This window comes from Psittacula echo (genome assembly GCF_963264785.1).
Source record: "Psittacula echo genome assembly, chromosome: 6".
NCBI lineage: Eukaryota > Metazoa > Chordata > Aves > Psittaciformes > Psittacidae > Psittacula > Psittacula echo.
Genome location: NC_137743.1, coordinates 20,015,434 through 20,159,612, shown reverse-complemented (window position 1 = coordinate 20,159,612; position 144,179 = coordinate 20,015,434). Strand labels below are relative to the sequence as shown.

The 144,179-nt window shown below is 41.1% G+C and overlaps 4 protein-coding genes across 11 annotated transcripts; 1 reads left to right on the top strand and 3 right to left on the bottom strand.

The window, feature by feature from the left end:
- Positions 1-9,297: 9,297 nt before the first annotated feature.
- LOC308222884 (cardiac-enriched FHL2-interacting protein) lies at positions 9,298-13,917 on the top strand (the record flags this gene model as incomplete). The annotated part of the gene is made up of 1 exon (XM_080621346.1): positions 9,298-13,917. One exon carries the CDS (start codon positions 9,298-9,300, stop codon positions 13,915-13,917), a length of 4,620 nt encoding a protein of 1,539 aa, XP_080477472.1.
- Positions 13,918-35,023: 21,106 nt separating this feature from the next.
- Positions 35,024-51,700, bottom strand: DRGX (dorsal root ganglia homeobox; the record flags this gene model as incomplete). Its single annotated transcript, XM_080621083.1, has 6 exons — positions 35,024-35,289; positions 45,426-45,538; positions 45,875-46,047; positions 48,638-48,739; positions 48,918-49,015; positions 51,667-51,700. The coding sequence occupies 6 exons, from the start codon at positions 51,698-51,700 to the stop codon at positions 35,024-35,026; spliced, it is 786 nt and encodes a 261-aa protein (XP_080477209.1).
- Positions 51,701-68,455: 16,755 nt separating this feature from the next.
- On the bottom strand, positions 68,456-73,167 carry LOC308223123 (bone morphogenetic protein 7-like; the record flags this gene model as incomplete). The annotated part of the gene is made up of 5 exons (XM_080621777.1): positions 73,098-73,167; positions 72,751-72,890; positions 72,001-72,117; positions 70,615-70,816; positions 68,456-68,904 (listed from the first exon to the last, which is right to left on the bottom strand). The coding sequence occupies exons 2-5, from the start codon at positions 72,847-72,849 to the stop codon at positions 68,456-68,458; spliced, it is 867 nt and encodes a 288-aa protein (XP_080477903.1). The 5' UTR covers positions 72,850-72,890; positions 73,098-73,167.
- A 7,474-nt stretch (positions 73,168-80,641) lies between these two features.
- Positions 80,642-125,634, bottom strand: ERCC6 (ERCC excision repair 6, chromatin remodeling factor). Of its 8 annotated transcripts, none has more exons than XM_080620686.1 (24): positions 125,581-125,634; positions 125,123-125,175; positions 124,641-124,723; positions 123,905-124,338; positions 121,339-121,459; positions 118,942-119,050; positions 116,175-116,901; positions 115,698-115,781; positions 108,397-108,522; positions 104,550-104,708; positions 100,595-100,730; positions 94,195-94,365; positions 93,559-93,735; positions 92,099-92,215; positions 91,913-92,008; positions 90,059-90,277; positions 89,751-89,879; positions 88,778-88,897; positions 87,643-87,737; positions 85,624-85,769; positions 84,812-85,543; positions 83,976-84,177; positions 83,560-83,638; positions 80,642-83,119 (listed from the first exon to the last, which is right to left on the bottom strand). In XM_080620686.1, exons 4-24 carry the CDS (start codon positions 124,333-124,335, stop codon positions 82,691-82,693), a joined length of 4,605 nt encoding a protein of 1,534 aa, XP_080476812.1. In that variant the 5' UTR covers positions 124,336-124,338; positions 124,641-124,723; positions 125,123-125,175; positions 125,581-125,634; the 3' UTR covers positions 80,642-82,690. The 8 variants fall into 8 exon arrangements, with proteins under 8 accessions (XP_080476812.1, XP_080476813.1, XP_080476815.1 ...); XM_080620687.1 differs by having other exon boundaries at positions 125,123-125,198; positions 125,581-125,591; XM_080620689.1 differs by lacking the exon at positions 125,123-125,175 and having other exon boundaries at positions 125,581-125,620.
- Between the last annotated feature and the right edge of the window lie 18,545 nt (positions 125,635-144,179).

Below are 144,179 nucleotides of genomic sequence, written 5' to 3'. Positions count from 1 at the left end.
GTGGGGACACACCATTAAGTCATAACAATGAATCAATCTCTGAATAGGAAGAGGGAGTCTGCATTTTCCTAAAAGAAAAATAAAACCCAAAACTAACCACAACTCCTTTTGCACAGTAAAAAGGGAACTGGAAGGAACTTCCTTCTTGCTCAGGACAAGATCACTGTCTGACGTTTGCTCCTCAAAAGGAGAAAAATAGTACGGCCTCCAAAGGTAATACCTGCAGTAAGGGTAGGTGGGCTCTCCCCTGACCTCTAAAAGTCCTCACATAGGAGAGATATCTCTTCCATGGCTATCTTCCAGATAGCAAGCAGGAGTAAGGCAAGCCACAGCTTTTGTCCTTCAACTGGAATGGCTCTGTTATAATCACAAATGGTTAAGGAGCAGTTTGTCATCAGAGGAAAGATGTTACGTGAATGAATGGCTGTGTGCTTGAGTCATATGCTCTGGCGTATGTGTGTATTTCTCTCCCTGCCACACTGCTTGCTCTAGAACTGGGATCTTCTAATGGAACTTGAAAGCACTCTGGAAAGGTATAAGTAAGAAATAGCCCTATTCCTGCAGCCTGAGCCAGAAAACTGAAAAACAAAGCCTCCACCTTCTCTTCTCCCCTGTGGTACATATACCTATTTGTCTTTGGTAACGTAAGACAGGTATTTTAGGATATTGCATGTCCCTAAATCCCATGGAATTCAGTGGGTGAGAAAACCACTCAGAACTTGAAATTATTTTGAACCCAGCATATGGAAATGGCTTGAATTCTTTTCTTTATAGAAAAAGGATTCATCAAAATCCTTGTCCAAACCCTGGTACCCAGAGGATAAAAAGGAAAGGAACAGGTGAGACTACCAGTAAAAGAATAATACTTGCTTTCTGCAAGCCTGTTATTTCCTGAGTCTGTATCCTGTGTGAGTGGGTATAGATCAGACTGTCCTTATTAAGAAGCTTAAATGGTCTGAGTGTAAACTTGACCGTGCAGATGGTATCAGGGTGCTGGGGCTGATGAGAAGAGCAGTATAAGCAAGGGATGGTTTCAGATTCCCCAGCCTGGAAAGAGAAGTGAAGCATGGTTTGTTACTAGCTGCAGATTTCCTTGTGTAGGTACGCCTGCTTCCCTTTTGTGTCTAACATACTTGCTGGTATCATTACAATTTTCCTGTGATGGGCTGGGACTGTCCAGCATGCTCCTTTACAAGGCATGCAAGCCATTACATTTGTTCTCTTGTCCATGTGTCTTTCTTCCCTTCCCCCTTTGTCGCCTCCCATCTGTAGCCATTGCAATGCTGTGGTACTTTACAACTCTCCCTCTGCTGTGGGAAAACCTCATTTCTCCCACTCAGGAAGTGAAAACTCAGAAGCTTTCATTCTCTAGGCTTTGCTTAAGACTAAATGAAAGGAGATGAAAGCCAGCCTCGTGAGCCAAAATCCTGTTAGCGCTCAGTGAGGAGGCTGTAGCAATGCAAATGTCAGTCATCACCTTGAACTAGTGAGAAAAGCTTGAGTCTTCATCGTCTCAAAGAGATACAGATATCAAGCACTTGAGTCGGAGCTGAGATCTTTGCAGTAAGTCAGTCACCTGCAAATCTGGATAGATTACACTATACAATGTAATGCCAAGCTACAGCACCATATTCAGTTGAGGTGCTTTGGGTTGTTTTGCAGAGGCTCATGGTAAAGTACCACACCCTATGAAGGGCAGTGGGAAGGCACATTTTTGCTTTAACTGACAAAGATTAAGCTTTTAGTGTGTGATTCAAAAAACACAGATTTGGTTCCCAGCCCTGCCACAGATGGAGTATCTTGGACAAATCAGTCAGTTGAGGCTGGGCCTTAGCTGTTGATCTGTGAGACAGAAATCCTGTTTGCAGTGGGAAGTTTGTAAGGATAAATAGCCATGAGGTGCTCATGTACCGTGTTACTGGAGAGCTGTATAAATATCTCAGTGTATAATCACTAACCTAGTTGCTGACTGGCCTTTTACAGTCAGACATTTAATGCCAAGAAATGCACTGTTTGGGTTTCGTTGCTTAAATGTCACTTGTCTGTGCTGACTCCAGGTCATGGGAGGAGCACCACCCCTGGGCCCTGTGATTCTCATAGACTTCTGCTGTTTGTCAAGTGCTGCACCCACCTCTTGCCTGTGTTAGTCATGTGCTCTGTGCCTTTGACTTCTGCCATCATGTCTGCATGTTACTGACTCTTCAAAGGCAGTGGATAGGGCTCAGGTAATGGAAGGAGTGAACAGGAGTTTCAAGAAAGCCTCAGTCCAGATACAACTCTTTCTGAGAGATATCTCCTTCTTCCACACTTGATAGGCCTCTTGGCAGGATGGGGCATTTGGAGGACACAGGGAAAGGCAGCCGGGAGACCAGCTGGAAATAACTGCTGGGGTTTTGCCATTGAACCAGAAAGGGAAAGGTAGAGAGACTTGCCATGATTCTCCACAGGTGTCACAAGCAGTCTCTGTTCCTCCCATTTTTCTTCACATGAGGTCTTCATCTCCCATTGTTTGGAGCTTTGTGTTCTGAGCTTAAGAAATAAGTGTTCCAGCTGGGGCCTGGAAGATGTTCACATCCTTTGAGGGTAGGACACAGTGCAGAATATGTAACACATGGTCATTAGGTAGGTACACATTCTCCTTGTGTTCATGCTTCCACCAAGCTGCACTGACCTTCCTCAAGCTGTGAGTCTGATGAGTCCCTGGGTTCAGCTCCTATGGCAACAGATGCACTAGCTTCAGTAGAGCTCACGGGGAGAAAAAGACATCAGCTGTCTTTTCTTCAGAAAAAAAAAAAATCTTGTTTTATTAAACAAATAAAATCACAATCATCTTAATATTTCCCCTAGAAAGATAATTGAAACTGTTATATATATATATATATACATACATACATATTTTTATATAATACTTAGGAAAATTTCAAAACAAGATCACACTTTTGCAACACCACAAGATTGTTTTTTTACATAGAAAATAAAATTAAAAGTTTCAGTTAATATTAAACAGCATGCACCCTCTCTGGTTTAACGACAGTAACTATTTTCAGTAACATAATTTTAACTATTATGGTATATGTTACGTTATTTCTATTTATAATTTAATTTCTCTTCAGAATCTTTATTCCATATGAAATTTCAAAAACAGTCTAAATGAGAACATCCTTCCATCACACACACACAAACACATTTCTAAGATATATTGTCCACAGGACGGCAATTCAGATTGGCAGCCAGCTCTCCTGGCATTTTCTGGGACTGCACAATGTCTACCATACCAGGTCTAGGTATTCTAGTTAATATTGCAGAAAAGAGCAAAACTACTTTATCTCAAATGCACTGCTATTGTCAGTGGTGAGTGACAGAGGTTAGAAAATCAGAGTTGTCCAGACAACACAATTTGGTGGCATAGCAATGCGGTATCAGTTTCAAATCCCTTTCCTTCAGATGTTGGTCTGAATGCCATATGGGGGTGAGGTTTGGCTCTTCAGAGATGCTGGATTTCACTTTACTGTGGTTACAGTTACTTGTGTAGCCTAGTGGATAATGCACCAGTGTCAGCTTAGGAAGTAGATGTATTTAGAGTCACCAATTCTGTTCTCAGTTATTCTACTGACGTCAATAAAATTACTCTAGATTTATACCGGTGTAACTGAGAACAGAAGTTGGCCTAAAGTCAAGAACACTGTCTCCTCTTCTCTGGCCCAGAACAAGCTGTTCGAGACACAATTGCTGGGCCAAGTCCTCAAGGAGAATGGACCCAGTCTACACTGGTTTAGTTCAAACACATGGTTCCTTTATCTTGCTTTCCAGTACAATGATCAAAGATCTGATGCTGGAATAGCTGAGGTCACTTTGTTTTATGCTACTCATTCCTGTCAGTGTTTGGGATCTTCACCCTAAGATGAACAGATCCGATTATCCACCCTCCATCAGCTGGAGCAGTTATTTGTATTTGAGCAAAGTGATTCTCCTTTCCCCAAGCAGAATTCAGTTTGGCTGTCCTTTATGTCCACAAAGCATAGATGGAAGTGATCTTGTTGGATGAGGGAAATGGAGGTCTGTGCTAATCACTTTCATTTTATGACCTTCTTAATCCAGCAGTTGCCTTTCTTGACAGCTCAGAGAAATGTGGCTGGAGCACCACTGTCTCTTTTGTCAGGCAGCTCCCCTCCGTGGTGTGGGTGTTATGATCCTTCCCCCATCCATGTGCTCCAAGGGCTGTCCAGAGAGTCAGTGTGCCTAGAGCAGCCCAGGTAGCAGGGCAGATCAGAGAGAGCATTTGGCTCCAATGAAGCCCAATATGATCAGCTCATACACCCTTGGCAGTCGAAACATCCCAGCACAAGAGACGTTCAGGCATTCTACACCAGATTGCAAGGTTTTTCTTTTCTCCTGGACGTCATTCTGGCCCCTTGTTCCTAACAGGGACTCACAGGGTAACTTTTAACTTCCCAACACCTTTTTGTCTGTTTTCCTAAATGCACAATGAAGACAGTGGTACTGTGATCACTGACTGACAGCAGCATGCTCAATAGCCATTCAAGTACTGCCATGCAGGATTTTCCAGTGATACCCAGGAGACCTCCTCAGCCGTCTCTGCTCAGGCTGGCGAGGAGCTGCCATCAGCTGGGAGCATTGTCTTGTCCTGACAACATGTAACTGAACAGGCCTGTTTCATCCAGCCCTCTCATGCTATTATGAGCTTCAGTGTGTGCCATGGGCAAACGTGCACCTATGCAAACAAGTCATCAGTTCAGGGATTCTCCTATTTCCCATGGTAAGAAGCACTAACTGTTCATTGTCATGATGAGCCCATGAAAGCCCAAAGCAGCAACATGTGTGCAAGTCTGCCACTGACCTCAGCTAGCAGTCACCGCAGGGCTCTGAGTTTTGTAGCCATGGATGGATGGCTTACAGAAAGCACCACATGAAGTAGCCAGCTCACAAAGGTTAAAAAAAAACAGATAATAAACCTTCCTCCTCCCTTCTCTTCCCATTCTCAAGGGGAATGCAGTGCTTCAGATTGCTATACAACTCCCAAAGGCGCTGCCAAAATGCCACCACAATGTCTCATGGCACAACATTTCAGCCAAATACCAGCCCAAGGGGCGTGGGTAAACCAACCAGCCCTTTATATATTGCAACAGCAGTGATGTCACACGCTCCAGCCAAGTTTACTGGTTTGCCCTGCTCCTGACTAGTGAAAAAAGTTGACATTCAGTCTGTGCCAGGCCAGGAATAGTCCCTGTAATTCAATCTCCTCATCACAACTTGCTAGGCACTTAAGAGAGCCACTAAAAAAGCCTCCTATTTAAAAGAGGGGAGGTTGGTTTCTGATTAAGCTCCTTGAAATCTGTACATTCATGCAAGCTTTTCTGGTAGCTCGTATCAGATGATGCCTGCTGCAAACCCCTCACATATCTATCAGGATTTCCCAAGCAGTTCCAAATGCCCAGCATTGCTTTCCTCTGTCTTGAAAATAGACTAAATTCAGACATCCTTAAATGTTTGAACAACTGAATCCTGACCTAAGCTCAAACACTGCACCTTGCTTGCTCGCTGCCATGTTTGTCCAAAAAGGTAAAGAAATGGGACTTTACGAGGTTACTAAACCAGCCATGAACAGCTGCTTTGCCTGAAGTTTAGAATTTGCCATCATACCTATACAAGAGAAAGCTAGATCAGTACAGTGCTGCTATTTACATCCAGTCCCACTAGTGATCTGTACTTTGAACACTTGGTTTAGATACAGCTTTTCCAGCTTGAAACACTACACTTCCCAAGTACTAGTATTGGCCAGGCAATACAAGGATCTTCACAAGGGTTTCAGAGACAGTGACAGTCGATATTCTTTTTTTAATCAGTGACACCAAGTTGTTTTTGTAACAGTGACTCTGTCTAGGAAAATAATCGCTGAGATTACATCATGATCTCCATGTTTATTGTTGCGCTACTCACATTTTCAGCAAGTGTTCTCAGTTTACAAGGGACAAGATGTTTCTTCAGACCTCTGTCCATGAGATCTGAAAGCCAGCCTTCTTCCTAGTTCAGGCACCACCACCAAAAGTGATAAACATTGTGCTGCTGGAATTTAGTCAACAGCCCCTTTGAAGCATGAGCCAGAACATAATCACAATCTCCCACTGCTGTGTTGGCTTTGCACAGTTAAGAGTACCCCAGAAGCAGTAAAATTGTAATTTAGCCTCTGAGCAAAGTGATAACTGAGTACACATCTCTGCGATGAGGATGACCTTTTACATCCGGCTGCAACCAAATGTTGCAGGGTGGGTTTAATTTATATTTACTTTAATTTTTTTTTTTATTCAGACAAATGACAAAAAGCTCTGATTGGTACAGACTTGTCCCTAAACTAACACTTAAACTGTCCTTCCTCAAATAAAGCGTAAGAGACCATACCAGTGAGTCAGCCACTTTTGCCGGTGTGTTTTGAATACCATGGACTGACACAAAAGCCTTAGGGGAGACCCTTGCTTCAGAAAAAGGCTACTGTACCAAGCAAACCTATGTGCTATTTGCATTACCTAGGGCCAGGCAGTTCTCTTTGTAGAAAATGGATATATTCTTGCAAAGGTTAAGCAAACTAGTCTGAACCTTGGGGGTCTCCACAGAAAAAAAAAGAGAGCAACAATGCATGTTTGTCATAACTGAGCTTTCCTTTAGCATCTTCAGACTCTGCTTCATGCATGGAAGCCAATTAGATGTTTAGTTTACTGCCCCTCACCATCCCAAATGTCCACCTTTCCTCTCCTTTACAACAGGGACAGTGAAAATGATAAACTTTCAAACCTCAACTGTGTTAGTTCCCAGTCCATCAGACCGATGTCTGTCTGTATTTGTTGGCAGTAGGAAGTCATATGCAGGTGAAGTAGAGGCATGCATTTTTTTCTGCAGTCCCTGTGAAAGTGTGGCACAGCAGGGGTGTAGACAGCAGCAGGGAAGAATTCATTTGGCACAACCCCTCTTTTTAGCCTGGAGACGTCACCCAGCCTTTGCAATGGGCAGACTGCCAGGAAACCATTGCTCACTCAGCTGTTAGTCCCTGCTGGGGCTACCAGAGAATGCTGGAGGTTGCTATAGTTGTTTGCTTGGAAGCTGACTGCACTCCACAAGCTACCAAAGCCTGAAGGTATTTGATTACTGTAATTTTGGGGTGGATACCTGTGTCTTTTGGTGAGAAATTCTTCAAGTCACTCCTAAAATGGTTGTAAAATGTGAATGAACAAGTAAATGAATGAATACAGCACAAGACAATCTTCAGATCATGCAAATAAATGTCTTTGTTTTCAAATTGCAGAGTTCATTTAAGATCAAAAAATGCTGACGGTCGGAAACATCCCGGGACACTACTTCTGTCGACTATACATCACTGGACTATTTCTACCTCCTCACTAAAGACGGTTAGAAATGAAACCAAATGCAAGCATGAGAGGGTGTTCTAAATATGAGAAGCAAAGTTACATGGCAGGCAGGTATGTACCTATACTTCCCGCTCATATGACAGTTAAGTATCAAAACCAAGAGTGGGATGGCCTTTCATTTGTCTTCTCTTTTTCTTTTTCTTGCTGCATTATACACAAAACTATGTGTGCCCTGAGGAGAGTGAAACTCGCTTTTTGAAAAGTCTTTGTACAAACTGAAATGGAGAAGCTCTATTAAGGTCATTTTATTTCTGGTGTAAATCTATTGTAGTTCTGCATAAGTTACTGGAATTCTGTTGCTGGAAGGACAGAATCAAGATTCGCTACGATACTTTGAGTCTAAACATAGGTTAGCTGAGATTTTTTCAATAGAAAGGGAAAGTGAGGAGTATTTTCAGTTGAAGAACTGAGCCTGAGTAATTCAGCCGATTAAGCCCAGTGCCTCTGACTTGTCATACTTTGACCAGCACTGCATCCTCATAAAGAAAAATGTGCACTTTACAAGAGTATCACTGAGCTGAGCCTCTGGAATTATGGATTTGGACAGCTGGAGCAGTTGATATCTGGATCTGTATTTCATTGCTCGGTTCTACAGTGGATCCAAGATTTCAAGTAGACCTGAAGGGTCTGTTTTGCTTTTACTTGTTCCACCCAAAGATTCCACCATCCTGTCTTCAGACTGATGTGGAGTTGGACAAAAGCTACCATGCTGTAGGCCCTGACTGCATTGTGATCAGGGCTTAACAGAAGGCTGTGATATTTTGTAATTGTGTTGAATGGGTTACCTTTTTCTCTCAGGAGTTCTAGAACTGAAACCAAATATTCCTTGAGCTCCTTTAGTGGGTCTGCTAGAGTCCCCTAGGCACTCCTGCCTTCTGCTGGCTAAGCTGATATTAGCAGCCTCTTCAGTTCCAATGCACCAATCCAACTGTATTTGGATATGGGTGTCTAAAGGATTTTACTTCAGCAACATTTGCTTGGAACCTGCTAATGCACAGTAAGTCTTCTTTACCTGTGGTGCCATTCTGCTTTCTGAAACAATGGTTCTGCTCAGGGTAATTATCACAGCAAAGCTCCAGCCTGATACAGGCAGGCTCATCTCTGTAGACTACATTTTCCACAGTCATGAGCTAATAAATGAGTGAGGATATAATCTCCTATAATTTTATTTTTCACAAAATATTTTAAATTATAATTATGATGTCTTGCCAAGTAAGTTTTACCAACTTTTCTTTCATTTTGGACATAGTGTGCAATGATGTACCAAGTGGCTTTCTTTTTTTAAGAAAATTTTCCCCTTTTATCACTAATTTTTCCTGCCCAAAAAGCAGCTAACTTTCTAAGCTAAATACATGTACAGCACTCAGAAGTCCTTATGGTTGGAAGTATGGAAAGGGAAGTACTGAAGTTTGGTTCTTATATCCTTATTTAAGAACCCAAGTAAAGAACCTGAGGTGAAACCACTTTTTTTAATGGTGCTTTCAAGAAATTAAATGATGAGCTACCATAAGCTCCTTGAATTGTCAAACATAACAATTATTTTTTATGTTATTCATTGTATTGCTAGCACCCTGCCTAGAATACATGTAGGAGTAAATCAGTCAGTGACTGATATATCTGGAAAATGCTCAGTCTAATAGTGCTAATATAGAAAAATGATTATTTATATTTTTTGGCTTTGCAGAGAAGAAAATTTCCTTCAGCTATTCCATAAGATGAATCAATATGCAACAGCAGCACCAGGAGAAATCACTTTGTGATTGTGAATTGCTAACAACTGGAACAGCTGGAACCACCCCACACAGTTATCTGCCTGAAGTGAATCCTTTGGAGAACTCATTCATGATTCCTATGAACAATGCAGGGAAATAAGAAACATACAGAAGGACATAGTGACTCCTCAAGTATTGGGAGTCTGCTGGATGAAACAGACAGAGAAGTGAGCAGCCTCACAGACCGGGCTTTCAAAAGTTTGTGCGTGGCAGAACTCGAAGACTCTTACAGTGAGTCAGATCTTCCCATTTCACCCGACTTCGCCCTCCAGTTCTCTGCTAAACTTCACCCAGGGACATTAAACCATGCCGTCAAGAAGAGCAATGTCTGTAACAAGCTAACAGCAAGAAACAATGAACATACAATATGGGCTTCCACATTCCAGCAGTTACCAAAGTGTGCTCAGGAGGAGAAAAAGGTTGCTAAAAATAACAGCTTTACCACGGAAAGGAAAAAACTGAATTTACCAGTTCCTGGTCCAAGGAACAATAAACATGCTTCAAAAGTGTCCTCATTGATTAAGACATTTGATAAGACTGCAGACCAAGGGTCAGGGGGTTCCCTGATAGCCGTTAAGCAGCCCATTAAGAATAGCTTTCCAAAATGTAAGTTAAATCATGGAAATGATATGGCTTGTTGGGATGACACAGACATTTTAAGCAACCACAAGGAACTTTCTGAATATTCTGAGGCTAGTCAAGGTAGCCACTCCCTCAGTAGCAAACATGAGCCACAGAAAAGACCTAATAAAATAGACCTGAGTTATTGTGGTTCTGATGATTATTTTCCTGTGCTGATTGAGATGTCAAAAGTAGCCAAGTCAAATTTTTCCCGGTCTTCTAAAAAGGCTTTAAAAACCAGAAGTGTGAAAGTTAATGAGCCAGCAAAAAAAGGTAATTTTCTTCACAGTGAGAATAGTGCTTTTGAATCATGGAACGTTCATCATAAAAAACTGGCTGAAAAGGAGGAATTTGTTGATATAAAAATGAAAAAGGAAGGTCTTACGTACCTGGAAGAAGCACCATTTATTAAAGGATCCTATACACAGGAACATAAATTGCCACCTGTCAAGACCACTGTTGCTAAGAAACAAGAGAAAGACTTTCAGATGAAGCTAACACCAGAAGGTGCTTTCAGCATCCCTCTCCCAGCTGCATATGAAACTCAGGACCCCTTTCCTTCAGAAACTGAATTTCCTGTTGCTCTTCCTCCTACACCCCCCCCTAGAATCCATGTGCACCGGGGTCCCCCTCAGCCACCACCTGTCCCACACCTTCCACCTCAAAACCAGCAGGGCCATCCCCCAACACCCCCTAGCCCTGAAGCTCCTCCTGTGCCACCACCCCCAGTGCCAGCTCAACTTTCCCCCCCTGCCATATCCCCAGCCTCCATCTCACCCCAGTCCGTGTCCCACAGGATGGTTTCACCTATGTCCCAGGCACCCAGCCCACCTCCACCAAGACCCCTGGCCACCTTAACTGAAGGGGAGCACCTCAGTCCACAGTCGGGCAATGCCTGTCCGCCCTGGAGGAGGCAGAGGGCTGCAAAAGGGGCAGCAGAGAGGAGGCAGACTTCAAAGGAGAAGTTCACAGCCAGCGATGAGACATGCTCATTGTCTGAAAAGGTGACTGGTGCCCAACCTGGTCTGGAGGTGACTCCTCTGCCTAGACAGGTAAACTCGCCTGGATCCATCAGTCCCCCTTTCAACATCACCGAACTCTTAACACCCATCATACCACCAAAACAGGAGGTGGACACTGTTGAAAGTGAGCTGATCCCACTGACACCTCCTCCCCCTGAGAACACGGCACTGAGAGACCATGAGGGGAATGCATTCGACAATTACAGGTCTCGGGATAGTTACAAATCAAAAGCATCGAGTCTGTTATTCAACTTGAGGGATGTGCGTAAACGTGTTAAAAGCATTTATACCCCTTCTCCTCTATTAAGGGCCTTGGAGGAGAAAAACAAAATGAGGGAGAATATCCAGGAAAGTACAAAAATAAATGCCTCATTCTCCGCTTCACAAGAAAAAAGTAACAAGAATATTGCAGACAAAGATGAATCGAGTGATATAACCTCCATATTGGCTGGCAGTATTCACGAAAAGGACAATAAAACTGATTTAACTGGACACTTTACAGACAATTACCTGACTATGAGTTCACCCCAGACAACAGGGGACCTTTTATTTTATCAAACTGGAGATAACTTGCAGCAAGACAACTCAACACATGAATATCTGGTTAAAAACACAAGGGAGAGTGAAAACTTCCCCTTGTTCAGACATGAATCAAATGAACCTGATTTAAGAAAACATCTGCACTATCCAGCACTGAAACCATTCAGTAGAGACAATGCAGACACAACAGCTGGGCAAAATCCCAGTGTCCAGGGTGAGGAAAATGAGAGACAGACTGCTATTCAGAATGAAAATCTTGCCTTCAAAACACTCCCAAATCAACTCTCACCAGCAGAGGATGTGCCTTGCAGTGACACCCAAACCAACATGGTGGTACCTGACCGTGAAGCACAAGGCAGAGGAAGCACTAGTTCTTCAGAGCAGTCTTTTGTCTCCACGGTAGAGCAGCCACTTCAGGATGAGCCATTTCCGTCAGTGCCCCTGGTGCAGAAGGCATGCCTTCAAGAAAGCCAGAGGACTAAGAGTGAAATGGGTACAGACAGTAAGAATAGACACAATGAGAAAGGGGAAGAGGAAGACGAACTGCAATATTATGCTTGTATCAGCTCTGGTACTTGTGCAGCAGGGAAGAGGGAGGGGAAGGTTACTGGGAATGAACAGAGGAGCTTGATGAAAGAGAAATTGAGGGGAGAGAAAAGCAAAGAGGCCAACAGCATGGATTCTGCTGCCAGTAGTGTAAGGGACATGCCCATCCGCAAGCCTGAAGAACCACAAACACTGCCAACTTCAAGTGCAACCAAACCCAGTCTGTTTATGATTAAAGATAACACATTCAGGTCACCTCAGGTAATAAGGGCTGTCAAGCTGCCTCTGTTCAGGTCCTTTTCCCTGGATGATACAGTGAGCAGCAGTTATAAGGAAATGGAAGGTAGGTTTATGCCCCCAGCATGGCCCAATAAGCAACACCAAAAGATGTTGCATGCTCAGGAGGTAGGCTGGTCGGCATTGAGGCACAGAGGGAAGCAGAATGTGAGGGATGGAGCAACCGACAGAGGAAAAGAGGCCAGTGAGCCTGGATCTACCCCAGCAACACTGGATCCCAGTTATCTGGAAGATACAGAGAACTTTTCATTAGGGAAGCTGATGGAAGAAGATAAAGAGACTTGTGCTTTGTTAAATAAAGTTGGGAAAATGAATGAGGAAAGTGTCTGCGGAAGGAAAGAGAGGACCCAGTCTAGGAAGGCAAGACACAGCTTAACACATCCAAATTTAGGTCTGGAAAATGACCAAGAACAAAACAACCCCAGCTATCCCACAGAAAGGAAGACAAATTACTTTAAGAATCATCATCTATCTAATCGCAGGGGTGGATCTTGTGCGAAAAAAGTAATCACTAGGGAGACAATTTCCCCCGTGACTGACTCCATATCAGAGGACCACTCTTATTCTCCCATATCCCATGAAGCTTTAGAGGACATCCTACATACAGAAGGTGCACCAGTTTTGTTAGATAGTCTTACATGCTCTGCTGTTGCAAGCCCCAGGTCAGGCAGCACAATGCACTCTCTTCCTGCCAGTTCATTGTCAGACAAACCAATAATTTCAGGCCTTAGAGAGACAGAGGATGTTATAAACCCTGCCTTGCTGAACATGGCACTAAAGAGCCAACCTGACATGGCTGCAGGAGAGATACTTGATTCAGCACAGAGAAATCTGCTTTCTGATTGTGCAGGGGAAGCTGAGGGACTGGAGCCCAGGGACTCTAGGGAGAGAGCAGCAGGCAAGCCTCCCGCTGTGCCCCCGAAAACAGAAAAAGCTCTGCGGCGGGCCAAAAAGCTGGCAAACAGGAGAAAGAAAATGCAAGAGCAGCAGAAAAAACATCAGACTGAGCATACAGATGCTGTAGGGAGAAAGTCTTCTCATTCTGGACAGACACTAGCATCTGTTTCAGCCTTGGGATATTCGCCTCTCCACCCTGCCCCTCACTCAACTTTTACTCCCACAGAAACCAGTACAGGAAGACCCAGTCATGCATCAACAGTAAGCCCTTCACCCTCTTTAACCCAACGTAAACTCCTCCAAGACCCTGACTCAGGTCAATACTATGTAGTTGATTTACCAGCTGAAGTTAATATAAAGACATTTTATGACCCTGAAACTGGCAAATATGTTCAAGTCTCAGTCCCTTCCTCAGAAGGGAACTTAGACCAACCCTCCTCTTCAGAAATTATGAATTCTCCCTATGTTTCCTACCCTAGAGTGCTGCCTTTACCAGCTTCGTCTGTAGCAGTGCTTAAGTCACCTTCTCAGCTCTCTGAACCTACCTGGTTAATGCCAGCTGTACCAGGAGAATCAGCTGAACCACATGAAGATGGCCAGCAGGTCTGCAGATACTCTGAAGCTGTGGATACTCAGCCCTATATTGAACCAGCCTCTTACTCATACAGTCAAGACATTCAAGAAACTAAAGTTCACTTAAGAAAGGACATGAGCCCAACACCAAATACTGACATATTGTCTATCACAGATTTAGATGATTTTGCTGCTGAAGGAGTATCTTGAAAACTGAAGTAACAAAATATGCCAGATTATAGTGTTAAGAACTGTTTGGACAGACACATGCACACAAAAGCACATGCAGATTTGATGTTTGTACAACACTTTATGTCTGAATCTCATTGTGGTTTGGGTGGGAAGGAAAATGAAAGCTGACCACATTGAAAGATGTGAGGTGATGATCACTCTGAACAGTGAAATTGAGTAAGCACCAAATTATCAGTGAGATGAAAGGGCAATGCCAGCTAAACAAATAAATACGACAGTATGAAGCCACTGCTTGCTGCTGCTGCTGCTTTGCCATTATGGTGACTGGCATTGCCAAAGCAAGTGTCCTTTTGCCCAGATGTGTTGCATGATATATGACACAAAATATAACCTGTAAGACCATCCTGTGCACCCTGTGAGACCTAGGACAGACGCCTCATCTACTGAACTTTCCTCACTCACTGCCTTTGAACTATATTGACAGGTAGAAAACATATGGCTACAAATATGCCATAAATCCAAGATTCATTTTTTGCACACATTGATTGCCCAGCTGTTATTGACAAAAAGATTGTATACTGGATGCACAATACAACAGCCATGCCAAAAAACATTTAAACAACCAGAATACAGTTGCAGCTGCTCTAGACTTCTCAATATACTTTTGCAGTGCTCACTAACATGCTGCTGAATTCTTTGTATTTCTTCATAATCTTCAAAGAAGTTACCCTAGAGTCAGGGGTTATTTATAATACAGCTTAAAACTTCAACTGATCTTGATACTTGGCCTGAAATATTATGGTAAGGGGCAAGGTTTGAATGAAATCCCTTAACAGTATTTAATTTTTCGTTAGGATGAGAAGACCTTTGCTTATTATAATTAAAATGCTTTTTGTTTTGTTTTGTTTTCAGGCTTCCACTGAAATACAGTGCTAACTTTTAAAATCTGAAAAATGTACCTAATTTTGGTCTTCTGAATTCTGTGATTTAAAAAAAAAAAAAAAAAGACACAAAACATCGGAAGTATTAATTTCTAGAAAAGTGTTTCTTTGAATTATCACTTTTCTTTGAAAAATCTGTATCAAAATATCACTCATCCTTTCATAAGCTCTTTTTTATCGTCGTAGATAATGATAGAACCTTGGTGAAAAGACGGAAAAATTGAATGTAATGTGCCTGCTTAAAAATGTCCATATTTGGAGTATTGGTTTATTTTTTCTCTGTCTCATTTTCATACTGTTTTCCCCCAATTAAAACTGAAGTGCAGGAGCTTTAATGAAGAATTATACCAGTGACTTTCAGCCTGATTCACATCTGAGGCTATTTTCAAAAGACTCTTTTCAGTGAAGCGATTCTTGACTTCTTGAAAAGAAAGGGAAGAATCAGGGCTTTTGTTAATAAATCCAGCATGAAGATGAGACACAGGCACTGCTCTAGTCTTCCAGTTTTAGTATTTATGATAGAGGTTTTCTTCAGTAAATCCTTAATTTCCCAGGAACGAGGCTGCTCTCAAGGACACAGACCAACACTTGGTGGTTTGACTCCTTCCCGAACCTGAACTCAGCTCCCAGCCTTCCTCTATCTCTGATTAGAGCCATGTGTTCAGAACCTGTCCTGATCCCATCTGACGCTTCCTTTTGTCAGTGCTATTTGCTAAAACATTTCCCTTAAAGCAGCTAGTCAAACACAAAGGGCATCTCTTCACTGATTTCAGTTGGGATTTGATTTGGCCTTTAATGATTTTCAAAGGTTCATTTCACCTTTTATGCAGAGTTGTGCCAGATTTGCCAGTTTGTGATTCATCACGGAGGGTTGCAGCAAAGATGTGAGGTGGAAGTAGAGAAGTTAATACTAGTTTGGTTTGGGTTTTGAGCATATTCAGCTAAATGCCTATATTTGAATAAGCATTCATGTTCAGTCTTCACCCTTTAAAATTCTGAACATCTGACTGGATAAAGCCATGAACAACCTGGGCTGGCCTCAGAACTGACCCTCCTTGGTCAGGAGGTTCATTCAGAGACATCCTAGAGATCTCTTGTAGTCTGAATTTTCCTGTGCTCTTATTCTGCAAACATCAAAATTTTAAACCAAATTTGACTTGGAACTCAAAAAATGCAGTCTCCCCTGGGAAAGGGCTCATTTTGAAAGAAATAAAAAAGAATTTTAAAATCAAGAGTGCTTTAGGAACAAGAAATAATTTTCAAGTTGTTAAATTAAGGGAAATTTCTCCTATTAAGAATATTTTGCTTTTATTTTGTTCACAAATACTTTGCTAAACTGACTTGGTGCCATTCATGTTGCACATATCTGTTGCTGTCACTGTATAAAGCATAATGTCTTTTCCAGCACAGAGCAGAACGCCATCTCTATGTTAAAATATAGATAAATACATCTATTAAAGTATTCCATGGTATATTTGGACAGAACCTATGTAATCTGAAAGCCTGGCAGAGTGGACAAACCTTTTGTTTCTTTGTTTGGTAGGCAAGCAAAACTGAATTACAAATTTAAATGCCTTTAAGAGCCACAAGTCAAGAAGCAGGCAGGGTCTCAGAGGACAGGATAAAAGCTTACTTTCCAAGGGGAGACTGTGGATACAAAGTATCAGTGCACAGATAAAAAATCAATGGTATTTTTATAAGCAAAATCCCTTTTGCTTGGTTAATTGATGTTTGTTTTCTAAATGTGCACACTTCTGAACCCTTTTTTGAGGGCCTTCTTAAATTCTTACTGTGGAGAATAGGATCCTCCAATATACTGCTTCTAGGTATGCAAGGAAAGCAGAATATATTTTTTACTCTACTGTGAAGGTAAACTGAAATGTGGGAATTTGAAAAGGAGTCAGTCCTAACTTGGATACCAAATACATTTCAAGTAGGACTTTGTTATTTTGGCCAATCCTTTCTGCTAGCTTAAGAGAGCTGCATTCACATTCACATGTGCATTCATCTAGACTTGTACATGCCCCAGAGGGAGTTTTGACCTGGAGAATTTGTAGCTAAATTAAACAAATGGAACTGGGAAATTTTGGAAACAAATACGAAAGTGGTTATCATCACGTACCCAGACCTTTCTCTAGAGCACTTTGCCACAGGGAATGAATGATATTATAAGTGTTGCTCCAGGTCCCAGTCTGGTACTGAGTCCGTTTGAATATGAACCCATCAGCAAACCTGTCTCTGGCCTAGACCATACTGATGCCCAACTTGTTGCTAGGCCACGGGAGTATGTGTGTCCACACACACACATATGCCCACCCATAAACAACTCTATATATTCATATAAATATTATATATATAAAATATTCCTATAAAATTGCTATTTGCATATCAGTATAAGACAGCAGTAATGCCTGTGATGATGAGCACAAAATGTTTGTGCGTTAAAAGAAAGCCAAATGACAACTTTTCAAATCACAAATATCTTTCTTTCCTGCCCTTTTGTGTTTGTTGGTTTTTTCTTTTCCATTGCTGCTGTGGGAAACCATGATGGAAGCGATCAGTACTAGGCAAAAGGACAGCTGTGAACTGAGTTCTTTCTTTGGGTGGGGACTATGGGAAATGTGCAATAGTCATGAAATCAGTTGTAGGAAAGCTCTGTTTCATGATGCAAACAACAGTGACATTAAATCATAGGTTAAAGAGGTGCTGAGGCAAACTAAGCTGAATTCTGCCTTGCCAGCAGACGGTGCTTAGGGCTAAAGAATACAGCAGGCTCTTTGCATGCACAGAAGCACAGCAGGCTGAAGGGAACAGAGGGCCATTGGTTTCACAGTTCCCTTTTCCAGCACGTGCCCTTTTTCACATGTTGCATTTCTTGGTGCCCTGAGGCTCGTTTACAGTGGTGGTTCTTGCTTAGGAGGTGTGACTAAGGCCAAATCTGGCTTACCTAGTTTTTGGCTCTAGGGCCAGAACCACCTCCCTGTGAATCTCCTTCTCCTTCAGGGGCAACTGCAACACCTTCCAGTCCAATTGTCACACAGCAGACTTGGACTGCCACCCTGCAGCTGTGGCTCTTTCCCAAGAGCACAGATTTCTTCGTGCAAAATGCTGGATTTGTTTTAGAGAGTGCAGTTTAATCGAAATGATTTACATGGGTGGATTTTTGTCAGTTCCTCGTTGGGTGTTCGGTGCCTTCCTAAGTCGTCTGTAAAGAAAATGTTTCTCATCAATATGTTCCACCAATGCAACTGTATTTGGGAATAAGCAATTATTTATTAATTAACAAACAAAATAAATGAGATTTGGTTTACAATACCAGAATGACTTCTAGCCAGCTTTTTCATTGCAGTTATGTCTCACTGTAACTTTTCTCCAGTTATAAAAGCAGAAAAAGTTGACAATGTGGAAGTGTATGTTTGTGTGTGCATGTGTGGTACATAGTTTAAAAAATCTAAGTGACGACTGGATGCAGGGCATCATCCCGATTCCTTCCCCTCCTAAAGAAAGGAAGTAGGAAGCTGAACAGAAACACCGGTGGCCCAGGACTCCTGTGATCATTCCCACCCCTCCTCTCTGTGCAAGGGCAGCGGTCTGTCAGAAGGACCCTGGGAATGTGGTGCCAGCACCCAGTTCAGGAGCACTGCAGATCATCGCTTGTCGTCATCCAGAAGACATCAAGGCTTTTTCGTTCCCTGTGCCCATTCCACCTGGGAGATGTTACCAGGTGTGTAACTGGATGTAACTTGTCTTTTTTATCAATAACCAGCCCTGCAGACTCTATGTACTCTCCGAAGTCTTATCAGTGATGGTTTTACATTTCTCCTCAGTTTCTCTTATTGTCTGTTGCAATATAATTATATACTCTTTTTGAACCCCTGTCTCACTGAAAAGCAGCATCAGAAGCTGTTGATGTTGTACATGATGGATTACATGGGCTCTAGTGAATACATACAAATCTGTAATTTGGAGTAACTGGTGTATATTAGTCATTTCTATTAAAGAAACTCTGCTTCAGAGCCTTATAGGAGATAGAAAGAACATGGAACATTTGAGTAAATTGAACTTAAGTGTGGGGTTTTTTTGTGAAATTCTCATTATAACAACAGAGGTCAATGATTAATTTATTTCATCTTTAGGATGATTATTCTGATCTTACGATGCTTTTACATTCACCACTGTCCCCTGATGTTAAAGATAATATTGCAATTATGGTGTTTAAGCGGGTAGGGAATGGCTGAAAATGACCTGTGGTCTTCCCTTGCTTCTTTTTGATATTCTCAAAGTTTTCATGATGTTGATTTTTCACATTAGATAGTCAGGTCTTCGGTACTCTATGGCTAATTAGAGACTTGTTTCTACTACACTATTGAACATACTTAGAAAGCAACATTTCAATAGTGCAGAAGAGAAATCATTTATGTCCCAGTTGCCTAAAGCTCTGTGTTTTTATTAAAGCAGATTTAACTCAAGCCTTTGGGGAAGCAGCTTGCAGTGCTGAAAGAGAAGTATTTTCTCATGTCAAAGTCCATATGGAATAAATTGAGACCTGGGGTACTTTGAAAGACGGAAAAATGGAAGACTTCGTGAGAACTAGGGACAATCTTTGAAATCCTGCTAGTAATGGGAAGAAGTTGAGCTCCAGCAAAAAATAAAATGCATTTGTAGCTGGAGATAGGCTTTGATAAGCCAGGACTCATCAAAGCCAACCTACCTGACAGGCTCTTCCCTACACTGGGTTGGACTCCCTCGTCCTGGATCTCCCTGGTGTATTTACACTCCTGCCCACTGGCATTCAGTGTCGAAACCTCATTTCTAACAGCTGCCCCTCCAGCTGCTTAAAACTAGCATAGGGAATGGAAGTATTCAGAGCACACAAAAATGGCTCCCCTGCTTTTTATGGCAAGAATGCAAGTATTATCATCAACATCATGAGGCATTTCAGGTGAGCTAAGGTGGCCTTATTCAGAATCTTCCTTATACTGACAGGCCACAGATGGCAGACAGATTCTGAGATAAACAGAGATCCTTCTTTCTATTCCCAGCACTTATAAGCTGCAAAGGATGCAAACTGGATGTGGCCCAAGAGAGACCCTTTCTTTGATTGCACTGAGATTGCTGAAAGACTGTTGGCAGAATTGGCTTCTGCTGGCAAGTGCTGCCTGCCTGGATCAGGTCTCCTGATGCTGTGTCCCTTCCCAAGGAATGTGGATGAAAATATTTCAGAATTATACCATGCCAAAACTGGCTGTGGCTTCACAAACTTTCCAAAAAGAGAACTGTCGTGGTTTAAGCCCAGGCCGTAAATCAGAACCACAAAGTCCACTTCCCCTCCCACCTTTCTTCCCTCCGCTTCTGGAGGGACGGGGAGGAGAATCGAAAGAATGCAACTCCCACAGGTTGAGATAAGAACAGTTTAATAACTAAGGTATAACACAAATCACTACTGCTATCACTAATAGTAATAATGATGAAGGAAATAACAAGGAAGAGAATACAACCGCTTACCAACCAGTACCTCGCCCCCACCCCGCAGTGCTCTAGCCCTTGCGGGAACTCTCAGTTCTACATCCTGGGCATGACGTGCTGTGGTATGGAATACTTCTTTGGCTTCTTTCTTCTGTCCCTGCTTCCTCCCGGCTTCTCCTCCTCCCTGGCAGAGCATGAGACTCACAAAGTCCTTGGTCAGTCTAAACATCAGTGTTATCAGCCCTGTTCCCAGGCTGAAAGTCAAAAACACAGTGCTGCAACAGCTACTAAGAAGGAGGAAAACTGACTGCTACTGCTGAACCCAGGACAGTATCCACCCCTTATTCCATACCATTCACGTCATGCTCAGATCCCACATTTTCCATATACCCTCACTCTCATCTCATGCACTGTTATCTTAGTGGACGGACCAATTCCTATAAAGCTACTGAGTCCATTCGGTCCATGATGTTGGGCTCCATCTCTTGTAACAGTCTTTCAGGGCAGGAGAGGCTGTGTGCAGTGTTGGATCGTTGCCTGCTGATGCTGATCATTCCTTTACTGTAGAACTCGTCCGGTTCTATCAAAGTTCATTCTCTGTTGGGATGATGGTTGGAGGGAAGTCAAGGCCAGTCGCTGGTGCCCTGCAGACTTCTAGTTGATGGCTATAGCAGGCAACAGCGTACAATTGAGTTCATTGTCTGTTTTCCCCTAAAATCAAATCCCCTTGAGGTACGCATCAGACTTCCCCATCTTCCCGCATTACCCACCAAGTATATCCAGGTCCCTGAGCAAAAGCAATCCCACGAGTGGGTTTGCCTTTACCTGAAGCAGGAATAACCCAGACTGTCTTCCCCAGCAAATTCTTCATGTGCACCACAGGAACTTTGTCCCCCTCTACAATACGTAAAAGGTCTGACTGTGCTGGGCCAGCCCTGTTGGCAGATCCTCTGGTGTTGACCAACCAGGTGGCCTTTGGTAAGTGTGTATCCCAATGCTTGAAAGTTCCCCCACTCATTGCTCTCAGTGTAGTTTTTAACAGCCCATTGTACCGTTCGATTTTCCCAGAGGCTGGTGCATGGTAGGGGATGTGATATACCCACTCAATGCCATGCTCTTTGGCCCAAGTGTCTATAAGGTTATTCTGGAAATGAGTCCCATTGTCTGATTCAATTCTTTCTGGGGTGCCATGTCGCCACCAAATCTGGTTCTCAAGGCCCAGGGCAGTGTTCCGGGCAGTGGCATGGGGCACAGCGTATGTTTCCAGCCATCCGGTGGTTGCTTCCACCATGGTAAGCACATGGCGCTTGCCTTGGCGGGTTGGTAGGAGTGTGATATAATCAATCTGCCAGGCCTCCCCATATTTATACTTCAGCCATCGTCCTCCATACCAAAGAGGCTTTAACCGTTTGGCTTGTTCAATTGCAGCACATGTTTCACACTCATGAATAACCTGGGCAATAGTGTCCATTGTTAAGTCCACCCCTCGATCACGGGCCCATCTATATGTTGCATCTCTGCCCTGATGGCCTGAAGTGTCATGGGCCCACCGGGCCAAAAATAATTCACCTTTATGTTGCCAATCTAAGTCCATCTGAGCCACTTCAATCTTAGCAGCTTTATCCACTTGTTGGTTGTTCTGGTGTTCCTCAGTGGCCCGACTCTTGGGTACATGGGCGTCTACATGGCGTACCTTCACCACCAGGTTCTGCACCCGGGCAGCGATATCTTGCCACAGTGCAGCAGCCCAGATGGGTTTACCTCTGCGTTGCCAGTTGCTCTGCTTCCATTGCTGCAACCACCCCCACAGGGCATTTGCCACCATCCATGAGTCAGTATAGAGATAAAGTACTGGCTACTTTTCTCGTTCAGCAATGTCCAGGGCCAGCTGGATGGCTTTCACCTCGGCAAACTGACTCGATTCACCCTCTCCTTCAGCAGTTTCTGCAACTTGTCGTTGAGGACTCCATATGGCTGCCTTCCATCTCCGATGCTTTCCCACAATACGGCAGGACCCATCAGTAAACAAGGCATACTGCTTTTCATTTTCTGATAGTTTATTATATGGTGGAGCCTCTTCAGCACGCATCACCTCCTCCTCTGGTGACATTCCAAAATCTTTGCCCTCTGGCCAGTCCATGATGACTTCTAGAATGCCTGGACGACTGGGATTTCCTATTCGAGCTCGTTGTGTAATTAGTGCAGCCCATTTACTCCATGTCGCATCAGTTGCATGATGTGTAGAGGAGACCCTGCCTTTGAACATCCAGCCCAGCACGGGCAACCGGGCTGCCAGGAGGAGCTGTGCTTCAGTGCCAATCACCTCCGAAGCAGCTCGAACCCCTTCATAGGCTGCCAGTATCTCTTTCTCAGTTGGGGTATAGCTGGCCTCAGATCCTTTGTATCCCGACTCCAAAAGCCGAGGGGTCGACCTCGAGTCTCCCCTGGAGCTTTCTGCCAGAGGCTCCAGGTAGGACCATTCTCCCCAGCTGCGGTGTATGGTACATTTTTTACATCTGGCCCAGTCCGGACTGGTCCAAGGGCTACTGCATGAACTATCTCACGTTTAATTTGCTCAAAGGCTTGTTGTTGCTCAGGGCCTCATTTAAAATCATTCTTCTTCCGGGTCACATGATAGAGAGGGCTTACAATCGAACTGTAATTTGGGATGTGCATTCTCCAGAACCCCACAGCACCCAAGAAAGCTTGTGTTTCTTTCTCATTAGTTGGTGGAGACATTGCTGCTATCTTGTTGATCACATCTGTAGGGATCTGGCAACGTCCATCTTGCCATTTTATTCCCAAAAATTGAATCTCCTGTGCAGGTCCCTTGACCTTACTCCGTTTTATGGCAAAACCAGCTTTCAGCAGGATTTGGATTATTTCCCTCCCTTTCTCAGAAAGAAATTAAAGGAAAGCCCTGTACTCCTGAGACCTCAGATGAAGTCAGGTCACTGGAGCAGTTTGCCTTAGTCGACGAGGAATGGGTTAGGGACCAGTTGAGCAATCTGGACATCCATAAATCCATGGGTCCAGATGGGATGCACCCGCGGGTGCTGAGGGAACTGGTGGAAGTCATTGCTAGACCACTCTCCATCATCTTTACCAAGTCTTGGGAAACGGGAGAGGTGCCTGAGGACTGGAGGAAAGCAAATGTCACTCCAGTCTTCAAAAAGGGCAAGAAGGAGGACCCGGGTAACTATAGACCGGTCAGCCTCACCTCCATCCCTGGGAAAGTGATGGAACACCTTATCCTTGATGCCATCTTAAGGCATGTCAAGGATAAGAGGGTTATGAGGGGCAGTCAACATGGCTTTACCAAGGGGAAGTCATGCTTGACCAACCTCATAGCATTTTATGAGGAAATAACATTGTGGATGGATGATGGCAGAGCGGTGGATGTGATCTACCTTGACTTCAGCAAAGCATTTGACACAGTCTCCCACAGCATCCTCATAGCTAAACTGAGGAAGTGTGGCCTGGATGATCAGGTAGTGAGGTGGACTGCAAACTGGCTGAAGGACAGAAGCCAGAGAGTTGTAGTCTATGGGGCGGAGTCTAGTTGGAGGCCTGTATCTAGTGGAGTGCCTCAAGGGTCAGTATTGGGACCAGTATTATTTAATATATTCATCAATGATTTAGATGAGGGAATTGAGTGTACTGTCAGCAAGTTCGCTGATGACACTAAGCTGGGAGGAGTGGCTGACACGCCAGAAGGCTGTGCTGCCATCCAGCGAGACCTGGACAGGCTGGAGAGTTGGGCAGGGAGAAACTTAATGAAATATAACAAGGGAAAGTGTAGAGTCCTGCATCTGGGCAGGAACAACCCCAGGTTCCAGTATAGGTTGGGGAACGACCTGTTAGAGAGTAGTGTAGGGGAAAGGGACCTGGGGGTCCTAGTGGATGGCAGGATGACCATGAGCCAACACTGTGCCCTTGTGGCCAAGAAGGCCAATGGCATCCTGGGGTGTATTAGAAGGGGGGTGGTCAGTAGGTCGAGAGAGGTCCTCCTTCCCCTCTACTCTGCCCTGGTGAGACCGCATCTGGAATATTGTGTCCAGTTCTGGGCCCCTCAGTTCAAGAAGGACAGGGAACTGCTGGAGAGAGTCCAGCACAGGGCAACTAAGATGATTAAGGGAGTGGAGCATCTCCCTTATGAGGAAAGGCTGAGGGAGCTGGGTCTCTATAGTTTGGAGAAGAGGAGACTGCGGGGGGACCTTATTAGTGTATATAAATATATAAAGGGGGAGTGTCATGAGGATGGAGCCAGGCTCTTCTCAATGGCAAACAATGATAGGACAAGGGGTAATGGGTATAAACTGGAACACAAGAAGTTCCACTTAAACTTGAGAAGAAACTTCTTCTCAGTGAGGGTGACAGAACACTGGAACAGGCTGCCCAGGGAGGTTGTGGAGTCTCCTTCTCTGGAGACATTCAAAACCCGCCTGGACACATTCCTATGTAACCTTATTTAGGTGTTCCTGCTCTGGCAGGGGGATTGGACTAGATGATCTTTTGAGGTCCCTTCCAATCTCTAACATACTGTGATACTGTGATACTGTGAAAACATCATATTGCATTATAATTGAAAACAATATTATTGTTGGTAATATATCCATCCGTGGATGTATCTCTACGGAGAGACATCTAGGTATGTCTACATGTCTATATATAATTACAGATGTAGTCTTCATATTTACTGAAGTGTCTGGATACTATCTAAACAGTGCCCTTGGACAGGCCTTTGCATCTCCTACCTGTCAGTCCATGTGTCTTGTTACTTGCAGGATCTGCCTCAAGGGAATTCCATTTTCCCTTGGGCTTCCCATGTTCCACTGGGGAGGAGAATGACTATATTCTTGCCAGGACTAAGGGGTGTACCTGGGATGCCCCCATATTTCTATCTCTCCTGCTGGAGGAGCAAGTGGTCGCCCTCACACAGTCTTCTTGCTAAAAGTGGTATGATTGCTAAGTCCTGAGCAGCCCCTAGATTGGGCCAGGTGGGACTGTAAAGGGAGATGGAGAAGTCCTTTGGCTTAATACTCCCCTATACTTCATTAAACCACTGTTATCAACCAAGACAACAAACACTTCTCCTGGCAACAGGATCAGCCCCAACAGTCCAACCCAGCAGCACAACCAGCCCTAGCACTGATCCTACTGACAGTAAACATCCTAGCTTAGCAATCATATGAGCCCTAACGTAAACCAAGGAGGATCAAATACCAGCTGGAGAGCTGGAGTACTGGCCCATAAACCTACTGACACAGCCAAGTCACCAACTGCACCTTAGCAGGAATTTTCCAAAACAGTTTCTATACTGAAATAAAAATAAATAAATAAATAAATAAATAAAGGCTGCTTTGACAACACTGGGGAAAAAAAAATTAAAAATCACATTTGGGTTGTTCGGGGTTTTTTTCAACAGCTGTCTTCTGAGCTGGGAAATTTGCTGAAAAATTATTGAGAAGTTCTTATATGCTTACATGTATGCATGAGTAAAAAGTCCTAGAACTGTTCTTTTGGGTTGAAACAACTTTTCAAAGAAATCATTTATTGCAAAACATGTATTAAAAAGTTGAAACTAAAGCACAAGTTTTCAAATACCTCAAAATGTTTCCAATAGTCCACATTGGTTTGGTACTTTGGGGTTTGTTGGGCTGAATATTATTTTGGCTTTTTTTCTTTTTTTTTTTTCAGTGTTTGGGTCTTTGGGTTTTGGGGGTTTTTTGAGTTGGTTTTGGGTTATTTTGTGCTTTTCGGAACGAGGAAGAGATGGCACCATCACCAGAACGGCTGCGTGAGAAGAAAACAGTTTCTGGTCCACTCACAGACTAGTGCTCCCAGCAACCGACTAACACTGATGAACCACTGTGGAGCTCCCTCTTGTGCTGGTCTGTCCACGTCTCTAGATACAGCTGCCATGCGACCAGCTCCACGCTGACAGTCTTGTTATTAACGCTGGGGGGGGGCTATTCCCGCTGATAACTAACAGTGTTTTCAAATGGTAGAGGAACCTGGTTGTAGTTTTGTATCCTTCTGGGCATGCAAGACATGTTTAATGGTGTGCAATATTTGCATCCCTGGAGTATACTAAGAGAGGCTATCTGATCGTGCTCAGCAGGACACTAACCACGTGGTTTACACTTGTCACTTTTTATGCTTCTCATCTAAAAAACCCAAACAACAGCCTGGTCCTTGAAAAGCTTCCAGCTACATTCATGCTGTGAGAGTGGCACTAATGTAAGAGCAATGGTATATTCATACTGTGCTTGAAGCACTTCTTCAGCAGGCACAGCTTTGTCAGTAAAATTGAGCTTTGTACCATGGCAGTAAGACCACCCTGTAAATAAATCTGACCCAAATGGTAAAACAAAGATTTTATACATGTGACTGCATCTGTACTATGGGCTTTTCCTGGAAAAGTATTGCCAGTCAAGGTCACATACACCTGATAGAGCTGGGTAGGAGGAAGCCTGTTATGCTCAGAGGCCATAGATAAAACCACACAGATCCCAATGTGTGCTTTTTATTCTAGCTAATCCTAAATCCACTTTATCAAACTAAACTCTTGCTCATTCTTATTTCCCCCAAATTAATGTTCACATTGCTGTGGATATATCATTAACTGACGCAGCACACAGCAAGCATCATCTTCCGTACCATGCTGGGCTGTTTGAAGACTCTCTGCCCCTAACTGCTTATTGCTCTCTCTGCCAACAGAGGCACTTCACAAAGGCTTCCTGGTCTGTCTATAGCAACCTCAAAATGCTCCCTCCTGCTGACAGGCATACAAGAACCTGAGCTTAGAAAGAGAAGGGTCCCAGGCAGAGAGCAGGAGTAAAGGCTGAAGGAAGAGAGATGTGCTTAAAAGGGGTCATGATTTACAAAAGTAACATTAGCCAATGCAAGCCCCCTTTGTGGTTGGCACTAAGGGTTGCTTTCCTGAGGGTCTTGTTAAACTGCAGCCCAGATATATCCACTCTGATATGCAGGAACTATTTCAGTTGGGCACATTTAAGTCCCGGAGACAGAGACTATGAAATCAAGGCTAAAACACCTGCTCATACTGTGGCAGTAGGAACAAGGAATTTTGGTTCCTCCTTTCCTCTCTTATTAATGTAATTATAAAATCTAATTAATAACAATGACTCTCATTTATTCACTACTTTCCTGTTTTCACAGTGTCTGGTAAATGGTAAATTGCAGAACAGAGGAGCACCAATGTCACTTAAGTAATTTTAATATGCATCTGATTCATGGAGCTGGTGAAAAGGCATAGCTCTCAGCTCACTGGATTATTGTTTTAAAAGTTTGATTTGATCTGAACTGAGTAGAAATTGGAAGATTTCCAGAGTTTCCCTTAAAGAAGAGGGTTCTTAGCCTCAGCAGCTCTCTAGAAACTTGACATTTGTACAGAGCAGCCGTCCTATGGCATTTTAACAAAACAAATTGAATCCAACCAACACTACCTCAAAGGAAAATTTCAGCCCAGATCTAGTGATAACTTTGTGTGGGGCAAAGAATGTCACTTGTATCTTCAGCTGTACTGCTCCTCATCTCTGGTGACAATGTGATGCAGCCAAAGCAGTGTGGCATTAAGCAGCAGGGTGACACAGATGGGTCCAGGATGGCTTGTGAGCATGCACTGAGGGGACAGCCAAGGCTATGGAGGGTGGTTCAGTTACTAAAAAAGGGGATCCTTTCACAAGAAATAGCTCCCTTTGGTATGTGTGCACTTTAAAAAACAGAGTTACGTAGGGCTCGGGATGGCTGGGCATGCAATGCAAAGGAATCACTAGTAAGAAAACCTCCTCCTTGCTTTCCTTCCAGCTTGGGCCCAGGTTGTGAGCTCCATCCCACACCCTCATAGTGGAGGTAGAGATAAAATATTGTACAGTGAGTCCTGGGCTTCACTGACAGAGAAATGGCTCTATGAGGTGCGTGAAGCTGACTCCCCTCATGCAGATTCTGAGCCCTAAGGAGGTAAACCCCACCAAAAAGAGGTGTTGTGCACAATGTGGCTTGTGCACATGCCCCAACACACATACAGATGCCTGGCTGATAGTTGTCTGTGTTATTTGTCAGAACAGCTAGCTGTATCATCAATCTGGACTAATCCCAGGTTCAGCCCCACAGGAGAAGTATTCAGGTATTTGGCTTTCTGAGTGGGATTTTGACACTTTCCTTTCTGACCCCTGTTGGATGGTGATTGTGAAATCCTCCCTGGAGAACCTCTGGCTCAGTTCCCAGTTGGGTTTAGCTCTAAACACAAGTAATGGTTCAGAGGAGAAATAGGATCAGCTCTTTTCTGCTGTACATCTTTCCTCCCTGCCAGCAGCCAATTTCTTGTGCACTGCTACAGAAATATTTCAAATAAAAACTAACAACTCCCAGGGATGCTCCTATCCCTTGCTGTGCCAAGGACTGGTGATCACATCAGCATCTTGGTTCTCAAGCATCTGCCAAAACCTGATGGCTTCAGCCAGCACAACAGAGCAAGGGTGAACCAGCTGTGATATAACAGGCAGAGTTTAGGTTCCTGGGGAGTGTTCTTTGCAGAGATGGGCTTCTTCATTTAATGGGCTTTGGGTCTTATTTAACACGTCGGCTCATGTACAGCGCAGGCAAAAAGAAGCTGTGTGCATATAATAAAAAACCTCAGCCTATTCAATACCTAGGGGAGTCCTAATAAATTTGCCACTATAGCAAGTCTTAGTCTCAAGGGCTGACACTGAACGCTGGAGTTTAATAAACAAAATTTCTGAAGCAGGAGAACTGAAAGGTAAACCGGTTTAGCTGACAAAGCAAACGCAATTTAATTAGAAATTAAAAGTTTTCTCCTGGCCTTGACCAGTCCCAAGGACCAGCATTTTAGACTGATTGTGTCTGGGCTGCCTTCTGGTAGCTGCTCTCGGGGTGCATTCTCTGACTATACTATCCAAGGTCTCCCAGCCAGGGCTGAAGGGCGCTGCTTACAATACACAGGAGCACCAGAATAGACCTAGGCAGCTAAAATGCTGTAGAAGTCCAGGCCATCCATGGGGCAGAAGATGGGTAGATTGTGAAGGATGACATAGTTACAGATGTCCACCTGTATACAGCATTCCTCTGGCTTGTGCTGCGGCTTAGAAAGCAGGGCAGTAGCAGTCACACTGCTGTTAGACCAGCCCAGGCATTTCTTCTGTACGGAGCTGTCATAGTCTCAGGTGCTCCAGGGGACTGTAAGGTGACTTAGGTAAACTGTTAACTGTCTGAGACCAGAAACAACTCCAATGCTGTAAGGCACCTTCCATGCCCATCAACACAGAACTGGGGGGGAGGGGGCATTAGGTCTGAAAGTGATTCAGACTGCATAAAAGAGCCACCTTTTGTTGTTTTGCATGTGAGAACTCTTCTTGGCTAAAACAACACAGGTGGTGGTGGGGTTTATCCTTCTCTGCTTCATGTTATGAATATTTACAACAGTATTGCAAAACCACTGACTGCAGAAGAAGCCATCAAAGTTAAATACTGGAAAAGTTATGCAGGACAATTCTTTAAATCCTGGTCAGTTTTAACTAAGATGAGTTTGCTACAGAAGACTTTTCACAGCTCCAAAAAACGATGCTCAAACTTCCAAGACAGCAGACCAGCACATACTTGTCTTGTGTCAGAGAGCTTAGGGCAGGCCACAAGGACATTGTGGTTGTATTATTAAAATATTGTTGACACATCACTCCCAAATAAGGCTGGATTTGCTATATGCCAATGAAATTTTAATTCTCAGGGGCCAGATCTATGTAATGGCTTCTTTGGTTTTGATCAGTAAAAGATCATATTTTGTGGTAATATGGTCACCTGAAGTCAATATTTTACTACAGTGCAAAGGAAGTTTTTAACTGGAAAGAATAAAGCAGTGTTTATTGTACTCTACTGCTCTTTTATTTACGGTGGGGGTGTCAAACTCTTCAGTGGCGAGGTCTGAATTATGTACTCAGAGCTTGGGTATCAATTCAGGGCTTCTCACTTCCTCTGCTTCACACACTGCTTCCACCGCACAAACAGACAAGCACAACAGGATCTTTATCGAATAACAGCTCTTTTAGAGGGAGAATCTGCCACAGCAGCACACCACAAGCATTTCATCTCCATCCCCTGCTCCCTTGTGGTCCACCAGCAGCAAACGACTTCCTCCCACACGTGGCTTCTTTCTGCTGCAGGGAAGCAGAAAGCCTAAGCATGCAGCAGAAGCAGACTTCCCAGAGACACAGCCCTACTGGCAAGCTCTTCTCCCTGGCATTGACATGGGATGGGGGAGACCTCTCAGAGGAGCAGAGAAGGTCACTAAGGGCAGCAACCTGTGGGGAACACTGAGGGAAGGGCACCAACTGCAGGAGGGAAGAGTTTAATGGTATACCAAGATCTTTTCCTGCATGCACATGGCCTTCAGCATCACTGTAAATAATACTCTTAATAAAGAGCCAATTAGCCTAACAATCTCATTACTATCCAGCATGCAGTGCAGAAAGGACTAGCCTACAGCGTAACTGAGCAAAGGCGCATCCTCAGCTCTGCATTTCCTGCTATAATGATGTAGGCATAAGGAGACCTAAATAGATGTGCACAAGATAAAAAGCATGGAGAGCTGAGAGAATGGCATGCGACCTTATAAAGAAGGTGCCATGGCCTGGTGCTTTGCATTAACCCTCGTTAACAAAACACAGACTAATGCGCTGCAATAACCCTGCACATACAACTTGAGCACCAACTCCCAGCTGACTGTGCCTGGTGCTGGGCTCAGCACTGGGGTAGGGATGTGCCCAGAGCCAGAGGGGCTGGGGCATGGGAGTAGAACAAGCTGAGAATCAGCACCAGAGCTGAAAGCGGGACCCCAAGCTTTCTGCAGAGCTGTGAGTGAGGATGTTGGGAGATGGCCTGCGAAGGGAAGGTGGGGGATGAGGGGAAATCTGGCCATTGTGGGTGGCTGCGATTTCTTGAGAAAAGAGCCTGGGATGGGAGATGCTTTGCCAAAATCATGCAAGTGTCATATGCATAGAGTCCATTCATGCTATGTGTGGCTCCTGCTAGTATGGAAATTCACAGGGAATGGGATCTAGTGACAACGGTAAGCTGTTAAACAAAATATCTTTGTCTTACATCCCTCCCTCAAACCTTGGGCTTCCATCTTTCCTTCACAGACCTGAAAAAAATATCACACAGGCTGATTTTGGAATAGCTCACATGTAAATCATCCCCTTGGGCTTGAGCCTCTCATGCTGGGGTTCAGCCTGAGTGAATTTTTATAGCCAAGTTATAAACTTTTAAATGCCAGACTTAATCAAAGCTACTGAGATGGTCATTAGAGGAGGGGTTTAAGTGGCATAACCTTGATATATGATAGTACAGAAAGAAGGCAGGTGGCTTATCCATGGTGGACGGTCTATCTGGAAGGGAGCAGGGTCTGGTGGCTAGAAGCAGGCATGACAGATACACAGATCTCTTTGAGTTTTGCTCTTGCCCTTGTGCTACTGCTCAGTGACCTCAAGCAAGTTCCCTTGGGCTGTGCTGCCCTGAGCAAACTGGTCTCAGATGAAAACCTGAGAGGAAAATGTGGCTCACCATGCCCTGGGTTCCCCAACATGCTAATGAGAATGTATATGCGTACCTGCCTCTCCTGGGGATGTCACAAGGATTGTTGGCAACATAGCCTAGGCTTTAACCTGCCATTGTGCAGACTCAGAATACTCAAATCTGAAAGCTTCATTTATGGCTGACTTAAAGCAACCATCCACAAAATCATACTGAATAATTATAATCACAAACACATCAGACACTGAAGACTCAAAATGACTTTGCACTCAAGCTTACAGGGAACTAATGCTGCTTTGCTCCTTAACAGGAGATTTCGAAAAACTTTGAGCCCCCTTGACTTTGCAAGTTGAGGGACACCCAGCAGGTTCCAGCTGTGAATCTGAGAGTATCCCCGACTTCGCAACATCTTTGTGGTCTAAGCAGAACTGGGCAGTCATCAATGTGAGAGCAGATGCTTGGACAGATAAATTGATCTGAATGAAAACAGTACAGGAACTTTCAGGGTCTTCTTTCTAAATTTATTCAAGTATTAAATAAACAGAAACTACAGCATGCATCAGATACTTTTCTTTGTTGTACAACAAAACTACGGACTTGTTTGTATTTGCAGTGTTTCCAGCAACATCAGGCAGACTTGTCGATGTTATCCAGTTTTGCACAGTCACTAGAGTGTCGCATCATGAATTATTAAATCAGTGCTTCGTGGTAATACATAATTTCTTATCAATTATTCATGCTAATGTGTGTGTAGTTTACTTAATTGTGTTATTGACGATCAAAAGTAATTTCCTGAAAATCCTCAAGGACAGAAAATTTAATCAGCGTAACTACTTTTCAGATGCAATGCTGTTAAGTATTCTTAATTTGCTCAACAATTCACTTATTTATGTACCTTTCTGGAGGAAATACGAGTTTAATCAAACAATTAGATTGAAGAGTTAGTGTGCAGAAGGGCTGAAGTTCAACTGAATGCAAGGTAATTATGTTGAAATAAAGTTGGTCCTGCCTCTTTGGAGTGGAAATTCTGTTTTAATCTTTTTTTGAACAGGGGGCACAAAAATATTATGATACGGAAGATCACTAGAAAAACAGTGATTCTCTCTTCTCCAACCACTCCTCACAACAAAACACACAGCCATCTATTTTATTTTGATGGAAGAAAAAGGTTGCTGCTCCTATTAAAACTAAGCCATAATTTGCAGCCAGAGAAGCCACCTCCACCAGGGTGGAGTTTAGCAGAGCAGCTACTGAAGCTGGAACACAAAGGCGGATCACAGACAACTGCATGTTCTCCTTTGCAATTAGGACAGTTCAGGATTGTTAAAAGAAACACATGGTATGGCAAGAGGAAAGAAAAATTACTCCATTTGATGAAAGTGGGCCCTGTCAGACTTTATCTCATACTTGGATCCAAGGACAGACCCAGCAATGCCTTCATGGCTTGTGTCTAGAAGACACAAATCCCACCCTGGGAGGAGTGCCTGGTACCCTTCACTCCTGGAGCAATGAAGGTGCTTAGTGCTGCCAAACCACCCCCTGAAGATTAGGGCTTGCACCTTCTGAATGGGTGCTGACACCAAGCCCTACCTCAGGAGAAGGAAGGTGTGCACCAAGAGTATTGGAGGGTCCTGCAAGCACCACAGAAGTTCTGTAAAATTCATGGGATGAGATCGCGGGGGGAGAAAATTTTGCTGCCAATCTTACTCCGGACTGCTTTTCCAAGCACATTCCCAAGCTCAGATCCTGTGAGAAGCCAAACACAACCCCATGTAAAAGCATGTGCTCAGCACATTGCAGAAAGTCCTCAGTACAACATGGGGGATCAGAGCTGACAGGAATCCTTCCAGTAGCCTCCAGGTTTCTTGGTCAAGTTTCAAAGCAGTGTTTTCACCCTGTTCTTCAGCAACATCTTGTGGACAAGACTAAGGAGTCTGCAAAAGGCACCTGAGAAAAGCAAGTCTATGTCACTAAGTTTGAATTTGCATGTGCATTTCACATGGAAAAAATGATGTGGGGCATCCCATATCAAAATGTCTGCTCTAGAGCATAAGACCTTAGTCTGCTTTGCTTTGGGGAATTTTGAGTCAGAGATAAGACTGCATTTCCTGAGGCATCAATTTCTCCTTTGCACTGTGCCCATTTGGTTATAATTAAGACATTTTCATATCAGATTCATTACAACAAGCCTTCAGTGAATGGAATAGTCTGATTTTGGATGCCATAAAGGAATATCCTTCCAAGCTTTATTTCCTCTTTATTGAAAACAAAACATGCAAGGACATATTCGCAGTGTTGCAATGCAGGATTATTTTGTTTTCTAGTCTTTCTCTCCAAGAGAATGATGCTAAAATACCCCCAGCTTTGTGCAGATTTAGACACAACTGCACTCTCCATTAAATACCATTGTTATCATTTGAAGCTATGATTTCTGCTCTGGAGTCATGTCTTTTATGTCTAACCCAGGGAATGGCAAGAGTAACAGACTAATGTTCACATACAGACTAGTGCAAGGATTTTATTCACAGGTAAACTGATCTCAGCAATCTCCCAGTAATCTACTCCATGGAAAGTTTCATTTTCAGGGGAAAAAACAGAGAAGGAAAAAATCATGAAGACGTTCGTTTTATTTTCTGCTTCTCTTACACCTGGCTTGCCTGGAATAGATTGGGTTGAAGTCAAATGGCATCAGAAAACAGCAGGCCAAATTGGCATATACCTACAGATTCCTTCATCTCTGCTGTGCACGGTGGGGTAAATGATACCTGGATGCCTCTCCTGCCCCGGACCTCGCATCTGGAAGTGCTGCCCTGCTGCCAGCCTTCTATCTCATGCAGGATAGGAAGCCGAGATGTGCAGGAGCAAGCCAGGATCCTGGGTGTTTCTGTGTCCCTGGGATGTGGAGCAGGGGAGCTAAAACAGTTTCACAAACCTTTCCAAACACAGATAGTGCCAATAAATCAGGGGAAGGAACCTACAGCAGCGCAAGAGAAGCAAGAGTGCATGAAAGCGGCTGCATGGATTTGCTGGGTCCCTGGTGGCCCCATGATGTCCTGGTGGGGCACGGCCACACTGCAGTTCACCCCGTGGCAGAGCCCTGGCAGTGGGTCCCTGCCCTGAGCTGAGGGGCTGGCACCAGTGCGGTCTCATACGCTCTTCTCCCCTTCCATGTGCTCCTTGGCTGGAGGAGGCTGCTTGTCCTGGGTGCCCTCAGGGCCAGGTTTGGTGGGAGGAGTGGGGCTGCTGCTGGTGGCTGGCAGGAGGTTGGCAGACTGGAGCACAGCCTCCGAGTGCTCCCGGGCCTTCATACGCAGTGCGGCCACGCTGGCGGTGCGGTTGCTTTGGCAGCCATAGGTGGGCAGGAAGGAGAGGCCCATGGGGTCTGGAACGCAGCATGAGCACAGTGGGCTCCCTGGGGAGGAAGGAGACAGCACCATCACTGATGGGGAAGCTCTGACTGTTCCCTCCATGGTCAATATGGAGAGGGCAGAGATGGGGTTGGGGTCTCAAATGGCAAGAACTCCCTCCCCTGTGGACCTTTAGTGGGTACATAGGTGTTCTCTGGATCAGGACTAGAAAAGACAGATCCTGTTCTGTGAAGGATCTTACACTGAGAGTCATCCAGGGTGACAAGCAGAGTAAGTGAGGCCAAGCAGAGTCAGAAATGAACAATGAAGTTTAGATCACACATGAGATTTGCCCACAAGCAAGGCTGAGCTTGTCCCCTGCTCTCACACCAAGCTGCTGCTCTGTGGCTACCATCAGCCCTATGCTGGAGGTGTCCCCTCCCCTAGACCTGCACACTCAGGCCTTATCAATCTGGGCAGTTGCATATGTTGGGTCCCATCACCCATCTACACTTGAAAGATTACTGCAAAGGAAAAGGTGAAAATATTCTGGTTATTATGCAGGAACTAATGACCTTCTCCTGTATCACTGTAAGGTGAGATAGGCTTTTCCTTGGCTGGCCTCTGTCAACTACTGGCATCATGTCTACATGGAAGAGTCTGAGTCTGTTCTACCTCCACCCACCCAGTGTCTGTGCTGCTTACACCTCAAAAAGAACAGCTTCCAGAAGTGGGCCAAGGCCACCTAAAGCTGGTGCTGTGGACATGGCTTAAGAGTCCCATCAGGAGAGAAGAGCCAGACTATCTGTACCCTGTCATATGAGGAACATGGTCTGTTCCAAGCGGGTAATAAAACACTAGAGAGAGGGTAAAAGCAGTAGTCTTCTCCCTTTAAGCCAAAAGGGTCCCCTGCAACCCACCGATAGAGATAGTCCTCACTCCACCAGCTATTTTCCTGAGCTAGATCACTACAGGCTCTTCCTCTGGCTTATCTTTGATAACACTGGGATTTGGGCCAGTTACCAAACAAGCACACCTGGAAATATAGGTTGCCCACTGGCAGGACATGCAGTCCATCCAAAAGACCATCCTGTACCTAGCTTATATGCATCTATTGAATGAGGAGGAATGTATCAGAGGAGCAAGGAGGGAAGACAGGGTGAGATGGCTGAGCTACTACTTTGATTTGCTCTCTGGTAAGAAATGTTGTGACACCACTTTTCCAGGAGTCTCAGAGGCCACACAAACTCCACATCCTCTTCTACCCCTGGCAGAAGCCCATCCTGTGCTGATAACACTACCTCCCAACAAGAAACAGGCCGGCTGTGCACATCCTGACACAGTGCAATGTGTTCCTCTGATCTTTCCAAGCCAAGGACTCGCTTTAATTTCTGCAGTTAATATTTGAGTTAAATGGCTCATGACTAAGTGATGGGACTAATAACCTGCCGGGAGCAGGTAGTCTTTCTTTTACACTTCTGCTCATGGTAGCAACGGGTCAGCACCCATCTGCTAGGGATGAAGACAGACAGTTGTTTGTTTTTAGGATGTTGGCAAGACTTCTCCACAGCAATTGTCAGAGATTAGCAGCTTGCAGGTAATATTCAGGAAAAAGTATCCTTTCCTTTTTAAAAACCAGAATCTGCAAAGGACAAGTTATTAATGTAACTGGGAAATCTTTTCTCTTGTAATACTCCTCTGACAGAGCATATGATCAGCAGGCCAACATTTCCATGGGCCCAGGCATTCAAGTGTTATCACACAAGCAAGTTTCAGCACTTGACTAAAATCCTTCATTTTTTGCTTTAGCACGAGGAAGCTCAATCTCTGTCTGCTTTAATCAGCTGAGAAGGAAGGTTTATAACAAAATCCACTCAGCAACACAACTTACAGATTTTGCCACCACCAGCCACACTCATAAAGTCATTTTTGCTCTGTTGAACTTCAACCCCTTCAGTCGTACTGGACAGCCACTGCTTTACCAAGGAGGAGGAGAGGAAGGTCCTCACTTCAGAGTCCATACAGTTTGCAGCAGGTCTTTCACTGCAGAAGCCACAAAGTCTTTTTTCTGTCACTACTGCTAAGCCCCACTAACTTAAGGTTCAGATATGAAACACAGGGTATGGAGGCCTGCCTGTACTTCAGCTCTTTGCACTGCTGCTTTCTAACGAAAACTGAGGGAGACTTTCAAAAGTGGTTGTTCAGCTCCCAGACTGAGGGAAGGGCTGACCCATCTGCAGTACCTAATATGGAGCCAAGCCCAGACATTGTCTGCTTAGTGGGAGGTGGGGAGAAGTGGAAAAGTGTTTTATTTTTTTTAAAAGAGCAGGAATCAGCTCCATCTTCTAAGAATAATTTTCATTCCACTGTTAGGGGTAAAATATCTATCACTATTCTGTACCAATCTAAGATCTTCGATTAATAATTAGACCTGATATTACCTAGTGGCTCTGCAACCTGAGAGTGCAGTTACCTGTGGTGGAAACTAGGCTACCTCTAGAAATAATTCACCCATAAACCATTCCTTTCATTTCTCTGAGTTCACACTTGCAAACAACAGCTCACACATGAAAAAAAAAGGTAAAGTAACAAGTGTTATTTGTTCCAGGGTCCAGCTAGAATACGGGAGAGTAGGATTTAGCCCTACCTTAATGTAGCTTGTAAAGAATGTTGAATCTATCTTACAATTGCCTCTGCCTGCAGGTAGTAAGTCCAGAGAAACCTATCAGGTTTCGCTGGCACAAAAGCCAAGAAAAGCTCAGAAGCCCAAGATCTCCACCTGCCCATCAGTCAGCCTATGATGGACAGCAATGTGACTTTCACCAAGAAAAAGGCATCCACATATAGCAGATGTCAGTGGTTTTTTACATCTTGTTGCAGTATCTCTAAGTCCACAATGGAGAAGGAAGGAATTGTTCCTACTTATTTCAGATTCTCAGAGGAGTTTAGGCACCTAGCTCCCATCAAAATCAGTGAGGGTTAAGCCATTAGCCCTAGATCTTGCTCCAGCTTCCACTGACATCTACGACAGTCTGATATTACTTTAATGGGATTTAGATCAAGTTGCTACAATATAGACAGGGTACCATTTTCTTTCTTTCAGGAACTTACTTGCCTCCTGTACACAAAATTAAAATACACAATTAGATTTCCATTAACTTACAGCAAATTCTGCTGAATTGATCTGAACCTCCTTGTATTCCTATATGAGATCATACTTTAAATGCTCAGCCTGAACATAAATACTTAATGTAATAAATACAGTCTGAAATATTTGATCCACTTGGCAGTTTAATTGATCTACTACAGAGACTGACAGGAAAAATTAAATTAGTTCTATCTTGTCTCTGCCAACATCACATTTGAATTGTAACGATATTTCATCTGCGATTTTGGTTGTGGACCCTTTTCTGCAGTTCCAAGGTTCAGTTTTAGCTCAGGAGAGTGGGGTGGAAGCTGGGCCCATATTGATACACAAGTATTTGAAATATGTATTTTGCATTTCGACTCTATAATTTAAAGAATTTAATAGATAGCCCTTCCAAAAGGCAAAATCCCAGTCCCTTTCCTCCTTCAGTACTTGTGCATATCAGCATTTGATGTGGACAGCTGAACAGCAGTCTGACAAGGAGGGAAGCAAAGAAAAATTCCCATTTAAAATCCTCACTTGTCAATGAATGCTGTTTAGTTTTCAGAGAAAATATTATGCTTGATTTAAGTATTTTTTTCTTCTAATAGCAGTCACATTGGTTTGCTTGCACTTTAAATCCTAATAAACCTGAAATCATTTTCACAAGAGGTGGAAGGTCAACAACCTCAAGTTCATAGTGTCATTTACCAGTGAGAGCTCATTCATAAAGAGCTCCATCTTGCTCTCTATATGTGACACCAGCACTCTGTCTATTAAAGCCTGAGGCACAAGCAGAAAAAACAAAAGTGGCTTTATCCAAACTTCTCGAGTTCTGAATCAGGAGGTTAAGAAGATCAAGGCATGAATTTAAAGTCTGAAATGGAGAGGTACCAGACGCTCCTAGTATATTCAGGGTAGCCTCAAGGCTGTTTAAGTTGTGCTAGATGATTTCTCCTTCTAGTGCTTAAGCTGGTTAAGTGTGAAAGGCATCCTGTGCCACCCAGAGGCTGGAAAAGCACTTCAGAGCTGACAGCAGCGTCCAAATGTTTTAATTTCACATCTCCTTGTCTTGTGAACCCCATATGTCCAATGCAAACAACAAAGAGCTGACAATGTGGCTCTGTTGCTCTAGCAAGAGCCTTTTTGTATAAATAACTTGACACTGGAACTGGAGGGTTTAATCCTCCTTTATTTGTGCCATTAGTACTGTTCCAAATAATTCAACAAATAAATTCAGATCCAGAACTTTGCCTGTTTGGTCAGGAAAGCTGGCAACAAAGCCAAACAGTTAGGAAAACAGAACCAGTCCTTTGAATACTTTCAGTTCTGCAGCCATTTACCACTCTTCCCTTCCACATCAAAAACATAATCTGACCCTAACTACTACTGACATGTGTCACTGCGAGAGGGGTCAATAGGAACCCCTGCCCAGCTAAGGTCCACTACCTTAATCAGGATTTGTCCTGGAGGAACATGGCAGCACCCATTTCCTTCCCATTGCTCTTAAGACTCTTGGTATCTGCATATTCCCTAATATTTGTGTTAAAGACCAAAAAAATGTACCTGCAAGGTAGGGCAATGCTAGAGTTCAGGACCTGTGATACAGGAATCAAAGTAATTTGATCAAAGTCTGTGCATTTGCAGCAAACTAAAGAAATGTTTTAAATTCTCTGAAGTCACAGTAGCAGGTAAACTACAGAAAATGCCAAACAGAGCCCACTTGATACATTTGCTATATTACATGAGAAAAGTCAGTCAGTCCATAATCAAGAATGATAGAGACAATAAAAATACCAAGGGTTTTCATTCTTGTTACCCAGTCTTTTTGGAAAGCAGTGGTGCTTCTATCCAGTAAATACCAGTTCAGGTAAGGTAGGTCCTTGAACACTTTTTTCTCAGCCTTGGCAATGGAAATTGCCCAATGGAGTCAGGCAAACTTTCTTCATCTTTCTATAACAGAAATTGAGATGTAATGGATGGGCAGTTCTAGTTGTGCTTTTTTTCCTGGATACTGCAATTAAGCCTCCCTATTCTGAACAACAGCAACCACATCAGCAACAAACCGTAAAAGAGCCTAATCAATGGTGCCCTGAAATATCCACTTTGATGTGCATAATGCAGTCCTGCTTCTCTATCAGTGGTGTGGAGGTGCCATGAAAACCAACTGAGCTATAACTTTCACAGAGCAGAGCTGTGGGTGAATTATGAAAGTAATTCCCTGGCAAGTGTAATTATTTCTCTCCTCATACACTTCACTCATCACAGGGGCAGGGGAAATTTCAGTGGAATATAACAGACACTCTCTTGGCCTCAGCCAGCAGAATGGTGGAACATTTCCGCTAAACAGCGGAGATTCTTGTTTACACCCATTAATAAGATCTTCTACATTAATGAATTGCATTCATGCTGTCATCCATTAAGAAGCTACTTTGAGGTCTTTCTCTGCACAAAACTCCAGCTTCTCCCGATGACTCTATTGTTATACAGCCCATAAATAAAACAAGTATTTTCCCTTCATATTTGAGGTCTGCAATTAAATCTGCTAAATGGACTGCAGATGCATAGTTTACAGTAAATGATTCATCTTGGAAGATCATGGAAATGTCGAAGTCACCACAATGAAGTAGCATAGTTGTCAAATTAGGACAATTTCAAAGAATAACAAACACCAGAATTCTCATCGATGTAAGACAACCTTCTCCTTGACTGTGGCCAGTGGTAAAGAGCTAAAACCCTGATGGAAGAAAGCCTGTATTCCACAGAAATTATGATCTTATTCTAATTTATCAAATGAGAAATTGTATTTCCTGAAAGAACGGTATGTAGTGAGATGATATGGTAGCTAGCAGATGCTTGCTACTAAGTACAGCCTCCAATATGCTAAACTTCCGAGATGGAAAGGACTCACTTAAGGAAAAGAGAAGTTCTATTGTATTACTGATGAGACAATATTTGATAGAAACAAAGAAAAACTGTCCAGTGGTAATATACTGTTCTCTGGAACAGTCAATGCTCTGAATTACAGTTCTGATCGTTATTGTATAGCTGGCCTGCTTTCCTCACAGGACTTCACACTATTTGTGGTGGCAATACCAGCCGTTTGAAGAGAAAAAGAAAATATCTCAGTTTCAGAGGCAGCAGGATTCATTTGTCATAGTGCTTAGGGAGGGCAGCTTTCTTCTCATTCATCAGAGCAGACCTAGTCCTATGCTCCAACAACATCTTCCCTTTACCTAGAAGTGGCGCATGTGGGATTCAGATGCGCGTTGCCTGTTGAAGAGTTTCACAGCCACACAAAGCATGAAGCAAACCTACAGTGCACTGCACAGTCCTTTCAAAAACAAAGTTGCAAGTTCAGTCCCTACACCATGCTAGGCTGTCCTGAGATTTCTTGTCTCTACTAGACCAACTTCATCATCAACTATTATATCTTTATACTACAAATTAGATTCAGGAACCATGTGCCCTAGACACTTTATGCAGCACTGGAAATCTGGGTCTGGAGCCAAGCAATCAAAGTCAGAGAAGGAGAAAGAGAATTATTAGTTTCTTTACAGAAGACAGAGAACTCTCAGGTGGCAGAATAAAAACGGGCCCTGAGAGCATAAAATAATTATTAATTAGTTACATCACCATCATCACTTGTTATTCACTGTATTGATTTTAATTGTCTCCTTCTAAAGCATCAGTCAAATATTACTCACCGACACCAACACAGTCTTGGCTCACAAGCCAAACAAAGCACATCTTGTCTCCTCAAAAGAACAGGAAAACAACCTAGACTTCCCAGTAGCATCTGATGTACTGAGAGTGCTCATTCTTCTGCAGGCAGCTTTTACGGCCTTACTGAAGAGTATGATTCCCTTTACTGGCCAGGACTACTCTCCCAATGGTGGGAATACATATCAATTTATGGGATCAACATAGAGGGGCTGCATTTAATTTGACATTTATAAAGAAGAAAGTGGGATCATGCAGCCATTGTTAGTGAAATGATGCTTTGATTCTGGAGCAACCGGTTTGCTTTCAAAAGCAAAAAGAATTCCCAGTAGTTTCAAAGCACAGTCAACACTAGAGAGGTACCAGAAAGAGCTCTTGATCATTTCACTTTTTGATAAAACTTGTGAAATCTTGGAAAACCTTACTACTTGCTGAATTTCTCCTTATCCAATCAATCCAGAAACCAAACAGCTCAGAATTTTATGCCCTGTACTAAGTTAATGCCCTATACGAAGAGATTTCAGGTGGCATAAAATCCCTAGGCCCTCAGAATCACTGTGTCAGTCCTGTTGCCGTTTCTGCTGCAAAATGCAACTGGATTCTCAAGGGAGAAGCTTAGGTCTTTTCATTAAGACACATGAGGACACAGACTAATGCCCATCTAAAGGTAAAGTTAGTTCTTCTTTTACAGGCCTGAAATGCACAAATCACCTCCTAGCTCAAAGGGTGAAATGAGAAGGGAGAGTCAAACAAACTGAATTGAGCAAGACAAAGAAGGTCATATGAAGGTTCTGTGAACACTGTGTCCCTCCCTGTCTTTTCCTATCTTCCTTTCCACAACCGTTATTTCTTCTTCCAGACTGACATGTGAGCTTTGTTGTGCCCTTACATACATTGGTTTAGATGAACCATCATTCACCTCATGTTTCCAAACCAAAGATAAACAAAATGCAAATCAGGCCTGTGGTACTCTTGAATCTCTAGCAATCATTCTGTTCACCATTGACAATTAATGAAAGCAAAACTCAAAGTCTTTTGACTTTGAGCGAATTGCTCTTGGAAAAACAGGGAAAGAAGAACTTGTGGAGATGAGCCAAGGAAAGAGGAGACAATAGTACATATATAAATATCACAAGAAGGATGCTACAATTACTCGCTGCTTGTATAAATTAAGTTTGCTACCTTGTAGAACAAATTCTTCCTCTTTAGCCTGAAAGCCAAAATTTGACATTACTGAGACCTAGCTGCAGAAGAAAAAGATCTCACATCAAGGCAGCTTAGTCTACCAGCTCCTTGCAAGTATAACAAAATGCTGGCAGGCACAGGCAGCTCCACAAAGCTCCTGTTGGGTGGATATCCAGCTATGCAAATCTGAGCTGGATTTCTTAAAATAAAAATATGCAACATTATGGCAATCCTCGTGCATGTATCTGGAGATCTCTAGTACCAGGCAGGAAATATAAACCAGGCATCGCAGCAACTGCATATGTAGCTGACAACATTTATCAAGCAAATACACATGCATCTGATAATGAACCATCCCTTATACAAACGATAAAAAATCCATATTTACATTTGGAACGAATTTTTCAAGGACACTGCCTCTTAGCCTGGGCAACCAAATGACTAATAAGTATCTCTTTACTTATTCAGGATTCAGGAATAGGAATTTTTCTGCCCCTAGCTTGTAAAACTGCTATCAAGCAAAAAGGAGCAAATTATTAATTTCTCTATTTAGTGGCTGAGCTGTAAAACCACGGAAAAGAATGTCTGGAGGTCTTCCAAATAAATAAAACTTTAAAAACCCAAAACAAAAGCAAAAACAACAAAAAAAATCCCTCATGGATTATTTTTTTTCACGCATTTTTATTTCATTTTGCTTGGCCTTTGTATATTGCCATCATTACCATCAGGTGAGAACACCGTATTGATTCATTTAGGTTTGAAAATGCTTAGATGTAGATTTTAAGAAAAAAAAACCAAACCTTCTATCCGAAATTATTCACTGAACACACCCCATTTCCTCACCTTTCAACCGGCCCAGGACTGCATTTACCAATGAACAATCTTTTTGCCTGAATAATTTCTATTCCAGAGATACTGCTCCCGCATAGTGGAAGAAGCGGAAAGTCTCTGTGCTGAGACTTCAGTAGCCACAGGGAAGAGATCAAGAGGACTCACGCAGTCAAACAGCTGCTCTCTGCTTACAGGGTTTAAATTGACAGTCATCCTTTAAGTTTAAGGGTTCAGGTCACACCTGAGTTGCTTTTCTTGATTTAGAATCACAGGTCCCATACCTATCAAAATAGCAGTAGCTGTATGGTGACTCTGGCTTTAGCATTTTTTGGAAAGATGGAAGGGAAGAGGTAACAGGACAGAACACTGGACTTCATGCAAGAGTCAGCAGTTCCAAACATTTGCTTCAGAAATATACCTTGGCGATGCTGATTTAACTCGGAATACTCACAAAGAGCATGAGGTATGCCAGAGAACATGGTGAGAGGCATTAGAGGACATTTGTGTTCGTAGTGGAGGGTCTTAAACTGGGAAACTTTCCACACAAATTATTGCACTACATTGAGGCATAGAGTAAATGTATGTGCCACTTTGTGCTTGGCAGTGCTATAAGGCTTTACATCCTATAAATCTATAAATTGAATTCATCCTGCTTGCACCCTTAGTCTTATAAATTGTTAGACTAGGAACAGCTAATGGATCAGCTGGTGATTTATTTTTAAAAGATGCATACTCCTGCTTTTTGGGAACTCAAAAGGATATGGGCACTGGATGTACCCTTCCTGAAGCCTGGGTTCCAGGTAATAACGAATTACTTTGTATCCTTCCCCTGTCCCCATGCACATGCTTTATTGAAGTTCTCAGAGGGAACCTGCTGCTCGAGAACGGTCTGGTATTGTGCAGAGATGTACTGCAAAGGAAACCTCATGCAAAGAGCGGATGAGGCATCAGTAACAATGCCAGGTAATGTATAATGCAAAAGGATGTGTATAACTAATTTATTAGTATAAATTTGACTCTTAAAAAAAAAGAAAAAAAAAGCATATGCAAAGAAAACTATAAAGGAGTAAACCCTACTTGCCTTGCTCCTTGAGACAAACCTGGACCTCACTAAAATTAGCTGAGTAAAATGAAGGAGTTTCACCACAAATAATACTACAAGTTATAACAGACGTACTCCTGTACTTGCAGCAGCAGTCAGTTGCAAGTACTGCAAATCCTAACAGAAAGAAGGATCCATCATTTCCCAGAGGCTTCCCCACTGCCTCGAAGTGGGACCATGCTTGAAAAAGCCACTCTTTGAGCTTATCCCTGAAGTTAAACAAAGTCACTTACCTTTCAGAGAGGCGACATGGGATAAAGCTTGTGCATAAGTGGCTGTGTTGAGAAGAGTCCCCGGAAGGCAGGAAGGGAAGAAAGGTCCTGTAGGACCCACTGCTCGACTCAGGCTGGTGGAGAAAAGAACTTCCTTACAAAACCAGATCCAACTGCTTCCAAAGATAGCATTTGTCCATGCACAAGAACACATTGGTTTATCAGTGTCCTGACACTAGATGGGACCAAGCCTGGATAATATTAGTCTCCTACAGCCACCAGGTTCTCAGTACCTGCACAGGAAGCAGTGAGTTGCATGAGAGAGAGTTTATCTTCTCATGATTTGGGCTGAAGATGATACTGTCTAGAGTCAAGGCTTGGCAACAGGCAAGTCTGTATGCATGTACATACATATGTATGATGCACGCTTGCCCCAAAAAGAGGAAGTTGATAACACATAGTACTCTTACCTCTGCTGAATCTCCAGACTCTCTTTTTTATTCCTGGTTTGATCTGCTGGAGAAGGGGAATTCAAATTCCTCGCAGGAGGTGCCACCTCAGCCATTGTTTCCTTGGCGCCCTCTTGGTCGGAAGCACCCCTTTCTGTTTTCCTCCATTTAGCTCTCCGATTTTGGAACCACACCTGGAGCAGGAGAGAAATGGAGGCTGAATACCGTGTTTAACTAAATGCAAAGCAAGGAAGTTGTAAATTGTTGCTCTAGTGAATCAGTCATTTAGAAGTGTGGCTAAAACTTGCTTTTATTTTGTGTCTCTGTTGATGTTCTAGTTGAGCTTTAGAATTACATTTCTATCTGGAATATTTCTGTGTCTGGAAAACAAGCCAGGAATGTCTAAAGACATTTAAAAAGCATGTTAAAATTGAAAAAAAAAAAATAAGTGAGAGAGATTTCATGTAAATATGTCAGCAAAACACGTACATGTGTGCTTGTCTTTATGTACATGTTTAATTCTCACTGGTTTCTATGTTTTAACACATCTAAAAGCCTTTTGTATAGGGATGGGCTTAAATACATATCTAAGCACTCTGCTGAAATCATATATAACCCTTTAAAATGAGCTGCTGCTAGAATGGGAGAGGTCAGAAATTAAAAGGTACATAGTAGGCCATCTTATCCAGCCCATTTCCTGGAGAGGACTGATACTGGATGTTATTCCTCTGATGTATTTGTCCAGTCTGCATTTAGAGGACTCAAAAGGCAGTAGATACTAATTTTAGAAGATCATCCTGCAGCTTAATACACACCAGTTTCCAGAACTTTTTTCCCCTGTAATCCAATGCAAATATTCAAGTTCTTAATTTTATCCCCTGACTTTTAGTACAACACTTTTGGGTTTTTTTACATTTATCTTGAGGTTGATGCTCTGAAAGCACATTACTTGAGGTAGAAAATGCCAAGCCTCTCTCCAGGTCAGGAAATCCACATTTTAATACATGATTTCAAGAATAGGCAAGATTGTTATTATTATTATCCACCTCCTACAACTCCATTTTAGTTAGCTGCCTTTTAATTGCATGTATCAGCAAACAGTGAATAATGATTTTATCTATATTCTAAATTTAGAGCAGTTAAATGCAAAGCAAAATGCAGACACTTTCTTGTGTCTTAATTGAATGAAGGTCACAGCTATAACAACATTTAATTGAGCTATTTTTCATTATCATATTTTAATGACTTTGCACTGACAGTTCGCCTGCTTCTGAGGAAAGAGCATGATGAAGTCGTTTATTTCCCTATTTAGTTATTGTTTGACAACATCATCTTCGATTAAGACTCCGCTTTATAGCACATTAATCATATTTGAATGAGCAAGGGGTATAAATGTAAACATATCTCACATCCTCTGTGTTTCCCCACGTTCCTGCATGAAAGCAGGCTAAACAAATGCTTGCATCTATTGTCTGTTTGCATAATAGCCAACAACAAGGCTAAACACCAGTCCTCAGCAATCTAATTGTCACCACCCCTATCTCACCCTTGCACCTTTCAGGAAGAAGTTATGATCTTCCACTTCTGAATGCTCAATAATTGTCCCATTTATCTCAATTTGCAGTTCAGTCTTTAGGCACCAATAGCCGAAATGGCATTTTTTATTATTTTTTTAAGCCAGTACCTACAGTGCAATGGCAAAAGGAGATTTTCATTTCCAAATAATAATCAGTTTAATTTGCCCGCATATGACCAATGATTCATGTTCAGATTTAATAATCAGGATCGCATAATCTGATTATAGGAGAAATAATTTGTTTACAATCCCCAATCTACTGCGGTGAATTCCATTATCTCTCTTCAGCCATTGGGTTTTAAGAGATACTAACATGACCCTAGGGAACAAAACGCAAGCTATTATATTTCCTACAATTAGATCCTTGCATAGTCTTAACCCCGAGCACCTAAATAAAAAAAAAAAAAAAAAAAAAAAAAGAAAGAAAAAGAAAAAAAGAAGCATCGTGCAGAAAAGCTCCATAAATAAAATGAATTCATAATCGTGCTCAAAAAATGGTTTGCAGGTCTGTGGTGGATGCCTGCAGAGTTATAGGGATCCATCTCTGACAGCTGCGGGACTGCTGTTCTTAGCAGAGCTTGTAGACACACAAAGTTAATCCCTGCATATGGGAAAACAAACACCTGGATTTAAAAAAAATAAAATAAAAATTGGGGAGCAGGAAGGAAGGGGTGGAAGGAGAGTAATCATGGCCAATGGTGTTTATTGGATCATATTAAAGGTGAGGGAATTGCTCTGCAGGCTCTTTAGCTGTCTAAATTAAGTGTTGAGGAAGAAGGCGAAAGGGAGGAAAGTTGAAGAGGTTCAGGCAGATTTCTTCCTAGCAGCTGGGCTCCCTCCAATTGCCTAACCCCATTGCTCGACAGTGGTCATAGTTGCTTTGGAGAATCACGTCTCAGCTCTTTTCTCCACACACACCCCCTCCAAAAGCATGGAAATGGATGTGCATTGATGTAATTTAGTACCTTGGAGACGCGGACAAATTAGTGTAGAACATTATCACTAGTTAATTATGAATGACCGATTAATCAACCTAATCTAATATTCCACATTATGTTGATGTTATTAAAGTGCATCATGAAAATGACAGATCGTCTTCATTTGCGTTCTTTGGCCAAATGTGCACTCTGCAGTCATGATGTCAAAAAAAAAGATAAAGTTTGCCAGTTTGAATACCCGAGAGTTAAATAATTCCCCAGAATATTTACCTGCACCCTGGCTTCCGTCAGGTTGATTTTCATAGCCAGCTCTTCCCTAGTGAACACATCGGGGTAGTGGGTTTGAGCAAAAACGGCTTCCAGTGCCTCGAGCTGGTGGAGGGGAGAGGAGCAAACATATGTCAGGGGCAGGAACGCGAGATCTGCCGTCTCGGGTGGCATCTCTCCAGCGGCCCTGCAAGGGATGGGGAAAGTGGGGCCAGGCGGGGGGCCGGGGAGTGCGTGTGGCAGGCGGGGGGCAGGCCAGGGGCAGAGAAGAGCAGGCTCCTACCTGCTGCAGGGTGAAGGTGGTGCGGTTGCGGCGCTGCTTCCTTCGCAGGAACCCGTCGTCAAAGTCGCCAGCGGAGTGACCTCCGAAGGGGGCCGCGCCTGTGGACGGAGAGCAGCTTTAGGGGCAGCAGGGAGTGGAGCCGAAGTCCCCGCCGCGCCCTGGGGTGGGGGATGAAGGGCTGGAAGCCGGGGCCACTCCAACGGGACAGGTGGCTCGGAGACGTTCGGAAGAGGGACGAAGCAGGTGGGAAGTGCTGCCCCTCCCGAGCACCTCTGCCGGCCTCGGAAGCACCGCAGTGTGTGCCCCACCGGGTCGGGGTGCCGCCGCCCTGAGCTCATCCCGCCGCGGGTGAGGGAACACACCTGCCCTTTTCGGGATAGTTGTGTTTTAAAAGGAGGAAGAGACGAGGCTTTGACCTGGGCATAGTGACAGTTCCCTGAGCTCCTAGAAGCCCTGCCTGGCTGCGGGGAATCTAAAGGTTACTTCGCAGGAACCTCCTTTTCCCTGCTTGGAAGAAGTGGGATTGGGGCCGTTGACAGTTTTTTCCCCGCACTCCCACGCACACACGGCAGAGCCGCCACCCGTGTGTTCGCCCTCCTCACCGGAGGCGAATCGGGGTTCGTACCGCTCCGAGCACTGGGGGCGGCGACAGCGCTCAGAGCGCTCGGCCACGGCTGAACAGCTGGAACTCGGCAGCGGGGATGGAGCAGGGAACCCTGCCCTGCCCCGAAGGGGGTTTCGAGGGGCCCAGGGGGAGATTGGAGCACTGGGAATTTATCCCTGGTCGGAGGCCGGGGGAGGGCAGACGGCCCGCCGGGATGCAAACCGCGTGCAGTGGAGCAGTCCCCGGCCTTCTCGGCTCCCTCAGTTATATATCAGCGGTACCCTGGCTGAAATGTTTGCTCCCTCTCTGTTCACTGACAGATTAGGTTAAAAAAAACCAAACCAAACAAAAAAGCCAAACCTAAAACGAAACAAAACCAACCATAAACAACAGAACAGAAAAGTACCCAAACCCACAGGAGCGTGACTGAGTGTCTCCCGGGCCTTACCCGCAGACCTGCCCGGTGGGGAGAGGGCTTGGCCGGCCCCGCCGCGATGCACGGTGGCTGCGGAGCGCCACTGATCATGCAGCATCATTTGGAAGAGAAACACGGCCCCTAGCCCCCTCCTCGCACAGACAGACAGCTCGCTGTGGCCCTGGGAAATGCTCATCAGAGAATACAATACTGTCCCGGTATTGTATACAGTTCCCTTCGGCACCTCCAGGCCTCCCCGGGTGCTCAAACCCACCGAGAACAATGTCTGAAAAGGGCTTTTCTGTTGCCGCTTCTTCAGTTTGGTGATGATTGGGTGAGAGTTTTTTGGACGGCAGGGTGAGTATATATAGACTTTCTTTTACTTGGGATGCTCTGTTTCGTAGCCCCCTCCCGCCGCTTCCCAGGCCGGGGAAGCTGGGACCAGCGGCCAGGAGAGGCTGCAGGCTGCGCGGACCTCTCCCCGTCTCGGGCCGCCAAAACCAGGCACCGGCCCAAACCTGCCACCGGAGACATAAACAACCAAGCAAATACACAAACAAGAGCACATTCCCAAAGCTGTCTGCCGAAAACTAAGGAACAAAGCCGCCGTCGGTTTCACTGGCCGGGGGCAGAGCAGGCTGGCCGGGCACGGAGGGGCCCTGGCACGGCCCTACCCATCCCAGCTCTCCTCCCGGGCAGAGGACAACTTCGGGGAGAGTTTCCAGCCGGCGATGCGCAGCCCGGCTTGGGTCTGCTGGCCCTGGCGCAGCCTTGCTCAACGCGGGGATGCCCCTTCCCGGAGGAGGATGAAACCGCTGAACCACCTCTTCCTGGCAGCGCTACTGCGGGGAAAGCCCTTTGCTCTCCGGGTGATGCCGGTGCAAGGAGCGGGAGGGGCGAGCAGGGGGATTTTACGGGAACAACCCGCCCGGAGCTGAAGTTGCGCTGCCGAGGCTCCGGGGTTGTTCCCGCGCTACGAGCGCTGGCGGGAGAGAGCGGACCAGAGGGCTTTGGGCATATGGGAGGGCACCGGGAAATCCCGAAGGTGCCATATTTTTCAAAAACAAATAAAAGAACAAAACCAGATAAATAAACAGACCCCTCTGGTCAACAACACAAAGGAAAACATCCTCCCAAATAGTTATTTTCCACTTGCTTGCTTTTTTTTTTTCCCATAGTCGTGACGCCTCTTTCCCCATCCTCCCGCAGAATGTTTATAAAATAGCATTAAAGATTTATGCGGTCCCTTTGGCTGGAGGGAGGAGGCGTGACCACGTCCTGAAAGTGTCCCGATTACAGCCATGACACCAACATCTGTGCTGGGAGGGGAGAAAAGCATCTCTTTCGTAGCCCGAGGCTCAACTGCGGGATCGCTATCCACAGAGGGGAGGCAGGTGGCAAAATGATGGGGTGGGGGTGTAAAAAACGAGGCCTTTCCAACAGGAATCAAATTAAAGAAGAATAAAAATCATGCAATCCTTCTTTCCATCCTGTGACAAGAGGGGAAAGCTGGACGCGGGGAGGGGGGGATAGGGTTGTGGTTTCTCAAGGAGAAAGATGGTGTGCTTTTATATTTATCTGTCTCTATAGATCTGCGTCTTAGCACCTATCTGTGCCCCGATAGCCCTGGAACAAGTCAGACCACACTTTCTCCTTCAACCCCCAGTTCACCCACACACACCTCCAAGTTCATTTCTTGTACTTACACGTCTCTGTGCGACAACACTCACCCTCTAGCTGCGGGGGGCAGTGGAAATAGAACATGGCCCTGCGGCGGGAGGGACGCCCGCTGCCCGCCGCTGCGAGCCTGACGGCGGCTGGGGCCGGGGCCAGCCCTCGGGGTGCGGGGCTTCCACGCACTCCCCGCACCGACACACCAACACCAGCTCCCCGGCCGGGCACCGCCAAGGTGTTTCCTGCAGACCTGAGAACAGAGGGAGGGAAGAGAACAGAATAGGTGAATAACCAGACGAAAGCACCCAGAGAAACTCATTGATAATCTTAGGTCCCGTCCCAGAGGAAGCAGCGAAAGTGGTGTCTAACCCTGTGCTACGAGCTGAAAAAGCCAAAGGCGGAAAACTCCGTGGTAGGTGCACGGCAGTCAGAATTAGTAAAACTTTGTTGCTTCTGTTTGTTTTTCTTACTTTTTCCCTTTGTTTTTTTCCCTAATAGCAGATTCTCTCTCTCTTGTTTATCTATCTATCTATGCACCTATCCATCCATTAATACATTTATTCGTATCTATTTATCTATCTATCTAATTATCTCAGATATTTCTTTCCGGAGCAAATAATTACATTAAAAAAAAAAATAAAAGCAGCACCGTTAAAAAAAAAAAAAAAATATTCTGCCTAAATGAAACAGCAATAAAACCTAGAAGTGTTCTCGTTAAAGCATCCAGCACACTGGGAGCTGTGTTCAGGTTGGAATCCATGTCCTCGGCAAGGAAAAAGAATAAAATATCAGATTTATATGCAGTCATATAAAAAAATCCAGAAGGCAAATAAAAATAGTAATCCATACCTAAACCGAAGTAAAAATCACCAGTAAGGTCTGGGGGGTATTTTGCACTGGAGTAAGGCGCTGTGAGTTGTTGGCTGCAGAGACAGAAGGGCTCTGTGGAGTTCTGGAAGTGGCCAGATGTCTTTATATCTGTCTACAGCATGCTCTGCCTCTCAGCACTTGCCTTTATAATCTCACGCATAATTGGCCTTAATCTGATTATTTCCAGCGCTGTCTACAGTGAGTAACTTGGATAGGTCTATTGGGCCCTACAAATGGCCCACGTGGTGTGCAGAGCAGGGGAAAAAAAAAAAAAAAAAAAAAAAAAATCCCGTCATTTCTCAGCAAACACCAGGAATGTGAACGGCAGCACCAAAATCCCATTATTTCCTGAGCCTTGGCTCTCCGGGGCTCAGCGGCCCCCGGCAGGTCCCCCCTTCCTCACGTCCCCGGGGCGTCCCGGACTGCGGGTCCGGGAGGTGGGGGCCCGCCGTACTGTGCGGTGCCGAGCCGAGCCGAGCCGTGCCAGCCCTGCCCGGCCGCCTGGACCCCAGCGCTGACAAAGCGGCAGCTAATTGCCGCCGGGTGGGTTTTGGGGGGCCGCTCGCACACGCCTTGCCTTTCCAAGCGGTCGTACCGCGGCAAAGTTTGATTTTGTTCACAGCGAGGGGTCTCTGGATTTATGCTCGCTTCCCGTCTGCAAATGATATGCGGCGGGACCCTTTGCAATTACTTTTAAAATGCATCCGAGACATGGGCTCAGCGGAGAGAGATGGCCCTTGCCTCAGCCCGGGTGAAAATTAGACTTTAAAGTACCCAGATGAAATTTTCAAGTCAGGGACGCGGGATTGGATCAAATCACATAAACTGCAAAAAAAGCAAGTATAATGGCGCATAATTGGTTCTGTAATAGCATTACACAAGGATAATAGCCTGTTATGGCCCCCTGCACATTAAGTGCTTCCCTGGCGTAAAGCCTTTATGATATTAAAGGGGGAATATAATGATATTTTGGTTATTAAATGCATGTAATTAATTTATGCACCACTGAAAATAAAGTTGGTATTATGACCCACTCAAGATGCATCAGAAGATGTAAGTCAGACAACTGTTGATAAGTTCTGGTGTCTATGTTTCGTCTAGACTGCTGATTTTATTTTGGAACAATTGCTTCTCCGTCAGACTACACAAATTTAATATTTTATAAACATTGTAATGTTCTGTGCAGGAAGGGCGAGCAAATCTACACAGGCTCTCTTAGATCTGATGGGAGTTTAAAGACATAGCACGTTCATGCCAGAGCAAAGGAGATGGATACAGACGATAGAGATGCAGAAACAGAGATTTTGAAGAGACCACGTCTTTGTGAAGTTACTCTGCATATATGATCTCATTAAATAAACACTAATAAGCCTTAGAAATATCACCTGCTCTATCTGCCTTTTATACTAAGCATAGATGTGGAAATTCCCCTAATGTATATTCAAGCCAAAGTTATGTTTCAGTCCTGTAAAGCATTATTTTAGCAAAGCAAGGCAAAAAATAATTGTATCTGAGATCCAAACTGATTTGGTTTGATTTTATCTTATCCATTCACCTATAACTTTAGCATACTAGTAATAGATTTAGAGAGCTGCATTCAAATATGGTTTTATATATATCACACATATATATATATTTGCATCTATACACACACATAAATGCTTTTGGCTATCTGTTTGACAACAGATACTGACTTACCATCCAGGCAAGTGTTTGAACAGCAAGGTATAGTTTTAATTGAGACAGCTTTCACAGCACCTTGCAAGATGCCAGACCAGTGTTCTGAATTCAACTGTACTCCTTAAAAAAGCAGCACAAGCCTTATGTCAATTAACCTTAAAAAGAAGGACATAACCCAGAGGTGCTGTCTGGACCTCCCCTCCCAGCCTGTGCATACTCAGCTTTAAAATCCACTCAGGACCAGTATGGTAGGACCTCTTTGCACAGAGACAGATGTGTCTTTGCCTTTTTTTTTTTTTTGACATTGGGAAGAGAGGAGTGAGAGTGTTTTATCATAGGAACCTCAAATAAAATAATAATAACTTTATTATGGCGCTCTCAGGCCTTGCTCTAGTCAGGGGGCTGCATTGCTGCTTTGGCTCCAACACTCACTTTCCCCAGCAGTTTGAAGCCTGCAAGTTCAGCAGGATTGTGGGAGGCAGAGAGGGTGAAATGGAGCACGGGGAAATGCTCCAAGTCGCTGCTTTTTAAACAGATGCAAAAAGACCCTGAGCTGGGTGCAGCTCAACTTTCTCCCAGGGAGCAGCAGCTGCAAAACAAGGAGATAACTAAGCAATATATAATCCTCCACCCCTCACCACCCCGGTGCCTGTTTAATTTTAATGCACGAAACGTGGGATTGACATAATTGAAAGTTGGCTCTACGCAGTCTTGGGTGCCGATCTCGGGTGGCCGGAGCCCGGGGCCGCCGGCGCCGCCCTTCAGCACCATGGAGAGCGCCCATTGCCCCGCGTAACGGCCAGGAAAGGCCCGGAACGCCGCGGCCCGTTGGGGTGTTGAGCGGGGTTAGTCCCTTCCCCGGGGGAAGGCTGTTGTCAGGCATGTTTCTAGGTCTCTCCGTGTAGAAAAGCTTTCCTGCCAAGCTGGGACTACAGGCAAAAAAACCCAGAACAGTAAATTGCTTCAGATCATGGCTAGTATTTCTCTGGTAGTTCGTCTCATCTAGCTACCAGAGGCAGGCAGCAAAAACAAGCTGTGGCATGAGATAACATACACGTGGAAGATAAAATATTTCAGAAAAAAAAAATTATGCAAAGTCCTTAAGGTCTTTCTCACATACCTCATCATCATCACTGATGTTGCTGCTATTATCATTATTACCATTGCTACTAATATTACCATTATTAAATCAGTATTAGATACTAGGTCTGTAAAGAAAAGTCCCAGTAAACATAACTCTGGATAAACGTTTTGCTGATTGTGCCTGTCTTACAGCAGAACTGTTCCTGTGCTGCACACACGAACACACATCTTCTCATTTCCCCCCAATGACAATAAAACCTAGGACTGAACTGATGAACAAAATCACTGAATGGATGTTTTCCTTGAAAGAAGTCAGTTTTGAGGGAATCATTTGTAAACCTCAAGGAAGTCTGAATGGCTCAAGTTTGATGAAACGGCTTTCTTGCCTTTCCATATCCAAACACTTTCCTTTCCCATGATTCTTAATACCTGACCACAAAAAATGGCTAGCATCTAAAAGGTTATTTTACCCTAATTCATGTGCAGTAAAATGTATTTTCTAATTAACCAAATTTGCCGATTTGTCCCGCTTGGACACTCTTATAATTTATAATAGAAAAGTGTTCTTTCTTTATCTAAAGACCAAGGTGACTGCTTTTAATTTTCTGTAACCTCTTTACACTTGATGTTCACCAAACTCATAATGTTAATTGGCTTCATATACGGATCATCAGTTTAATGAAGGAATAAATCCTATGTTGCTTTATGTCCCTCTGTTTTAACAATGATTGCTTTAATGAAGAATGTGACATGTTTGAAATCAAAGCTGCAGGAGACATTAGAGAGGATTTTTTATGATGACTGAAATGCTTATTTAAAGCAAAAACCATGAGGTTTCCATATTTCAAAAGCATTTCTTTAAATAATTTTCAATGGAAAATACTGACATGTTCTTCAGCAAATAACTTTTTCTTTGTAATTTCATGAGCAGAGACTGAGAATAACTCTGTTTTGTAATATAAACATCTCAATTAGTTCATGAAAATATCTGTGAGCTGACTTTAGAGCATTGCAGTTTTCATTCTGAGTTTGAGTAAAACTCCTAGTGAGGTAAAAGGAGTTATGTCTGCCTAAATAAGGAGTATTTAGGAGTAACTAATACACCTCTTTGTCAAGCTACTGTATTTTCATTGTTCATGTGTAGATGGAGAAAATTGTAGGGGAGAAAGAATTGTCAGTTCACACACAAAAGCCCTGGATAGCTGTAATCTATTTCTCCCCGTGGGGATTTTAGGATTTCAGGAGCAAGGGTAAAATGTAATGAAACATGGGCTCTTAGAGGTAGGTGACTGCAAATCAGAGCATCAATTAGGTCAAGCTGGAAAACATCAATTAGATCCAACTGCATGTGCCGGTTATACTAGCTACAGCAGGTTTAAAATGTACAAAGCAAATGCATTCTGGTAGTTGAACTTTTACATTCCTGGTCCCACTTATAATGAAAGCAAGCCCTTTTTTTTTAATCTTTCCTGCTCTCGCTGTCTTTATTTTTTTTCTTTTCTTTTTCTTTTTTTGTTTTGTTTTCTCTAATGGAGACTGCATATACTGGATATATTTTTTCTCATTTGAGAGCGGCTGTCTGGACTGAAATTACATGATCCTTAGATATGGGAACATGCAACACAGAAGAGGAAAGTCTCTAATCCAAGTCTGGGCCAGGGTTGAGCAACCACTAGATTTGGACAGAATTTTTTTGATATGGCAGAGGAAGTGCATGAGAAGAGAAGAATATTAACTTAAATTACATGCCACTGAGAAATCATTCAGTGTGCCAGGCAGGCCTAACCCCATGACCTCTTGGGTTTATGTCCCCACAAACATTATATTCATTCAAACTAGGTCACACCAAGCTTCAGGTAAATGCATACACATCTTCTCCCCCATCTGCCATACAGCATTGTGTGTAAGAGAACTATGTGTTGTCTTTCAGAGCTGGCCAGGACTTCAGTCTTATGGGCAGAACTATATGAACACACAGAAGACAGCCCATACCTTACCTTCCCTTTCCATGGAGAAGAAGAAGGTACCTTGTGGCATTTCTAGTGGCACAAGGGGTTAATCTGCCAGGAGCCCTATTCAATAGCAACAGATCTCTACCTGGAAGTATGCCTTTACCAAATCTATGCCTGGTCCTCACACTGCTTGCCATTTAAAGTGATTCATTGTACTGCTGGGACTATGCCAGGATTTGCTGAGGCAAACCAACACTGGGTTTCAGGGGAATTGCTTTGGTGAAGATGTCATATAAAGGCTTTTCTTCCCAGATGTGCTTTTTCCCACTAATATGAGTCTTCTAACTAAGATCGTGATAAACAGACTTCCAAGGGAGCAGATGTTATAGTGAGAAAAAGTATTAACGTTACTTCAAAGTAGGAAAACGAGATGTGGAAGATATGATTATTGACATTATTTACCCTGGTCAAGGGCAGAAAAGTTATTTTTTTATTGCATAAAAGATGCACATTGCTACTAGAAGTTTGAAAGCTGTGGAAGTGAAAGTTAAAAATTGAAAGATGTACAATATCTCAAATTTAGGTTTGCACATTTTTGGGTACTCCTTATTTTCCCATGGATTTACCAGTTTATTTGGAATTTTCTAGATGCTTGGAACTCTGCAGGAACTGGCCCTTGAATATACATCAGTTGTACTACTGTTTATTCCTCCTTTGTTCTGAGAGAATATATTTGGGAACAGTATAATATTCTCAAAAATAGCTGCCCAGTTCTAGATTCATGTAAAGCCACTAAAACAATAACCTCCTTTTCAAAGATGTTGACTATTATCTGGGACTTTAGAAACCCTGAAAACAGCTCTCTTTTTCCAGAGAAATGGTGTCTTGCCTTCTCCACAATTCCTAGTGTTAACAAGGCAGGGTAATTGGCTTTCTGGCAGAATAAACTTGTCTCAGATCTCTAGCTGAGCACAGAGATGGTCCAATGCTACATTTATGCTAGCTGAATGGGTATTCCAATGCTGTTATGGTCTTGCTCATTGCCAAATATGATAAAGCAAATTCTTCATCTTAGTATCAACAAGACAAACCCTTGCGCTTCTTCTGTGAAATAGCACAAAGAAAGGGTTAAAACTTTCTTTTTTCCCTTTTTCTTCTTCTTATGAGAGGTGGTGACAGTTTACGTGTATGTAACACTTCCTCAGTCCTTCAGCACACCCTCCTAACCATGCTTAAATTCAGGCCTATTCCTGCTCCACTTTTTAACGTTTGATTCAATGGGAAAATAAGACCAGGCCTTTATCCAAATCCCTCTGGAGTTATTTCCAAGTATCTGGATGCTCTGTGCTAATGAAAGGCATTACTGAAATACGGATAATAGTGTTCACTGATGTTCAGAGATTGGTTGATTCAGAGGGTGAGATAGAACCATTTAAACAAACTGAATATTACATGAATGAGGGATAGGAGGAAATTGCAATTCATTCTTCGGGCTTAAGAACAAGGCAGTGCAAGGTCATGTAAAATTTAGGGGCAAGGTCCTAAAGCATTTAAAAAGAAAAATCAACTTGGGGTATCATCCATATGGTTTTTCACCTCCAGCTTCATGAACCTTATTTTTCCCAACCTATTTTCTTAAATCAAGATCACAAAGCCCTTTCTCCGCTCTTTCCTATGCCCACCTTCAACTCCCCTCAATTTTCTTACCTTAAAATACAGGTCCTAGCACCATCTCAAGCACCTTGAAGCATTGGTGAAACAAATCTGGAGATGAGACTTGAAACACGAACAGGTTATCATACATCATGGAACTTGCAAGGTCTTATAGAATCATAGAATAGTTAGGGTTGGAAAGGACCTTAAGATCATCTAGTTCCAACCCCCCCGCCATGGGCAGGGACACCTCACACTAAACCATGCCACCCAGGGCCTCATCCAACCTGGCCTTGAACACCGCCAAGGATGGAGCATTCACAACCTCCCTGGGCAGCCCATTCCAGTGCCTCACCACCCTCTCAGTAAAGAATTTCTTCCTTATATCCAATCTAAACTTCCCCTGTTTAAGTTTTAACCCAGTACCCCTTGTCCTGTCACTACAGTCTCTGATGAAGAGTCCCTCCCCAGCATCCTTATAGCCCCCCTTCAGATACTGGAAGGCTGCTATCAAGCAAGAGGCATAATCTACCCTGTGTGCTCCTGTGTAGAGAGGCAACCAGCACACAGGGGTTACCACAACGTGCTGTCCTCGTCACAGCATGTGGTAAAGATGGCGGCTGGTCTTGAGGAGCACAGAGCTCTGGGGAGCTGAAAGACTGCTTGTACCTAAGGTTGGCCTTGCTTGAGAACCAAGTAATATATTCATAAGCTGTCATCCAAGAAACAATAGGAGAATGTCCATGGTTGTGCTGTTAATTGGTTTGTTTATGCTGCCTGGCTGGCTGGGGATAGAGAACCCTGCTGGCATTCTCTGGAATTCATTTATGTTCACACCTTCTTTTTAATAATTTTTAAATCGGTTTGTTTTCTTAGCCTGTCCTTGGGCAAGTTACACTCATACTTTCAAAGTCTGCATTCGCATTTTACACGTGCATTTGAGTTACAATCACAAGTCTCAGAACGTGTATCTCTTCCTGCCTAGAAAAAGAATGAACCTGTTCAGATTATGTGAATTATTTTAAAGATTAAATGTTGAGCTTTGAACACTGAAGCTGTTCACAGAAAAAAAAAATCACCACTCCCTTTTCACATTTTGGTTGAAAAATAATAAGTTTTCAAATTGTCCAAAAGGTACTTGCAATGAATAAAATACTTTCCAATTACAAATGTAAAATTGCATTGTTAAAATTAGCACAAAGAATCATGGAACTCTGAAAAAAAGAAATGAAAAATTTTTGGTTTACCTTTTTGACATGTAAAAATTTGAAAGCTGATTTGACTGTTTGCCCCTGGATATTCCCAGGCAATGGGGAAAAATATTTCTGGACAGAACCTGCTGCAGGAAAGCAGTGAAGCTGACTGGCGTGAGCCACAGAGGCAGTGGTGTCCTGGTGCATGACCGTGGTCTGTCCTGTCCATTTACCAAAGACTGCTGCCTTTGAAAGAGTTTCCGAGTTGTCACATTGATAAAACAATATGTAGAGACATATGGTGACTTCAGCGGCCACAGACCCACCTTCAAGACTGCCAGACTCTTGTAGGACTCCAGGTAAACTACTCGGTGGGATTAATTTGATCACATGTTGGTGTCTGTGTTGTAGATGTCTGAAGTTGAGTGAAGTGAAACCCAGCCCCATTTTCGCTAGGTCTCAGCCACTAGCCAGCCCACACACAGAAGAAGCAGTCCAATGTCCAAGTCAAAACCTCATCTTGGTAGAAGTCACTACCTACAGTTAGTAATAGGACCTGTAAAATAAGGGCTGAAACAGTAACACCTGTAACAATGCACCTATGTGAATCAGAAAGACTGTTACTGCAATAATAGTTATAAATTATATTTGGAAACAGAAGATTATTATAATCTATAAGAAATAATCCTAGGAGGTCTCAAGATATCTCAGAAATTACGTGTTAACTACCTGCTGACTCATTTCCCACCAGAAAAACAGAAAGCAAAGTTTTATAATACCATGAAAATAAGTTAACTACTTTCATTTTGTAATCTATGCAATTATTGAGCCAACCTGTGTGAACTTTCAAGAGTAACACGTAAATAAGTTCACATAGGAACTGTGAATTTCCAGAGCAGCTTTGAAGAATTTGGAAATGTTTTTGCATTGTCAGCCTTAAAATAAATGTGAAGTATTGAATTAATTTTTTCTATCACAACAAAATCTTCTTGACAAAAGAAGCAGAAAAACTCTGTCAAAACCCAGTCCTAGTAGTAGATACCACATTTATAAAATTGAAAGTTATTCAGGGTAGGAAGCAACAAGAACCACTTGGAGTTCATCAAATGCAGTCTTGCTTCTAGAAGGGAACAACCCCAATACTGGCACAGGCCAGGTGCTGGCTCCTTAGGTTATCAGGGGATCCTTGCAGATAAGGCTGCTGAAAGCTAATCCCTAACCTCCTTTTGGGTTGCATTAACAAAAGCATAGCCATGAGGTCAAACGAAATACACCAAGAGGGGGGCATGCACTGGGACAGGGCCAAGAGACATCAGATCTCCATCTTTCAAGATATACCTAACTAACCTGGACCTGCTCTGGACCCTGCTCTGACTTTGAAGTCAACCCTGCTCTGACTAGGAAGTTAGGCAAAGATGATATCCAGAGGCCTTTTCCAGCCTATTTTTTTTTTTTTTTCTGTGATTCTGTTCTTGGGGAGTTTTGATAAATCATCCACAGGAGTATTTTACCAATGACAAATCAAATAACTTCTTCCATTCCCCCAACACGGTGCAGCCCTTTTTGTGGTACAGAAAGCACAAACCTTACTAAATAAACCAAAACAGTTCTCAGATATCTAGTTAATCTAGACGTCAAGTGGGTTGTCTAACATGCTTACGTTTGGTTGGGTTTTTTCAAACAGATGATATCTTGGCTCTGACATCAAATGTCTGACTCTGGTCAAGAAATCACTTTTATCCCCTATTGCTCAATTATTTTTCTCACATGTTCTCTTCTGATTGTGATTTTGAACTACTAAAACCTTGACTCCTCCCACTTACAGCCTGCACTCCAGCAGTACAGGGAATCCCAGGAGTACCAGTGGGGACCCAGAATTCACTGCTTATTGTGAAAATTGTGATCATTTATTCCCAGCAGCACTTGGCCCATCAGGTTTTCACTGTCAGGAAAGCTGTCCCAGTGCTTAGCTTGATTTAACCTCAGGGAATTTTAGACATGTTTGGGGAAATTAGACTTATTTTTTTTGTCTATAGCTTTTGAGGACACAGTTTCCTGGCCACCAACACTGGCTCAGCACATTCAGCAGAAAATGTGACATGGACAAACGATTGATTCCTATGTAGATCACAGTAGGAGTCTATACTGCTTTTGAAGTCCACACACCGTTCTTATAGAATTATAGAATCATAGAATAGTTAGGGTTGGAAAGGACCTTAAGATCATCTAGTTCCAACCCCCTGCCATGGGCAGGGACACCTCACACTAAACCATGTCACCCAAGGCTCTGTCTAACCTAGCCTTGGAATGGCCTTATGCTGCCTGCTAATTCCATTTAACCTGATAGTTAACCAAGAGACATTTCTGTGAGCAGATCCGGAACAGTGCACTGGGATTCATTCGGTAATGCATTTTGTGTCATGAGACCAAGATTTACGGCATCACAGAATCATGGTTTCAGTTAAAGGACAAACACTTCTCAGTAACAGGTAATTTTCCCACATACAGGCTTTTGTTTTCAAGAAACAAGACAAGCTGTGATCTAGCTCTGAATTAGGGCAGTTAGTATCTGCATGAATCTCCTTGCAACAACAGAAGTTAGCAATCCCTTTTATTTTGTGAATGGAGTTTAGCAATAAATCCAGTAGGAAGAATGAACACATTTCGTTAGCTGCTTTAAGGCACAATTGTGTCATTCGCCAAAGGTCAATTCACACCTGCTAACTGCTCTCCTTGGAGGTGAGCTACGCTCAAGTCCAGAAGGGAAGAAATGACTTAGGTGTGACATACTTTTGCAGAAAGCAATTGCACTTTCTGTATGTGGCAATGTCCCCATATTAGCCCCAAGCATTCCACCTCAGTTACAGTTACGTAGCAGTATCCTTTGGGAAGCCGTCTGGGATGAAAGAGGAGGGAGGCTGCCTCTGAACGTGAAAGCATGTAGCCATGGGTGTACATAAGAAAGAAGCCATACAGATATACAGATTTGCCTGTATATATTTGCATGTGTGATCTCAAGGGGCCTGGAAGCAATCTTGAGGGTTTGGTATCTGTGGGAAAGCCCTGGAACTCATGATAGGCACCCTGCTTCTCTCCTCTCTTTTCAGGAAGTAAGGCTTCAGAGCTATGAATCGTCCATGGGTCTTTCAAGTAAAGCACATAAATGCCCCATTTCCTACACAAAGAACAGGAACCAAAGTAAGTACCCTAGGCAGTCTGGAAATAACTCAGACATTCCTAACTTGATGCCTCATACTGAGGATAATTTTCAAGCCTATAGGACAGACAGAAAAGAGCAGAGGTTTTTCAGCCTCTTACAGCACTGCTGTGCTCCAGCTTCTTCAGGGCAGGCACATTTAAGTTATCTCCCACCTCAGAGGAAACCATCCCAGACCAATTTCTCCAAGCCCATCCCTTCTGCTTTACCTGCCTAAGGACACTCCCAGCATATCCCTCCCCTGCTTCACTGCCAAGCAGCACCTTCCTGTCATCTATACCTTGTGACAAGAACCCCACAGAAATCCTTTAAACATTCCATGGAAGTCTGATCTATTGTAGACTTGTGCTCTTTACCAGTAGCTCTCCACACAGCATACTCAGACCCAACTACCATCCCACTGCAGCACTATTGAGGCCAGGTTTAACACTCTCTTCACCTTACACAATAATGAGTGTGACTGCACACACCTGGATCTCTTTAGTCCCAAACCTGGGCCAAACTCTTTATCATGGGGTTATTCATAACCTTACCATAGGTTTGGATTCTCTTCCTAGGCATTCTCTGAGTTTTTCTGCCTCTGAAATCCTGTTTTCCATGTGCCTGTGGGTATAAAAGGCAAGATGTGTTATTTACCAGAGAATTACATTGATCACATGCTATGGAGGGGATGCAGAGATGCATGAGCTGTCCAAGTTGAGGGATCCAAGTTGGCAGACCTTGAGTTGCAGACTGAGTGCTGTACAGATGCACCACTGTGAATAATAGGGCGCTCTGCTTCCAGCCACCAGCTGAGCTGGCTCAGACAGCATGATGCCTACTATAGCAGTACTCTCATTGGAACTTGGAGCTGGAAACAGGGGAGAGATGCTGCAAAGCTCTCTGTCCTTTCAAGTGGGACTCTTCCTCTGCATACTTCCAAATTTCAGGCTCTGGGGTGTCGGTGCTCTTGGTAGCATCCTGCATACACATTCTGCAGTCATTCACTTTTGTTTTCACTGTGCTTTAGAAGGAGAACTCTTCAGGGGCAGGTGTGCTCCTCATTGGTCTTGGTACTGTGGTTTGCTTCCTCTTGCTCTTGTTGCAATGCAACACAATACAACAATGCACAGTCTGAGTCTCCAATCATTTTCCAAACTGCCCATGTTGAAGAATAACTATTCCCTCCAAACCCCTAGCTGTCGCTTTTTGATATGTCACCTGAGCTTATGACGTTCTCATTAAATCAAGACTCCAAAGTGTAGCATTTCTTATTTTGGATTTCTTACTTATTTCAGCTTATGAATAACAAGAAAATGTACCTTTATTCTAAAAAAAAAAGAAACCCAACAAAACTAAAAACCCAAAGAAAGAACGGAAAAAAAGAGAGGAGCATACTTGTGCTTAATTGTTACTCTAATTACAAGTTCTAGTGTAGTGTAAATTTTTTCCCTTGGCATTATTATGAACCTCATTTCCTTACAAAGTCCAGGATAAACAATTCCAATATATTTTGTTTTAATTATCAGGGTTTAATGGGGCATAATGAGACTATGTTGACTGGTGCAGAAAAAAATAATTTAATGTGTGCAAAACTACTGAGTGCTCCTAGCTTGACTATGCACATTTCACCTACTGTAGGACAGCACTGTGTGAGCTAATATTCAGTGTGCCCATCATTTATTTATTAATCACACTTGCTTTTGAATTAAAAAAAAATCCTTTTTTTTCCTGGCATCTGAAACAAGAAGAATCTCATTAAGATATCCTGGAAAAAAGGACAATTCTCTGAGTTGAGCAGCAAAGGATGCAGCTGATACACAGCTGATGGTGAAGCATTTGTCATGTCATGGACTGAAGACTGGAGCATGTTGGATGCAGAACCTGCCTCAGCCAGTCTGTTCCAAATACAGTCCTTCTCCCAGCGTTGTTTGGCAGTGAAAACTTCAGTTCTTTGGGGCCCTAATAAAGGAACCATAAATAAATCAGCTGAAGTCACTAATCAGAAATTACCTTGTCTGGTCTCTCACTGTAGATACATTTTCTCACTCCCAATGTGTGGTTCCTATAAACTTAAAAAACCCCACAGATACTTCTGCCGTGAAAAGGGAAAAATGCAGAAGAGCAGCCTGAGAAACCAGAAAAGTGAGATTATAATAACCCTTTATACTTTCCAAGGTCCCTTTTGCCAATGGCACTGAGTCCAGTGACTATGTGCAGCTGATGCAACAGCTATCACCACCTGGCTACCGCATTTATATGCCCCTTTACCAGAGTGACCATATACCAAGATCAAAATACCATCCACCCCCACCAAGCATTTTACATAGGCAGAGAACACTGAACACGAGGCAGTGTGGTCAGCACGGTGATGATGGGCTGTTCTGCAGAAAGAACAAACACTTTTTTTCTGCCATGCTGAGCATATACAACAGGTTTGAAACATTCAGTTGTACTGGAGTCCCTGCACCGTACAGCTCACACACCACCAGTTCAACACATGATCTACTGGATGGAAATACAGGAGCCCCATCACAGTCTGTTTCCCTGACCTGGGGGAATCCAGCTGCAAATGACTAACAAGTCCTTTGCCTTAACTGCTGCTCCCAGCAGCAAGATCTTCTCTTGGAGCTGTTCTGATATCAGAGTGCCACAGCTCCGCTGATCCTTATAACAGCCTCTGCAGCCTTCTAGAGAAAACAACTAGGCAGGAGAAAACCCTCCTCTGCACACTGACCCATGCATACTATCCTTGCTTTCTAAATCCTTGTCTTGCTCAGCCTTCTTTATTACACTTATTCCAGGCTGTAGTTCTGATGAGCACATGCCTGGCCTACACATATGGGGCACAGCCTTCCCATCCATATATTTTACCCATGAATAACAGTATTTTGTTTGTCCTCACTTTCTAACTTAGTGAAATTTTAATGAAAGCATCCCAAGATATTACAACATACATGAAAATAAGACTTTACACATCAAGGAAATTTAAACCATATGTTGTGGTTTAAGCCCAGCTGTAAATCAGAACCACGCAGTCTCTCTCTCACTCCCCCCCCTTCCCCCCCCCTCCACTCCCGGAGGGATGGGGAGGAGAATTGAAAGAATGTAACTCCCACGGGTTGAGATAAGAACAGTCCAGTAACTAAGGTATAACACAAACCACTGCTGCTACCACCAATAATAATAATGATAAGGGAAATAACAAGGGAAGAGAATACAACCGCTCACCACCCGCCAATCGATACCCCGCCCGACCAAGCAGTGATCTAGCCCTTCTGGGTAACTGCCCCCAGTTCTACATCCTGGGCATGACGTGCTGTGGTATGGAATACCTCTTTAGTTAGTTTGGGTCAGGTGTTCTGTCTCTGCTTCCTCCTGGCTTCCCCTTCTCCCTGGCAGAGAATGAGACTCAGAAAGTCCTTGGTCAGAGTAAACATTACTGAGCAACAACTAAAAACATCGGTGTTATCAGCACTGTTCCCAGGCTGAAAGTCAAAACCACAGCACTGCACCAGCTACTAAGGAGGAGAAAAATGACTGCTACTGCTGAACCCAGGACACCACACCAGGTACTTTAAGTTCAGGACCTCCATGAGGTGGGCTTTGTTACAAGCACTACAAAAGACCAACAATGAAGGGCTTTAATCTCTATGCCTAACTCAAGTGAGAGTTACAAGAAGCTTCAATGTGAGTTTCTTTTCAGGAATAATTACTGGATCATCCCTGAAGGGAAACAAAATTATTCTGCTTATCTATTATACTCCCTGACACGGAGTCAGAAGACTTGATACAGTGTCCACCGAAGCCATCACGAATGTCCTCTCATCTGGGAGAGTATCTGATTCATGTCTCTAGGAAAGAGGATCAAATATAGAGCAAAACCCCAGACCAATGTCACATTACATTTATTTGCATATTAACATTTTATATTACAGATTAAGTTAATATACAAGTGTTTGTTTTAAATAAAATTACAGACATCAGTATTTACAGAGAGAAAAACATTTACATATATACCTTTTTCTTTTAAATTTCATTGGAGTAAAAAAATTCCCCATGAAGTTTTTACGCACAGGAAATGTCACGTTCTGTGAGAAGTCAGCCTCCTTCTTCAAGGATTAATGTAGACAAGAAACCTAAGTAGGCTTACATTTCAACTCAACGAGTTGATTGAGGAACTGCAATGAGCTTGTTACCTGCATTAAGTTGTAACAAGGCTGAAAGAACTTAGGGGATCCCTTCTGCATCTATGTCCTATTCTTCAAGGAAGAATGGAAGAGTATCAGTGAGTACCTTCCATTAAAATTGCCTCAGATATGGGGCCAGGCCAGCACCCAGCATGTTCTCATGGACCTCAAAGCTTCTTTTTATCTGCTGAACTACCAGGATTCTGATCCAAGCTTATGATGCCATTGTACAGCCACTGTTATAAATGCTCAAAGGCAACCTCTGCTGCCACACAGCAGATCATGGTGGAAGACAAGTATTTTACAAAAAGGGAGACTGCCTGATCCTTCATCATATGTATGTTTTGTACCAGTATGGCCGCGAGTCAGAAGACAAGTTTGCCAATTTCCAGACAAATACTGACCTATGTGTTCCCTCAGATTGGCTAGCAAGTGCCAGGGAGACTTACAAGGAGGTCTCTGCATTTGGCAGATGTGCGTAAAGAACAGGGGAAAGAACTACACTTCTCAGTAATGCATGAGCTGCAGATGGTAGAGTTCTCTCAGACTAGCTCTGGGCAAACACTTATCCTGAAAGCTCTACTTAGGCAGGTACATTGCCACTGGATCATGCAGTCAGAACCGAGTAAGGTTGTGTTACTAAAAGGCCTGCACCCCATTGTGGATTGAAGCAGGATACCTGCCTGTTAAATCATAGGAAATTCTGAGCCTCAGTATACAGAAAAATCCCTTAATTTGAATGGTCAACATAATGTGTTTGAACTATTTCAAATAACAAATTCCACTTTGTAACGGTTTCCCCTGGTGTACTCCATGCAAGTCAGCATACCCCCCAAAAGCCCACAGCTCTTTGAAAGCCAGCCTTGAACATCTTTCCATATAGCCATGGTGAAGGGAGAAGGACTTGAAGCACAGCTGAGTTTCTGGGTCTTCTGCCCTGTGAACTGAAATGCCATCTCCTTTCATATCTTCAGTGGCAAATGAGGAACTCAATTCAAGTGCACAAATGCAGACAAAAAAAGGTCCTGCTAATGACAACCACACCTTGTTGCCACCATGTCTTTATAATTTTTAAGGACCACATTCTCTTTGTCATCAAAGTAGAGGAGATTGAGGGACTTCAATTCATCTGGCACACAGCAGGGTGTGCCGATCTCTTGAGACAGTTTAAGTGTATGGACTATGGACTGAACTGTAGCATGGTTTGTTGCATTTAGACTTTCCCCCAAGGGGAAGAGACAGGATCCTCTGCAATAAAATGCATTGTATCCACTTGGGTAAATAATCCATCCTGACCAGCCAATAGCATGGAAGTCAACGTAGAGTTCCCTTCGATGACACGCTGTTACCTGGCTTTTGGCAGAAGGGATTTCAGCAGCTCGAGGTCTCCTACTCACTCCTGCACTTCTGCTTTCAGTGATCTGAGTTTCACCAGGCACGTGTGAAGCATCATTTTTGGCAGGCTTCATCTCCAGTTCTGAAAGGAAGTTGTGTGTTAAACTTTCGCAAAATGAACTACCTTCCTAATTAATTTTCCTTAATTTCCAGTGTTCTGCATGAAAGTCTACTCTGTAAATCTACATCAAAGTCTTCAAAGTAGATTTTAAAATGACACTTAAACTGTGAAAGTCCCAAAAGGGATGTGTATTCAATTGCCATTTCAGCCATAGTTCAAAACTTGCCAAATGTTGTGTTTCTCTTGGTGGTGGCCTGAAAGACCTCAACTTAACAGAAATATAAAGAAAAAGCTCTGTGATATGCTAAACACATTCTGTGAACTCCACATGGCCCTTTTCAGGGCTGAATCTGGCAAATAATCGTATTAATGGTCTTTATAACACCACACCTACAACACATATCACACTGAGCAGTGTTAAAAGAGGGTGGAGAACATAGCCTTTTTCTCTCCCCAGTATTCTCCTCCCAGGAACTCCACCCATACACTTGCAAAACAGTGTGTGTTTCTCTAAAGGTTTTTGGTGGGTTTTCTTGTTTTGAGGGGTTTTTTTTGGTTGGCTTTTTTTTGTTGTTGTTTTTTTCCCTCCGATTTTTGGATCTGAAAAGAACTACCACCAGGTTTATGGAACTTTGCTAGAGAATGAAGCTTAGTGACAATAGGTTTGCTTTCTTAGGGTATCTTCTAGAAAGCCTTGTTAAATGTGTGTGGATACCTCAAAATCCTAAAAACCACTGATGTACAGGCTGGTAGAAGAACAATCTGCACAGATTCACTGATCACAAACAACAGGCAGGTCTAGGGAGTTTCTTCATTGAGAAGTGAGTATCAATTTCTCAGTCCTGACACAGTATCCCATACAGAGGTTGATGCTCATTATGCTGCGATCTAGGACTTCACTATAAAAAATTTCTTTGGAAAGCAAAAATAAACAGGCCAGCCTCATCTTTGGTTTTAATCAATTTCACCACCTACTTAATACTAGTCCTACCTAGTTTCTAATATGCAGATGCAATTGTTTACCAGAAAACCCTGCAAACCCAAAACAGAATAATTTTTGTGCCTCCTCCCAGCTTTTGCTCTTTGCATTTATCAGGCTCCAAAACTAAACCTTAGTTGGTTCTACTGGAAGACCAGTGGGGTAGGTAAGACACTGTGTTTTGTAATTTAAGGGATGAGGGTGTTGCCTGCGATGAAAGCAGCCTTTAGTCACAATGTTAAATAGTCATTGAAGTGAAATAGGTGCTTAAAAACCAAGCCAAAACCAGAGAGGTTTAAATTGCTTATTTAACAACCTCTTCCAGTCTTGAACACTGCACTTAATGACTCTACTTACAGTTGCTTTACCAGCATTTTCACAAAGTTTTCCAGGTCACTGAGATTTTTTAGCATAAATGTAAACAACTTTCACACAAACTTCACCACCGCAAGAGTAATATAAATAGTAATCTAAAAAAGTAGAATTCACACCCATTCTCAAACAAAATTAACCAGCTTTTCCGTAAGCTTTAAGAGTATTTCCTGCAAAAACAGTTTGACTGAGGGGAAAGGCAACTTAAGATGCTGGGTTACCTACTAGCAAGAACTGTCAAATCAAACTGAGCAGTGACAAAGCCGAACTTCAAACCTGTTCAAGACTGAGATTATGTATACCTGAGGCAGCAGAAGGGACCTGAAGATAAACAGGGAGTTCATGCTCTAAAATAGACCACTGCTCCTGTGTGAACTTACTTGTGGCAGAGGGTATGAAGCTGGGAGACCTCCGTTTGTTACTGTTGGTGAAGAGGACAAGGAGAGCGTTTCTACTCTCCTGCAAAGTGCCCTGGCTCTTAGCAAACTTAACCAGGTTGTGCTCAATTCTATTGTTGAATACATGTGTTGCAGTTATCAAAAAGCCATGGTTGGAGCTGCTGTTTCCAACCCACTTGGAAACCTGCCAATGACAGGGAAATGAAAAAACATTGTTTCAATATTCTTATTACAGCATTACAATTAAACAATGATTATATTAGGAAAAGGGAACAAGCAACAAGCTATGAGAGTGTAAGAACATATATTATGACAGAAGAGAGGTAAATGTAGAGCTGAGACTCAAGTGAGTTTAATATTTTAACCAGTAATTCAACGACTAAAAATACAAAATACCAAATGCATTCCCCAAAGCTACATTTACAGGAAGATAATTAATTTCTGAGAATTTACTAGTGTAATAGATGAGTCTAGGAGTTAAAATTAACATTAAAATAAATCTTCTCTGACTTTAACCGGGAGTGTATTTTTCATAGCAATCTTAATAACAGAATATGAACTCTCCAGACTTTCCATACCATTAAAACTCATTTAAATCTAACAAACATGGCATTTGAAGAAATTAACTCACCATCAAGCAAATTTATTTTCTCCAGTTGTTATAATTACAGACTAATAGATAAGGCCAGGCCATTTTCAAGCAGGGCTATCATGACTTAAGATGCAACTCAACCGATCATCCAAGCATGCTGCTGATTCTGATCGTAAAGCTTAGACAACAAAAAAATACTGTCCAAGAGTACAGTTTTCAACTCAAGAAACCACATGTTTTAAACAACATTTGGATTTTTGCTATAGAAAGACATTCACACACTGTTACAGTTTAAGGATATCTACAAAACAGATCTTGAACCTAAAAAATAAAGAAGTCCACAGAGGAGGAAGTTAAATGAAAAACAACCCAACCGTTATAAATTCTAGAAATACAACACTAAAGCACTCTGCTCTGTAGTAATGTCACCAGAATAAAAGGAAAATGAAAACCTACTCTTAGTACACAATCAGTGTCATCTACTTTGGCAGCCAAAGCACTAACATGTTGTAATCACAATGACATACTTGGCCTGATGTCTCTCCAATCTACTAGGTTTGGGTTACTCAGTTCCCATCATGCCCATGCAACTAGCAGCATATAAACACTTCTTTAATTCAGGTAGCATCAGGTGTATTTTTAAGTGTAGAGAGAAAGCTTCTTCCTCTGCTGCTGTCCTTCAGTTCAGATGGACCACAAAACCCAGCACAATGCTAGAGTTAAGAGCTGACTGTCATCTTAAGAAATTTAGAATTAAGTCAGAATTCTCTGCTTACTGTCTGCGTGACGTTGAATACTTCCCAGCCTTCTGTGTACAGGGACAATAATCTTGAAGCAACGAGATGTTTTTTTTGTGGTTTGCGTCCACTCTCCAAGAGCTCATACACTTCCACCTTGATGGGAGCAATACAACAAAGCAAGAAATAAAACCAATTATTCTTCCAGCAAACGAAGGAGGACGAAGATTATGCACATTTCCGCCAAATCACAGCTGTAAAATTATACTACCATTCTAAACCAGGCAAAAAGTATTGTTAGGTACATCTACTTCTAGCTGTGTTCAGAGGCAGGATACTGGACTGTTTGATACTATAGAAAAATATCCTATTCTGAACACCTGATACCATGAAAGTCTTCTCTTCCTTCATGTCTTTGTCTTTAGGTTTGTGAAATGTCCAATCCTGCCTGCCTTTTGCCAAAGAAACAGATACGCTCAAGGTGGGAGTCCTCTCCTGCCCTGTTTTCCTATGAATCCCTGAATGCTATTACTACTTTTTAAACAACTCAAGCAGAAAAATTTCGATTCGAATCCCAAATCCCAGAAAAGCACGATGTGGTTTCAGGTAAGTCCGACACAGGTATCTTTAGGGAGAGCTCACTGCCATAGTGGCAAAGGACATACATATATGCATGCAGCCAAAGCCAAAAACAAATAAAGCAAGTTTATGTGGTTGCACTCCCCACTTCCAGTATCATTAACAAAGAAAGCACAAGTGAGTGTAGCTGACAGATTATTTCCCACTTACTTTGCAGAAGTGTTTCACATCGGACCTCATAGACACATGTGTCCTCTTCAGCTTGAAGACTCTGAACTCGGCTTTCAGCATCTGCTCACCCTTCTCCATCGGGCTGATGTCGAAGTAGAAGCGGTACTGGTCTACGTGAACTGGAAAAGAGCCCTCTTTAGGAAGCACGCAAGACTCCGCATTCAAGCTGTGCCCCGCGTTTTCCACAGCAGCGGCCGGTCAGCTCCAACCTCCAGCGGGACCCAGTCAGCGGGCACGGCGGCCGCTCCCCGTCCAGGGAACGCCGTAGCTGCGGGGAGCTGCCCTGCCGGTTCGGCCCCACCGCCCCCGCCGGGCCCCCGGCCCACCTCGGTCTTCGAAGCTGCGCACCACGTCGCTCTCCAGCAGCCCCGGAGCGCGGGTGATGCCGTTGGCGTCGGCCACCTTGTTGAAGAGATCGACCATGAACTGGGGCGGCTTCTTGCGGGGAAGGACGTCGGGCGGCAGCTCCTCGATATCGAAGACCTCCCGCAGCCTCTGCAAGGCCGCCGCCAGAACCTCGTCCCGCGGGCCGGGGCGCAAGGGCAGGCCGCTGGCCGCCGGCAGGCTCAGCAGCCCGGCCAGGGCCAGGGCCAGCTCCAGGCCTGCCATGGCTCAGGGAGGCCGCCGCGCCTGTGACCGCCCTGAGGTAGACAGCGGCCCTTTCGCGGGCCCCGGCCCGCCGAGGCTGGGGGCGGCCAGGCAAGAGCGCGGAGAGCTGGGAAGGGTTCTCAACCCTAAGGCCGCTGCCCCGAGGGGGGGCGGCCGCGCCTTTCCCGGGCCATCAATGCCCCTTAAAGCCTCAATGGAGCTTCTCCGCTGGGTCGTTAACATCAGAGGGCCGCAGGCCGGGCTCGAGGGAATAGCTCTAGGTTTGACGGGAATCCAAGTGTCCGCAAAGAAAACCGCACCTGCGACAGCCTCATTCTTTAAATTCGCTTTGTTTTAAAAGGCTTTGATTTGGGCATTGATAATCGCAGGTGCTGCTTCCTCCCATTGCCACAACAGTAAAGCGTAGACTTGAAAAGGAGCGGGAGCCTCCGTACCTTCCAGGTTCACAGCTTGCAGCATCCCCCCGGTGCTTGGCGGGACGGAGCCTGCCGTTACCCCGGATTCTACCCCCTGCCCTTCAGCTGCCCACGGTCAGGGCTTAGGGACAGGGTCTGGGTTTCTGCTACTGCAGTGGAGCCAGAGCAGCCAAGCTGTGAAGGGATTAGCGATGCGGGGAGGCATTCTGAAAGCTATCTTAAGGCTTAACTGAACCAGCTTTCAATAACTTTTTTTTATCCATTTTGGTTTATGAAGGGCGTTCTTCCCAGAAAAGCCCCAACCCAACGCCCCCCCCCCCCCCAATCCCAAAATCCAAGCACCTGCATACTAGTCCTTTTCACAGACTGACAACTTAGTGAGAAGCACATTCTGTAATTCTTCATGCAGCAGTACCTTTTCTGTTTGTGCCACACGGCCCTGTGTTCCCTTTCCAGGCAGGAAATCAAAGAGAGGTAGGTTATAGGGCAGGCAGAAATATCCTCTTGTTTAGGCATACTGTGTTCGACAGGAGTACTTGCATTGAGCAAGCATGTGGGCCCATTGAGGAATGAGATAGTGACAGAGAGGCTACAGCTCCACAGGCTCCCAAATTAGCCATCTGAAGAAATAAGAGGTTTAACCTGGATTGTTCAAACACCTGTTATGCAGGGATTCCTCACCTTCTGCTACTCCAAACTGAAGTTCCCATTCAGCCATGCAGCTCTTCAGCTCCAGACTCCCTCTTCCTGTCACTCATTCCAGCCTTCAGCTACTGTAGCCACATGCTTAGGAAAAGAAAAAGAAAAGCATAGGTATTATTGCTATGTTTTTTTTCAGCAAGAGGCAAGTTGTTGATCCAGTTTGCCATATGAGGTGCAGAGCACAGATGGAGGAAAATGAGAAGCAGTCATGGGTTAATCAGAGCAGCATAAAGCGCACATAAAGCTACAGCCAACTTTGATCCTCAAAACTCTCCAGCTGTCTTCTAAGGGCTGTAGGTGTCACAGCTCATGGCTAACAGCAGTGCTGGATAAAGCAATATCCATCCAACTACCTGCCTGAGAGCATTCAAAGAGACTAGTGATATATGAGAAATCATCACTAGACTGTTTTTCAGTCATTCTAAAAGCTTTCTTCCACTCCACTGCTTCTTCACATGGTTATCCTCACAAACCCTACCCTGCTCTTGGGCCTCTTCATTTACTCCTAGTATCCCCGCTAGGCACATACCTCCATTTCTACTCTCCTGGTGCTGCTTCCAGACATTAATGTCTGGAAACACATAGCTAGGGTTCCCAAAGAACCTTTACTCTGCCCTAGAGGCAAAGATTTATGAAAAAAGCCCTCTCTGTTTAATATAAGCTGGGACCACAAACAACGAAATGCCTCAATCACAGTGGTGCGACTGCAGAAATTCCAGTGTACAGTTAGCCAAACGTAACCCACTGAGTGCTGTGTTCTTTTATTTTCATATTTCTGATTAGGCAAACAACATAATGAAAGCCTTGCTCCCTGTGCTTTCGTAAGGCTGTATGACTCACCACTTATGTAAGCCTTATGCAGGAGTTGGTCATAGCTCCACTGATGATACTATGTACTGGTTTGCAATTAGTGCAAGGCTTCAACCTCCCTGTTCTCTACAACAAAATTAGGTTCTCTCAACTTACATGTTGTGAGCAGTGTGGCTTTGGGAGCCCAGGAAAACCAGGGAATCTGTAGGGATCTATGATAGATAGTTAACGACTCAAAATTTTAGGTGGATTCTCTAAAGAGTTCAGCATTGGTGTTGCTTTTCCGTCTCTCAAATGACTGGATAAACAGCTTGAAAGGCCTGAAGCATTAAAAGTCATCTGGTTTTCAGGTATACCTTATGGGTAAGAACAATGGGATTTATTATGTAGCCTGCCACATCATCTTTCATGCCATTTTTAACTAATACAGAACAGCAATATTAAAAAAGCATGGTTCTTGCATAGTATCATTAGTGGGTAGGGCAAAATCTAATCTACTTGTTAGCATTCTTGTGCATTTCAGAACCTTAGCAAGTTTGGCTTTAAATGCAAGTCCAACCCTGCCATTCAGAAATGAAGAGCTCAGCTCAGAATATACTCTCCCTTCTCCCATTCATTTCATGTTTAGCACATACAGTAAGAAACTAGTAGATAGAGGAAGCTGGAAGTTGCTGCTTTCTCAACACAGCTGCCTCATCCTTCACTGTATGCTCTTTGTGCCGGTTCTCTAGTTCCTAGTTTAGTGACTCAACACGGGGAAGAATAGTTTCTGCCCCCTGAACCTTCACCATATGCTCTCTGTGCAGTTTCTCTAGTTCCTGGTTTAGTGACTCAACATGGGGAAGAATAGTTTCTGCTCCCTGAACCCAACGATGATGCACCACAGTCAAAACCAGTTTTTTTTTGCAGGCAGAGAGCAAGAACACAAGGTATTTCACTCGCTTCATAGCAGCTGCTTTAGACGCATTTAAAAAAAAGGAATGGCCCTTGTATGAAAGATGTCAAACTTCTCTAGTTTTAATGATAGTAAAGGCAGCAAAAACCAATGTTGCCAACAAAAGTTCAGAATTAATAATGAAAGCTTCATCTTCTGAGTCTCAGCTGAAGGAACAGGACTGTACCACATCAGCGATATCATGTGAAGGAGTGTTGACATCACCCCAGAGCCTAGAATAGCAATCCCTTGAGAGCTGGGTAGATGAAGAGAGCCACTGAGTTAGTAAGTGTATATTCAGCATTTAGCTTGAATGTTGGAACAGGGAAATTATAAATGGCCCTAAGTTGCAGAGAGTGTTTTTACCATATTTCTAATATATAAATACCTCTCCCAGAGGAGATGAACTCCCAAGTGCAGACTCGTCAGCACATCCTGACTCCAAGACATGTGCCTTACACAAGCCCTTCAAAAACTGGTCTCTCAGCAATTTTATATGATAGTTTTGTGTAAACTACAGTTGATGAATTAATGGTCTAAACAACAAGATGCCATATTACCTTTTTTTTTTCCAATCAGAACTTGCTTGTACTGTGCTATAATTTCCCAAAGCATTTCCAAAGGACTTGGAAGATTTCCTGCTTTCCTTGTAATGCTGCATCTGTCAGATGGGGGAACCAATGCAGCAGGCAGTATATTACCACATACAAAGTCACCTGAAGGTTTATAGTAGGAGAATCATAGAATCATAGAATAGTTAGGGTTGGAAAGGACCTTAAGATCATCTAGTTCCAACCCCCCTGCCATGGGCAGGGACACCTCACACTAAACCATGCCACCCAAGGCCTCATCCAGCCTGGCCTTGAACACCGCCAAGGATGGAGCATTCACAACCTCTCTGGGCAACCCGTCCAGATCTTTCCTCTCCTAAAAGATCAAACGGGTAGATTACTCCACATTTTAAACCATCTCAGTGACTATGCCTAACTTTAAGACCTTCCTAATTTTCTGTATGGTTTTTTGGCCATAGTAAGCCAAATTTGGAAAAAGCTGTTATGGAGTCTTTTCACATCTAATCTTTCAGTCATTTAATCTAATCTTGGTTTCCCTGCCCATGGCAGGAGGGTTAGAACTTGATGATCTTAAGGTCCTTTCCAACCCTAACTATTCTATGATTCTATAGTCTTTATGTATTATTTGAGAAAGCACAGCCATCACCAGCACAAGAGACTTGTCCTTCTTTGCTGAACCACTGAAATATGGCTATGCCTCAACACCTCCTCCCCTCAACAGAGAAAACTGCTTAAACTGTTATTACTAGATTTGACATGGGAATCACACCAATTTGCAAAAGAATAAAAGTCAGGTATTACCCTATGAATTTTATTATTAATCTACCTAGTTTCTTCTTTTAAGAATAAAATGATTTTATGTTGGAGAAAAGTGTCACACTTTTGGAAGAACATTATCCAGGTTACTTTTTTTCTCCAAGACTGTTTTGTCAAACTAATTGCTTAAATTACTGCTTCCTGTGACAGCTCTCCCCTGAAGGATACATTCCATAACAGTAACTTTCACACTGCTTTTTCTAGTTATGTGATGCCTGCCTAGATATCTTCATCCCTAAGAAAGTATGGTATATCATTACATGTAGGGTTTTTTTTGGTGATAGATCTCAATGTGTAACATTTTGAAGTCTATTAGAAAATTCCATCCCTTCCCACCAAGGCTGTTATGAGGATTTCCCTCTCATTTTCACACTGTTTCACAGCAGTGTCATTGTTTACTGAACAGATTTTGTGTATCTGCTCAGACTCAGCAAATGCAAAACATTCTCCCTCTCTGAAGAGATGTTTATTTCCATAGTAGTGATGGGGCATTATGGGTCCTGGCAGTATTCATCCACTATCAAACTGAGTTAATTGGTAGATGAGGAAAAAGGCTCCAATTCAATTGCAGGCTAACAGGCACTGGAATGGGCTGCCCACGGAAGTTGTGAATGCTCCATCCCTGGCAGTGTTCAAGGTGGGGTTGAACAGAGCCTTGGGTGGCACAGTTTAGTGTGCGGTGTCCCTGCCCAGGCAGGGGGGTTGGAACTACATGATCTTAAGGTCCTTTCCCACCCTAACCATTCTATGATTCTATGATCAGTATAATCAAATTCACTTCATGCACAACTTTAACTGAGGAATCAAGATACAAAGGTCTGTTCTGATGGCTACTAAAATCATTGCCATCACCAATCTCCATAATTTTTGAAAAGCACATCTCAAAATGTATCTGGAGTTCAGCCAAAACTGAATCCCACAAGATCATTCGTCATGAAAATCAACTAAAACCTGTGCAACAGGCTATCCCTTTTCAGGAACGAAACTCACCTCCAATTGTCCTTTCCTTACAGCACTATCAATAAGCACACAGAAACTGGAGAAAGGCTAATGTTCTGTGTTTCAGTCATACCCATATAATGAAACACACTTTTTGGCTCTGATGAAAGCTAGTATCAGAAGGCTAGGTCCTTGAGGAACAGCATCGGCCTGTCCATGTAAGTGGAGCTGCATTGTTGTAAACGGCAAAGAACCAGAAACTTCTTAGTCCTTATGACTCGAAAGAAGCCCAAAGAAAGCTCAAAGAAAAAGATGGCTCAAAGAAGAAAGTGCTGCAGGATTTTATGAACAATGAAAATTTCTGAAAGTCTTGTCCTTTCATTGTAGCCACTTGGAAGGCAGAGAATTATACTATTTTCTGGTAGTCAAAATAAGGAAAGTTTAGCAATCTTGGAATCAAAAGCAAAGTTGACCTGGTGACTTGAGTACAACTGTCTATAAATGACTACTATCTGAAGTCAAAATTTACAGATATAAAAGCTCAATTCTCTGCATCTTTACATGAGAGGGTAACATTTATTAGCTGTAATAGACTCAAATCTCCACATGGTGTAGCCCTTTGAGAAGAAGTTGAGTCATGGTTTGAAGTTATAGATTTAAAAGTACACTTCTCCATCTAAAATCACCATTTCTATCAGTCTATCCATTCAGCATCTTGCTAACATTTCTTTTGTGGTGGGTCATCATTGTTTGGAAGAGACAAAGGCCTACAACCTTCAGCAGAATCTCTTTTCTCTGGATCTGAATTTAGTTCTTACACCAGCGATGAATGGGTTGACTATGCAAACCTCAAGTGTTCACCAAATGGATGAACACAGGAAAATGAACAGTTGGAAGAATATACGAGGAAGATGGGCTGGGTGGAGGGTGGGAAACGTTTCAAAAAATACGCAAGAGGGTTTTTTCTTTACTCCCACCATCCCCCTCACTAATATGGTTTGAATCCAGGAGGAACAGCTATGGTAAGTTTTAACTTCTGCTGTTAAAATACCAGAGCAGCATGTTTTACCTAACCAGTGTACACAGTTCTTATAACTGCTTTTAGACAATCCAAGATTTTTTGCTATTTAGCCCTCTAGATATCTCTTTAACTGCATTTGTCTGTTCAGCTGTGTGGGTAGCGGGTCACTCCAATCTCCATTAGCATGACATTTTTGGAGTAGCATGGTGCTCAGCTTTTAGCATCTTCACATGAAAGAAATTTTCCTTTCGGTATATTACTTTATTTATTTATTAAAATTATACTCTCTGTTTCATGCTGAAATGTCTTTCCTTAATAGGATTAATGATTTTTTTTTTCCTCCCAACTTAATTCCTAAATTAGTCTATGTTTGTTGTTCTTTATCCCTTTTTTACTTGGGTAAGAAAACAAGTTACAAAAACACAACCGTTCCACAGAAGTGATTTTTGAAATTACACACGGATAAAATAACAACTATCAACCCTGACACTGAATACTTGGAAATGGAGAAGGCTAAAATACATGCTTTTAAAAATATTTTGTATCTATAAGCTATTTAATGGTAAACGTTTGACTATGCAATAATCACTAGCCAGGAATTGTTTCAGATATTCTTTGAAGATGTGAAAGGAATTGACCTTACACAGGTAAAGCTAAACAAACAAAAAAATCAGATAATGCTTTATGGAATAAAAGTATTGTTCTGAAAGAGCTCTTCTACTTCAAAAGGTACAGCAGCTATATCATATTCCAGAATAATTTTTGCCTATAAATAAGTCTGTAGACCTTTAATCACATGCTGACTTTTGACATTAAATACTTAAAAATATATTTTTTTTACTATTGTACTAATATTCACTCACTTCTTAACACTTTAAAAAAGAACAAGTACTGGAAGAAAAATCTAGCTGGTAGGATGCATAACTTGAAGTTGCATGAAAAATAATATCAATCATTTGGTCAGAGCCACACTATACAAGAAAAGATGACTCCCCAACTCCATTCCTCCCTCCACCCCAAAGATGACTTCTAGAACAGACTTTTTGTTTTACTTTTTTATTAAGTCCATAAAAAAGCCAAGGGTTTATAAAAAGCACATGCAAGTCCATTTACATTAACATATCAGTGAGCAGCTGCGAACTTTCCTTAGTACAGGAACTATGTCTTTAAGACTGGAAGCAGTAAATAAAACAGGACACCAAGCTCAGGTGACAAAAGCAGCTTTGCTGACAGCTGAATTCCTGGTTTGTTCCTGGGGAACAGAGATGTGGCAGGGGGGCATGACACCCAAAACTAATCAGAAATCCCTATAGCTTTGGAGAGAAATTTGATTTTGGAGAGCAAAATTGATTTGTTTTTTACTGATCCATTTTAAGTTGTATCAACAGACCTATGATTTAGGCCAAGCTTAGAGTCTTGGTATCATCTTTCTCCTGAAAGATGGAATGTAAAGGAATAAAAACAGATCAGAAAAAAAGAGATGCAGGAAAAGGCGCAAAAGACCCACCTTCAAAAGCCATGAGGAAAAGAAACAGTCTTGGACTGTCTGCCCTCTCCAACTGCAGTTTGTGAAAAGCCAACTGACCAGTTACTGAAACAGTGAAGCACCACTTTCTGCAGATCTCTACAGATCCTTTAGCACTGAGCAAAACCAGAGGAAAAGCCACTGGTTATTTTTCAAGACTGTTTTTCTTTGAGAATAAAGTAACAGTTTGTATTCTTGCTTCACCATTCATCTTGCAGTATTTCTACTTTCACGTGAAGTAAACAAATTTGTACTTTCACAGTGAACAAAAACCAAAGTAGCTTAGCCTTCACTTTTCTCAATAGTTTAGGAATAGGAAAGACATTAGGCATATTTATCTATTCCTAGTTTTTAACCCATACAGTAATTTAGTGTTGCTGCAAAAATCTGGTTAGTTATCTGTTCGTTTCCCCTTGAAGATCTCCTTACATAATATACTGGTACTTTGAAGACAGACCCAGTGTAGTACTCAGGTTTGCTACAAATAATGCAATCCTTCCTTCCTTGGAAGGAAATGAGTATTAGAACTTGCCTCACTGTCAGGAAGACTGAGATCTTCCCTATCTACAGAATAGGTAAAACCTGCAACTTCTGTATATGCTCTGATTATGTCTCTTGCCAAATGTGATTATGTTTAGTAAAATATAGTGAAAACATTCCCCCTCTGACCAACTGATACCTCAGTCTTTGTTAAGGTATAAAATTTTAAGTGCTAACAGGGAACTGTAATGTTTTTGAAATAAATTACAGTGAGACCCATGAACATTTCATGGGATTTCAGTCCACAACCTATGACAAACATAACAGTTACTGTCACTTCAGTGGAAAGAAGAATTTTACCAAGCAATTGCCAGTGGTGTATGCGACTGCACCGAAACTGACAATTATGGTGTAAATGGGTTTTCCATAATATAATGAGATTTCCATAATTATCAACTGTCAGTCATCTCAATACCCTGCCAGGCTTTCCATTTGCTGTGATTAAAGCTCTGTGGCAGTAGAATTATTTCCCAAGTTAATTAGTGATGTAAGTTATACTGCATATGCTAGATGGTAGCAACAATGAAAGCACTGATATTGAAACAAAATTCTCACTACCCATGAAAGGCTCATACAATGATTTTGATGCACTTGGCAGTACAAGTGAATCTCTTATGCTGACCACTGTCATCTCTTTTTTCTTTGATGGTACACTCCGTACCCTGTGACTATTCAAGTAACATACAGAAAATCAAGGAAGAAGTTCTTGGGATTTCACAGAAATCAAATAAAAGTCTTGCAACCCACAGCAACATCCATGGTTCTTATTGCAGTAAAATGTCAGTGTATTCTTCATCCCATTTATATTAAGAATTCTTTTAAAGAAAAGGTGCTGATATTTTGTATTGTTTCATTAATGAGGTAGATGGCACTTTCATATAAATAGTGTAAATCAGAAGTTAAGCTCTGAGCCTGCAACAATTCTTCAGTCAATCCTTAAATCATGAACATGAAATAGTTCCTTAATTTAACAGATAAACAGTAGGTCTCTAAAAAAAAAAAGAGTGGTGGTTGAGTGTCTTTCCTTGACAAAAGTCACCGGAATTCTGGCTTTAGTCTCCAGACACCTTCACCATTTGGGTTTCTATGGAAGGTGCAGAGATTGCGGAGAAGTTCTCTAAAGACACAGGACTGCGCCGCAGGCAGTTTGGACTCAAACTGGTGCAGTATTTCCTGAGTGCTAGCCTCGCCATCCACACGGGCCTGGAACGCTATGAAATTACGCACATCCACAAGCAGTTCATCATATTCTGTTGAACATGGGGGTGGGGCAGATGCTTGCTGGTAATTCTCATCTCCCTCATTCCCAGTCTCTTGCGGTAAAATAAGGTGGTTTCTTGCCCTCATCTTCGCTAATAAAGATGAAGAGTCTAGTGCACTGGATGACGATTCTCCAGATTTTCCATCAAAGCACCCGCTGGAACTACACTTCTTTACATCTTCTTTCTTTATTGTATCTGCGTCCTGTAAACAAACATACAGACTATGGAGAAAGCTGGATTTTGACATCTACCCAATCTGTTAAACAAAATCTGCCTGCTGTGTAGACTTAAACAACAAACATGAACAGTCAGAAGCTAGTCATCTGAAATACACAATAAAGAGGTAATGTGTTCTGGTCTTAACTTTAGAACTTAGGAAGTGAAAGAAAAGCAGTGCTGGTCTTGAGACAGATAACCAGATCATGTTGCAATTTGTGACTGCCGTATCTAATTAGATTTCATCAAGATGCTATATCAAAACATGAAAAATTAAATTCATGGGTGACTAAAAATTCTAGAACTCCACATAATCATATAGCATATGGGTATGAGATCTACAGTATTAATCAGGTTTGTTGCATAAATCAGAACATTTCACATGTATCAGCTATTAAAAGAGAAATATTAGCCTATGTCTCATACCTTGCACTTCTTTGCAGGTGATGCACAAGTGGAGTGTGAAGAAAGCAGCATCGGGTTTCTTTTTTGACCAAACCGACTTCTAAAAAAAATCACAAAATAATTAACTCCATAAAACATCTTTCTCAAAATGATTAGGATAGTTTTGCCAAAGACACTGACTGGGTTTGCATTTTAGGGTTCTCATGAGGTCTCTGCCAAACTCTCTCTCTTCTGCTGTGCAACAATAATGCTTTCTTTGTACTTCGCAATGGACTTCCTAGGCTTGTAATATGCCTTCCTGTCTTTATTAAATATAAAACACAAAACTCCGCTTTGATACATGTTACTGCAAATACCAAGTGGAAAAAAGAATAAAATCCATAGCATCCTAAGGAACTCATCTGATTTTGGAAAAGCAGCATGAGAACTTAACTTACTTTATTCCTGCTGGTGCACCTGAAAGACCACTCATGCCTGTCCATGTTGGCACACCAGAAGCAGCTCCTAAACATCGCTGTCGAGAGACTTTTAAGGCTCTTAAGGCATCCTGGGCTACTCTGCTTGCTTCTGCTTCCACCAGCACATGATCTGCACTGGAAGCTTCCATAATAGCATCATGCTTCATAACACTGTGTACCCCTAAAACCAGAAAATAAAATAAAAGCTGAAGGAGGACATCTGTTAATATATCTGGTTAGCTGTAAAATTAAATATTCACCATTTAAGTGAAATCCACAGTCACATTTTTCCTTTTTCAGTTGATGATATTCAGCACTTCAGTACAGTCATTTCTAATAAGAGAACCTCCTTCTGTATCAGTTAAGCAATCAATTTGACAAAAAACCACTTCTGGTGTGCTGATGAGGTCATTATTCAAAACAGACTTGGCAATTATGTGGGTAAATCGATCATTTCTATTGTTATGGACAGGACAGACAGAAGTGAAACCCTTGTGTAAATGAAGGTTTGTTACATCCTAATTTCCAGAAGAAACACTGCATTACTTCTATATACAGAAGCATTTCTGGAAGGTTGCAGATCTGAAATATTTGTGCCAAGGTAATTAACACATTCATAACTACAGCATTTCAATGATGAAAATTTTAATGTTTCACTACAGAATAGAAACAGAATAGAACAGAATAGAAAAAGACCACAATTTTTAATTACAACTCTAGCTATCAGAGTAACAGAACTGCTCCTTCCCTCACTTGCAAGACCTATGTACCTCTGTTTGAATAGTCTGATACCACTGAGCAGCCAAGTAAGTTACCTGATTTTTTGAAAAGTTTCTCCAAGACGTAATCATCATTTTTCTTTGAGTCTTCCTCCTTCTCTTCACTGTTCTCCCTTCTGTATTGCTTTTGTTTCACTAGATGAGGAATGCGCTCTCCTTCAAATTTGGTATCTTTGTGCCGTTTCTTCTTAGGCTTGTCTTTGTGACCCTCGTGCGACAGCATATCTACCCTGTGCTTTGTTTTTGAGCTACATTTATAATGATTATTATCTAATTGCCCATCTTCAGTTTTAGCAACCTGCTTTTCAAAAGAGCCAGCTGCACCACACGTAAGGCTAAAATCTCCCTTGACATTTGCATTAGCTGCTCCAGGTATTTCATCAGCCACCATGGGGTCCAGACATCTGGTATTCTCTGAAGACCCTGCATCACCTGGCAATAAGTGGGATGTAGATTTGTCAGCTCTTTCCAAGCCTTCCTCCTTGCTTTTATTCAATGAATTTGTATTAGTAGCAGCTTGTGCATTATCTTTTGCATAGTTGTTTTGGTCAAAGGCTTCCAAATTGCCTTTGGTTTCCTCACTTGTCTCTATTGCTTTAGAAGAAGAACTTGTCATGGTGGTGGTTGAGTAGGAATTGGATAACTTGGTGCGCTTTGGTGAACTGCCTTCTGTAAGGTGAAGATCACCTTTAGAAGTGTCATTATCAGGTGGCTTTTCAAGTTTCCATTTCAAGTGGTGTTTTGGGACTTGAACATCTGATCCAGTACCTGAGGGGTGAATTGGTATCCATTTGTCAAACACTTCAAACATTCTTCTATTTTAAATAAATAGAAAAAAAAACGTGTACCTGCAAAAATTGCACTTGTTTCTGTCCCCTGAGATCCATCTGGGCTGCTCAGAGTAAAAAGTTCATAGAGGTCATTGGATTTGAAAAAGCGCCTCTGCTTAGGGTCTTTCAGCACTCGGTTCGTTAAAAACTGTTTGAAGATTTGTCTAAAAAAGAAAAAAAAAAGTACTTTTGCATGGAAAAAAGTCTAGCTATGTTTAAGTACTGAATAGAGTATTTAAACAGAAAACTGTGTAAACACAAACATTACCCTGTAGAACAATTAAGCAGTGGGAAGATGATGTTAAGTTTCCAAAAGACAATCTTGAGTTAGTAACTTTCAAACAACCAACTAAATTGTTAAACACAGGGATTTATTGTTCTGCAACAACTCCATAACACAACAGGTAACCACCACCCTGAAATGTTCTATGAGGCACTCCTTAACTAAGCAATAAATAACTTTACAGCTAGATTTTTTTGTGTGTGTGTCCATTAAAATGGAAAAGCTTGCTTGTATTACAGTAAGACTATCAGAAAGGTTCTGAAAGAAAAACAAGAGCTTGCTAAAATGACAACATTTTAATGGTTTAATTGGTTGGAGGAATCTAAAGCAGAAGAGTATCTCAGTCTGACTGTGATAACTGGGTGACAACCACTGAAAAGGGAAATACGAGCTGTAGTGGAGAGGAAGGCAAGAAAGAGCCCATCTCTATCCTTCCAGAAAGGAACAAATCTGGGGGAGTACTAAGCTGCAAAAAGTCTTCTAGTACTGGTAAATCTACTTCTATGCCATGTTTGTACCTCATAGCATTTGACTGCAAGTTCTAGGCACTATTTTCCTGTTCAAAAGATATATCCCTAAATAAAGCTAGAAATCAGTTCTCAAGAAAGGTTTTAATCATGGTTTTGGCTTTGCTGGCATTAAGCAGTGAAACTATTTTTAAATCCAATAGGCAGAAGATAAGTTTAAACAGGTGCCAGCTACAGCAGTGCCCATATCAGAAGACTTTAAAGTTTTTAAGAATTAAATGAGCTTCATAGCTTTCTGCAGGGATGAGCACATATTTGCAGGGAAGAGAACATGAGGAAAGAGAAAGGACAACTTGCTTAAAGTTCAGGGTCTACTGTACTGTTTTGGAAAGAAATTAATTTCTGATGGCTGTCCTGACCCTTTGAGCCCACTTCCTTGATGTGGTCAGTGCTGTTCAAGCAGAATTACGCCAGAGGGACACAAGCCAACCAACAGCGGATGCTTTGTGTCCGTGTGGTAAAACGGATTAAAAAAGGCACTCAATAAGTGCAGGTATTTCATTATTTAGAGCTTTTCATTCATCTGCATTTTCAAAGAGGATATTCCAGTTCTAAAGAGTAATGCCTAGTCAGAGGATTCCCATCTACATTCATTTGGAATTCATGTGAGTGAAGCTAACTACTGAGAAAGCTTGAATAGGAAAGCAAACCAAAAAGGTTTCATTGATTTCAAAATACAAGCACTTTAAGGCTTTAGCTGTATTTTGGAATAAATAATGTGAATACGACTGGTGGTTCTTGGGATTTAATTCTCTCTTTGGAAAGATTTGGGAGTAAAAGCAACCTGGGTTTGCAAAGTAGTAAGCAGATGTATGTACCACATACATCTTTACATATCCTAAGAACAATATAAATAACTTGCTGATTTCGGTTTACATTTCAGACTTGATGAGTCTCATGTTCTGAGTAAAGGGTTCATTTTTTCCTGGCTATGGCTCACACACTCTCATACACAGTGAATTCTTTTTGTGCTAGACACAGCTCCTAGAACAGGTTGATGAGGTATATTTAGCACATGGGTCTTGGAGCTAGAGAGGCGGCAGCACAGCCCTGCAGCTAGGAGTCTAGTGTTTTAAAAGTTTTGCATGACATACCTGTGATGACGAAGGTTGGGGTTTACCAGCCATGTGCGCACATGCACAGGTATGTCACTGTTACACCATCTCAGATTCACTACAAACATTTTCTTGAGCATATAGCTGTATTCAGGAAATTGTTCTGACTGACCTGTGGTATATCTTCTCTTCAATAGTACCTGCAGTGAGAAGTCTGTACACAGTCACGTGTTTCTTTTGGCCTATTCTCCAAGCACGTTCCCGAGCCTAGAACACAAAAGGTTTTGTTACCAGACATTAGCCTCTTAAACATTTGTTTGACAAACAGCTATTGATACTGCTGTTTCAAACCTAGTTTGGACACTCAACACACAGTTCAAGAAGTTACATGGCCATGATACCTCTACAGTATTAGGACAACTAACTCAGCGGAAAGCAGAACAATTTTGAAAGTTTACATATGTAAAAAGACAAGCCTCCCATTGTCCCAATTGTGCAAAAAAATTTCGAAAAATAAATTGTGTTAAAACTGGAACTTGTATCTATGATACATACTTTATATGGGCTTATTCCCAAAGAGATCTATCTCACCATAGAGCTTTAATATACACATTTCCATTGAATTTTTCTTCTTTTTCCAAACTGCAGGCTTTCCTACAAACATCTTGAGCCAACTGCTAAAACTGACCACTCTAGTCAGAGTACACACTTGCAGAGCCCAGAGCTATGTAGGATTTCCACCATGGAAGCCCCATGTACTGTTAAGAGATGTGACAAACCAGAGTCTCATCACACCATCAACTAGAGAAAAAAATTTAAGGTATTGACTTAACAGCAGCTTCTAAGGGCATAGCTACATATCATTATTTAGTGACAAAGCCAATTTGAGCAGCACTTGTTCTCCTTTTCTTATCCTACATTGCCACCCATACAGTCAGGCCTGTTTAAAAGTTTGCACAGCTGTACTCTCCCCTCATAAACATCTAGTTTGTTTATTTATTTATTTAAAAATCCCAGCCCATTTCAACTGTTCATTTGGCTACACTCTAAGCAGGCTATGTGAATCAACAATATTGAAGAGTGGTAAGGTTTAATAGCATAAAGTGGATGTGGTGGGAACCACTTCAATTGGCTTTGCCACAAGAGTAATCCTAATGTGGAACTGCACCTAATTGACCATTGCTGGCAACAGCAACTTAGGGAAGAGCAACATAGTGTGTTAACAGTATTTGAGGAGACAGATGTCCTTCTGTCTTCAGTTTTATTTCAGCTTAGCTGGTAAAGGGAATGTAATGAACCAAACTCACCTGTGTGTCTGTACTGGGATTCCAGTCAGGATCATAAATAATAACCCGATCAGCACCAGTCAAGTTGACTCCAATGCCACCAACACGAGTTGTTAGAAGAAAAATAAAGATGGATTTGTCCTGTAATATGAGAGAGAATTTACTAAAATAAAAATTAACAAAGCAATAACAAGACTTTTTTTTTTTTCCTGGATTCTTTTGTTATCAGCATTAGAATCAGAATCAGAATTACCAGGTTGGAAGGGACCTTCAAGATCATCGAGTCCAACCCATGCCCTACACCTCGACTAAACCATGTCACCAAGTGCCACATCCAATCTCTTTTTAAACACATCCAGGGATGGTGACTCCACCACCACCCTGGGCAGACCGTTCCAATATTTTATTATTTTTTCTGTGAAAAATTTCTTCCTAATATGCAACCTGTACCTTCCTTGGCACAGTTTGAGACTGTGTCCTCTCATTCTGTCAGTTGCTGCCTGGTGAAAGAGACCAACCCCCACCTGTCTACAACCTCCTTTCAGGAGGTTGTAGAGAGTGATAAGGTCACCTCTGAGTCTCCTTTTCTCCAGGCTAAACAACTCCAACTCTCTCAATCGCTCCTCGTTACATTATTTACATTATTTACAGAGATGCAAAGGGAGCCAAGAGAAGTACTATATTCTTTGTTTGCCCAATATATCTTTTGACAAATAAAAGTAGTTGATCTAAATTTCATTCACTGTTGTCCAATAAGCCTTCTTTTGCCCCCTTTTCAACTGTGTTTTTTTTCCTTAGCAGAAAACCCAATCTAATTTTGAAAGAAGTGGTGACTTTTCTCTCCTCTCACAAAGAAAGTGATTTCATTTGATTGAACTCCCTAGTTTTGTATCTCAAACCTGAAGTAGTATACTTAAAAACAGACAAAAAAAGGAATGCAAGAATTTGACCATACTCACTAACAGGCATTAGTGTGTGGGATGCAACATCTCACCTCATTATATCTTGTTATAAGGGGCTGTCTGGAAGCTATTGTGGTGCTGCCATCCATTCTGAGGTAGGAATAGTTTCGCTGTCTCACAAAGACTTCAAGTATCTGCAGCATCTGTTGTGATGGGAAAAACTTAATAAAATCCAGACATGAAGACTGAGCGACTGAGCAACTGTTTGATCCAGTCATAAGAATTTCTCATACTAACTGCAGTGCCAATCAAACAAGATGACAACCAAAAACATTTTGGTCATCAAAACTTTTTACTTTTTTAGTCTTAGTAGCAACTAAAACCAATTAGCCCATCTTACCTGTCTAGACTGAGTGAAAAACAACACTCTGTGACCTTGCTTGTGCCATATTTTCAGCAAGGATTCTACCACTATCATTTTCCCTGAACGTTTCCAATATCCAAATTGATCTGCTTCCTCCACTTCACCATCTGGTACGCCCTTCAAAATTTTGGGACCACCAGAGAAGAGGTCAGGGTGGTTGCAAATCTTCCTCAAAGCTACTAGTCCTGAGAAAATCTAAAGAGTACAGGAGAAAAACATTTTTAGTTTCTTGACAAATAGTTGTATCTATATAGGATAAAAATAAACAGCAATGGATTAATCCAGTCATCATCAATAAGTTTGTTTTAAATAGTGGTTTGCTCTTTAGAGAAGCCAGTGGATGCTAATACTTGTTTCATGAAAAGTTTTAGGAAAAAAATCAGTACAATAGAAGGTCAATGAAATTTTGTATTTGTAAGCCTATTCTGGTTACAACGTTAAGAAAATTCTGCAACAATATCCACATTAGCAAAAGTAGTCCCTAGCTGTAACTCACAGTCAAATTATTTACTGCTGAAAAGAAAAAATACCACCAAATTTGTTACTTGAAATTATCGTGTCTTTCCTTCCAACTCCTGCCATGTTTGCAAGTAACTTAAAGACAGATCTTGAAGACAGCAAGCATAGCCACCAGAATGCATGGTAACAAAGAACAGAGGAGTAAACATACTTGAATATATGACACTGAAAATCACCACTTTTGATGTCATATTAGAAGGATTCTATTCAGTTATACATTCAATAATATTACAAGTTTTATTTACTCTTCTGATATAATGGTCACTCATAAAAATAAACTAGCTTGAATCAGCAAATCCCTCAATCTTCTACCACTACAAGTTGGATAAGCCTGCTTATAATTTATGGGTTGTCTGCAGAATGGAATTTTTGTTTTTCAGATGGGATTCACTGCTGTCATCACAAAACATTTAATAAAAGCATTGACATTTACTGTTCAAAATTTCCAGAACTCTAGCAAATATGATAGCACATTCTGTAAGATTTTAGAGAAAATTCTGCAGGTAGTCTTGTACAAGCCATCTCTTGAAGATTAAGCTCCTTAAAATGATTTCCATTGGGATAACTAAAATGGGTAGGCACTTGAAAAAAACATGGCCACTATACCTTTGTGAGATTTGGAAAAATAAGAAAGTCAATAAGATATGTCAATATCTGTCTTGTATGGCACTGCAATACACATGGCTGTGTTGATCATACATCTAATTGGAGCTACTGGTGAAGGAAGAAGGGATTACACAGTTCACAAGACAAGGAAACATGTAGTAAATGATAAGCTATAACCAAGACATATTACTTCTCATCTTACAAACAACAGATCTCTGTTTGGACATTGGGCTGTTGACCGTAACTCACTGTGTGCGGCCATCCAGCCAATTCCTTATCCACCGGGTGGTCCATCCATCAAATCTGTCTCCCCAGTTTAGAGACAAGGATGTCATGTGGGACAATGGCGAATGCTTTGCACAAGTCCAGGTAGATGATATCAACTGCTTTGCCCCTATCCATCGGTTCTGTAGCTCCATCATAGAAGGTCACCAATTGTTCCCAAGATCATATACATATTGCAAAGCCCATTCCATTCCTACTTTTATTTGGTCATGCCACTACATAGGGATCACTAACTCTACATATTTCAAGAAACATTTCGGGGGGGGGGGGGGGGGGGGAAGGCAGAAACCCACCAAAGCAGAACTGAGATCAGTGTGCTTGCTTCCCTTTCTGCTCAGAATCCAGCTAGAAGAATGTTAAGATCAGTCCATGACTTTTTCCATCAAACTCTACCTGTCTTTAACCTTAATTAATGCCAACCTGCATGTCTCCATTGAGAATCTGGTAAACTTCTTTAGAGTTGATGAACTTCTGATAGACTTGACGTTGCTCATCTGTCAAACGGCAAAATAAGACCTACCAAAACAAATAAACAAACCACTGAAGCTGAAAGACTGCATTTTGGAGAAGGAGAGGGCTCAGATCTAATAGTAAAGATAAGCAAACCTGTTCATTTTTATCTGGAAGTGAAAGGCTCATTTTTACATCAGCCTTCATTCTTCGCAGCAAGTAGGGGTTTATGGTGTCCCGTAACACGCAGGCACACTTGTATGCAGTTTTTACCTGAAAAAGGAAGAAAAAGCAAAAGTTGTATTTTGGTTCTTGATATTAATTTTAGCAACAAGCAAAGTTCCATAAGTAGTAATACAAAAATCCTAATAAAATGAGATGGTTTATGATTTATGTGGATCTACTTAGATATTTGATACAACATGAACTGCAATGAAATTCATGTTAGCAACAATAACACTAAGTATTTCTCAGATACCACTAATTTATCTCTCCTAATTTAGTGGATTTTAAAAGAGACTAGAAATGAGATATTTCTTTCAGAAACCGATCTAAGAAGTAAATGTAAACTTGCACAGAACCAAAATCCTCATGAAAAACTGCTAATACATATCCTGAAGATCAAAAAGAAAGCCTGCAGCAATGGTGGCTTCTGGACAATAAGTGAAGATTAGTGCTCGCCTGAGACTATTAACACACACACACACACACACACACACACACACACACACACACAAAATCAGTACAAGAAAATCCCCATGATCACAGAAACTAAAGGTCACTCTGGCCTTAAATGGAGCATATGGCTCTATAATGGGTAATGGATGTGTGAGATGGGTTTTATCTGCACATAATGGCTGAAAATACCTTCATTTCTCTTAAAGTGAAACAAAGAATATAATAAATTATTGATATATATATAAAAACAAAATTGGATGCCCAATTTAGTAAACTACTAAGCTTTAAACAAGGGAAGTACTTGAACTCAAAAAGAAAATAAAACTTTAGAAATGCGTATGTGCAAAACATTACAAAAATATTTTAAAGGATACAAGTTTATTAGCATTTATATAAAACTTAATCTGCAGCTTATTATGCAATTTATCAGCTAATTTGAAAAATGCTTAAGTCATAAATACTAAGAAACACAACTACAGAGATTAATAGACATACTTATACTTATTAAAAAAATATTCCAAATTATTTTTTCCTTTCCTAATTGAATAGCTTATCTACTTTCAGACTTCCAATACTTACTTTACTTTTCAATTTGAATTTGATTCCTGTGTTTCATAATTCACTGAAGCTTGATATCAAACACAAAAGTTCTATTTAAATGCATCAAAGTGTGAGATCAGGTACCTCCCACCCCAATTTACATATCTTTACATCGAAGAATACTTCAAAATTTTAGGGCTTTTGACAAAAAAACCCTTGTATAAATGGAACAGTTTCATTTAGTTGAACAGGTGTCTTCACACACCCAGCGGTAAAACACACGTGCAACTCTCTTTCGGTTAGTGTCTAGAACACACAGCATGAAGTGTGTTTAAAAGACAGTTTTCATAAAACATAAGAGTATCCTTTACACAAAGAGATATTTTTGAAGCATTTACCTGGACAGCAGAGGCATTGGAATAACCTCCCATTGTTATTGGAACAGAAAATTGCTCCATGAACACAGGTAGTGTTCCCAGTTTCCCTGGGTATATAAAGTCAAAGAGAGACCAAAGCTCCTTCAGGTTATTTTGCATAGGGGAGCCAGACAAGATGATTCGATGTGGCGTGCGGAACTGTTAATAAAAAAAAAAACCACCAAAACAACAGAAAACCAAAAGAAAGTTATTTTCACTGTGTAACCTGCCTCCTGCCTCAGAGGATATTCAATTTCACAATCAATGAATTCTTATTTTAAAATATGTGGCCTCCTATTCCCGAAAGAAACAGCTTTTGCAATATATTGTCCATAATTTTTTAGCAGAAAATGAACACCAGCAATCTGACATTTGTCCCTAATGGTAAATTACGATGCAATTTAAAACTTCTGATTTTTTTTTAATCCTCTACCAGACTTCTGTAAATGTCAATGTAAACTCATTTAAAATGTTAAGCAAATTAAATAGTCATATACAGACAATTGTAATTTTCACTTTTATTCTTTATTAATGGTCAACTGTGTATTTTTATCATAAAGTAATACAAGCTATTAGATTCTGGAACCACCTTCCAGAGTGCTTAAAATCTTAAAGTACCTGCTTGCATGCAAGGGTGACTGCAGCATTCGGATTTCGGATTTTGTGACCTTCATCCAGAATCACATAATGCCAGTCATAGCTGTGGATGTTATCCTGCATCAGTCGAATGTATGAATAAGATGTAATTAAAATTCCATGGCATGAAGCAATTTCATGAATTAGCTTCACCTAAAATTAGAAAGTGCATGTTATTAATAACAGTGAGACAGAAAACTCAATCCTACTGAACTACAGGTTTGCTGCCCAAGGTTCATGCAAAAAGTTTTGAAAAAGCAGATGTATAATTTACTTAGCAAAGAATAAGTACAGGCAAGATTTTGATTATATGATTCTTAGCTCATCTGTAAAAAAATGAAGCACTTGAATCCTGTGTTGCAACAGATCAGAATCTGACCTGAAGCCTGGTCAGAAGGAAACAGTGACTTTTTTATTTTTATTTTTTTAAGTCTTTTTTAAAGCAGTGTCTGAAAAAACAAACATTAAAGTAATCAGTTTCTTCAAGTTCTCCTATATTCACCTTACAAACCCAGCTTTGAGTACTGCACGCAAGATCTAGAATGTTAGATGAAAAATAAACAAGTGAAAAACAATCACAAAAAACTATCTGGTTAATCCTAAATTCTGTCCAATATCTCTCATTAATAGGAATCATATATTTGTTATTAATGTTCACATTTTGTGCTTCTCTTGTAAGCTACATCCTTTCCCCAATATTTACTAGCCTTTATAGCTGTAAATTATGTAGGGCAGGGACAGTCTATTTCATATTTTGCAGCATTCACAGTATTCAAGACTCATCTTTCCTGCATTTATCCTATCTATGTAAATCTAGAAGACTTAAAGAGAAGATGATGGTCTGGGAAGCAATTCTGGATGAAACAAATGTAAAAGAATAAAAGAAGTAGAACCACTATAGAATTTGCTAAAAGAAAGACAAACCCCTTATTCCTAGAAGTGCCTTTAAGAAACCAAACCAAACGCACAAAAAACCCCCACCCTACCCCAAACATTCCTCCACCCCCCCCACCCCCAAAAAAAACCCCCAAACTCAGAACCCAATAAAAACAAAAGGGGAAAATCGATCTCAAAGACCCAGATGGTCTTGAAAGTCCATCTCTTATTGTAAATATTCTTGCTCAGACACATCCCAAGATTGAAAAAGCTATTCTGCGTTTAACTGTTCAAGAATTTCTACTTTCTGATTATCATTTCCTTATAAAACCACGACCCACTATTTAACATTGACATCTTGATTCTCAAGAGAATACATAATCTTTAGAACAACGTGTATTACAGACAGAGTAGGATTTCTAGGCAACTGTGGACAACCAAAGCTTAATTCTACCGGTACATTGCCCATACTCTGCACCCGTGTCCTGCAGTCTCAGCAGTGGCCTATCATACAATATTGTAGACATCTCTACCCAAACACTTCAGACAAATCATCTCGGGCGATTTCAAATTAAAAGCTTGTAAAATATGTAACCTCTCCTAGTTTTTGCAATTAATAGGGTATGTCTGCAATTAGTCTGACTTACAGAATGCTACACTGTTGTCATTAAAAGATGTTTTGTGAAAGTGCTGCTGTTATTATGGAGGCTCAAGAGACCAATCCCTCCTAGAGGGCAAACAGTGGACTAGTAGAAAACAACAGCCATAAATCACGTTGTCAGGTAGCAGAGAGAACAGAAGTGAAACACAGGCACATGAAGGCCATTCACTGTAAACACACCACAGCAGAATCCTAGTCAGGATTTACTGAACCTGTAATTAATTAAAGTTTCCTTCAAGCTAAATTTTTAATAAACAAGGATTTGTGCTGACAATGAAGAAATACACCACCACAATTTTATCAACTCACACTGCAACACTTATTAACTCTCATTTTACTGCTCTGGGTACTTTTTCAGAGGTTGCCTTCATTTTAGTTGCTGCTTTTGGAATAATGTTAAATATTTTAAAATATGATAACAGATTTAATATTGATACACACTGGTTTGAAGCTATGGCATTCCAGAATTTATACTATTTTATCATGTACTCTTAAATTCACAATTTCCATTTTGGTTAGATTCCGACATATTTAATTCCTCCCTTCCAAAATAGACTTTAATGAAGTACTTCAGGGCATGCATGTTTAAACAAACAAAAATTATTAATAACAATAATAATAATAATGATAATAATAATAATACAGCTTAAGAGGGAAATCCTACTAATGCCAAAAGATTACACAGCAGTTTCTAACTTTGAAATTCTGAACTCTGGCTTTTAAAAGATGCTAATGAATCTAGGAACACACAAGTAGATCGGGTAATTCTGATCTTGCATTTCTGTTCAGCACAGTATTTCAGGCCTTTACGTATTTGCTCCTAATTTAGGGTGATAAATTGATTGTGTTGCCTTGTCTTCTCTGGGATACATGCAATACACGAAGACTGGAAGATTTTTGGCAAGCACTGTTTCTTACGGCTAAAATGTTAATGGTTTATTCTAAGGATACACCTGTAAAGTTTTTTTCCTGTTGGCACCTTGCTGTAGCTACAAGTTTGTTTCTGAAGCTACAAAAATGGAGCAATTTTTTGCCTGATGCTCAAGAGAAATAAGGTTTATCTCTTTTAGCATAGTCTTTAAAAATTTTTTTAAAAAGGACCTGAATTCTGTAGTATTATGTATCAAAAATAGTAATTTACTTAAAATGCATATGTTAAGATTGAACTAGACTACTGAAAACTACAAAATTCTCTAAACATTCAGATACCTTCAAGACAAGTGTGAACTTAGAGATAATACCTAGTCACTTACACAATCATACATCACTTATGAATCAAAAATGCTTTCTTCAGCAGGCTTATCACTATCTCATAACCAACCATTAAGCCCAGAGATCCATAAATTCAACCTATAAAACCTCTATTATTTCCCTGCCCCCAACAAAACAATCTAAATGGCACCATGAAGAGGCTTCAAAAGAACACATTACAATGTTTAATAATGTAAAAGTTGCAATAAAAAGAGCTAAAGCACTTACTACATATTTAACAAGAACACTACTTCTTATGGCATGTTACTAAGTTTATCTGAGTTTGGTCCTCAACTCAGAAATAAAGCCTCTGGCTAAAACAGAGGTTCCATATGCAGTCATGCCAATAACCAACCTCTGCAGCTTACTTTCTTTACATGTTGACTGCGTACTCTACTGTGAGGTTAGAAGGTGAAAAGCTTCAGTGCACAAAGTCATCTTCACATAGATGGTTCTACTACAGAAACAGAGGTGCAAGCATCATGAACTGACATTTGCTTTTCAAGGCTGCATTGTGTCCAGCATTTGACCAGATTAAGGGAATGTAAAGTTACAGCTTTACAAATTGTTTGTGATTACCACCAGAAAGAATTGTTAAGCCCAGTGATACCTGTTGTAAAGGTCAAGAAATTAAAAGTTCAGCCTTGATCTTAAAAAATACAGCCTCATTCCATATGTAGTATGTTAAACCAAGATAACCAAAGCTCCTTACATTCTATGACTTACAAATGCTCATGTGCCATCAGAAGTTTTGAAACAACAGGACAAGCTCCTGGTACAGAAGGCTTTTATCCCTACACTTACAGAGCTTTCTTCCTCTCATCTTCTGTTCTATATCATACATAAAACAGTATTTATGATACACGACATCAGATTTACTTCTTTATTTTCTCTCATGTTTAAAGGTTTCAGAGCACTTGATATTTACAAGTCACTTTAAGCTACATCAGATACGAATGTAAAAAGACAGTGTAAATTCGAAGTTAACAACATTAAGACAGTACCACAGAACACACTTAGACACCTTGTTCAAACTGAAAGCTGACTTCACATGGGAAGACTACTGCTTAAATCTGGTTCTAACTGCTTCCAACTTAGGCACATTTATCATCATAAAAGAAACAAATGATCTTCTGTGATCGTAAATAATAATAATAAAAAGTTTTACATTTCATCCAAATGGTTTGAACTAGCTCTGAAGTCTTGGAAATGTATCCAACTCTCTATTGTGTCTTCCTTCCATCATCTAAAATACCAATCTGCCTTCCCTTGTGGATAGCTGAAGGCCTTCAAGCTATTAGTCACATTTCAAGGGGTGAAACTGAAACTTTATACTTCTTTCCCTTACTGCCAAAATTGTCTACCATTGTTATTTTAGCAAACGAATGAAGTAGTCTCTTTTGAAGTATCACATATACTAAAAACCTACACGAATACTATAGCAGCAGAGATATCCGAACAGGATGTCCCAATGATGCATCTGAAACAGGGCTCACAACTTTTGCAGTCAATCTGGTGCTCGCAATTCAGGCTGCTACTTCATACTATTATTGTGGAAGATCCTAAAGTTGTTTCCAAAGAAAACCAAAATGGACTGTGAAGAGAGGATACACCAAGGTAATGATTGGTGAGCCTTTCATTTGTCACACTGCTCAGAAGTCCTTTTGTAACACTAAAGATGTGTCACTAACCAAAAAGATATGCAAGGTATTGCCTAGTATCAATATATGATAAAACAATTGGAACAGATGTGTCTTCCCCACTCCACTGTCAAGCAAATACTTCTGTGGGCAAGTCTAAAGAACTGGGAGGCAGGATCTTGTATTGATGCTTGGGTAACTTAGAAGGTGCAACAGAAAATACCTATTCATAAAAGCATATATTTCACCACTGCTAAATAATTTAATATTTGCTAATATTTCAAGATGTCTGACAATGTTGTTGTAATAATTATGCAGACCCATCTCACTGAAAAGATCAACTTCAGCTATTTCTTCAGCTATTGTCTCTTTCTGCTTTGGAATACTGTCTTGCCTTATGGGACACTTGTCATTGCTTAACTCTTTTCCTCCAAATGTAATGATATAGGTTATAAAAAGATGGAATTGTCAAGAGATCAGATCAGCACTAACATAACCATAGAAAGATGTATATTATAAAGAAATTTTAGGCAGGAGTGAATTTCCCTGGCCTGTATTTTATGTCATAAATTTTCAGTGTACAAGTGTTATCTATGCTCATGAATCAGCAGTAAAATTTTCTTGCAGGTATAAAGACAATGAAAATGGGAAAGGGTTTTTGTTTGGCTTGGTTTTGGTTTTTAACTTTAGTTATATGCTTGTTCTTCTTTGATTAAAAGGCATCTAGGAAAAAAGATGCACTAGGTGAAGATCACATCAGCAGTGACACTTGTTTAAAGCATACTGTTGCAGCTCTCAGAAGATGAGGCATTAGGGCAGAATTAGACAACTGAGCCTATCTAAAGGGATCATATAGTATCCAAATTCCTGAGTAGTTGCTGAGTAGGCATTTGTGGGAGGACAACGGGAAGGCAAAGTCCTGAAAAACCTGATGATTCCTGCAGATGGAAAAATTTGAGCCAGTCTATCAAGTGCATTAATTAACAAATATCCCAAAATAAGCGCACACGATTTAAATTTAGGAAGACATGCAAGCATGTTATTGAGGTCAACACACTTTTAGGGTTCAAAAACATACCAAGTTAATTGAACAACAGGAAGCTATTAGCACATTAGAGTGTGCTATTCCTTTTTTGCCATGTACTGTAACTGCATCAATTACCCCAGAATACGTTTAATCAAGTGCAATTAAGCACCATATTCAATAAATATTTAAAGAGAAATTTAAAATGCTTTTCTAAATCCTGAAAATCCTTTTAAGCATTTGAAATATGAGGTCAAGGGAAAACGAAAATCTAAGGTTTGTTTTTTTTTTGATCCTTCAAGGTATCAATGAGTGAAACTTCAGACAAGACAGGCTTGTAAGCTTAAGAATGAAATAAGAACATGCATATTAAGAGACTGTCTAAAAAAATTAAGGCAGAAAAGGCACTGCTTGAAGAAAAAAGGAAAACCAACAAAAGTAACACTCATTAAAGAAAATGTGACAGGTGATACCAACTGATAACAGAAATTGTCTGCGCAAGCAAAACGTATTAAATACTAGATCAATGACATACTGATGCAGGGAAGTGCAAGGAAAGAATTAACTGGTACTAGAAGCATGTATCTGGTGCACAAGCAGTCTAGTTGTGAACTTCTTGAATGAACTACCGTACAAGCAAAGCTCAAGTAAGAAACCTGTTACTATATTTAATTTGTTCAGGCAACACTAGTCTGTATCATTATACGGAGTATTTCGTGTCATCCCTTTTTTGCCCAGCTTCCTAAAAAAATCTATACAAGACAGTGAACTTTTTCTTTTAAAACAATGAGCAAAAGAGCACAAGCTTGCTGACAAACAGGCACAAACAGGGGACTGAATTTTTTTTTTTTGTTTGGCTAGCATAAAAAAAAAAAAAAAGGAAAAAAAAAAAAAAAAGAGCTTTTTGACAAAATGGATGTCAACCATTACCTTTTTGTTGGTATAAGAACCAGTTTCATGGAGAACGGCAACTCTAAATGGAGGCCACCAAGTGTGGAATTCTTTCACCCACTGATGCATCACAGTCGCTGGACAAACAATCACTGTTGGACCCAGTCCCTCGTACCTAAAATAAAGTATTCAAGAACAACAACCTTTAACATTAAATAAATACTCTATACAAAGTGGCTCATCAAAAATACAGACACATTAAAATGACACGTTATTGTTCAAGTGGTATATGAGACCTAAGGAAATTAATTTGCACTTTATTTTTCTGGAAGTCTGTTTTTTAAGGGAAGATGAAAGGGCAACTGTTGTAAGAACCTATCCTCTGAACAGTTAATGGATGCATCTATCAATATAAACACAGAAATAGAAAAATAGAAAAGCTCCAAACAATAAGGCATAAGGGAACTTCCTCCTGTGGTAATACAAATCAGGTTTGGGTGACTGCTGTTTTTATAAGAGAAACGAAACATTAACAAACAACTATTTTATTACTTCTATTAAAAACAATGTGTAGCTAGTTGCATAAATGCACTTAAATGCAGGTGTTCTGCTTCATGTTAGTAATAAACTGTACTATTATCACGATAACTTACAGATAAGGAAAAGACTCTAAAGCAGCAGAATATATCATCCATGGCAGTTGAGGTCTGAGCTGGGCTTAAACTGTCTTGTAAGTTTCTTATTCATAATCATATGATTGTTTCTGAGAATTACTAAGGACGTTTGAAACAAAGTCTTTCTGTATATTAAGTTCAGAGCTACTCTTACGGTTAAGAAGAGAAAAATCTCTCGCACAACAGCCAAACAAATATTACCATCATGAACAAACACCAACAGTCATATAGGAAACATACTAAGTAGTGGTTACTGGTAGCTATTTTTCAAATATATTTGCTCTTTAAAAAACAGAACAAAACGACTTTGCAAGCAAATGCAATAGCTAGTTATCCCATACTGATCTGTGCCTGGTGGACTAAGTACTATTCAAGTGGTAACAAATAAACAATTTAGAAGATCACAGTATACATTCAATATCACATGCATACAGCTCTAAGGAAGGATTCCCCAACACCATCAGTACCCTGCGTTAAAAAAACCCTGTTAATGCCTTCAGAAACTGTTGACATTAAGAAATAATATTCTTTATTAAAAGCTTATACATATGCAGAATAACAACCTGGATGCTGCTTATCCTTTTCATTATGGAAGAAGCATTATATAAACTCACATAGTCTAATTAAAATCTCCCAGCAATCCAAGGGGAAGTTAGAATTTAGAGATGCAAAAAATAGCATAAACTATGCTATAAATCCAAATAACCACTGCTACTGATCTATTTACAGAAAAAAAGCCAACTGCTTTTAAGAATATCTAAAGCAAGGAAGCCATCTTTCCCCAAATGTATTAGTTTCTCATTCTTCATGGGTAGTAACAATTTACTTCTGTTTACTCCACTGGTCTGCATCAAACAAGCTCACATGCTGGGTTTGTCTGGGCTTTTTTAACCCCACCCACCTTATATAAAGAGTTCACACTTCCTTTGATCGATTTTCAGAAAATCCACTCCATTCGGCTTTTCGAAACCTCTTCTGTGCCTAGTCTGGCTCCAGTCACTTTCCACTAGCCAACATTTGATTCTTGTCTCAAGAGCTTTTATTTATTTATATAAAAGAGTCATCTAACGTCTTCCAGTCTGTGCTGTTTCACAAAACTAAAGAAACCATGCACTTCTGCTTGCTACACTTAGGAGGCATCCTTCATTCTCCTTATCACTGCAACAGACACGCTCTGCTACCCTTCCAATTTACATCTGTTTTCCTTGAACAAATGTGACAATGATAATACTCCAAAACAAAGTTTTATTGGTGCTTCATACCAGGATACTAATACTGCCCCATTCCTACCACAAATATATTAATTGGATGTTATCAGAATTGCAAACAACATCTAGTCCTGCAACTTACTACCAAGAGAAAGGAAGATGCAGTCATACTATATTTATAATCTTCAAGTACTTTAAAAATGAGCAGAGGAAAACAATCTGCATTATAACCAGCTCTACTGCCAAGCACCAGCAAATCATGCCTTCAAAATGAAACTGAAATGACAACTAAAACCTAGTGAAAATAAAAGAACAGAGCAATACAAATTTTCTAGGGCAATGGATTTTTATTTATGTAAGCATCACGGAAATTAATCTCTCTGCCACTCACAGTAGAGACTGAGCTTTAAAGAGCACATTTGAGTAAATAATCAGTGTCTAAACTTTTCAGCAGATTTTCTCATCTGGTCGCTGAAATAAATGAAGTAAAGTTTGTAACGAATGGTAACAACTTTGTTAAACAAAATAATGTATTTGGAAACAAGCAAACTTGTGGATCCCCAAGCCCTTCAACAGGTTTCAACAACAGATTTCACCCTAGGTAACAGCCTAGAGATGGGTTTCTTGAGGTTTGCTGCTGCTTTGTTTTTTTCTTGTGAAGGGACCATTAGTCTGAAAGCTGTTGCTTGTTCCAACTCTCTCAGCTTGTCTAACAAAAGGCCTTTCCCTCTCTATAAATCTTCCTTCCCTTATATCCTTACTCCACCATAGGTGCAGCACTTCTGCTGATCCTTCACATGACGTTTGGCTCTCCCCAGCTGTACAGCTCACTAACTTGTAATAGTTATACTTCATGTAACAAGTATTTCCTTACTTCAGTTAGTCTTCAGGCTCCCTCAGAATCAGAAAAATTATACTGGATTATAGATTGGCCTTTAAAAGTTTTAATATAGTTTCACTGCTGTATCTTAGGTCTTAAACTGTAACTGTAATGATGTCAAGAGATGTTCCTGAAGGATTTCCATCAACTCAGTGGTTCTCAACTGGGTCAGGGAATATATCTACACAAAATAATCTGTACAGTAGCATCCTTAAATCAGGCAGCCAGATCAAAGTAAATTAGCTGGCTTGAGTGATGGAAGACCTGGAGGATTTTTAAAGTAAAGGCTATAGTAGGAAGCCACTAGAAAAAAGGTAGTAATCCTTTCTCTTTAAAGAATTATTTTACAATTTATGTACATGATGAACGTGATTTAAATATGCCTCTATATCAAGTTAATTATTTTTGTTTAACATAGTACTATGATATTTGCTTGGCTGCACATAGTCATTTACATCAGGTAAATAGGCCAACAGAGCTAGAAAAAATCAAGTATTATTCATACATGCATTTGTAAATCCAAGGACACCAACAAGTATCTTTTCCGGTAATTTCACCTATGAAGAAGGAATTTAGAGCATTTTTCAGTGACTAAAAAGCATAAAAGATCTCATAAGAAAGGCCAGTCACTCTAACATCATTCTGAAAAGCAACAACAACATCAAAAAAAGCAGATGGGAGTTCCATTGTATAAATTACTGTTTTACTATAACTACTATTTTTTTTTTGGCCATGGATAATTTTGTGCCGATCAGAAACTCTAGCTTTCATTGCAAATCAGCTTGCTACTTCCTGTAAAGCATCTAGCTGGTGGCTTGCCAGAACAAATATTTTAATGTAAAATTTAATAAATGGAACTACAGGTATTATATCTAATTTAAAATTCCATATTGTGTAAACTATTGATATTAATGTAATTGAGTTTGTAAACAATCCATTTGTGGAAGCTAACCTTAGACACTGTATTGACCCAAAATACCTAGTGCGGCTCATCTGCAAAATGAAGCATCAATGCCTGGAATTCATTAAAAGTGTTACATGTTTAATTTTTCCTGCCCTACAGCTCCATTGTCTCGTAAAATTTTTCCTTTGATGTCCCCCACTAAAAGAATTAAAGGAATATTGTAATTGAAATGTCATTAATAATTCACAGGACCCTCCTCCACCAGCAATACATCTGATGAAATATTAATTGAGCTCCACAGACTGACAGTCTGCAGAGGAGCACTTGCCTGTAATTTGAACCACGAGTCCTGATCTTGCTGTAGCTCAGACCTGCCAAGAAGGCAATTATCTGGATGGTCTTGCCCAATCCCATCTCATCTCCCAGAATTCCTCCTGCCTGCTGGCAGTGCAATTCCCAGAGCCACCTAACACCTGTCTGCTGGTACCTAAAACAAGGAAAAAGAAGATGGCAAATGTTTGACAATACAGATCATAACAGAAAGTACTTATGAATTAATCATTTGGCAAGGTTCTCGTACTAGTCACAGTAACATGCTGGATGTGTGTTTTACATGAGTGCTGTATTTACTAGGTCATACATTTTTGATGCGTGCAGACATTACATGTGACTTTCATTCTTTATGCGACACTAAAACATTTCTAATTAAACTGATAGTCATGGTAATTAGAGGGTATTTTATTTCATGTATATTTTAAGCATTAAAAGCAACTTGGAAAGCTACTCTAACAAAGCATTATCTTTTCAGAAGAGATGACATGTAAGGGTCTAGTAAATTATGTTATTTGGAACATACACCTTGAACTGAAGGAAAAGCTTGACTTGTAATCGGTACTCCACTGTGAAAATTGATCACATCTGCCAAAACGTACTTTCCTTTTACATAAATTCATTTAATAACATTTAGTCTCTTTCAATGAAGAAAAAAAGCCAACAAGGCAAAATGTTTTGGAAGGGAAAACAACAGAAACCATTCTAGTGATTGGGATGCAGCAGAGCATTATTAAGTGAGAGTATCTGGGCAGTTTCTACTCCCAGTCATTCACCGGAAATTGTATAAGCAACAACATAAAATACATTCCAATTAAAAGCTACAGACTAGAAAGCAAGATTTACATTGGCAAGCAAATAGCCGGCTGTAAGATGCTGCACTTTGGACATGCTTTTAAAATCATGATATGAAATAGCAAGACCAGTAGGAATAAACAGTATGTGTGTGGGTTAAACTGAAAACAGAACAGAAAGAAATGAAGAGACAGTATATTTAAATTACAATTAAAAGAAAATAACCCAACAAACCAACCCCAAACCCCATAACAAAACCAACCACATTTCGACACTTCTGTGTCTTGTAACTTAGAAGAAGAACAAGGTTACTGACACCATTTTCTTGATGAAATGCATTACTGGAGTGCACAGAACAGCAAAGAGTAAAACACTTTTGTTTTTGTTTGTTGTACAAAATAGGGATTGCTCATTTTAGCACATTGTCTTGTGTACATTTCAAAAATCTTGTTTCATTCTTTGAACAAATAGTATTTAGGACTACTGACAGCTAATGACATGAGTGTCTACAAAGTACTATTAAAAATCAATTTACGATGAGTTCTATATGGATTTAGAGAATGCCAAACAGAGAAAAGTAACTTGAGTAGTTAGAAAAAGATGATCAAAGAACACATCTAATGGTTCATACATCATACTATCTCCTGGTGTCTCAAATGCATTATTATATCAAGCGGCCCTTAAAAAAACCCTTTTATTAGAAAAAATGCAGCAATCTAAACCCAAATACGAAATGGCTTGCAGGATTAGCTATGATTGGGTTAAGATGCTACCATTACTGCACTTCATGAAGAAAAAACATTTTCTAACAGAAATACTAAAGAATTTGAGAGAACATTAATTCCAGACAGAACTCTAATTCCAGTCAGAACCTGCTTCCACACACTAATGTCCAGCATGTCTCTTCAGAAGAGAGCCATTCAAGAACTTCCTGGTATATTATTTCTTAGGATTACACCCAGTACTTAAAATCTAGCTGCATCTATAGGCATCTTTCTCCTGAGAAAGCTTCACAGCAAAAATTAAGTTTGTGAAAAACTCTGCTCCAAGGTTAATTTTTATCGTTACATGGAAATAATAAATTCTTGTTAATGGTGCTTTCATTGCACCAATTTTTACAGATTGTTTTTCACTTCAAAAATACCATGGAAAATAAAAATGTTGCCTGCTGTTCCAAAATAGTTACATTTGGACTGTGTTTCACATGAGCAATCATGCTGTCCTGTGATGTGTCTCTCAAAATTCACCACAGTAGCTAGGAGTTTGGCTGCGTTTTTGCTGAGACAAAAATCTCATTTTCAGACATATAAGCAAAATCACATAGTGAAAGCAAATAAAGAAGAAATCTGGTTTATAAGACAGCATTATCTCAGGCTAAGTGCAGACAGTATAAGCCAATGTTTGTAAGTCACTCTTGTTCACTATGTTTGGTTTTGTTCCACAGCAGCACCAATGGCATTCTTGCTGAATGTTTCAAAGCAGACAAGTATATAGGGAAGAAACAGACTGTCCACTTTAACAGGCTTACGAAAGAACAAACTTAAAGAGTCTACTATTTCTACTGTGAGCTATCTTCTTTGGAATTCAATTCAGATATGCAGGCAGATCACTTATAGTATACTGCTATCCACCTCCTTGGGTCAATATACTTCCATGCTTTGTACTAACCTTGCTCAGAACTCAGTTTAATGCCTATTGACTATGGGCCTTCCTACATTGGAGATTTCAGCATTTAAGTTACAAGTCAGACAAATCATTCAACAAAATTGATCTTTCTAACCACTTAAAAAGTTCTTCCAACTGACTCATGCTTGCAGGGATACCCTTCATTAGTGAGGCTGGTATCTCTAAGATTAATTTTTAGTTGTCTGCTTTACCTTAATTCTCTTTGGGTTGCTCAGACCACACACATCCATTCTCTTCTGCACTACCTTCGCATAAACAACTGGAGACCACATATTGGCTGTGTATGGCCCTAGAAACCAAGTCATTAATTCAATTCAATTCAATTTCAGAGCTAGTGCTTCCCTTCTGAGGGACTGCAGGACAACAGTAATAATTTCTTTGAGGTTAAGGCCAAGTGGTCCTGTTGAAAGGGATAGCAGGCACACCCATTATAAACCAGGGTTTTCTACTCCACTAATTGTAAGATTCTAGAGGGTTAGCTTTTCAAAGAAAAGCCATGTTTCCTGCTGTGTGAAACGCTGCCAACAAAAATAAATTCAAGTCTGCTATGCATGGAATTTAAGGGAGAGATTATGGATGAAGTTAACTTGTCAGTTGCTAGCTTGTTTGGGCTGCCTTTTGTAAATGGCTTTCTGAGAGGAACTTGAAAGTGTCACTGGGCACCATGGTCTCAAAAAACTAAACCAGAAAACAGTCATGTCCAAATCTGTAATTCAGCATTAAATAACTGAAGAATAAGCTGTAGTGTGTTTTCCATCTACTGAAGTAATTAAGGAAGCACTTTCCGTATTTTAAAATCTTACTGGACAAAATATTCAAGACTATTTTATAATATGAATTATAAGTAGTTACTTTGAGTATTTATTTAAAAAGTTGTCTTAGAAAATTTCACTCATTCTACCCAATTATAAAAACACCTACATCTCTTGTTTTCATCTACCACAACTTGCCAACACCTTATGCTTCAAAGCTATTCTAGCACTCCACACCTGAATTAAAAGCCACCACTTATCAATAAAGAAAGCCTTTACAAAAATAGACAAAGAGAGCTTCCCAATTTATAGTTTAACTCATATGCATTCACAATATTCACATCAGCCATTTATCACCTGTATTTTCATGTAATTGCATTTTGTGTTTGTAATAAATTAGTTTCTTTATGGTTTAATCCTGGAGCCTTTTTAAAAGAAATAATCCTACAGAAACAAAAGAAGTAAAAGCTGAGGCATTACTGAAGTACATAATGCCCGAAGTGAGTGTAGAAGTTACAGTGAAGGGCATCCAGAAATCACCATGACTATTATTACTACTATTATTAACAGCATATAGAAGCATAATGTTAAAATAGAGTACATAATACATACTTAAAAAGCTTTTTGAAGAGAAATCCTGGTACTTTGAAACCCTCTTCAAATTCAGTGTCACTTTCTTCAGAAAGTTCCTCAGCTGTTTGATGTTCTTTGTCCTTCAAACACTCTTTTTGCCACCTCCTAGAATGACACAAGGATTCAACATTCAATCATGGCATAGAAAAGATTCCATATGGAAACTATACTGAATTTTTGAACAGTTAAAAACCAACCAAAATGCATTCTCCAGTGTCATATTTAAATAGCAATCATTTGGAGGAGAGAACTAGGGAAGTAAATGCTCAAAAACTACTTAAACACGTCAATGATCTTGATTTATATCCTGACCTAACTAGCCAAAAGGAAGGAGACAGAAGTCACTGTTAAAATTTTTCCTCAAACAGCTTACCAAGAGACAGCTACTCCCCTTGACATTTTGCACTACCAAACAAACCAGAAGATATTATAAAACATCTCAAGCACTGCTTCAAGTCCTTAAGACTTCAGCCATACTCTTATGTAGCTCAGTCATTTCAAAGCAGGTACGACTGGCACAATACCACAACAGCACCATAAGTCCTTTCAGCCTGATAAGAGAAGTGCCTTCTGCACTACAGAAAAGCCCTGTCAGCTAAAACTGCTTAAAATCAAATTTGATTCAATGTTTCTACCTTGAACTCATCAGTGAATTAAAAAAAAAAAAAAAGTAACAAAACCCAACCACCAACCAAAAAACCCCAGGCAATAAAGGCCTAGTGTTCTCTTTGTATTTTTTAACTACATAAGCATTCTGGGGGAAATTAAACCAATGGTGTCTGTCTTCTTAAGGACACTTCTCTGCATTCTCTCATATGAAATGAGGTGAAAACACTAGAAGAGACTTTTCTTGCTGTTAGGTCATTCAAAACCAACTTCCACAAGAACTGCAAACTTATCACAGTGGCAGCATTGATAGAGTTTCTCTTGCCTTCCTGACCACTTACTTCAGTGAAATTTGAACTTCCCCACAAAGGCTTCTGCATCTCTGGCAAACTTATTTAAAAAATGCTTGGCTCAGGAACAAGAGAACAGGGGACAAGTTCAACACTTCCTATATATATCACACAATCATATGCCCTTTCTCATGAAAGAGAGCTGATTATGGCAGGTTTCTACATCAGCTTTTCACTAGCATCTTCTGAGAAAAAACAGTCTGCCCTTACGGAACCAGTCACAGACTTGGAGCTGTGGTATTGTTTTAATAAGTGAAAATAAACACCACCATCTCCAAACATACTCAAGTTAACAGTAACTGCCAAAAATGATTGCACTGAAAAAACTAAGACAACCCAATGCTGGACAGGTGTAGTGAGCCAGCTTCACTGGAATATATTTTGATCTCTTAAGTCAGCAAGTTTTTAGAAGCAAAAAACATGATGGAGGACAAAAAAGCAGCACATGCAAGGAAAAAAACCAAGAGGGATAGTCTTCAGTTTTCTAACTAAAAACTGATGAGTTGCTAACATTTATAATCAATTGTTCTTATTTCATTATATGAAATTGTGTATCAAGTAGTAAAAAAACCCAAACAATTTACTAAAAATATATAAAGTGTCAAAGTTTTCCCCACAGATACTTCTACCTATCTCTTCTAACACAGGAACAGAAATCTCTGCCTTAGACTAGCAGTCTGTTAAATGTTTGGTTTAGGAAAGTAACATTCATGCTCCGGAGTCTAGCAGGTAGATAAAATACATTCTAGAGGCATATCATAAAAATTCTTTTTTTTTTTGTTCAGTACTACAATGCTGTGCTGTGAGACACAGATGTTCAATTATTATTCTGAGTTCCAGAAAAAGAGCAACGATTCAGACTGACAAATGTTGACAGTCATTGTTTCAGACTGTCATTACTGGAACTGAGACATCTCAGAACTTAATTATTTTATCTGACTGAGTTATGACAAGACTCAAACCAAGGAAGCATACTCGTACTTACCACACTAAAATCAAAACAATTGTACATGACAAAGCTTCCAAAGTGACAGCTCAGTAAAGAATCCATACTAAACTCATGCAGGCCAATAATCTGTACAAGAGCTTGCGTCTAATTCTATACTCCAATATGAATTTTCACTAGCCAACAGCGGAGCTTCAGTCTCCCCTGGGAAGAAACAGATTGCCCTCTAGTGTACATACAGAAAAAGTGATCCAGCAGCAACCAAGAAACCAGTTTCTGAGATCAGCTCGTTGGTGTCCAGGGATATAGACTCTTCACCTTAACATAACTCCATATTTCCTGCAAGAAGTGTGATCAATGTTGGGATTTCTCTTAAAATTATTAGATACCTCGAAAAGATATCTGTCTCGAATTTGAACTAATAAATCATGCACTTAATTTTCCTAAATACAAGCTTATTTTATATACACTGTGTATTACTTTACTTAAGTGTATAATTATACAACCTGTAGTATTGAAGGCACTAGTAATACTGCTACTTTTCCAGAAGTTTGGAGGACTTTTTGCCCTCAACTACCAGTTTACAGAAAAAGCAGCAATTTTTTGTTACCACTAACAACTTTCAAAGTTTGAAGAAGCTATTCAGTTTTTGAAAAGCTGTGAACTTAAGGTAAGACACTGCATTAAGATATTCTACATTAGAACTTCATTATCTTTTTTAGAAAAGTGTAGATATCTAAATGGCTGAAGCAACGGGAGGACAAACACTATTTGCTAGACCAGAGCAGTCAGTCAGTTGATCACGGTGGTCCTGTACCCTTCCCCAGAATTGAAACTGTAGGGAAAACCAGCAGAAGCTTATATTTGACTTAAGTACACAGAAACATATTGACTATTTGGTCATTATATTCCTTATGCACCTCAGTTTAACATCATTAGTATGCATAATGAATCAGAAAATACAGGTTTTGCTGTACCACCAAAGCCTCTTGAACGTAAAAGTATGACCTTTGAGAAACCTATTTTATGTTGTCCATGGTCACAGACACAAATACAATTTTATCCTGAAAGTGCAGTATGAAAGCCATATATCATACAATTATATCTTTCTTAATATAAGAATGTATTCTGATACTAAGCCCATTTCCCACTTACTGCAATACCCTAGAAAGAAATTCTGCATTTGAAACAGTAATGAGCACAATTTGATTTTTTTTTTAAAATACAGTCAGGAACCAAGCTGAGTGTTTAATATAGTTTGCATTTGTGAAGTACAATATGTTTTCTATTTTATATAGCTAAGAATCCCTTACAGATTATTCTAATTTGCTAAATTGAAGCATTTAGCATTACTTTTCTGATCTAACTTTTTATGGTCTATATGGGTGGATATAATTGGAATGTCCTAACAGATGAAATACATGCAGTTAGTACCACAAGTCTCCATAAGTAAATTAAGACTGATGTAGACAATTACACACTTGAGCTTAGAATGAAAGGTGTACTTGGCAAGTGAGCCAAAATATATCTTCATTTGTGTCTTGGCTTTGTCATTTTAAAGAGCAGTTAGGATGCTCTAAGAAAGTATCTTTCAGCAAAGGTAATATTTAATCCTTCTTTAATTTATAACTCTGAAACATCAAGAGATTCAGTGACTCAGATACTTCAAAGACAGCTAGCACATGAAAACTGATCTGATTTGAGAAAAACAACTTATTTCAAAGCAAATTTTATTTTTGGTTTGATTCCTTGTATCAATTACTTTGTGCACTGATAACCACAACTTCCAGCTTCTCAGTTGCTTGGATGTCACTCGGGATACATGGAAAGAAACAGCTTTGCTTCTGAGCACTTGACAGCAATTGAAGGATTCAAACAACTGTACTCCACAAGCTATACAGAATACACAAGACAATGCAGATATGGCACTTATCTCCCATAACATGTAATTCCTTTGCTGAAGCAGACAATGCAGATATGGCACTCATTTCCCATAACATGTAACTCCTTTGCTGAAGCAGCAGGCAGTTACGCACTGACAATTGCTATGGGAATAGTGACCAAAAGACTGATCATTTTTTGTTTTGACTCCAAGCTATAAACTTATGTAGATAATGTATTAGTGATGTCAAAAATGTAACATATAAACTACTTACTTCATAAGCAGCAAAAATTACTTGGTTATACATAACACTTTGCATTTCAGTATATGTAAAGGAAAACTTTAACATGCAAAAGAAAAATAGATCTTGGTAAGTTGCAGTTTCCACATCTGCAAAATCCTGAGAGTAATACAAGAAAACCATGCAGCAGTTTTCTTTTTGAGAACAAAGAAAAGGTTCATTTCCTATATATTTAACCTGCATACAAGGTTACTTTTATTTTGTGATCCTATGCAAAAGAAGCTGAAACCAAGTGCATTTTCACTCATTCCATAGTCTTTAAAAGAAGCTGGCTGCGCCATGATCTGACCATTCCACCAGGCAGAAGGAAACAAGTCAAGATTCCACCAGCACGAGTTCCGAACACTTGTAGACCAGGATGGTCACTGTTCAGTATGACAAGATTTACATCAATAATACACATGTTGATAGGGATCAAGTTTCTGAGACCTTTAGCACCATCTTAGAGATCTGATCCTCTGGCTCCAGCTGGCAATAGCCGGTATGAAGAACAGATGGGAATGAAGATACACTACTTTAAACTTAATCTTAAACTTAACCTTTTAGATGCTTTACATTATCCCATTTATTTACCTTACTCTCCATGATGTTGACGTTCCTTGCAACTGGTCATTACTCTTGCAAGCTATGATTCAACACAGACATTAACCTTTTAAGAACAGATTTTTCCCCTGCATGTTTGCAGAGCAGCATGGCTTCAGTAACAGTAACTAAAGAAAGGTAAGACTCACACAAGGGGGAAGAACTGAAATTACTGAGAGTGTGAGCTGAATTCTGTATAGCTAACTTTTCCTTTTTCATATTCCACTGATCTCATTTTGCTTTGAGTATTTAGACCGACCACCACCAGTATCCTTTAGAAAGAAAGGAAAGCGCCAGGTGCTCTCCCACCTGCCCTGTTTGCTGCAGGCAACACTAGCTCCTGTTCTGAAAGCAGTCTCTTGTTCTAGAGATGCTCTGCAGCCCCACAGTCAGCTAATTACCATGCTTTAACAACATCAGTGTAGCTTCCCCTTAACACAGACCAATCTCTTCAAGTTCCATCTGTGAAAAGTTTTAATGTTAAGAAAACTAATTTTCAATCTTTAAGAGTGTATTTGGCAGCAAGCACAAGACTAGATGTTCAGAAGACTAAAGTAATCCTAAAGGATTTTCCCCTGCCTCTCTCAGGGGTAAAATATACCATAATCTCACCCATTTGTTTGCATTCAAAAGTAAAACTGACATGAAACAAGACATAAATGTAAGCAAATTACAGCATTTCTATAGCATTCTTAATATGTTTCTTAATTCACTACATTTTATTTTCTCATGGCATTTTCCATAATGAAGATTACCTGGGGATGTCAGCATAAAAACATCAATGTAGACAGCTGCAGCTTAACAGCCACAATAACTGTAGCTATGAAATTTTTAAGATGTAGTGTTTTGGTAGCAATTATAGTTATTGATATTTCTAAAATTCATTTAAGCTTTTATTGTAACTTTAGTAACCAAAAGAAATGTAGTCTATGATATGACTTTGCTAAGGATAAATTGTCACAATCTTAACGTTATTAAAAAACGTGTCTGAATGAATTTAAACTGTGAGTCATATTAAAACTTTCAATCAAAATAAATTACTCTTGATGAAAACACTGAATTAAAAATGATTTAATATTGGTCTAATTTAAATGTGAAGAATTTAAATGTGAACAGTTTTATTCAGTAAAATAGTAAATATTTCACCAATTAAGTACAATTAGTTTTTGTTAATGCACCCAATAAAAAAACATTCATTTTTGATCCTTCGGACATTGTTCAGATTAGCCTCTTACCAAAATCTATTCAAGAGCAATAAACTACATTTTAACCTTGAAAAGCAGCATCCCAGGATAGCAAACCTACTGTCTCATATCAGCTCCTAAATGCCTTTGTAATCTGGGACGTGAAAGTGAAGTTGGGCTCTTCCTACCTGACGCTTTGCTACCAGTTATTCTACAACTGTGAGTACCTCTCCTATCAGAATATACCTCTTCCTCCACAGCAAGTCAGGCTTGATCCCTCCTCTGACACAGCTTCATTTAAATCCATAAGATTTTATATTTTCATAGAAATGTAAAATTCAAGTCTCTCAAGCATTAACAAAGTTTCTGTGCTAGGCCTTATCACTACAACAATCACCTTTCACTGTTTGCCGTAATATATATTCTTCCTTTCAGTATAGAGTAGCTGTTTTCAGGTTGGAATCCATTATTTTCTAGAGGATTATAAAACTATTTGAAGGACATTCACTAAGGGTAGTTAATTAAAAGTAAGCATGTGATCAACAAGCTGAAGTTCACTATATGACGTTCGACCCTTATACTAGAAAACAGGCCCGTGGTTAGACAACACTTACAATAAACAACTATTTTAGTGATCTTCAACTTTTGATTCCAGTATGTGCACACGTCTTTTAACTTCACTGACATGTGAACAGCTTAAAAAATGACATGTTTGTTGCCCCTTCAAGATGTTTTTCAGGCAGTTGTGAAAATGGAAACATTGCTTAGTCTTCCTGTTAGGCACTCAACAGCTATGCTATCAGTAGAGAAAATATCTCAACAGCACACCGTAGCTACAGTTATACAAAGTTAGTAAGTTATACAAAGTTAATGAGCACAAGATGTTTCAGCTGCCATTTTAAAAAATGGCTTGTGTTGTTAGCTGTATTTCCCCACCTAACATATTGCATTCTCCTTAGAAATGTCAGTTTAATACCTCAGGTCACCAGAGCAATAGAAAATATCACTACTGGTACTACTACCATCATCACTATCTCTTTAGGATATTTTTACCCTCACTCTCATCCAGCATAAAGAGAGGAAAATCACTACTTAACAGATCAGATATTTTAGACTGGACTAACAGCAGTATAAATGTCCAGTCTTCATTACTTATGTCTTCTAATGTAAGTTAAGCAAGATATACCATGTGCTAATAATAAAATAATATAGATGTAAAAAAATTATACTTAAAAGGATAAGTTTAAATTCAAAAGATCCTTTTAATACTGATTTTCAAATAAATTTGTTAGCCATATAAAGTATATGTAAATGCTTCACATTTTGCTAAATGAACAGATTCTACAAAAATAGTACGTAACTAATTTATTCAAATGATTTCTTCTTGACTAGTAGTTAACTACTTAAAGCTGAAAACTAAGCATCTCACTTCATCCCAAAGATCTCTCCGTCAGTGGAAAAGTGCTCTCCCTCTGAAGGGGGAAGGCTTTGTCCGCCTGCAATGTAATTTTGCCTATGAAACAGAGGATGTAATTTTTTGTTGTTGTTGTTGAAAGGTAAGTATATTATTTACAGACAGAGGTAGTCCTTAATTATAAAGCTGTCAATTAATTATTACATAATTATTATTTTATATATACTTAATTTTGGGCACATTCATAGTTCTGCGAACAACAAACACACTGATCCACAAATAACTTATTACTGAAAGATGTGTAACAATCAGAAAAATATCACAGCAAAGTCCTAGTAATTTAGAGGTATGTCTTATTCCTTTTGGAAGGGTATGATCATTCTGACTGGCTTGCTTTCCTTACTTTAATTCTTAGCAGTGTATTACAATTACTGTCCCTTGCATGTTCAACATCATTTGTTAATGTTATTAATAAAAATATCTAGGACTAACCTTAGTCTCTCTTTATAATAGTCTTCATCTCCATCATCTCGCCATCTCTTTACTTTGCATTTCTTCGATGTATGCGCTTCGTCCTCAGAGCTTGGAAAGAAGTTGGCATCATCTTCAGATTCTTTAAAATCTCTCTTTACCAAACATTTTCTTTTTCTTGGCAAATTCCTGAGTTCATAATCAAAATCATTCTCATCATGAGAACATGCCTGCTTTTCCTCCTCTTCTGTTGCTTCTGGATCAAAGAGCTCCTCATCAGGTACATACTCAGACTCTTCACTATCATCCTCCTGTTCATGCCTGGACTTCTTGGTCTCAGGATATTTCTTTTCTCTTGGAATCTCTGCCTTGGACCGAATCTGAAGGGCATGCTTCTGAAGTTTCCTAAGGTGTTTTTTTAAGCGCTTATCTGTTTTTGACAGAGCTTTACCCCCTTTTTCCTTTGTAGTAGATGTGGGAGCTATGCGCTGAACAGTTTTGGCTTGTAATTTCTTCTTTGCTCCTTTGCGAAGGGATAATTTCTTTCTTTCAGATGACAGCTTCGCTTGGTCTGCTAAGTACTTTTCAAAATCAGATGCTTCATTTAGCATTAATTGACGTGTTTTCCTCTCTGGCTTCTGTGGTATTTTAGTTCCAAATGGAGTCATCTGGCCAGTACGAATAAGCTCTTCCCACTCTGTTTCCTGAACAGGCATGAGCATACTGCCAAGACATGACGGACCGGGTTCTACGACAAAAATCAGAACATCCATCATGCCTTTAACACTTTCTCAATAACTCAAACACAGGAAGGAACAAGGGTGTTTTGGTTTCTTTCCTTTCCCCCACCCCCCAAGCTGTATATGCATTCAGTTCAGTTTGTGAATGCCCCATCCCTGGATGTGTTCAAGGCCAGGTTGGACAGGGCTTGGAGAACCTGGTCTAGTGGAGGGCATCCCTGCCCATGGAAGGGTGCTGGAACCAGATTTATCTTTAAGGTCCCTTCCAACCCTAACCATTCTACGATAACTTAGAAGTCCAAATTATCATGCATAATACTTGAAACTCAAAAAGAAAAAACCCAACAAAACATAAGGCCCAAAACTTCAGACTGTAACTTTTACTTCAAATTACTTCTCGAACTTAACATAGGAAACATTTCACATGCTATCAAAATGCAGGTCCTTCTGAAACAAAACACAGCAGAAACTACCACAAAATTACAGTCATCCATGGCATACGAAGTCTAATGTGCTCCCTATGCTGCCAATTCAAACCATGCCACCATGTTCAGTACATGAAATCACTACACTCCCATATGCAGTAACATTATCCATTTCCATTTTATTATTGCTTTTTCAGTCCTATCCATAAGCTTGAAATTTGACATTTCCATTATCATACCAGCACAGACACAAATTTTACAAAACATGTAAGATTCTCTTCCCACATGCTTCAAAAAAAAGAAAAAAAAACTCACCTTCCTACTCTACAAAACTAGTATTAGGATTATAACTTTAAAAGTCAGATTGGCTGCACAGCACATCACCATAAAAGAGCATTTTAGTTAAACCGCATGCACGATTCACGACAGATATTAACACAAACTATAACTGTTGTCTGAAACAAAAGACAGGAAAAAGCTCTTAAATTCAGGAAGCTGAAGAGGATTTCAGCCTGAAATCTGTCATTAGTGTCCAAAATGTCAAAATAGCTGCATAGCGACTGCCAGCATGGCATACTACTGTATATGGTCCCATTTAAAGAACTGTATTTATCACCAAAACCTGTGTAAAAAGTAAGAATGATGCATCAGGCATGAAACTGCTCCCTCTTCACCCCCTTCGTTTCTCCAGCTACTGGAGCTGCTCAACTCCATTTTTTCTGTCCTAGTCTCCGTTCACTTCCTAGTTACATTTCATCACACTGTGTGCCTGAGTTATACTGCATGAACCCATGCAAAGAAAAAGGGTTAAGGATGTTTTTCTACTAAGAAAAGTTTACTGAGGTTTTTACTCCTGTAAGTTTTGCTGAATCGGGAAGGAAGCATGAGCTTCTGCGAGATCTAGAATTCACTCCAGACACATCTGCAATGGACAAGTTGCATGAAGACTTTACACCTCTTCAAACAACGTAACTCAAAAGTGAAGAGCAGATGTCAATGGGGTCCAAACTTGCCCTGCAGAATACTGCAGGTTAGTGACTAGGGCCAAGACAGAGCCAAACTGGAGTTACAAAATCCAAGCTCAGTTTGCAGACAGCAGTGAGAAAAACCACCTTGCGAAATACTGAGAGAACAAATATTCTCCTTTGGAAGAAGCATTATTTTTATTTATTTATTTTAAATCACAGTGCAGGCTGACAAAGAGAAGCACTTCCCCCTTCCACTTCTAGTGATACTTCCCAACAGTAAAAAAACCCAATTTTGTTAATGCTTATTGATAGCATCCAGCATATAGAATGTAACTCAATCATGATGTTAGTCATCTTTATCAAATTAGTTGTGAAAAAATGTTGGGATTTCCAATTTATTAAGCCCAATACTCTAATGTGCCTCAGCCATCCCTACTGAGCTGAACATGGATTAACATCCATTTTTTAAAACTTCCCACATGAATATGTCAAGATCTGCAAGTCTGCAGGTGCACAAAATAGGCATTCTTAACTCTGTCTTTGAAAACAAACCACTGAAATGCATTTCCTTATTCGCAAAGATCTCACAAACTAGCTTCAAACAAAGAAAGGCATTACATCAAAGTAGAACAGAACTTTCATCCTTCTCCCATACCTTCATCTTCCTCGAATTCAATCTCATTTACTTTATCAAGAATCTCTGTTCCAATAAGAATTGCTTGGAGGCGCTTTTGTTTTGCTTTTATCTTCCTTAGCTGCTGTTCCTTGAATCACAAGTAGATACATAATTTAGTTTTAATCTGGTTTATAACCATGATTTCCTTTTAAACAAGACTTACATTACTACATTCTCAGTATTTTTCCCAGGATCTCATATTCATATGTTCACAGTATGGCATTTGAAACAAAAAAGCGCGAGTAAGTGTCACCACAGTATCTGTAGGTCTCCAACCGACATAACACACACAATTTTGTGTGTGCAATCTTCTTATATGTACAGTAAGATCAGCCTGTTTATACACACAAATTTCATGTGCACATTACACATTTTTCTGTATATATTTTGAGGTAATTTTATGAATGCGTCAATTCTAGTGAAGGAAGCCCACTAAGCAGATTAGTGAGATGCACAGAGGACACCAGAAGATTTGTGTTTTGCAAGACTGGGTTAATAGTTAATAAGCCACTAAAACCAGCTATAAGACTTAATAAGACTTACTTATCATCCCAGAAGTTTTGTAATGTTTTGTTAGAAAGAAACTGAAATTGTAAATTAGTCCATCAACCTAATACATGTTTGTACACACTTAATTCAGGAGTGGTGACAGCTTATTTATCAGCAAAAACTACAAAGTAGAATGCCTTTAAAAAAATAAGAGAAAAAAAATCAACCTTACAGATGCTGTAACAAGTACAGTTCATTACTGCTATGAAAATAATTCATAGCTAGCTCTTCTGCTACCCCTTTTATCCAACTGCAATATTCTCAACTGTATATTTACTGGTGACATTGCAATTCCTTGGTGTTGCTAACTTTCATTTATGAAACAAGAAATTCCAACCAGTAAAACAAAGACATGAGCAACGTAGCTTTACATATTTGTAACTTTGTAACTCCATTCTTTGGAAATATTTCCCTATATAGAGAGGCACATACTTCAGTAAAAATCAATTTTATGGCAAAATGAGCAATTTTTTTTTGTTTTCTTACTGGTGAAGAACAGTCGCTAGCCTGCCCATGTCTTCATGAGCACTTTTCAAACCACAAAGGGTAAGTATATTAATGCATGATACAACGCATTATCTCCAGTGTATGCACTATTATCCTTGCTACCAGAGTGCTTTATATCACAAAATACTTGCTGTATGACAGCTCTAAGGAAATAGCTGTCTTGTACCAGTCATTAATTTCCCATTTGTCTCAATAACAGAAGAATTCAGTCTTCTTTAACCATTTTTTCTAATACTACAAAAGGAAGAGTACTGAAAGTCACTTCTCCGTGCAAAAAGTAGCCCAAGAGCAGCTTTAAATACAGTGCCCAAGTCCAAACAGCCTCCAAAATTCTTGAGGTTCATAGGACCATTTTTACAGATTATAGTTTTCATAAAGGATCTATTGTTACATGTCAAGGACTGTTAGAGGTGACCAACAATGAAAACACGAGGTTTGAACTTCCTCTGAAACTAACGCATAGTTATTAACTAATTATTACTATTAACACATAAATTACTTTTACTTCATAATAAAATTATGGAAACAAGTAAAATACAATTACATGATCACTCTTCAGTGGTATGTCCGGCTTAATGCATTTCTTCCCTCTACCTGTTCCTACTCCTGTACTGCTGTTCAGTACTGATCCCCTCACTCTCTTCATTAGCCAAATTGTGAGAACAATGTTATCCAAGTTGCTGAAACAATCAAGGTTAAAAATCACACAACTGAATGAGTCGGTGACAAATGGCCTGAGACTGGGAGGAAGTGTCTAAGGACAAAGGACAGTAAGTTTTTCAGTCAGGTTTATCATTAGAGAAAATATTAGGATGAACTTCTATCAGAAGTGAGCTGATCAAAGTGCTACATTCCTGACAAGAAGAATGTTTTCCTTCTCTCAAATCTCCTTCTTCCTATTCACAGCTGTTTTAGGTCTATTGCTTACATTACGCTGGTGCCTGCCAGATTCCTCTATGAGCTCCTTCAATTTGCTACTCTGGCAATAAAAAATCTGGAGTGGTTTCTGCCAAATCAATGAATTAATATGGTTCACAGAAAGGAACGTTGTGTACCAGTACAACAAAGATAAAGACAATGAAAAGAGGATTAAGGAAAGGAAGGTAGGGAATGAAGAACACGACAGCTGAGATTTAGGTCAACTATTAAATCACACCCTAACAATGCTTTGCTAATTCTCCAAATATTACTGGGAAGGATTTAATTAAGTTAATGAAATTAATGCAAGTCAGTCTTCTGAGCAGGTCCTGGAATTTCAGTTTTACAGCTTGTTCTGAAACTAATACTAACAAAAAAAGGAAATCAATGTAATCCAATCACCTTGTTATATTTTTGTCGTTTTACAGAATCTAGTTTTCTGCTTATATCTTTGTTGTCGGCAGCTTGAGGTGAAAGTTGCTCAATAATTTTATTTATTTGCTTCAGAGATGTTGTACATGATCTGAAAAAAGAAGATTACAATGTACTGGTTAACTCTAGAAAGAAAAATAGCACATTCTCAACTCAGACAATTTAAAAATTCCAGGAAATTTAAGGTAAGATTTAAAAAAAAGTCTAAAGGTAAGTTTCTAAATAAGTATCTTGTACTTAAATAACACTGGAAATACTAAGCAATTTAAAAGACTGTACATAATAAAATATTTTTGAACAAAATTTTGCTAATACTAGAATTCTAAGGCAAGGAAACTGAACAAATGACTGCAGTATTTAGTGCTCAAAGTTACAAGTCTGCTGATGACAATGAGCAAGTGATAATGGTTGCTTTTATTATTCAAGGTAAACAAAACATAAACAAAAAATCTAAATGGGAAATCTGTTTATTCATTTGATGCCATTATATAAGGAAGCCTATTTCTTTTACCTTTACAGTATCTCTTTTAAACAAAGAGCAGATTACATAATACAAACAGTTTCACGAAGATGGACTAGCTCAAAGAAATAACAGTACATCAACATTAATCTTTCCTTATGCGTGCACTACTTTTTTTCATTTTCGCATATACAACATGAAATTCAGGTTGAACCACATACTATAACCCGGTATCTGTTTCTGCTGTTAAATTCCACTGTCAGAAGCAACAGATTTGTTGAATCAAATAGCAGAACATTTCATAAGGATATACAAATTAGCATCTCAAAACATAATGAAAAATGTCAAAGAAAAATCTTTACAAAACCTGCAAAGTAGCCATTATTTCTCTCATATGTAAAGAAAAGCACCATATAAGTCTCCTCAATTGTCAGTGAGGAAATCGTTGGGCCACATTTCTCTCCAGCTGTAATCTGGATTCTACCACTTTTGTCCTAAGAGAGATATTCTACCAGCTCCCCAGCTATCACTGCCATCTTCACTTCTCCATTCTCTTTCAGGAATTTTGAACCATCCCATCTCCTTTCTCAAGTCTTCTGTTTCACTGCTGTGAAGTATACCATCATTTTGCACACCTCCTATCTTTTGGCTCTTGCTTCCTTGGCCCTAGCGTGTCTTGACACATACCACTACTGTCCTCTTCCACACACCTTTATTTAACAGGACTGTGGGATCTAAACAGAATTTAACTTCAACTATTTTTTATTCTCCTCCTTCTGCTTAAATTTGTGTGTATCTCAGTCATGCAGCTTCTATCATGAACTTTGTGCCAACTACTCAAGATCTCTTCCTGCCTGATTTTACCTCTAGTCATGCATTCAACATGTTACAGGACTTTAAGCAACTCCATCATGTTCTACTCGTATGTCTTCTGTTAGTCCCTCTGCTCCACAAGCCAGCTACGTCTCTGCTAATTTTCTCCAAAATCGATTTTCAGACATGCACATTACATCTTATGCGATGAGGTTCTACAGGTCTGCATCAAACATTTGCATTCCCTTGCGTAAATCTCATTTTACAACTTTAAGCGGAAGACAAAAATAGAGAGGTAAGAAAAATCATAGGATGCCTTCTAAAGAAAAACAGGAAAATATCAACTAATTGACATGCCATGTACCACTCTTTTAACAACCACATATTCTAACTGCAGTGGTTACACTGCTCCATTCTTCTTCTCAGTGTCTATCTTATTCATTATAACATCCGAAATCAGGTTCCAATTTTTCAAACTCAGTTTCACATCTGCACTTCCAAACTGGAAAATTAACAAAGTGCATAAAATTAAGCTTATGCATAACAAGAGCTATGCAAGAGTTCACCTAATTAATGGAGGCCTACAGCACTCTCGAGCACAAAACCTCAACATTAATGGAAAAGAGTGACAGATGCACTTGTAAAATTATTTACCTGCAGTAGTTCATACGGTAACTCTACAATGAGACTAGAAACAGAAGGGAAACCTAAGACCAGAACTCAAAAGATTAGTAGCTCCTATCCCACAAAGTCTTTTACTATCTATATAGTATGCTAATTTGGCATTTGATTATTTTAAGATGTCATTAAATACTTCATACAAGCACTTGTGATAAGGTTGTTTTGGTTGTAGTACCCTCATGATATGGAGCCACCCAAGTTACAGAAAGCACATAACCGGAAGCAGATAACCCTATGAAGCATACAGTGCCTTTTCTGATATAACTTTCAAATGACAGAATATAATGTTCTCCTCCACTGCCCAGAAAAAAAGACACACTTCTTGATGAGATAGGAGACAAAGCAGAAAAAGGAGATGTGCTGTCCTCTACTGCCTTGATGCATGACTAAATTATTCAAATAAGACCAAAGAAGCATTTCTCTGATGTAAAAATATTTTCTCCTTTTTTAAAAGGTGGGTGACTCAGAATACGTGATCTAGCGCTTTCAAAACATTTTTTCATCTTCCAGCTTCTAAAAACACAAGACACCAAGCTTTATCAGAATGTCAGGAACAGAACAGTAAGAAAGAACATTATTTACCTTAAGTCATCCAGCACTGACCGATACTCTTTCTCTGCATCACCTATTTTTGTTGCTTTATTAGCTTCATTAATTGCATTATCTACTTGCTGAAGAACTCCTTGCTCCAATACATCCTGGTCATAGACATCAACTCCTAAACCTTTGAGCTCAGCAGCCTGTGCACTATACGAGATGGACTGAATCTGCTGTCTGTTGATCTGTAAAATAGGTTGTGCTCTTCTGGGCACCTCCAAAGGAACAGCCATGGAAGCAGATGGCTGGCTGGAAGAGCTGGGAACTCCAACACTATTATCCAGGTCACCGTAACAAATGCCATTTTCTTGTTCAATTCCCAATTCCTTATCATTATGCAGGCAAATATTGCTTGAATTGGTAACAGGGTCTTGTTCTTGGACACTGTCAGGCAGGTGGCTGTTGTCTGTTGGCATCCTCTGTGCAAAGGCAACAAAGAAGAGCCAAAAAATCATAAAGATGTTCAGATACACAAAGCTCCTCATAAATACCGTGCCCACATAAAAGGAAACAAAACAATGAGCACATTCCTTGAGAAATTCTTGTTTCAAAACACTTAGTAGTCTATTCCTTCCCGAGTCCTCCCCCCAAAGGCTTCCTCACACCGATTTCCACAATCAAAAGGAAAACATGGCCAAACCTTCTTCAAAACAACTACATGTAGTACTACTGGAAGACACTGATATCAAGACAAATAAAACAACCTGTAAAAATTCCTCACCAGAGATTGAGTTCAATCTTGTGTTTAAACAGTCATGCTCCAGAAAATTGTGACATAACTAAAACATGAGCAACTTCACATACCTAAAATAAAAAAAAAATACATGTGTTCAAAACAGGATAAGACTTGCCAGTTAAAGCACCAACGAGCACAGCTGGCTGTAGGCTTTAGTTTGACAACTCAGCTCTGAAGCAGAACATAAAGCTTCAAGCTTAAATAGGGGAAGTTTAGGTTAGATATAAGGAAGACGCTATTTACTGTGTGGGTGGTGAGGCATTGGCACAGGCTGCTCAGAGGTGAATGCTCCATCCCTGGCAGTGTTCACGGCCAAGCTGAACAGAGCCTTGGGCGCCATAGTCTAGTGTGCCCATGGCAAGGGGGTGGGAACTGGACGATCTTAAGGTCCTTTCCAACCCTAACTATTCTATGATTCTATGATAAATCATCTTAGTTGTTAGGAAGTTAACACCAGACTGACTTACCGAGGCAAGACTAGAGCTGGTCTGGTTTGGAGCCTTCAAGGTGAGGCTGTCCTCTGAAAAGATGTATTTTTATCAACTTCGGGAGAAGCAAGCATTATTAACTTGCACGAAGACACCAGTGAAACAAGTGGGCTTCCTCAGCAGCTGCTCCCTGCATGGCAGACCGTGGATCCCAGCCCCAGCTCACGGTTTCCTAACACCAGCTCCGAACACACACACACACACACACCCCACACACGCTTGGCTTCGCATTCACTAGCGAGTATAACAACTCCGCGCACCGGCCCACCGATGACGGCCCAGGCCCCCCTACACCTCGGCCTGCACCAGCTTTCAAGCTCAGCTTTACCGCGTCTCTCTACAGGCAAGACCGGGCCCAGGACAGGCAGAGAAGGGGTGGAGCCGGCCGGGCAGGCGGAGCTGCTGGCGAGAGCGGCACGGCCGACCCCAAGACTCACCTCGCCGCTCGGCCCCCGCGACACCAGGAACCACTGCGCCTGCGCTCCGCACTCACCGACCACGCACGCTGAGCGCGTATGCGTCACTTCCTTAACGTCCGTAGTCTTTGTGGTAGCGCATGCGTGGCGCGGGAGGTGCCGGGAGGTGGCCTGTGGCGGTCTGCCCGCCGAGGTGTGCCGCTGTGGAGCGCACAGCCGTGCTTCGTTTTTCCCTGCCGTAGGCTCGTCAGCCTGTACAGGCGTTAATGCGTCTGTGCGTGGCAGTGCATGAAGCCGCTGCGGCTGCCTCCTGTGGTGGCACATGGGTCACCTCTGGCCGGCCGCCCTGCACGGGATTGGTGCTCGTGGAGAAGCGCCTGTAGGTCACAGCCTCGAAGGAGTTCCTGCTGTCAGGGACCGCTTCGACAGTTCTGTGTTCTTCTTTGATATGCCTTAGGATAGTGTGGTCCCTTCCAATCTCTAGCATGCTGTGATACTGTCCTTTAAAAGGCTTAGGGGAGGGTAAGCTGGTGATTTCAAATTGAGTGTGGGGATCAGAAACCAAATGTTGAGTAAATAATATAATTTGATTGCACCAAGGCACAAGGAGGGAAGGATGCTATGCAGTTTGGGATTTGCCAGTGGGATTGCTTGCAGGCCTAGTAATTGATTGCAAGAGGAGCAGCCTTGTAAGAGCAACTGGTGTTCTGCCTGCTGGGCTCTGTACCAGCAGTTTGTTATGTTTTCTGCATTCCTTTCTATTTTCATCATAATTCTCTGATAGTGACAAAAGCAGAAAACTGATTTTCTCCAGGAGTCCTTTCACTTCTCTGCTTTCTTTTCCTATCCTTCTGTTTCCCCGTTCCAGTGGCATGAGCATCCTGTACACAGCTCCTCCTCCTTTGGGCAGCAGAACTGAATTTATTTGCTGCCTTGGGACAACTGTGAGAGTATAAATACACAGCAGACTACATTTGGAAATGTTTTGCTAATTAAATGCTGAGGAAGATAGATTTTAATTCTTGGCTTCACAGGACAATTTGTGATTCAGTTTGACCACAGAGCTGCTTTTTTCCATTGCCTTTTAGTTGTCCTTTTCTGTGTGTTCTTAATGCCGTCTGTCTGTGGTAAATGTCTTGAAATAAGATGCAGATTTAAAAAAATGTATAATTTTCTAAGAAGTGAAGTCAAGGCATATGTGACACACTTAATTTCAACAAAATGCTACAGACTGTGAGAGAAAGAAAGCTTGTCCAGTAATGATGATACATTTGTAGTGCAGCTTTGATCAAGAGAAATCCCAGATCCAACTGATCGAGTCACCCTGCATGTAGAGGATTGTGAGTCTGACTATGTAGAAATGTCAGAGTTGTTTAACAGAGAAATAGCAGAGGTGGGGTTTATGTATGACTAGATGTAATGTTTTAATCATGAAAGTTTAAGGATGTAGGTTAGGGTGTATAGGGAGAGAAAAATACTTTAGATTTTGGGCTTTGTCTTTATACCCTGCTTTTAGATACTTGTACACATGGATGAGATCCTTCCTCCTTCTTCTTTAGGTTACTCAGTCCCAGCTTTTCCTCACAGGGGAGATGGTCCAGTCCCTACTCATATTAGTGGCCCTTTGCTGGACTTTCTCTAGTAGCCCCATCTCTCTTTTACTGGGCAAGTCCTATTCTCTGTAGACATTGTCTGACATTTTCTGAACTGTGTGCCTACAGTGCATTGATGAAGCCCACATTGCAGTATTAAAACACTGTTGATAAATGAAGTACCCAGTGATTCAAGTATTTCAGATGTAATTGAAACTTTTTTTTGCAGGATTTGTGGCATACCTGACACACCCACAGAGTCCCTACACACTTGCTTCAAGAGAAGGGGTTCTGTTGCCATTTCTCAAGAATTGCCACTACATTATTTTTTGCAAAATACTGTATCCTAGCAGGTTCTACATGTTCTCAGCTCTCTATGACACATTGTACCATTTATTTACTACCCACTGGTGTATTGATAAATAACTCTGAAAATTGTTGGTGGCTTTAATCTGACTTCATTCTGAACTACAGTTTCAGGTCCTTGACTGTAGGTGTTCTTTTCCGTTTGTCTTTTCCCTTTGCCTTCGCCTTTGCTTTTCTCTTTCCTTTTCCCTTTTCTTTTCCCTTTCTCTTTCTGTTTCTTTTTTTTTCTCTTACCTTCAATTTCCTTTAATATCGTTATTCTCTCCTTCTCCCAGTGTCTGGAACTCTCAAGAAAACACACAAAGGGTTCTCTAAGGTCTGTAAGACCAAGACACAAAAGGTCAGAAGGCAAATAAAACAGTGCTTAGTTGATATACTCTTGTTTGTTTCCTTTGGTTTGAAATATGCTTTTACTGCAAATATCACTTACTTAGTATTTAATGACTGGAATGGGGAGGCTTATTTTAACCTTTGTTGCCATGTTCTAAGTACAAGGAATGATGCTTTGTAATTGCTGAAACAACTGAAAATGTGAAGTGCAAAGTTTTTCAACAAAGTGAGAAATGCAGCAACCAGGGGACATTTAAGGACAGAGCAACATCAACCTGTTGTCAGAACTAAACTGCTGTATGGAGGGGTAGGCTCAGTTATCCAGAAACTGATTAATGAGAGGGAAAAGATAAGTTGTCCTGGAAGAAGAAAAAGAAGGAGCTTTGTATTATTTGCTAGGAGAGGAGTTTTCAAATGGAGGGCTGCTTCTTTCCCAAGCTGGAGAGGAAAATAAGTGGAGATTTTCCTGGATGTTAACAGGCTTCTATGGTTTAAGAGATTACTGACATAGGAGATAGTCAGTACTGAGTCCAGAAGAGGCTGCAATCCAACATTAAGTACTATTGCTTCAAGGCAGGTACTTGCAGAACAAAGCAGTTACACTGGTGTCCTGACTGTGACTCCAAAGATCTCTAGTAGAGGTTGCTCATAAAGATCTCTGTAGTGCTCTGCTATATGAAGGGGTATATGGGACTGAAGATGATCAGTGTGGGAGTGTTCTGAAACCATGATATAAAAATGTGGGAGACCCTTCGGGCAGACACTGCTCAATGTCATCTGTCTGTGAAACACCATATACACTGGGAATGATGTATAAATAATAAGCATATTGTACAATTAGTCTGTTGCAAACTGGGTCAGGCTCTCAGGTGGTGTGAATGAAAGCTCTTTGACTGAAGTCTGCTGAAGCCAGGTCTCCCAGCAGTTGAAAATCAATATGGATCCATTAAAGTCATAGAAGGGATAGATTCGATAGACCTTTAAAGCTCATTCCATGGTGGTCCATCTTTGATGCATTTGCAACACTTTGCCCTTGTATTGTCTTTTCTATCACTTCTACTTCAGCACATAGTTTTGCCTAAGCAGGTGAGATCTGTGTTTTCGATCTGAGCCTCAGCTCTTGCCTGGAATTGTCCATTGCAAAGGCTGTAAAAATACAAAATCTGTGTTATGAAATAGAATTAAGTTATATTTTCAGTACAGCCATTTTCACACAAAAAATTAACCCCTGATGAACCAAAACTTCAGTTATCCACTTGGCTACATACATATATGTCTTCTTTCCACATAGTATATATGCATGTTTCTCTATATTTTACAGAAACATGCAATTGTATTTATCTTATTTATTTATTTATTTTCTACATGTAGATGGTTGTTAGCTGCAGTGCAGCCACTCTGCTAAACCACTGGCAGTGTGGTTTCCTGAACAAGATCTGCTTGTTTGGTTAGCTTTTTAAATGTTGTTAATGTAGCCACAATCTGCACCCCCCTTGTATGCAAGCATCAGTGGTGACACTTAATTCTTGCTGGAGCTGGCCCTGGCAAATTTTGACATGCAGTAATTATGCTCTTTTACTTGAACTAGCAAGACTGGGAAATTAAACTGCCCTTTCTATCAGTATTACTGGAAAGGATCCTGGCAGAACGTACAAAGCAGCAGCTCAGAGCTCAGCTGTTCTGGAGTGCTGTGAGGAAATGCAAACAGGCTTTCAAAGAAGCTCAGATAGAACAACTACTTGGAAAGAAGGCAGTTTGTTAATGTGACTCTGCATTGGGCAATGAAAAATCAGGTTCTGTAAATTATTGTCAGAGATGAGAGGGAAAGGGGCAGTGGTTTAATTTTTAGTCCATCATTTTTATTCACTTTCCTACTATAAAAAGTTATACTGAAAGTCACAAACTCAAAACTCTATGAGAAACACATCCTGTGGTACAGCCAGTATATTTGGTAATAACTTGCCATGTCCCTGGTTCATAGCAGGAAATGTTCCTCTCAAGCCCTGTAGTGGCCTGGTTGTGCTGTTACGAGTGTGCCCTGCTGACAGTTGGCCAAGCCTTCTGAATTCTTTTCCTTCACAGACTGTATTTTGCCAAACTGAAGGCCAAAGAAAGACTTTGTGACAGATAATATTTATGGATTTTGTTCTGAGGAAATCTTGCACGTGAACTGTGACTGATTGCAACAGAGCAACTGCACAGAGAGGCTTGGACTGACAGGCTAAGAAAAAAGGAATCTGAACCACTACATTTTCAGTTAAGTGACTTCAGAATTTGAACATCTTCAAGCTCTCATCACACAAGTGTTTACATGCATTAAGGTGACCTGAGATGGCTGAGCCTCAGGCGTATGACTGCTACTCTTACTTATGGAGCAGTCCCAGTGGACAAAGTGCTTTGTTAAATATTTAAAGATGCTCCTTGTCCCAAAGTGCTGAAGTCTGAGATTTTCATAGCTTCATAGAGCTTAAGGCCAAACAGGACCATTAGATCATTTTTTCTGACCTCCTGTGTGACACACAGCAAAAATTCTCACTCAGTAACTCCTACTCTGTCATGGTGCTAAGGTAGCACAGATGTCTTAGCAAGACATCACATTTTTATTTAAATACATTGAACAGTAGAAAATGTACTACATGATTTGGTAGATTGTTCTAGGGGCTCATTACCCTCGCTGTGAAAACATGTTTCAAGTATCCTGAAACAGACTAGCTTTACAAAAAAGCCAGGTCCCTAAATAAAAGGCTGACCTGTTAAACACAGTGGAGGGAAAGACTCCGGAAGAGTTTTGTAAGAGGCCTCAAACACAACTTTGTAAAATCTTGAGGCTAAATTTCAGGAGAACAAACTTTCCTTTACTTGCTTAGAGGTCTATAATGGGCTGGACACCTCAGGTTCCACCTAAAACTCCCCTAAGCAGTTACGTGCTTCCCTGTGCTATGGCTATTCCTAGAAATGGTGCTTTTGTGGCTGAGCTGATCAACTGGGCACACTTGTCTTGCCAGAGGCCAGCTTAGAAGCTGAAAATCCCAACAGTTAATCAGGTATGGAGTGTCCTCATGCCCACAGGCAGCTCTGTCCTGTTAAAAAAACAGATGGCAGCGGCAGCTTTTAGTGCATATCAATTTAGCTTCTCTAGTTTTCAAGCCTTTCCTGATGAAGTATCAGCTACGGGACTGAGCCAACGCCCTAGGAGGTTTCTATATGAATGGTGAGAATGCTATAAACTCAGGCACACTAACACTTTTAAAACAAAATGCTAAAACTGTGTAGTTGTGATGAAAACAGATGTTAAATGATTTAGGGTCTGTGTTACTTCTCAGGAGGGCACAGAATTGCAGGCAGCATTGGCAGAAAAGGAAATTTCATCCACAGTAATAAAGCATCTTTATCTTTATGTACCAGGGAGTTGAGTGGCAAGTATCTCTCAGAGCCATGCCAGTGTAATAAAACTAATATATCAACTTAAGAGAGATGCTAAGCTCTTTGAAAATAACTGTGTAATTGGCAAGCAGTAGCTTTTACTCATTATGTTATAGAGAAATAAAACTGGGTTGTTGTTTTTTTTTCACCCTGCTGTGGTGCATTTAAGAAATTAAATGCAGAAATCTTCTGCTATTACACTATTAGGTTGGAAAAACCATGACTGCAAATGGGAACACATTCCAGAAGTGAAGGTTTCTCCCACTGCTTTACTGTGGTTAGATTGCTTACCTATGGTATTTCCAACAAATATTGCTGGACTAAGGCTCACATGTAAGGGATTTCTTGACAATACCATTTTTTTAGGAAAGCTCTGTATTTGTGCTTATTTGGGCTGCATATTTCTCCAGAGGAAGAAGAAAGTTACTCTCTAGTTGAATCTGCTGCTGCTCGTAGAGGACTGTTTCTGAGCTTGCAGCTAGATCATTGTTTCACATGTGTCTTTGCTATCAATCTTTTATAGCTGTGTACACAGAACTTTTTAAAGCCCCATATAAAAAGCAAACAAATATATATTACTTTTAAGTACTGAGTAAGCCTGTAATAGCATGTTGCCAGAGCAATTGCATCAATCTCCTGCAGGCAAACAAGGAAGCTGAATCTGGAAGTTTATTGAGTCTTTGCAAACCAGCCATTCCCATTGTGTACTTCATAGCTGTTCAGCGGGAAGCTTATGACAAGGCTCTGTCCTTTTTTTTCCAGAACCAGGATTTTCTGCTTCCATCTTACCCAGGCAGCCATAGGCTGCCACTTTCTCACCTGCTGACAACCTGGTCTCCTTGCTGTAACTAGCACTAGCACGTATAATGATTCCAAAAATTCGGTGACAGAATTATAGTAAGATTGTATTTGAACTGTCAAGTGGGGCCAGGGAGATAGCTATATATATATTCTAGTACCTGAAAATATTTCACCTCAAAAACTGGGCTGACAGAGAGCCACCTGCCTGCTTTAACACTAGAGGGAGGCATCGCCTAAAAGAAATTGCAAAGGCTGCTAAAATAGCACAATTAAGAACGATTTATGTGTCTTGGAAGGGAACAACACACACTGATTTCTTTTTAAAGCCTCTGTTTTTATTGGAATACATTATGGGAGGCCTCATTTGTTGCCCAGAATGCTTTTGGCCAGAGTGAAATTCAACCTTCCTGATGAGGCGGACAGATTCAGCTTGTGCTGCTCTGCTTTGTCTTAGCTCTGTTCTCCTGGGACAACCTTATGCACAGGGCCTGGAGGTAGTTCAGCCTCTATAAATAGCTTATTGCTGAATGCTTGTGTGAGCAGATTTGGAAGGCTGTGCCAAAGGATGAAGAGTTGTGTTGTTTTAGTTCACTTTAGACTGACAGACTCAAAGATTTCCCTATCTGGCCTCAGTTTGTACTCAAAGCAGAGGCCAGGAAGATGAAATGTCAGTACCTCACTCTGTATTTATTTCTCTGTAATTGCAAGCCTATAAGCAAAATAATAGTGATTGACTTAATGATGGTGGCTATATAGGGATGGTTGCGGTCCCTGAGGAGGCTTTCTCTCTCCCCCATCACCCCATTATCTTCTCCTCTTGCAGCATGGATCCTGTACTCTATAAGGGGTAGATAATGCATAGCTCCATCATTCATGGTAAGACTGCTTCCAGGCCTGTAAACTGTATTTTGCTAGGTTGCACAAAAAGACCATAGAACAATGTGAATAGTTAGTTGAGAGCCTCACAGCAGTTGACAGTAACTTAGAGTTGTATAAAGCGTTTATTGTACTGAACAGAGAATTGGAAGTTACATTTCTAAAGTAAGGGCCAAGTAGTGGAAAATTCTGCAAGTTACTTCCAGCAAAGGAGGAGAGGGGATATGATTACCTGTGATTAACCTGTTCTTTCCTCCACTCCTTATTGTCAGGAGTAGAGGTGGTTCATGGAGAAGGGAAGTTCTGTGGTAGAAACAGCCCAGGAGCTCTGGGTATCCCGCCTAAATCTTTCAATGAGCTTTGTTCAATGGAAATGCTTATTTCTTTTTCTCTTAGACTTACATTTGCCTTGCCTTAGCTACACCTAGCAGAGAAAGGGGTGAAGAATGTGCTCTGAGGCAGTCTTTTCCAGTCAGGTAGGAGGGATGAAACACTGCTGAGGGAGCAAGATTGGCAGATCTGGGATGTGCAAATGGAGACAGAAACAGATGTGAAAAGGAAATGTGTAGAGGGAGACTGGAGAGGAAAGAACAGATGTGAAGAGTGAGGATAGGTCTGTCTGTTATGAAATCTGGGGACAAGAATTAATTGCTGAGCAGGATGGTGCAGAGGTGTATGTGTGGCTGTTTTGAGTGGCTGCTTTGAGTGGACATAAATCTTTGAATTTGAGTTATAGCACATGTGCTGATGGGCCCAGGTGCTCTAAGATCACTGTGATGAAGCTCTTGAGAGATAGAAGGTCTGTTGTCAGCAGGTGGAACTTACAGACTCTTCAAATGAATGGCAGGAATTTAAAATAATAAAATGTGTAAGTTGCAGCTATCAAGACCCTGTTAAAGTCACTTAAGCTGTTCCATGGATTTATCCTTCAACAAGTTTCAGATAGTGCCTTTTGTCCTTTTGGCAACACTTAAAATGTCCTGAGTCTCTGCTGAAGTGAGACTTGGTCCACTGTTCCTATTGCATCACGCTGCTCCAGCTAAGCCATTTACTGCTTCTAATAAAGGAACTTTCACAGTGTCTGTCTGCACATTTCATTGAATCCCTTGGACACCTCATCATCTGTGATTCTCACCAAAGGCCTTGAGATATGTTTTGTTAAAGAGATAAAAGAAAATTGTGCTGGGAAAGCTGCTGATGTGGTTCCTTTTGCCTTTCAGAACATAAGCCTGCAGACCTGTAGTTATTATAGCAGATCTCCGTTTAGAGCAAGGAAGATTTCTCAAGGTGCCGTTTATGACTTCCTGGTTTATGCTGCAAATTGTTAATCAGTCCATGACAGCATAAATAAAATTAAAGGGTTTAATTAAAACTAATGAATGAGTGAATGGAGAATACACAGCATGTTCCACTTGCAAAGCACTGGTGCTGTGAATAATTAAAATGTCACAAAGCAGGAGATGTCTTAGTAAAAATGTTGGAGCTGCAAAAATAGAGGCCCCTGAACTTTGGTAGTTTGGGAAGGTTTTGCTCTTTAAATTGGTTAAAATCAGTTTATATAAGCTAGGGGAAAGATACAAAAATATATACAACTCTGATTTTTTTTATGATGGACTAAAAGTGGAAGTTTGGTGCCAAGCAAACTCCACTGCATTTTGGATCAGTTTGCATATCTGAAGATCTGTTTTCATACTGTATTATATCAGTATCAGCCAGATTAGTTTCTTCTTTTGAATCATGTGGCTGTATTCTTGCAAAGTAAACCTATTACAGGCTATTATGTTGTTACTTGTTAATGCTCTGTTTACTCGAAGTATAAGCATTCATTTGATTTAAACCCAAACCTGAACTACAGCCTGAACTGGATCTGCCTTTGGCTTGGGTTTGGTGTATGTGACATGGTCAAATAACAGGCCAAGAAAATAATTTAGCTGGATTGTTTCAAATAGATCCGGGGGGCATGAGGTGTGAGTTAGAAAAAGAGGCTGATCAGACTGCTGTAAGTCTTGGGATTACAGGTTAGAGCCAGAATATCAGTTCTAGGGCTAACAGAGAGACATCTTCCATGTTGCTTCTTTACAGTGGCTTGCTATTTTCTGTGGTACGATGTGTTTGATACTACCCCTTTGTGACCTATTCTGAGTTTGGTGTTCCCCTTCTCATCAGCTCTGGACTTCTCCCCATATCGCCTGACCCTATGACATCTTCTGAGGCAAAGAGCCTGTTGGAGGATGAAATAGGATCTGGATAAATGTCCTGGCTACTGACATTACTGATGAAATAGTAAGGCCCCTGCAGCCTGCTTTCTGTATCATCGTGACTGAAGGTGGGCATCAGTGAGGGACCTTACTCGGTATAGAGGTTTAACTACGTGTGTTGGGAGGTTTAAAAGGTACCATACCTCCATCAAGTGCCTCTAGAGGCCATGATCTAATGGTAGGCAAGTTGGAGTGGGGTGAAAAGGTGAAGATCATCTACGAGATAAGTGACTATGCTGTTATATAATCCTAGCTCCATATCATGTAATGTCTTTAGATGGCTGAGTAAATAAATTTACCTTGAGAATTTCCACCAGTTTAGCCTGGTAGGTGAAGACTAGAAGAACAGTGGAGCTTCCAAGTGGCATCATGGAATCTTCCATGTCCAAACTGGGTATACAAAGCCTCACTACTACAGATATACACAATATATTGCCCGTCAAAGCTTGGCTGTCTGTTTAGTGGAAGATCAGACTAGATTATGATAATGGTCCCTCTGAGCCTTAAACATTTATAAAGGAATGAGTAGACTTTGCCAGGAACTCAACTGATTTCTGAATGTTGCATTAAATACTGTTTAAAAGTATGGCATAACCCTAATGTATGTGCTGTTGGCTTAATGATTTGGCATTATGAATAGTGTAGAAAAAAGGTATCTCAAAAATGCATATCTCTCAGGAGGAAGCTTTTGACGAATATGGAGTTCTATGCTGAAAATTTTCACTTTCCATATATGTTTTTGACTTATTTTGGTCCAAATTTCAAATATTTTGGAAGCAGAACATTGAGAGTCTACCTTAGAAAAAACTTAGTTCTCCTTGCACCTCACTTTGGATGTGTTTGAATTAGGGGAAGTTGTACTGAAGAACATGTGAACCTTGCAATATGCTACAAATCCCAAATATCTATATGTTACCAAAGCAGACTAAGCTTTCTGGCTCACCCTTTAGGGGCCTTGGCTACCCAGAAAAAATAATAATTATTAACCAAGAATTGGAGTTAATTAGGTATGGTCAATTCCTCAGATAAATTATGCTGATTTATGTGAATTCTTAGACTTCCATGGTTACATTAATAATTAACTACAAATCAAAAATAATCACAAGTGTAACTGAGAAAATATCGTCCCACTGGTTACTTTATGATTCAGTTTCAATTAAAGGCTTTGGTACTCATTTTCAATCAACTGGGGCTTGTAAGCTGCTCTTGGTGACATCACTGTAAATCTGGGGTGAGGTTCTTATGAAGGCAATGGCATTACTCCAGATTTACATAGACCTTGCCAAAAGTAAAATAGAGTCCATCGACTAAAGCATTCCCTTATCTTCAAAGGGAATTGGTTTCATCTGTAATAAAATATCTCAGGGCAGCCTAGGCTAAGCCTAGTTATTTGGCTTCACTGAGGCTCTTTGTTGAATCTTTTCAGATTTGAACCTCGAAGGTTGAAATCCATAAGCAACCTTCCATAGACTTCACTGGAGCAGATCCAGGCTCTCTAGAGCCACTACTAAGAGGGTTTTCATTATGGCAAGATACAGTTAAGTTTGCAAAAATTTGTTGGGCTTTTCTTGCATATAAAACCTTGTATTTGCTAAATTCCAGAAGCTGCAAATATGATTATAATGCAGCTAGAAAGAGAAAGGGAAGAGGTGTTTGAGACTCTGCCTGTGTTGATCTGTTTTTGCAAGGGATAGTTCCAATTAGATATATTCTGTTGTAAATATCAGCAAAATATTTTTTTCTGAATGTGGATCAATCAGTTACCTCAATAGTTAATTTCTTAGTTACTTGTGAAGTGATCAAAACCCAAAACTTCAGATCAAGATTCCTCAGTGAACAGTCCCATGTTTTTAACTTAGGCTCATTGAGTTTAATGCTTGGTACATGGTAGGGCATACGGTGTATGCTACAAAAGCAATACCTTTTGTATATACCTAAAGAAAGGTATTGCTCTGCTTTCCTTCAGGGAACTTACAAGGAACCATGAGCTAGTAAATTGTGCATTAAAATATCTTTGCTCAGCCCATTCCGGATGTTGGCACACCTTTTTCCTATTCCTGTATCTTGCTGCAAGAATAATGTAAAGCAGATCTAGGACTGGTTTACAGAATCCAAGATTTTTATTTTATGCATTATTCGCATCCTTTCTGTGTAAGGGAATTGTGGCATGGTGCAGCTTTTCTCCTACCTTCAGGTAGGCTGGTTGATACTCCTGGAAGCATCTGCCTTACTGTACTGGTATCACTGCTGTTGGCATGTGCAGGGAAAACAGTTGCTCCCAGAACTGCTGGATGAGAGTAAATGGCAGCATGATGCAAAGGAAAGGCTGGAGAAAAGCCATCTGGGGATAGGCTGCTGACACCAATATGAATTTGCCAGCATTCAGTATGCTTTCATGTTGTTCCCAGGACTGGTCCTAGCAAACCATCCTGGAAGAGTCCACAAACTGATCTAACAGTTCTAGGAGCTTATAGCTCCTGCATCAAAAGGAAGCTTGAAAGAAGTTTTTCAATATATCCATGAACGACCATGTCAGGAAGAGGGGATTTATCCTTTGATTGAATGGGATCCACCCTAGACCTCTCACTGTTAGGAAAACCTTTGTGTTCTCAGAGTATTTTGGGTGAAGATACATGTTTTGCAGCCCTTCTCCCTGTATAGTATCTGGGGACAGCATTCATGTATAACCAGAAGTATTGTGACAAAAAAAAAGACAAAAAAAAAATAAAAATCAAAGAACTTTGTGACAGCTAAATTTATTACAGTTAGGTCAGCCTAAAGTAACATCACAAACCCTGTATTGTGGGTCACATACAACTGTGATACACCCAAACCTGGGACAATATGTATTTATTCATCATCCAGATACATCTAAATTAGATGATGTATCTTAGGTTTTAGATTGATGTATCTGGATGATGAATAAAAAGAGCAGCAAGGAAAGTAAAACACTGGGGCGGGAGTGCAAAGGGGCTCAGAAGTCTCTATCCCTAGTATGTAATTGGAGTTGCCTTTGTTGCATCTTGTGTATTGCTGCTCACAGTATTCATCTGATTTTAGACTGTTTATGCCAGCAGGCCATGGAGTCATGCAGCTTTAAATCATCTCAAATATCTAGGGTAGGATCAATACCTAATTCTATAAAGAAATCCTCTTAAAAAGGACAGGAGACCAAAACTAGGATTGATAGAGCCTTGCAGTGTACACCTCCAATTGCGCGTCAAAGTGTTGCCAGTTTCCCTGATAACAATTTACACTGCATCAAAACCACAAACCTCAGCAAGTACAGAAAGTGAAAGCAGTTTTGAAGTGATCTGTGCTAGAGCAATTCCCTCCACAATAGGTCTAAGCTTACCCAAACTGATGCATTTTACACAAATGATTATAAATAGAAGCCAAAATTTTGTCAGACCAATAGTGCAAACTTAACATATTGGCCCCTTGGTGTCATTTGAAGAAAATTAATGCAGAGGGCCAAAGAGACAGAGTCTGCAATATGTAATGCTCTGGAGACGTAGCTGAGATTTTGTTCCTAGTGTAGCAGAAATAAATGCTCTTGTCAAGTCATAGGGGAGAAATAAGACGTGCATAAGTAAGATTAATCAGTAAAGCCAGTGTCTATCTCATGAGTTATATCTGACATCAAAAAGGCCAAGGTTGTTGTATGTTAAATTTGTGCTACTACAGGAAAGGAAAAATAACAAATAATCTCCTGTGCAAATTGTGCTGTAGATTTGGAGAATGTGCAATCACTAGTTAGAATGGGAGCAGGGAAAGAAGGAGGGGGGCCTCCTTTATTCTCTCTCAATAGAAAACTAAGTGTGAAATCATGACCCAAGCAAAATCAGTGACAATGCTCCTGTGGTTCTTAGTGGGGCCAGGTCCTGCCCATGATTTGTACATACTGGGTTACAGTGGAAGAGCTGAATTTCTCAGCCTTTACTTAGGTAAACTCTCAGAGAACTAAGTGGGAGTGACAGCTGGCCAAAGAGCCTGATTCTTACTGCTAAAGTGGTAGATATGTTAAATCAGAGGCAAGGGAATTTTTTCCTCAGCGAGGGTCAGATAGGCTTTTCCTGTACTTCTGTGATCCACCATAGCGTGGTTGAATAATGAGGGGACCAGGGCAAGAAGTGGCTGCCAGAGTGTAGAGCTGTGGTCCCAGGCTGTAGGTCCCCTGCTTACCTCCCCTTCCATGCAGTATGAGCAAGAGGGACCTGATGCAGCAGTGCCTCTTCTCTGTGTGCTGACCAGTGATGGCCTGATGTGTGCTGCTTTGTCTCCTTTTGCAGCAAACCACTGGGCTAGCTGTCTGCCCTTTCTGCAAGGACAGGGAGGTCTGGAACCAGAGGTACTGGGTTTCTGCAGCATTGTTCTCTGTTTTACTCCTAGATTTCCTGGCACAGTTGAACTTTGTGATGCACTGGGCATAGTTTTGCTCTGCACGAAAAATAGCTCTTGGCAGGGTCTGGGGGAAAACACCTCAACAGAACTAAAAGGTATTTTTTTCAAGACATGGGGTGCAGATACCTAGTCTTGCTTTATTAAAGACAAGTGTGTTGAAGCAGGCAAACAAAGCCATTTACTGTTCTTTTCATGCTGGTCCTGTCTCCAGCAGTTTTCTGGGTCTTACTTTAAGAGCTCAGTGGACCTTTCAGGCATGAGTCACCGTCACTGTTAGCAAGGGAAGAGAGCAGTGCTTTCAGCGTAGCAGAGATGACTGGAAGTCAATGGAATGATTGCACTTCCTCTTGGAGAATAACATTTCTTGCTTCTATCCATGTTACGCAGCTCAGTTAAATCTCCCCCATGGGCCCAAGCCTTCAAGGCACAGTATGTCTCTGCTAGTTTTGTGGCAGTGATTGTCTAAGCCGGTTCCCCTAGGACTGAAATGAGAGACCTCCTATGCTGAAAACACTTGGGTCTCTCCAGACTGAGCTAAAGTGGGCTCTGTAATTAAGGTTTGTAATGGGCTTATATCCTCACGGAAATGACCACAGGGCTCAGGATAGGGGAGAGAACAAAGACTGGGCAAACAGTGGCCTGTAGGAAATGGCCACACAGGTGGTGGGTGTTGGGAATTCTGGGCACCAGGGCAGGAAGGTAGCTGGGTAGGGGTCCCCATTTCATTTCCATGGCAGGACTTCATATGGAAAGCACTGTGGAAGAATATTTGTCTCTGCAGTGTCAAACCCCAGCTGCTAAGCTGGAGTTCTGTCTTTCTCTCTGTGTTAGCAATGCTGTCCTGCTCCTCTGTGGTAGAAGGAAGGCTAACATCTGTCCTGCTTTTCAGGACAACTTTTTCTGTTTTTGTTCAAGTCCATTTTCACCTGCCAGTTTCCCCAGAACAGAAAAACGAAGTCTTATCCTAATACAGTTTAGGAGATCAAGCACTGCAAAATAGCACTGAGTGGAATAAGATCAGAAGGGGAGAATGTGCCTTGCTTGCACCACAAACTCATCCATTGTGGACCATTTCCAAAGGGTTTTGGATGCTGATGCCAGTAAAGAAAAAAACCGCACCCCTGGGGTCCTACTGGTGGGGGAACAGAGGGAAGGGTCAGCAGGCCTGGCTGGTGAGCCAGTGGTAGTGGCAAGTGCTGGCTGCAGGCAGAGTGCTGGGCTCCCAGAGTGCATTTACGAGGCACCAGTGCCCAGTTTATTGGGGATGCTTTGTGAGCACTGCACCCAAACTGGCGGGCAAATACAGAGCAGCTTTTTAAAAGCAGCAGGAAGACCTAAGGGTAGCTTTTGTGTGCGTGGGAGCTGTGCTAGCGGTTCTGCTGCTGGCTCATTCGTATTAAGTGTCTTAAATAGAAAGTGCAGACAGAGGGGCTAGTTGCCAAATGCATTGCAAGATAAAAGATGTAAAGATGGAGTTAAAGGTGAGATTGTATATCAGTCATTTAAAGGTTAAAATCATGTTGCAATTAGCTGTGCAGTTCCAGGAACTTCTGAATACAGATTCTATTGGCAAGACAACCTGTCATGTTAAGAGCGTGCAATTAAAGTTTTTTTGCCTTCAAGTGTTGAGGATGAAAACCTGACAAAGATGGTAGACCCAGATTGAAAAATCACTGTCCTCCAGCCCTGACCTGCAAGTTGTGAGAAGAAAGTCCCACACATATGGTTAATGCATGGATTTGTGCAGTGAATGGAACTGTTAGCTGCCCTGCAGTTTGTTTCTTTGTCTGTGAAGAGGCAATCTGTGCTCCTTGGATCTTGGGAGGGAATGAATGGATGACTGTAAGCGCAGATAAACTTATCTGCTTCTGGAGTCCCCACGTAGTGCAAATGCCTTGGGACAAAGTACTTGCCATGTGACAGAGAGTTCGGTGACTTGTGCCTCCTTGTTTTCTGGTCCAGCTTTGTATTGTCTCATAGCAGAGACATCCTCTGCTCTGCAGCTGTCATAACACTTGCAAACCACCCACTCTTCACAGGAGCAATTACATGTAACCCAACCCCTTGCCGTATGTGCAAGCTGATCTCTCCCACTGCCCTAATTCGGGCTCCAGAACCCCTTTGTTTTGCAGCGCTGTCACCTCTATCGCAATTGCAGCAGACCAGCTTCATTATTTTCCAATTTGTGCTCTGGGCCCTGAGACCTCGGACCCGCCGGCCTTCTACCAGGGGAATTCCACTTAAGCAGCTCAGACAGGGTGCTGTCTGCTGCGCATTCCCTCGCTTACCTCTTTTGGAGTAACTAACAGGCTGATTTATCTTTCTCCTAATTGTATCAAGCTAGTTGTCAGCCATAATTTTTGCTTCTGATTTAACTGTCTCCTCTCTGCTCGGCAGCAGAAATTTGCCATAGATCTTAGCTTATTGGTGCTGGTTTATTTTAGCACTTGTTGCAGTTTATCATGGCCCACCTTTCTATTTCTGCACTGCCGCATACCTGACTGTATCTGAATACAGATCATGGGGAAGAGATCTGACAGAATAGGACCCTCTCCCTCCCATGAAGTACAGTTAGTTTTGTATTGTTTAATTCTGCATTTTTAGATCAGGAAATTTGCTATCATGTGCCGACCTTTCCAGGGATGCTGGGGCTGCAGTTGTTGCCACTGTTGTGTTTACTTTCTGAGACAGTGTTTGATTTGAGCTGAGATGTTCTGATTGGGATCCAGATTTTGGTTGTCTGAAGTTTGATGTTTGTGTCCACTCAGAACTTAGCTATGAGCTGACTCACCCCTCAAAAAAAGCCCCAACAACCCACTAACAAATCTATTTCTAGAAAAAAATATGTATTAAGTACACAGATTTGTCCAGAACAGCTTTTCTGTTTCTGAGGAAACTTCCATTTTAGTTTAAAATAAAACACAGCCTGTACTGTCTATTTAATTCACTGATATCACCAATAGTTTCATTCATGGCTATTGCTGATAACTTTTATTTATCCAGCTTTACTCTGTACAGCTTCTGCAAGAAGTCTCTGGAAAACTATTGGAGCTGGAAATGCTCCAGAAACCTGCATGTGATGAGGACAGTCCCTCTGTGACTTACTGCTCCAGCAGTTCAGAGCCTCCCTCACAGCCAGGCAGGATCTGATCCACACGGCTTCCCTGCAGCAGTGCCTTGCTCTGCTCCTCTGTAAGTTTGTATCACAGCCGGGTCCCTCTGACCTTGCTGGAGGTGGACAGTGAGTGAGACCTTTCAATTTATTTGACTTTTAAGGAGCCTTTTCCAGGAGAGTACCAGTGCCATGGAGTATGGTAGTGACCTGCTTTGTTGGACCTGGCCTGGGCCAGCCCCCCTGGGTGCAAGGATAGCATTAGCTTCATTTTTATGCCTTCATGGTGTTTCTAATAAACACAAATAGCAATTAGGCAGAAAGTAGTGAAAAGCTACTTAAGATTTCTTTCCTGCTTCGCTGGCCAAAAGTGTAGCCAGCTCTAATAAAAGTGTTCCCCAAGGAGCTGTGTTTCACAGTTAAAAGTAGGATTCATAGGCCAACCCTTGAAATCTAAACTTGGGCATCTAAAAAGAGATACTCTAAAGATAAGACCAGCTTGGAACTGGAATCCTTGGAAACAGAATTCTGCAGTCAAAAATATACTTTCTGGACAATCCAGCATTTAATGGGGCTGTTGACAGGGTGTCACAAAAATACAGGCACTGTTGTAGGCTGTCCCTCTCCTGCCCTTTCTGGATGGAGACATACAGAAAATGCTGTTGTGTGCATGGGGAGAAAGAGGCCAAGGGGCTGATGAATTCGCTCAGCACCATGTGGAGACAGTGGCCAGGTAGCAGTTCGAAATTGGTTTCATGGGTCTGGGATGCTGCTGTTCTGTGGGATGGACCTTCAGGTGAGGGGTCAGTGGCTGTCCAAAGCCAGAATAAGAAAACACCAGCAGCTTGGTTATGCCATGAAGTCACCGTTGCCAGAGGTTATTGGCAGGGAGGAAAATGACATTGAACCTGCTCGAGAGAGTCCAGAGGAGGCCACGAGAATGATCAGAGGGCTGGAACACCTCTCTTGTGAAGGCTGAGAGAGTTGGACTTGTTCTGCCTGGAGAAGGGAAGGCGTCAGGCAGATCTTATAACAGTCTCCCCATACCTAAAGGGGACCTAAAAGAAATCTGGGGAGGAACTTTTTACAGTGTAGTGACAGGACAAGGGGACATGGCTTAAAACTGAAAGAGGGTAGATTTAGATCAGATATTAGGAAGAAATTCTTCTCAATGAGGGTGGTGAGACACTGGAACAGGTTGCTCAGAGAAACTGTGGCTGCCCCATCCCTGGAGGTGTTCAAGGCCAGGCTGGATGGGGCTTTGAGCAACCTGGTCTAGTGGAGGGTGTCCCTGCCCATGGCAAACAGGGTGGAACTGGAGAGCTTTAAGGTTTCTTAAAACCCAGACCATTCTGTGATTCTATGATTCAATGAAGTAAAGCACTGGGACTGCCTGGACTTTCTTCCTCTCAGCAGCTGGCCTTTGGTCACATGCATTCAAGGCAAAATTTCTGCCTT

Excerpts from the sequence above, each read along its gene's own strand:
- ERCC6 (XM_080620686.1), bottom strand. The coding sequence starts at position 124,335 with ATGCCAACAGACAACAGCCACCTGCCTGACAGTGTCCAAGAACAAGAC. Across the intron at positions 93,736-94,194 it reads TCACCCTTGCATGCAAGCAG|TTCCGCACGCCACATCGAAT; the intron begins GTACTTTAAGAT and ends TTTTATTAACAG. Across the intron at positions 90,278-91,912 it reads TTCTCAATGGAGACATGCAG|ATTTTCTCAGGACTAGTAGC; the intron begins GTTGGCATTAAT and ends TGTACTCTTTAG.